Consider the following 144,179-nt stretch of genomic DNA (forward strand, 5'->3'; position numbering starts at 1 on the left):
ATTTGTTCTTGGGCCTAACATCAAATTAGTTCATGAGCTTAATATTGATAAAATAAACATTTAAATCCAAATGAGTCTATAAACTTATGAGAAAAAGACACTAATATCGCATGAAATTTGACAAAATAGAAATTAACTTTACCTAAGATTTCAAAAATTCCAAAAAATTTCCCCTCTTGAGAATTTTAAAAAACGTCTCTTGAGATTTACCAAAAAAACATAGAGCTCCCCATATATTGGTAAAAAAAACGTTTTTGAAAGAAAATTTATATATTTTTGACAAATCTTAGGGCATGTCTATGACATTTTGAAACCTCGGGAAAATCTAATAACTATTGAAACCTAAAAAAGAGTCCATATCTGTTTGTCAAATCTTAAAAAAGCATGTGTCTTTTGCCCTAAACTTAATGACTTAATGATTAACTAATGATAAGGAAGTTCTCTTTTTAAGCATTTCAAAAAAATGCAGGCTGCAGGGTACACAAATTTTCAGAACCATGAATAGATTTTACCCACAGGAAGAAACAAAGTGTCCCTCGAGTATAACTAGTTCATCCGAGACAAGGGAAAGAAACCATCACAGCATAGCATCGAAGTCTTTTCAAAATTTCCAACCTTCTTTGCAATGTGGAAAAGAAGCTTAACCAGTGGGATTTCAGTCTTTGTAACCTCCTCCACAAAACACTGAAATTACAGTGATCACCTCATATCACACTAGATATCAAAATATACTGTGTTGATCCAACTCTCAGGAGAGAGAAGGGGGAGTAAGGTTGGGAAGGCAAGGAGGGTTGAGCTAGATCAAAATCTCATTATATCAAGCAAGGGACCTTGCCCTGGCTACCTGCAACAGTATTTTCCAATGGAAGAAAGGGCAAGAGCCAGACGGGGAAAATGCCTCCCTCTTCCACACTCTCATCAGAGTTGCCGAGCCAAAACAAGCACAGCTCCAAAACCATCAAAACCAGTTTCAAGTAGGATAAAGTCAGTTAGGGTAGGCTAGGGTTACATACATACTGCAGCCTATGTCTTATTATGCAAGATTGGCAATATGAATTTTCTGTGTTCAGTGAGACCTAATGCAGTGTCCCCAAGAAATTGGAGCGATGCCCTGTCCTTATTTAGTCGATTGCTGGCCAAAATAAAACCAATATCCAAACACCTCATAATAACCCCTTAGGTTTGCAATTTCTACCAAAATATTTCCTTGCTCAAACCAACTTTCATTGCCCAACAATTCTCTTTTCCAATTCAAAGGACCCCTAGTCTTATCTTGGGTTTTAATCAGCAAGAGATGTAGTTCCAACAGCAAAAGTAGGTGATGGCATCTATGATTTTTAAGGATTCAGAAGTATAACTTCTATTACCAAATACTCACTAGCAGGATACGGTAAAAACTTAAGCTAGATTCAATATAATTTACAAACTGCTATGGTAGAATCATGCACTGGCCAAGAAAACCAAAACAAGGCAGCTTGAACATGCAGTCTCAATTACAATTTTACATAACCTCTCTGCCTCAGGCCTGGAGAAACTTTCTCTGAATGACTTGCCCACTTGAGCTGATAAAGTAGGTCATCTGCCATTGAAATGTACCAGTCAGTGATTGAAAAAGAAACCATAAGTTTCTTCAGAATAAAAATGACAGGAAAAAGAAAAAATCAACTCACAATGTCCAGACGGCTGACTCTGTGAAGAAGGAACCCACTAACCATTTCACTGAAGGATTCAAAGAGAAGGTCATAATTATGAGCAAGACTGCATGCATAGACAAGTGCAAAGACCTTCAACTAAATTAACTAAATATGCAGCACTCAGTTATTAGACATTGATTGATTATTTACGCAAGTATAATACTTACGGTTCTTTGTCCAGCGGACTTGGGTACCTAATGTAAGGTACAGTCCCTCCATGGCTGCGGTTAGTACATTCCTGCCCACTCAGGTATGCATTCTGGAGTAAAAACACAAATGCAGCTTGTTTGTCTCATGACCACCAGCAGTGCTTAAACCTTATGCAAGCATATACTACATAGTTTGGCACTTGCTTCAAATTTCAACAGATCCAATTTCACAATAATCTTGAGAGCATATACAGGAACAATTTGAATGAAATCTATAAATTTCTTGAGGGAGTTTTAATTAGATTTTGACCTGATTTGAGATAAGGGACCAAAGATTCATAAATGGGAGATTTCATTGGAAGTGAAATACCACTCTAAATTTCAGGAATACATTGTGCAGAAGCTCATAAAATGGTTTTGTCTCCATTTGATCCTTATGCTCATCACAAGCTGCCAATGAATGGAACCCCACAATAATGCACCTGGATTGACCGATAAGAGAGAGAAGCTAATCAGAGGCTGAGACAGCTCACCTATCATAACAAGAAATATGAAGCTAAAGTGGAGGGAGATTGGTTGGACAGAAGACTAAAATTTTCTCAAGGTTTTCAATCACGCACTCTGAAATTTTCTCAAGGTTTTTGATTAGGCCATGTTTGGTTCACAGAATGTCTACTCTTAGGAATAGAATGGACATAATATAAGGATTCGATAACTTATGAAAGAAGATGTTGTCTTTTTATGAATCCACAACATGGAATGGATAAGGAATGACATTGACAATTCCACACCATTCAAATTTCTACTCCAATCCTCCTCCATGTCGATGGAACAACAAAAACTTTTGCATGAGTGACTTTTTTTTTAAAGGATTATATCCCTAATCAATTTTTATTACCTTGCATCTTATTCCATTCTATTCTAAGGACTTGACGTCTGTGAAACAAAATAGCCTCAGAATACAGACTTGGTTAAGGGAAAATACTGGAAATTTCGAAAGAGGATTTGTTGGAATTTTGAAACCTCAGAGTTCAACAAAGCTCAATATTAAAACAACATTTCAAAATGTTTGAAAGTAAAACAGAATTTAAAAGAATGGCAATTATGAATGAATTGCCAAAAGCATATCCAAAACAAAGAAAATCAACTGTTGAAAAAATTATTAAGCGGCTTTATGTACCACTTGCTCATGCTTCTTTCCAGTGCTCTTATAAGCCAAAGTAACAGATCAATTCTGCGACCACTTGAAGGATCCTGAGTATAAAGAATTTCATAATATGCCCCAATAACAGAAATCACAATATAAAAGATTTTAGTATATCAATCTCTTGGACAACAGCATCACTTGTTTACTCGTTTGACAGGATGAATATATATATATATATATATATATATATATATATATATATTATGAAACAAAGAAGGAGAGACAAATAAAGAATGGATCTTTCACTAAAATTGAGAATTTTTTCCTCTGAACTAGAAGAAAAAATGACTATATCATTAGACAAATAAAATTACACACACAGAGTGAAGCTATCCTGTTCCTGGTGAAAAGTGTTGCTGCATGGGCAATAGGAAAAATTTTAATAATAAAAAATTAACGAGAATAAAAACCATCACACAATGCTGCACCTGCAACCATGTTTTTTTACTGTGATAAACTAGTAAACATGAATATTAACAGAAGGTACAGGAAAATTCTTATTGATTTCTTTTGCAACTGAAGTTCCTTTAACAAATTTTATTTGACATTCTTCTAAAACTGTTTACCACTTCAAGGGATTTTATTTTATCTATTCCACAGTAATTCCTTAGTGCAACACAACATGATCTTTTCACTGCTTCATCCATGTCAAAGGGACCAATTATATAATAAAAAAAAATACAATTTGAAAGTTGAAACCACACGAAGAAACTTGTCATGTATAGAAAAGTTATGGTTTCAACATCAAAAGTGTCACAATACTCCACAAGTTTCTCAATGAACAGCATCCATAGAACAGAGGACTATACAACAATAATAACAAAATCAAGCCTAAGTCCCACTAAGTGGGGTCGGTTATATGAATCATTTTCCGCCAATTTATGCGATCATGGACCATTTCTTTTAACAAATTCAGGAACATTAAATCCTTACTCACGATCGCCTCCCAAGTTATTTTGGGTCTACCCTTACCCCTTCTAATGCCCCTCACAGTAACTAACTCACTCTTCCTAAAGCAAAAAGATAAGGGCTCAAAGCAAATCCTTGATGTACACCTATGATGATTGGAAATTCTCTAGTTTCTCCGTCTATAGTCCTTATGTAATGCCCCTGACCCAGTAAGGTCTAAGGTGCTACTTTCTATAAATATTTTACAGGTGACGTAAGAAATATAAACAGCAAAAGTAAATAAAACCTCAAATACATTTATACCAGAATACTAAATAACTGTGTTACAACAGGAGTATCTCTACTATCAAAATTAATATCCTTAAAAATTCCAAAATATAAAAACATATCCAATTGATACTGTTGACACCCCAATTTTAACCAGGTCGTTTTGCGAAAACCAGGTGTAATAAAAGTTGAGTTCGAAGTCCGGAAATTGGAGGACCCTGTTTGAAAAACCCAGTATTTTTAATTGAGTTCCGATATTCTTAACCAAGTCCCGGTATTTTAAATTGAGTCTCGATATTTTAAAATTGAGTCCCAATGTTTTTAATCGAGTCCCTATGTTTTAAATTGAGTCCTGGTGTTTTAAATTAAGTCCTTGAGTCTCGAGTTTTCAAATTGAGTCCTATTTTATTTTAAATTGGAGTTTTGTTTTAAAATCGAGTCCTAGTTATTTTCAAAAATGAGCTCAGGATATTTTTAAAATAGAGTCCTTTTAAGTTTTTAAATCGAGTCTTTTAAATTGAAAATTGATTTTTTAATTAAGGTCCTGTTAATCCTAAATTGAGTCTTGGAATTTTTAAGTTGAGTCTTTTAATTTTAGATTGAGTCGTTCAATTTTTTATTTTTTATTTTTTTTTAAGTCTTTGAATTTTCAAACTAAGTCTTTAAAATTTTTGAAATGGAGTTTTTAAATTGAGTTTTTAAAATTTTTGAATTGAGTCTTTCATTTTTAAACTGGGTCTTTTGATTTTAAAATCAAGTATTTTATTGAGTCGTTGTTTCTTTTTCTTTCTTTTTTCTTTTTTTTTTCAAGTCTGGATCCTTCTATTGCCAAAAATCAAGTATTATTAAAACCCGAAACTTTCCTAGGGAAGACAAAATTGGACAACAAAAAATAAATAAATAAGAACATCAAAAAAAGAAAAGCGTGTGCGCTTTGGGGAAATGATTCCCTCCCAAACAAAAAGCACGTACAGGGGGAGGGAATATTTTCTATTAGGATTTTTTTCTGCTTCCTGCGGTTATCTCGCACCAAATCCACTACTTGGGTTCCCTATAAATAGGGAGAGGTCTCTCCATTTTCATTCACTATTCACCTGTCACCTCCCATCTCTCGCTCTCTCCCCCTCTACCTCACGCACCAGCCTCCATCCTCACCTCTCACTCCCCCATCTCTGCCCCATCCATAGACAAACAAAGCCCTCTCCTCGCCCTTATTTTCACCACCACGGTCACCATCTCCGACCCCTCTCTCCCTCACAGGCACAGCTCTCACCCTCGCATCACCATTTCCACAGCCAAACCTGAGCAGATCCATCCATCTCCCTCATTTTCCCACTCTCTCTCATTCTCCAATCTCCCGTTCTCCACTTCACCAGCTCCGGGCACCCTACGCCACCTCCACGACCACCATCTTCGCAGCAGCCCACCATCTTTCCAATCCAGCGCCGGGGGAGGAGAACAACCTTTCGGCTGCGGGAGAACAACAATCGTCATCTTCGGCAGACCAAGGGAGAAAAGGATGGCCGGCAGAGCAGGAGAGGCCTATTCTGGGTCTTCTTCGACAGCCAGTGAGACCGAACGCAGCGTTGGTTTTCGTCTCCGGAAGCTGATTCATCATCTCTAGCCTGGAGTAGCAGCAGCAGCAGCAGCAGCGTCGAACGAAGCAGGAGCAGCGCAGGAGGTCTTCTTCGGCGGAGCCGAGCAGGCAGCGTGTTTGGATTCCCTCCCCACTGGCGTCAAGTTCACCCAGCACCTTCACGGCACCGTCGGCACCCCCTCAGCATCGCGGGATCCTTCGGCGGCATCACCTTCATTCTCGCTTCGTCCCTCCAGCATCTTCCCCGGCCGTGAAAACCTCCATTCTACAGGTATATCCCAGTTCGCCACCTCTGTTCCCACTCTCTCTTCACCTCACGGGCAGGTAGGCTCGACGGCACTCATCCCCGCTGGGCCGACTTGTAACGATAAAAGCCCGTCTATTTTTGGGATCGTTATGCAGAATACGCAGATTGCTTACGTTGGAAGCACATGATCGCCCCATCCAGCTCCACTTGAATCACCATTTCTGACTTCGGACACAGACTGCACACACAGCACTCACCCACTAACGCACACTGCCTGCAACACAAAGCACTCACTAAAACACACCCATGCACACACCATTACACACACTCGTGCATGCACCTCCAACACCCACTAACTCCCACACTAAAACACACAGCGTACACTCTCACGCACACACACCTTTACACACACTTCTACATACACTGCACACACTGTTTACACACAATACTCATACGCAGCACACACACCCACAGTTTACACACTGCTTGTCATTATTATAGTTATCATTTATATATTTGGGGTAATATGGTTGTTTATGTAATATGATGATATATTATTTCATATTATGGTTTACTCTGTTATAATGTTACTATGTATGTATATATTTAGATTTATTATGATTTATTATCATATTGTTTCTATTATCATATATATATTTTGTATTGTTATGTAATATTTTGGTTTACCATTTTATATTGTTACTATTATCATGCATATATTTATTATGATATATTGATTTAGGTGGTTTTATTTCATTCTTATGTGTATATATTATTATTGTTTATATGGCCATTATTACCATATTCTTGTATTATTGTTTATGGATTTTATATTGTTATTATGGTATGACATTACCATTAAGGTCTTGGTTGTGGCTGCTTTTGTATTATTTGTATGGCCTTGACTGGGCCTAAAACTAGTCGACCCCCTTTAACCGATTCATTTTCGAGCCGGTTTGGGTCCTCTGAACCGGTATGAAACCGGTTTAGCGTTCCATTTTATTTTCCATCTTTTTTTCAATTTTCACGGATTTTGCCTTAATTCCCTTTTTGTTATTTAATTACTTCAGGAAACATGTTGGAAAATCACAAAAAAATCAAAAATTCCCAAAATGTCTTTGCACTTGAAAAAATCACAAAAAAAATCTAGAAAAGTCTTAGGAAAACCATAAAAAAAATATTTTTAAGTTCCCAAGATTTGTGTCATCCCGAAGGAGTCTGAAAACCTCCCAGAATATTATTTTCATACTTAGACAAATCCTACAAATATAAAAAAACCCGGAGTCCTATTTTCTATATTTTTCAATCCCGATGATTGCAAAGGGAGGCATTGAGCTCTTCGGAGTATGGCATGCATCGGTTTTGAGGGAATATCTATATAGTATCTGTTTTGTACATTTTCTTTACACTTTTGATAGAGAGTAATTTTCTAAAGCTTATTAAATTTATTTTGAGATAATTTTCGATTAATTAGATACCGTTCGTAAGAACGAGCGTGTAGGGGGTGCTAATACCTTCACCTCACGTAACCGTACTCCCGAACTCGACTCTGGTGACACAGACCGATTCTACCCTTAATTGGGTAGTAATCAAGTGTTCTAACCACACTTTAAAAGGTTAGTGGCGACTCCATACACCATGTTTTTCACGAAAATACTTTTTCAAAATTCACCCCATTTTTCCCAATTCACAGCCGCACCCATGCGTGTTTGGCGGGTCTGGGACGTCGCGACAGCTTGACGACTTAACTGGAGATGCTTGAGAGTCAAACCGATGATTAATGGAGGATTATCCCTAAATTCAAATATAATAAGCCTTCTTTATTACTCCTTCCCATTTTGTATATATTATTTATATGTTTATTTATTTGCAGGTACTTCGCAAATAACCACAGTAAGTATAAGTGAAATACTTGGCTTTGATGGTGATGACTTTATTAACTGAATAAGCATGCGATTAATTGTGAATACCTTGATTAAGCATTTATTTGCTTGCGAATAGCTTGTTGCCATGGTTGATGAAAAAGGCATGCGATTACTTGTTTACATGATTTGTTTGAATAAAGCATGTGTTTAATTGTAAATAATCGATGGATGGATGTAGGGTAGGGGATCAGGCTTAGGATTCACACACTTTCACAGCTCTATACCTGGGTTTTCCTGACTAGGGTTAAAAAGGAGTGTAATAGTGTCAATCCCCATGTAGCAAAGTTTATGGGGACCCACAAACCACTCCACTCAATGCGAGCTTTGCCCAGACCTCTGTGAGGGAGGATGAAGTTTCAATCTGGGAACCTTTTGTCTATAGAAATTAGAACTTAACCTCACATAATCATCTGAAATCCCCTGCTTAGGATAGAGCCACAGCAAACCCTGTATATATACCTACCCTAGGTCAGGACAGAAACCACATCCTCCTCCACATGTCGTAATCCATGTCTTTTGTACATATGTTTGGAAAATGTTTTGTGTTGTGTACATTCCGCATCCACTTAGGCATCCCTATCACTTGGCCAATATTACGAAAAAAACTCATTTCATTCATGGAGTCTGTGATGCCCCGATTTTCGTACAAATTTTTTTTATAAACAATAATAAATATTCACTCATCATCAACAATATTCGCAAATCGGCCACATCAACAACACTATTACCACTCATATGACCCAACCCGCTTTGGGTACCAGATAAAAAGTCATTTCATTTATACAACCTAACAGCGGAAGATAGTATATACTTAACAACCAGAATACAATACCCAGAATATCAACATATATATATACATTACCATCACATACCCCAAAACAACTCAACTTTAGGGGAATTACACCCCCCTTAGTCCAAGAACTCATCCCGTGTGTCAAGGTCTCAGCTCCCTATGAGTATTTTGAGAAATGTTGAAATACGTGAAACGCAATATATATACTACTACGAAATGATGAAATGTGCACAGAAAATGATGAGAACATTTTTATTGAGATGAATTGAGACATACCGATATGAGATTAATGGTGTATATGGATATGAAAATATTGAAACGTGAAAATGAGAACATGAATTCTGAAACGTATATACTGAAATGTGAACATGGGCAATATGAATACTGCAATATGGAATTGAAATATGATTGATAAAATGACAATACCACATAATGAGTGTGGGTATATGGTAGTAATAACCCTAATGGATGGTTGCGGAAACCCTAATGATGGGTCGTAATATTGAGTATGGTACCGTTGCTAGTGGTGTAGTGCAACCACACGGACTCTTGGAGCGTGTGGCGTGACAGTCAACTGAGCTATTTAGTAAAGTTGTTGTGCCCCCTAAGTCCGGATCAGGGCTATAAGCTGGCCAGTCGTACTACAGACACATGTGATATGATATTTTGATCTAATCGGGTTAGCTAACTACGATTAGATCCAGCATTCGGGCCGCACAACCTTGACCATGGGGGGAAGCATGGCGTGAAAAGAAAGATCCTCAGGGTAGCCATGAGTTACAGACACGATGTTGGTACTAGGTACCAAGGATACTCATTAATTGGATAGTGAAATGGAAATGGAAAGTAAAAGAATGATAAAATTGGTTAAAATGAGAAATCGAAGAAATAATGGAAAATAAGAAATAGAGAATGATAAAAATGAGAAATGGATCCGTGTGAGTTAATAATTTAAATAATTGAGGCGAAGTGAAACTCTCTACCTGAGGGCTTACTGAGTAAGGTGAGTGCCCTGATAGGTATTAGATGTGGTCATACTTGACTGCATAACGTGTTAAGGCAGGTGAAAGCTACCTGTATAGGCGAGTAATCTTCCCTATTCTCAAGAACTTCGCGGGTAAATGTGTTGGAAATGATTGAACTTGAGAGATGGTTTTAAAGCTTATAAAAGCTTGTGTTTTATATCTATATAATTATGAAAATATGTTTATCAGTGTATTTTTCTCAGATGAAAAAATGATTTGAAATAAAGTGTGTTATAACTGAACTTATATTGCCACACACTGTGAATAATTTATTCCTTCTTACTGAAATGTATCTCATCCAAATTATCCAAATTTTCGTGGAACAGAAATTGGCCGGGTGATAGAACTCCGAGACCATGGGGAGTTGAGACCCTGACACACAGGATGAGTTCCTGGACTAGGGGGGTGTGATTCCGCTAGAGTTGTGTTGTTTTGGGTATGTGGTAATAATGTATTTATATATGTATGTTGATACTTTAGGTATTGTATTCTGATTGTTATGTATATACTGTCTTCCACTGTTAGGTTGTATAAATGAAATGACTATTTACCCAATACCCAATGCGGGTCGGGTCATATGGGTGGTAACCGGATTGTTGACGTGACCGATTAGTGAATATTGTTAATGATGTGTTAATATTTATTTTGTTAAAAAAAAATTCGTACGAAAATCAGGGCGTCACAATTTGGTATCAGAACCTAAGTTGTTAGGTTCTGTAGACTTTAGTAGACAGCGAAATACAATACCAAAGTATAGGAGTGGATTTCAAGGAAAATAGAAGACGAGTAGATTGGAATGTGAGTTAGTGATTATTAGAGGATGAGGTGAGAATTTAAGGTTCTATCATGCGGCCTAGAGACAGGAGTACTAGGTTATGTCTGTATTTTTCCTGAGGTGACGATTTCAAGAAAACCATGGATACTATCACTGGGTCTTATTTCTGAGTGGTAGAACTGAATCTTAAATGGGGATTAAGGATGTGAAGATAAATGGTTGTAGAAGAGTAATTTATGAATTATAGCAGTGTGTTGATTGTGTGATAGTAATTGTATGCTGAGATTAGTTGCTCCCTTTGCAGGATGGATCCGGGGAACAGTAACACAAGTGTGGGAGGTGATGGAGTAGGACCTTCCAGTATGGGTGGTGGAGACCCTGACGCAGTATTGGGTAGCGTCACCCAGCAGGTGATGGCTGAGATGGCCAAAAGCTCGGGGGAGCGAAGCTGCACGATCGAGCAGTTAACGCATATACGACCCCCATCTTTTACTGGAGGAGCAGACCCACTGGTAACATAAAACTAGGTTCAAGACATAGAGGACATACTGGCAGTTCTCTCATGTACAAACGAGCAAAGGGTGTTACTTGTCACATTTAAATAGACTGGGGAAGCAAAGTGTTGGTGGAGGTCGGTGAGATTACTAGAGGAGCAGAGGCCTGACCCTATAGTGATGATGCAGAGTCGCTTCAGGGAAATTTTCTTCGAGTGGTACTTTCCCACTACGGTTAGGAGTGCAAAGGCATCAGAGTTTCTGTATCTGACACAGGGGCCTTTGACGGTGCAGCAGTATGTAGCAAGATTCATTGAATTGTCCCGATTCGCCTCGTATCTGGTGCCAGATAAGGAGAGGAAGATAAGGAAGTTTGAGGAGACCCTGAGGCAGAACCTGTATGAGCAGGTGGTAGGTTTCCGAGTTCAGACCTTCTCAAAGATAGTAGACAGGGCTGCAGTGATTGAGAGCGGCCTACAGAGAGGCGTAGCAGCACAAAGCTAGAAGAAGAGGCTCGTGCCTTCTGATTTTCAGGCAGGGTCCAGTCGAGGGCTGTGGAAGAGATATGATAGTAAAGGGAAACGATGACAGGGAAGAGGAGATCGAGCAGTACAGGGCAGACAAATGCCCCCTCCCTGTCCCAGATGTTCAGGAGGCACTCAAAAGAGTACCGAGTGAGGGAGGTTGTCTGCTGTCAGTATCATCAGCCTGGACATATTGCGAGAAATTGTCAGGCACCGCCAGCGGTAGTGACTGCTCCTCGACCGTATAAAGGAGGCTATCAGGCATCTCGAGGTGGACAACAGAGGAATACTACTCCGGCACGAGTTTATGCACCGACGCTGGGAGATGCTGAGGCAGCAGGAGATGTGGTGACAGGTACTGTTTCAATACTGTCATTTAAAGCAACTATTTTGTTTGATTCAGGAGCAACTCATTCTTTTATCACCCGAGAATATGTTAAGTTGTGTGGGTTTGAACCTTAGTAATTAGATATTAGTCTGTCTGTTGCTACGCCGACTGAGGCTGTAGGGATATGTAGAAAGGTACTCAGGGACTGTCCAGTGGGTATTTAGGGGAGGTCTTCGTCAGCTAATTTAGTAATTTTAGATATGCATGGATTTGAGTTAATCTTGGGAATGGATTGGCTAGCTGTCCATTATGCTAGCATTGATTGCCATCAGAGAGAGGTAATATTCAGACCCCTAGAGGAACAGGAGCACAGATTCGTGGGATCATGTGTGCGAACCCCGCCTTAGTTATTATCCGCTATTCAGGCGTGTAGATTACTATTAGAAGGCTGTCAGAGATATTTAGTCTGTGTGAAGACAGTATCAAAAGGGGAGCTGAGGGTGGAGGATATCCCAATGGTGAGGATTTTCTGGATGTATTCACCGAGGATTTGCCGGGACTACCTCCTGATCATTAGGTAGAGTTTGTTATTGATCTGATTCCGGGAACAGCGCCGATTTCGAAGGCGTCATATAGAATGGCACCAACAGAGCTGAAAGAATTGAAAGAACAGTTACAGGAACTGTTAAATAAGGGGTTTATTCGGCCCAGGATCTCGCCCTAGGGAGCACCGATTTTGTTTGTGAGGAAGAAAGATTGGTCGATGAGGTTGTGCATTGACTATAGAAAAATAAATAAAGTAACTATCAAGAATAAATACCCGCTCCCGCGTATCGATGATTTGTTTGACCAGTTACAGGGGACACAGATCTTTTCAAAGATAGACTTACACTCCGGGTACCATCAGGTGAGAGTCAGGGCGGAAGATGTTCCGAAGGCGGCATTTAGAATATGGTACGGACACTGAATTTCTGGTTATGCCGTTTGGATTGACGAATGCTCTTGTAGTGTTTATGGATCTAATGAGAAGGGTCTTTCACAAGTATTTGGATCAGTTTGTGGTAATATTTATTGATGATATACTGGTGTATTCGAAGAGCCCAGAGGAGCATGAGGAGCATCTAAATATAGTGCTTCAAGTGTTGAAAGAGAAGAAGTTATATGCAAAGCTCAAGAAGTGTCAGTTTTGGCTAGAACAGGTTACCTTCCTTGGACACGTTATATCCAGGGGTGATATTTTTGTTGATCCGAATAAGATTGAGGCGGTAGTAGACTGGGTACGACCAAAGAATGTGCACGAGATCAGGAGTTTCCTGGGATTGGCTGGGTACTACCGCAGGTTTGTTGAGGGCTTCTCAAAATTGTCAGACTCATTTACCAGATTGATCAGAAAGGGAGTGAAGTTTGAGTGATCTGATGAATGTGAACAAAGCTTCCAGGAATTGAAGCAACGATTCATCACTGCGTCTGTGTTGACGATTCCTTCAGGAGAAGAAGAATTAGTAATTTACAGTGATGCGTCCCATAAAGGCTCGAATGTGTGTTGATGCAACGAGGGAGAGTGAAAATCTATGCCTCACGACAATTGAAAGAATATGCGAAGAACTACCCTACCCATGATCTAGAATTGACAGCAGTTGTTTACGCGCTAAAGATTTGGAGGCACTATCTATATGGGGGTAGAAGTGAAATATTTACTGACCATAAGAGCTTAAAGTATTTCTTCACGCAGAAGGAATTAAATATGAAGCAGAGAAGATGGCTGGAGCTAATAAAATATTACAACTGCACTATTAGCTATCACTCAGGAAAGGTTAATGTGGTCACTGATGCTTTGAGCCGAAAATCAGTGGATTCATCTGTGTCTGCAGTGGAAATTCAGCATCCGATCCAGATGGATCTAGAGAAGCTCGGTGTGGAACTGGTAGAGGGCGATTACCAGGCGTTTATTGCTAACCTGGTTTTGCAGCCAACTCTATAGGAGAGAATTAAAGTAACTCAGATGAATGATGCAGAACTAGTAGAGCTTATGAGGAAGGTACACGATGATCAAGAAACAGAGCATCTCAGATGATGGAGCCTTGAGGTTCCGTACCAGGTTACGCATTCCTGCCGACCCTAAGATCAAGAAGGTTATTTTGGAGGAAGCACATCGGTCCCTGTATACTGTATATCTAGGTAGCACTAAAATGTACAGAGATCTTCGAGAGTCCTTCTAGTGGAGCAACATGAAGAGGGAGATAGTCCAGTATGTGGATCAGTGTTTGACGTGCCAGCAAGTAAAAGTTGAGCATCAGAGACCGGTAGGATCATTGCAGCCACTCCACATTCCTGAATGGAAGTGGGAGCATATAGCGAAGGATTTTGTCACAGGATTACAACCGGCATTGCATGGACAGGACGCTATTTGGGTGGTGGTGGATCGACTGACAAAGACTGACCACTTTTTGCCGAACAGAGTTTACTCCATGGACAGATTGGCTGAGTTATATATCCAGGAGATAGTTAGGCTCCATGGCATCCCAGTGTCCATAATTTCAGACAGAAACCCACAGTTCACATCTCGTTTTTGGAAGAGTCTGCGAGCATGTGTGCTGGACTTTGGAGATCATTGAATGCAGTATTTGCCACTGGTCGAGTTTGCGTATAACAGCTACCAGGTCAGTATTGGGATGGCACCGTATGAGGCGTTATATGACAGGAGGTGCCGATCCCCATTATACTGGGATGAGATTGGGGAGAGACAGATATTGTGGCCAGAGCTGATACAGCAGACTCTGGATAAAGTCAAACTCATCAGAGACAGGATCAGGACAGCACAGAGTCAGCAGAAGAGTTATGCAGATACTCGCCGAAGAGAATTAGAGTTTGACGCAGGAGATCACATATTCCTGAAGGTGGCACTGATGAAGGGAGTTATGAAGTTTGGGAGGAAAGATAAGTTGAACCCTAGGTATAATAGACCATTTGAGATTCTTGAAAGAGAGGGTCCAGTTGCCTATCAATTAGCATTACCACCGGTCCTGTCTAGGATCCATGACGTATTCCACGTTTCTATGCCGAGAAAATACGCCTCAAACCCCTCCCATGTGATCAGTTATGAAGCACTGAAGTTGGGTGATACTTTAGCTTATGAGAAAGTATCAGTTCAGATTCTTGACTGGAAAGAACAGGAGCTACGCACAAAGAAGATTCCACTAGTAAAAGTTTTATGGCGCAATCATGCCGTTGAGGAGGCTTCTTGAGAATTAGAGAATCAAATGCACCAGAGATATCCATATTTATTCAATGGAGTTTAGAGTTAAGCCAGTTAGAGAAAAGGTAAATAATGATGTATGTATTTTGATTTGTATACAGCGTAGGATAGATAAAGTTTTTAGTTTTGAGATATGAATGGCTTTGAGAGAATTTTAAATAGATGTAGTCTCCCAAAATCCTCTTTATAATAACGGTGTTCCTCCGCCATAAGTGAGGGTAATTAATAAATTGGGGTATTTCTCTTCAAGAATGAAAATTGATAAAAAGCAAATTTCAAGGACGAAATTTTTTATATGAAGGGAAGAATGTAATGCCCCAAAAATAATTATTATAGGAGAATGTAGTGGATCCTAATAATAATAATAATAATAATAATAATAATAATAAAAAATTAATTAAGTAATTAATTAAATTAAATTAATAATATAAATAATAATTATTAATTAAATAATACAATATAATATATTAATATTATATAATATAATATTATATTATAATATATAATATTATATTATATTATAATATATAATATATATATATATATATACATATATATATATATATGTTAACCTTCCAGAAGGATTAGGATCGTTCAGGAAGTACCCCCTCCCCTTTCTTTTCCCATTCTCTATGCAGGCCTCCTGCGTGCGTTCTCTCTCTCTCCTCGTTCTCTCTCCCTCTCTCCTCATTTTCTCGACAGATGCTCGCCCGATCGAAATCAAAAAATACCATTGAACTCCATTTTCCGCCGCCGTCATTTCTACAGGAGCGGGTTGGTTGTAGAAGCGGCGCAGGTGTATCTCCTAGGGTAAGCTAAATTTTCATTTTTACCTTAATTTCTTGTAAATTTTAAGCTTAATTGACAATCGGACACAACCATGAGAATTTAGGGATAATTCTCTATAAGTCTAGCGGAGTGGATTTCTCGTGGGGTCATCATAGGCATAACCCCAAAATTTGGATAAGGGGATTATTAAGGGGCCAATTATTATTTAATTAATGTTGATTTAAAAATGCTAGAATATTGGGCATTCTGAGGTTGAAGTAGGATTTTTAAAATTCAGGGCCCGGGTGAGTACCGTGAGTGTAATTTCGAGACCCTACAGGCATAGTTTAAAAAACCAAGTGAGGGTATAAAATATTAGTTTAAATGCTAATTTGGAGTATATGGAGCCTAGGGAAGGTTATATGGGTATTATTTTGGTAAATGAGTTAATTAATCTAGGAAAAACACGAATTACAAGATTTGAGTTTCGGGCGCCAAAGGGCGTAGGATCTAGGTATTAACGAGATTCTCAGTAAACCAGGTAAAGGGAATAAATTATAACAGTATTATTATATTATTGATTGAATGAATATTTAGAAAATAAAGTTACGGAATTTTTCCTTGTGAAATTAATATATTATGAATATTAGGTGAAAACTGTGTGGCATATGACTCATAATAAAAAATGTGAAATATAATAATGAGTAATTTCTGAGAAAATAATGGAATGAGAATTATTGATATGTTAGTGGAAAATAATGAAATTTGGTATTTATATGTGAATAAAAATGATTTCTATGAAAATGAGATTGTGTAAATTACTGATATGGGTATTTTGAGAAATGTTAAAATACATGAAACGCGATATATATACTACTACGAGATGATGAAATGTGCACAGAAAATGATGAGAACATTTTTATTGAGATGAATTGAGATATACCGATATGAGATTAATGGTGCATATGAATATGAAAATATTGAAACGTGAAAATGAGAACGCGAATTCTGAAACGTATATACTGAAATGTGAACATGGGAAATATGAATACTGCAATATGGAATTGAAATATGATTGATGAAATGTCAATACCGCATAATGATTGCGGGTATGTGGTAGTGATAACCCTAACAAATGATTGTGGAAACTTTAATGATGTGTTATAATATTGAGCATTGTACCGTTGCTAGTGGTGTAGTGCAACCACATGGACTTTTGGAGCATGTGGCGTGACAGTCGACTGAGCTGTTTAGTAGAGTTGTTGTGCCCCCTGAGTCCGGATCAGGGCTATAGGCTGGTCAGTCGTACTATAGACGCGAGATATGTGATATGTTATTTTGATCTAACTGGGTCGACCAACCGCGACTAGATCCAGCCTTCGGGCCGCACAACCTTGACCATGGGGGGAAGCATGGCGTGGAAAGCAAGATCCTCAGGGTAGTCATGAGTTACAGACACGATGTTGGTACTAGGTACCAAGGATACTCATGAGCTGGATAGTGAAATGGAAATGGAAAGTGAATGAATGATAAAATGGGCTAAAATGAGAAATGGAAGAAATAATGGAAAATGAGAAATAGATCCGTGTGAGTTAATAATATAAATAATTGAGGCGAAATGAAACTCTTGGCCTAAGAGCTTACTGAGTAAGGTGAGTGCCCTGATAGGTATTAGATGTGGTCATACCTGACTGCATAACGTGTTAGGGCAAAGGGAAGCTACCTGTATGGGCGGGTAATCTTCCCTATTCTCAGGAACTTCACGGGTAAATATGTGTTAGAAATTATTGAACTTGAAAGATGGTTTTAAAGCTTATAAAAGCTTGTGTTGTATATCTATATGATTATAAGAATATGTTTATCAATGTATTTTTCTCGGATGAAAAAATGATTTGAAGTAAAGTGTATTATAATTGAACTCATATTGCTACACACTGTGAATCATTTATTCCTTCTTACTGAGATGTGTCTCACTCAAATAATCTAAATTTTCAGGGAACAGAGATAGGCCGGGTGATAGAGCTCCAAGACCACAGGGAGTTGAGACCCTGACACATAGGGTGAGTTCCTAGACTAGGGGGGGTGTGATGGGACTAGGGTTGTGTTGTTTTGGGTATGTGGTAGTAATGTATTTATATATGTATGTTGATACTCTGGGTATTGTATTCTGATTGTTATGTATATACCGTCTTCCACTGTTAGGTTGTATAAATGAAATGACTATTTACCCGAAACCCAATGCGGGTCGGGTCATATGGGTGGCAACCGGGTTGTTGACGTGGCCGATTTGTGAATATTTATTATTGTTCAAAAAAAAATAGTACGAAAATCAGGGCGTCACAGAGTCAATTTTTATCTCCCAAGACACCCTATCCAGGGGAAAACGGATTATTCCCAAAATCATTAATGTATGGGGTTTTTCCCGAAACCCTGACCAAATGATTATTTAGGTTGTATTGCATGCATCCACGCATAAGATTTCATCTCCAATGGGCCAATAATCACATTCCGATTTCCTATAAAATCAAGCCAAACCAAAGACCAGAATTCCAAGATTAAGCCTACCTCTACCCACCCTTACAACACCAGAAGTAAGACGGAAGTCATGGCAGAGCAATTAGAAAGTCGGGTCCTAGGCATAGAGCAAGGACAGGAAGAGTTGAGTAACTAAGAAAAAAAGGATACTGGAGTTGCTACTAGACAAGGGAAAATACACTACAGGAGCAGGATAATGAAGTTGACATGGATCCCATCCCCGCTTTGGGGTTCACCCCGGCCCACGGGCAAACATCGGCACAACCTCCAGTCACCGTAGAAAACCGAATGGTGCTCCATTCATTCCTACCGCACCAATGCCAAAAATTCCAGCGGTCGGAGTACCCCCGATAATGATGACAGATGCAAGGGCAAGCAGAATCGCAACCGAGCGTTGCTATGATGTGCTTGAAGAATGGTTGAGATCCATCGAAAGATCTAATTAATTCGGTTCTATTAATCCGGCGGACCTCTGCCTAGTATCGAAAGTGGTCCTACCACCAAAGTTCAGAGTACTGGATTTTGAAAAGTTTGATGGGACCCGGTGCCCACAAACTCACCTCCGATTGTATTGCCAAGTAATGGCGGCCTACTCCGACGATGAGAAACTGATGATGCACTGCTTCCAGAGCAGTCTAACCGGTACGGCGGCCAGATGGTATATCTACCAAGACAGGGAGCGAATTCACACATGGGGAGATCTGGCCAACGCTTTCATAACTCAATACCGTCATGTTATGGAAATAGTGTCAAATCGTATAGCTCTACTAAAGATGGGAAAGAGACCAACAAAAACCTTTCGAGAATATGCCTATAGATGGAAGGATGTGGTGATCCAAGTGGACCCCTTGGTAGGTGACCGAGAAGTCACACGTTATTTGTGAGTACACTAAAAGACCCCTACTGTAGGCATCTCTTGGGAGCAACTCCCCACGATTTCATGGACATTGTGGCAGCCCGAGGAAGGATCGAAGCTGACATCAAGGCGGGTCAGATCAAAAGCAATAGCACCGAGACCGAATCAAACAAGAATTGGACAGGTAAGAAGAAAGACAAGGAAGCCCACATGATTCAAGGGCATTATTACCAAGGCAGTCAGAAATAAGGGGTTAAGGAGAAATTTTGTTGCTGAAGCCAACATTAATCGGGTAGTGCATGCAGGCATAAGACCCCAGCTCACTCCCTCCGGGCCTACACTTACTCAGTAAAATGTTCAGACGCAAGGAAGGGGTCCTAATAAGATCGAGCCAATTCTTATGTCCTATGTGGAATTGTTCCCCCAATTTCTTGAAAGAAAGCTCATCTCAGTCATCCCTGGAGTAACTATACGGCATCCCCTACCACAGTGGTATGACCCGAATGCTCATTGCACGTATCATTCTAGTTCACCGGGCCACACCGTTGACCGATGTTGGACATTTAAGCACAAGGTACAATCGTTGAGGGACGCCAGTTGTTTACTTTTAATGATAAATAGTCAGGAATTCAGAATGATCTTCTACCCAATCACAGGGAAGGAAATGATTAACATGTCAGAAGGAGCCAAAGCCAAGAAGAAAAAGAGTATCAGCCATGGATCCAGGAATAGCTTGAATGGAGGGGTTTACCTTTTCACAACTGGAGTGGAAACACAAAATTGACAGACTATTGACTATCCAATCCACTTCATATGGTGTTTTTGTCTTCTTTATTTCTTTATTTTCATTTTCTCTTTGTAATTCTGTGACATTTCTGTCTCAGAGAATTTCATCCCCATCAATGAAATGAAGTTATGCACTTTCATATATCATTTGCATCATAAGTTCAATTGTAAAATTTTTTTTGCTAGCGTCTTATGCGGGAATAGGGAAAGTAACATTGTCAATATTCACGAGCTAGGAAGAGATATTGATTTTGAAAATTTAGCCCAAAGGCAGAAGAAGAGGAGTATGGAATAATTGTCCTTACCCCATTGAATTCAAATGTTATGAAGGAGTATTTTACTCTCGAAGAAACTCAACAAAATGATTGTATTGTTCCAAAAATTTCATGTCAGTTTATAACTCTCGTTTTGATCAAATAACAGATGGCCATCTTTGGCCTACCAATCCTCCTAAAATGAACCCAAATGTGAATTTACCATTTGCTAACCCGTTTGAACTTGAATGTTAAGTCATTTTCTTTAAAAGTCATTTTCCTCAAACTAAACTAGGTTCAGGGTTTCAAAGGTCTAACAAATCATATGAGACAGCAATTGGTTACCCAAAGTTACGGCAGACCATTTTTCGACTACCAAGAAAGAAAAGTTGAGAAAAAGAAAAACCCCTTGCAAGCCCTCTTGAGCCTAAAAGAATTCAATTCTTGATTAACCCGTCAAATGATCATACCCTACACTGGGGCAGTTTTAAAAAGATTAGTCCCAATTGAGCTTCCAATGAACATGATGCTAAAAAATTCTCCATAAAAGAGAGAGCAAAAAAAAAAATGCAGAAAAAGAAGAAAAAGAAAGGAAATGAAAAGGGACATGCTTAAGATGTGATCTTTGACCAAGGATTACCCTTTTTAAATTCAGCAAAGTTTGAGCAGTATTGTATCTTTTTCTTCTCTAACCAATACCCTAAGCCTACATTACGGTCTAAATGAAAGTCCTGATCAGATTGGCATATATTGTTGTCTCAAATGAATTGTCAGACTCAATGTTGAGTCTGAACTACGTAATGACCTGATCCTGAAGAAGTACGTAGGCAGCTTGTTCAAAAGGACAAGTTCAGTCAAATTCTTGCAAAAACGCCTCGCCACAAACTAGGGCAGAAGATATCATTTGGGGGATGAGATTTTTGAGCCTTAGTTTCCCTGTTCTTCTAAAAACCTAAATCCCTAAGCCTATGTTTCGTCCCGAGTCTTAAAGACCATCTTGAGATCAAAACATGGGTCGGACTGGCTAAACTAGGAGCAACAGTTAAACAAAAGATTTCTAGTGGGTTCACAGCAAAATAAGACAGAAGAGGAGAAGTTTCCCTCGATAAAACAAGGGCAATCGACAAAGGGAGAGAGTCAATTATTCAGCCTGATAGAGCATCAATGTCATATGACTTTTGAATACAAGCATAAAAATTTTCCTTCAAAATAGCATAAACATGGTAAAACATCTATTTTGTGCATCTAATCTCTTGATTTAGCAAATTGATATCCTAAATGCATGAACATTCATCCTTTAAAAAAAAAAACTCCCTTTCTCACTCTTCAAAAGCTCCAAAAGAGGAATGGATAGTCAAAGAAGGTATCCTGCAAGGAATCGCCAAGAAGGTCCCTATTGAAAGAATGTCAAATGGACAGAATCAGCCACAGATGAATGTAACTGGGGCAAGCTCGATGTTGAGTTCCTGTGAAGCCAATCCAGGTGGCTTCATGATAAAGCAAAAGTTGAAAGCATTGGCCAAGATTAGTTGCAAACAAATGTAATTGGGGCAGATTTCATGTTAAGCTACTATAGAGCCAGTTTCTATGCTTTTCATATCAAAATGAAGTTGAAAGCATGACCAAGATCAGTGACGTGTGTAATTGGGGCACATCTTGGGTTGAGTCTCATTTGAACCAGATTCAGTGGCATTCACATCAGATTGGAGTTCGAAAACATGGCCAAACTCAAAAATTAGGTCGCTGATTACAGGCGCATTGGAAAAAGAAATTTCATACATCATCATGCATTTCATTACATAGAAAAGAAAAATGCATACATGATTTTGCGTCATAGGTAGCAACATGCATACATATAGTAACATATCCCTGCATTCTAGCATCACAAGTAGCAACATGCAACAAAGCATCATTCATTCATACTTGTCTTGTTGAGTAGGCTTCTGAACATCCTCTTGCATCCTTGAATGAGTAATTCTTTGAAACTGGGCAACTGACCCCAGGAACAAATTGACACACTGGGAAATTGGGGCAGTTGATCCCAGGCATGGATTGACATGCTTTGAAACTGGGGCAGTTGACCCCAGACACAGAATGACATCTTTTGAAACTGGGGCAGCCGACCCCAAACACGGATTGACATGCTTTGAAACTGGAACAGCTGACCTCGGGAACAAATTGACAGACTGGGAAACTGGGGCAGCTGACCCCAAGCACAGATTGACATGCTTTGAAACTGGGGGAGTTAACCCCAAGAACAAATTGAGACATCTGCTTTGAAACTGGGGCAGTTAACCCAGGAGAAAATTAACCCATTTGTTTTGACACCTGAGCAATCCTTGAGAAGTCCTCGAGATCCTACACTCGAGCAATCAGCAGACCCTAAGAATCCTACATCTGAGAAGTCCTCGGGATCCTACACTCGAGTAGACACCGAGAAGTCCTCGAGATCCTACACTTGAGCAATCAACAGACCCTCAGAATCCTACATTTGAGAAGTCCTTGGGATCCTACACTCGAGTAGACACCAAAAGCCTCGAGATCCGACACTCGAGCAATCAGCAAACTCTCAGAATCCTACATCTGAAAAGTCCTTGAGATCCTACACTCGAGCAATCAATAGACTCTCAGAATCCTACATCTGAGAAGTCCTCGAGATCCTACACTCGAGCAATCAACAGACTCTTAGAATCCTATATCTGAGAAGTCCTCGAGATCCTACACTCGAGCAATCAACAGATTCTCAAAATCCTACATCTGAGAAGTCCTCAAGATCCTACACTCAAGCAATTAGCAGACTTTCAAAATCCTACATCTAAGAAGTCCTCGAGATCCTACACTTGAACAATCCGCAGACTCTCAGAATCCTACATCAGAGAAATCCTCGAGATCCTACACTCAAGCGGCCAATAGACTCTCAGAATCCTACATTTGATAAGTCCTCGAGATCCCACACTCGAGCAATCGGCAAACTCTCAGAATCCTACATCTGAGAAGTCCTCGAGATCCTACACTCAAACAATCAACAAACTCTCAAAATCCTACATCGGAGAAGTCCTCGAGATCCTACACTCGAACAATCAGTAGACTCTCAGAATCCTACATTTGAGAAGTCATCGAGATCCTACACTCGAGCAATCAGCAAACTTAGGATCTTACACCTGAGTAGCCAAACATCCAAAAGATCTCGAGACCCTACACCCGATTGATCATCCCCAGCGAAACGACTATCTTTCAGAGACTCAAAGTCCTACATCTGAGTAGTCAAGTAGCCAAAGGATCTCGAAACCCTATACCCGATTGATCATCCCCAGGGAAGTAACTATTTTTCAGAGACTCAGAGTCCTAGACCCTACACCCGATTGATCACCCCCAGTGAAGTAACTATTTTCAAATATTCAAGATCTTACATCTGAGTAGTCGAGCGGCCAAAAAGTCCTCGGGATCCTATACCTGAGTAGACACAGAAACCTCGAGATCCTATACTCGAGCTGCCAGTAGACTCTCAAAATCTTGCATCTGAGTAGTCTCTGGGATCATACACCTGAGTTATCATCCAACTCTCAAAATTCTACACTTGAGTAGTTTTCGGGATCATACACCCGAGTTATCGTTCGACACTCATAATTCTACACTTGAGTAGTCCTCATAAGTTATGCTCATCAAGTGGGCTGGTCTTTGGGCCTCATGAGCGGTACTCATCTATTGTGCCAGTCATCAAGCCTCATGAGCTATGCACATCAAGTGGGCTGATCTTCAGGCCTCATGAGCAGTGCTCATCTATTGGGCTAGTCTTCAGGCCTCATGAGTTGTGTTGCAAGATCATATTGAACATGTCCCTCACCTTGACCGAGTAGAACCTGAGTCAAATGGAAAGATTGCAGTCCCACCAAAGATTGTTGGTAAGACTTCTAATCCAACAAAGAAGGTTGAAGATGCAATTAGCATGTGTATCTACGAACAACGATCACACAAATTAGAAGAAAAATTCAAAAAAATTGATCAATTAGAGAAAATGATGAAGGAAGCTTGCAGCAACACATCCTTCCGGGAGTCCTCCGTCAAATCTTCAGATCCACATTTCACCAAAAAGGTAATGGATGTTCCCCTACCTAGCAAGTTTAAAATGCCGAATATAAAAGGGTACGATGACTTGTCTGATCCTGTAGATCACTTAGACACCTTTAAAGTGTTGATACAATTGCAAGGCGCACCAGATGCAATCATTTGCAACCACTTTAAAAGGGAATGTCAAGGCGTGGTATCGATCCTTGAAGTCTGATTCCATCATATCTTTTTCCGAAATGGAGCAATAGTTCACCAGACATTTCAACAACAATCGGAGGATAACAAAAACTTCGGTTCATCTTATGAGACTTGTTCAAGGAGAAATGGAAACGTTAAAGAAATTCATGCATCGTTCTGTCAACGCAACCCTGTAGATTCGAAACTTATATCACGAAGTGGCAGTAGCAGCCCTGACAACGACTCTTCAGCAAGGGGATTTCCTAAATTCACAAGGAAAGAAGCCTTCAGTCAACATGCGAGAACTAATGACATGCGCCCAGAAATACATCAACCTAGAAGAGGTGATGACCACAAGAAGGATCCGAACCAACCTGAAAAGGAAGGGCCCAACAGATGAGCATTGTTTATGAGGTCCGAAGATCAGTTCACTTGATGAGCACAGCTCATGAGGCTTGAAAATTGGCCCAATAGATGAGCACCACTCATGAGGCCCGAAGACCAGCCCACTTGATGAGCACATCTCATGAGGCAAAACAAAGACTGAGCACTGCTCAGCAGAATGGCCTAGCTGATGAGCACAACTCATCAAACCTGAAGACTGACCCAATAGATAAGCACTGCTCATGAGGCCCAAAGATCAGCCCACTTGATGAGCACAGCTCATGAGGCCTAAAAACTGACCCAATAGATTAGCACTCCTCATGAAACCCGAAGATCAGCCCATTTGATGAGCACAACTCATAAGGCCCGAAGATCAACCCACCTGATGAGCACAACTCATGAGGCTTGAAGATTGACCCAATGGATGAGCAACGCTCATGAGACTCGAAGACCAGCCCACTTGATGAGTGCAACTCATGAGGCAAAACAAAGACTGAGCACTGCTAGCAGAATGATCCAACTGATGAGCACAGCTCATGAGGCCTAAAGACTGACCCAACAAATGAGCACCGCTTATGAGGCCCAAAGACCAGCCAACTTAATGAGCACTGCTCATAAAGCAAAACAAAGACTGAGTACTGCTCATTGAAAAATCGGCCCAACTAATGAACATGGCTCATGAGGCCTAAAAGTTGCTCGGATTGATAAAAATTCAACCAAAAAAGCTGCTCAGATTGGCTAAAAATATAACCAAAAAAGCTGATCGGATTGTTGAAAGACAAAGAAATAAATGCTCATCTCGTTTGAAAAAAGAGCCGAACAACTTATCGGATCAATGATCCGACCGAGCAACCGCCGAAAAACAACTTAATAGAAGTCCTTCGGCTCGGATGAAACTGAAAGATGAAGAATCGGGTTAAAAAAAGAAAAGCACGGAAGATTTTAAAGTCTTTGAACTTTGGAAACAATTTTCAAAATTTCAAAACCAAAGGGGGGGCAACTGATATACCTCAAAATATCTTCAATAATGTTAGATTAATCACATCTTCAAGAATGCTGGATTAATCAATTAGCACAATAATTCAGCACAATAATGATCTTCAATAATACTGGATTAATCATATCTTCAATAATGTTGGATTAATCAATCAGCACAATAATTCAGTACATTAAAGATCTTAAATATTGTTGGATTAATCTACCAACACAATAATGATCATCAATTATTGATCAACCTTCACCACTATAAAAAGGGACTTGGAGAAAAGGTAAGCATCTCACTCATTCTCACTATTTCTACTGTTGCAATTCAAAACCTCTCAATAGTCCCTTAGGCATCAGAGTGATCCCCCGAGGTACACCCCGGGTCCTCCAAGCTATCCTTGTTTGTCTCTTTTAGGTGGTCGTGATCAAGGAGCAATTACTGAAGATCGTTTGATTTTCAGGCACCAACAGATCAATTTTTCTGAATTTTTCTTCTAATCCATGTGATCGTTGTTTATAGATACCCATGCTAATTGCATCTTCAAACTTCTTTATTGGATCAAAAGTCTTACCAACAATCTCTGGTAAGACTGCAACCTTTCCATGTGACTTAGGTTCTACTCGGTCAAGGTGAGGGCCAAGTTCCTTATGATCGTCAAGGTGAGGGACAAGTTCCTTATGATCCCTTTTCTGCTGCAGGATCATATTGAACATGTCTTCCATCCTTTTCTGGAACTCAAGGAACTCACCTCACGTCACGTCGGAATTGCCAACTGGTGCGGAATGTATGGATTGAGGTGATTGGCCACCCAAAGTAGGTTCTGACTTCGAATTGTGTGATATAGCCATGATCAAGGATTGGAAAAGAAAACCTCTCAAGAAGTTCCCACAAACGGCGCCAACTGTTGTTGCTTGAAAATTGAACGATCTTTGGGAATTACTCCTTGATCACAACTGAAAGAGACAAACAAGGATGGCTTGAAAGACCCAAGGTGTACCCTGGGGGATCACTCCAATGCCTAAGTGAGGGACTATTGAGAGGTTTTGAGTTGCAACAGTAGAAAGAGTGAGAATGAGTGAGATGCTTATCTCTTCTCCAAGTCCCTTTTTATAGTGGTGGAGGTTGATCAATAATTGATGATCATTATTGTGCTGATTGATTAATCCAACATTATTGAGGATCATTATTGTGCTGAATTATTGTGCTGGTTGATTAATCCAGCATTATTGAAGATTATTAATGTACTGAGTTATTGTGCTAATTGATTAATCCAACATTATTGAAGATCACTAATGTACTGAATTATTGTGCTGATTGATTAATCCAACATTATTGAACATATGATTAATCTAGCATTATTGAAAATCATTATTGTGCTGAATTATTGTACTAATTGATTAATCTAGCATTATTGAAGATATGATTAATCCAACATTATTGAAAATATGATTATTCCAGCATTATTGAAGATCATAATTAATGATCATTATTGTGTTGAATTATTGTGCTGGTTGATTAATCTAGCATTATTGAAAATATTTTGAGGTATATCAATTGCCCTCCTCTGGTTTCAAATTTTTGAAACTTGTTTCCAAATTTCGAAGACTTAAAAATCTTCCGTACCTTTTTTTTTTTTTTTTAACATGTTTCTTCATGTTTCAGCTTCATCTAAGCCGACGGGCTTTTACCGAACCATTTTTCGGTGGTTGTTCGATTGGATCATTGATTAGATCAGTTGTTCGGCTCTTTTTTCAAACAAGTTGAACATCTATTTTGTTGTCTTTCAATAATCCGAGCAGCCTTTTTAGTTAGATTTTTAACCAATCCGAGCAACCTTTTTGGTTAGTTTTTCACCAATCCGAGCAGCTTTCAAGCCTCATGAGTCATGTTCATCAGTTGGACTGATTTTTCAATGAGCAGTGTTCAGTTTTGTTTTGCCTTATGAGCAGTGCTCATTAATTGGGCTAGTCTTCGGCACTCATGAGCAATGCTCATCTGTTGGGTCATTCTACTAAGCAATGATCATTTTCTGTTTTGCCTCATAAGTTGTGCTCATCAAACAAGCTGGTCTTCAGGCATTATGAGCAGTGCTCATCTATTGGGTTAGTCTTCAGGCCTCATGAGTTGTGTTCATCAGTTGGGTCATTCTGCTGAGCAATTCTCAGTCTTTGTTTTGCCTCATGAATTGTGCTCATTAAATGGACTGATTTTTGGGCCTCAAAAGCAGTGCTCATCTGTTGGGCCAATCTTCAGGCCTCATGAGCTGTGCTCATCAGTTGGGTCATTCTGCTGAGCAGTGCTTAGTCTTTGTTTTGACTCATGAGTTGTGTTCATCAAGTGGGCTGGTCTTCAAGCCTCATGAGCAGTGCTCATCTATTGAGATAGTTTTCAGGCCTCATGAATTGTGCTCATCAAATGGGCTAATCTTCAAGCCTAATGAGTAGTGCCCATTTATTGGGTCAGTCTTCAAGCATCATAAGTTGTGTTCATTAGTTGGGTCATTCTACTGAGCAGTGCTCAGTTTTATTTTGCCTTATGAGCAGTGCTCATCTATTGGGCCAGTCTTCAAGTCTCATGAGTTATGCTCATCAGTTGGGCCAATCTTCAGGCCTTATGAGCTGTGCTCATCAGTTGGGTCATTCTGCTGAGTAGTGCTCAGTATTTTTTTTTGCCTCATGAGCTGTGATCATCAAGTGGGCTAGTCTTCGGGCCTTATAAGTAGTGCTAATCTATTGGGCCCTTCATTTTCAGGTTGGTCTGGCTCCTTCTTGTGGTCATCACCTCTTCTAGGTTGATATATTTCTGGGCGCGTGTCATCAGTTCTCCCATGTTGACTGGGGGGTTTTGCCCTAGTGAATTTAGGAAATCCCCTGGCAGGAGAACCGTTGTCAGGGCTGATACTGTCACTCCGTGATCTAAGTTTCAAATCTGCAGGGTTGCGTTGACAAAATGATGCATGAATTTCTTTAACGTCTCCCTTTCTCTTTGAACAAGGCTCGTCAGATGAACTGAAGTTTTTGTTATCCTTCAGTTGCTGATGAAATGTCCAATGAACTATTACTCCATTTTGGAAAAAGATCCGATGGAACCAGGCTTCAAGGCTCGATACCATGCCTTCGCATTCCCTTTTAAAGAGACTGCAAATACTCGGCACATGATTGCATCTGGTGCACCTTGCAATTGCATCAACACTTTAAAGGTGTGTAAGTGATCTACAGGATCATACAAGTCATCGTACCCTTCTATATTCGGGATTTTAAACTTGTTAGGTAGGGAAACATCTATTACCTCTTTAGTGAAAGGTGAATCTGAAGATTTGATTGAGGACTCCTCGAAGGATGTGTTGCTACAAGCTTCCTTCATCATTTTCTCCAATTGATCAATTTTTTTGAATTTTTTCTTCTAATTCGTGTGATTGTTGTTCATAGATACTGATGCTATTTGCATCTTCAACCTTCTTTGTTGGATCAAAAGTTTTACCAACGATCTCTGGTGGGACTGCAACCTTTCCATATGACTCGGGTTCTACTCGGTCAAGGTGAGGGACAAGTTCCTTATAATCCCTTTTCTGCTACAAGTTGAACATGTCTTCCATTCTTTTCTGGAATTCAAGGAACTCACCTTTCGTCACGTCGGAATTGTCAACTGGTGCGGAATGTATGGATTGGGGTGATTGGTCACCCACAATAGGATCTGACTTCGAATTGTGTGATGTAGATCAAAGATTGGAAAAGAAGACCTCTCAAGAAGTTCCCATAGACGACGCCAATTGTTGCTGCCAAAAAATCGAATGTTCTTCGGGAATTGCCCCTTGATCACGACTACTTGAAAAAGACAAACAAGGATGGCTTAGAGGACCCCGGGTGTACCCCGAGGAATCACTCTAATGCCTAAGTAAGAGACTATTGAAAGGTTTTAAATTGCAACAGTAGAAAGAATGAGTATGAATGAGATGCTTACCTCTTCTTTAAGTCCTTTTTTTATAGTAATGGAGGTTGATTAATAATTGATGATCATTATTGTGCTGATTGATTAATCCAGCATTACTGAAGATATGATTAATCCAACAATATTGAAGAACATTATTGTGCTAAATTATTGTGGTGGTTGATTAATCCAGCATTATTGAAGATATGATTAATTCAATATTATTGAAGATCATAATTGATGATCATTATTGTGCTGAATTATTGTGTTGGTTGATTAATCCAATATTATTAAAAATATGATTATTTCAGCATCATTGAAGATATTTTGAGGTATATCAATGTTCACAATTTCTTTGCACAATAAATATATAAAATAATGTATTTGATAGTGACATATGCATATATATATATATATATATATATATATATATATATATATACATTATTTACTGTGCAAAGAGTGTATTCTTTTATATTTAAATGTAAATGTCACTATTTATTGATTATTTTATTATTTACTATGTTTTAGGAAGAAAGTGTGAATGGAAGTGGGAATGATCATGGGCAGTACATTATTTTATATATATATATATATAAAATAGTAATGGACGGTTGAACCAAAATATATAGGAGTGGCAGCCGGTATAATTTTTTATTTTATATATATGTGTGTGTGTGTGTGTGTGTGTGTGGTGGCATGTATGATGGGAATGACATAAAATATATTATTTTATTATTATATTATGGTGGTGCGTGGAAGATTGGAAGTGGGAATGTGTGACATGTATGATGGGAATGACATAAAATGTATTATTTTATTATTATATTATGGTGGTGCGTGGAAGACTGGAAGTGGGGGCTTCTAATAAAAATATTATTTTATTATTATATAATTATCCTACTCCTACTCATATAATATATGTGTGTGTGTATATATATATATGTATAATATTACTATACTGAGTATATATATTTTTGGGATCATTAAACCTTACACTAGTCATTAATCCGTCGTACATATCCTTAACGACATCAGTATACCTACTACATACACCCTTTTTTTCTAAAACCCACTATAGAACTTCTCTAGGTATCCTATCATATGCTTTCTCTAGATCAATAAATATCATATGCAAGTCCCTTTTCTCTTTCCTAAACATTTTCGTTAATCTTTTTAAAAGATATATAGCTTCTGTGATAGATCTTCCAAACATAAAACCAAATTGATTTTCTGAGACCTTCATTTCTACTACCCTTTCCCATAATTTCATCGGACTCATAAGTTTAATTCCATGATAGTTATTACAATCTTGAATAACTCCTTTATTTTTGCATATAGGTATTTATTTTCTTAATTTTTATAATTGTATTAAATAATTAACCATATAATTCCGTTATCACCTAAGCATTTCCAAACTTCAATTGGGATGTTATTTGGTCCTATAGTTTTTCCATTTTTCATCTTTTTTAGTGCAAACTTAACTTCGTTAATTTTAATTTTACAAACAAATCTCATATGTTTAGTTGACAATTCTAAGTTTAAGTCTTTTATTTGGTTTTCATTAAACAACTTACTAAAGTAACTTCGCCATCTTTCTTTAATATTTTCGTCCTTAACTAAGACAATATCATCCTCAATTTTTATACATTTTACATTTCCTAAGTCTTTACTCTTCCTTTCTCTAACTTTAGCAAGTTTAAATATATATTTTCCCTTCTTTTACGTCTAATCTATCATACAAACTATTAAATTATCTATATTTAGCTTTACTAACGGCCTGAACAAAGGACTATGCAAAGGACAAAAAAGTTTGGATCAAAAACATGAGTTGAATTCAGATTATCAAGCCAGTTACCTAACATCTTTACAATGTGCATGATAACTGAAAAAGTTAAGTGACACGATGCACATGAAAAGAAAGTAGAAGGTTTGACTCCAGCAACAACGTAAATAACTGCTGTCACTCATGAACATAAATTACAGCTAGGAAAGGGAAGGATAACACCATTCCCAAAACAGAGTATAATTTTGGAAAAGAAAAAGAATTTTATTTTGAGAGAAAAAAAGAGCCCAGCAAACATAGTACAAATTCAAGAATAAAATACCTGAAATGACCCTGTATCCAACAAAATGATGTCCATGGTTTTCCCATAACGAACTCTAATCTTCTTCAAGAAGTAAGCCCCTGTTTGTCCTTTTGAAACACTGGTTGTGTACCTACAAGCATTACTATTCAGGACCAATTGCTGAAGAAATTGAATGGAAGACCATAACTAAAATCACAAAACTCGAAAGCCATAGAAGAAGCAATATTTTTGAACAGATAAGATCATAGGAAGCCTATGCAATGCTACTGTACCAAATTCAGAGATCTGTTTCAGAGAGGACTGTATACCAGGGAATGTTCAAAGACGGAAAATGCCCAGTGCCCTGCACGGAAGAGAACTAAGATGGTCACTAACTATCTAACTGAATAAAGTTGCTAAGGGTGTCTTTAGGAGCATGAATTTCTAGCTTGGGGTTTGGATTTGTATGGATTCGAACAAAACTCAATACAATTTGTGTTGCATTTTATCCAAATACATGCAAAACTAAATCCAAGGTCTGTACTCCAAGCTCCCAAACACAGAATAAGAATAAACTTTCTTATAGGCTTAAAACAAGACTAAAAATATATATAATAAATAATAAATAAATAAAAATTACACCATCACGTGTATTGAGGAAGTCATTGGCCACGTGAAATGGCAACAAAAAAATTATAGGCAATTTTCTCACTTGCCATGTTTCTCATACTTTTCTAGTCCAAATATTGTCACATAAACCGCTTCAACCGTCTTTTCCCTAAGTGAAAAAAAATGATTTATGGATATATGATAAGCTTCTTCATTCAAGCAAATGGAGGAAAAATCCCATGAGTAGTTCATGTTACAAAGTGCATACACGCCTTCCACATCTGAGTTTTCTGGGACAAAACAGATTAAGGCCTTACATTTTGCATAAGTGGATCATCTTCCCCAAGTTCACTAGTGTTCACAACAAACTTTGCCTTGAACAATTTTGCCACCTTCTCCATCTTCATTCAATGAAAAATCTCAATTAGAACCAAAAAAAAAAAGCAACATATTCAAGAGAGAAAATGTGGCAAATCAAATTAACCTAATACAAACCCAAACATAGAAACACACTTGCATGATCATAATTTCAGCAGAAATAAATCTCTAAAATACATAAATAGAGAATTTTTATACTGATCATATTATCCATTACCATCCAAAAAATATGAAATTATATATCTCAAATAAAAAATTATTACTTTCAACAAATGATTCAGGCAAGGAAAGCATCCACAGGCCTGTAAAAGGGACCAAAAGTACAGCTCATGTACCAGAAGACAAAGCAAGTGAACACGACATACATGCAACATAAACAAAAACTACGAGTCCAGTACACACACACATGCACAGCATCAGCAGCAGCTAGATAAATCAAATAATAAACCTGATAAGCATCCCAGGAAGTTGTATGAAATTGACTTGCCCCATTGTCTATATGAACACATGCAAAAGAATTTGAGGGATAGTTGTTAGAATCGTATGGTTCACAATTTGGATCGTACCATTTGTATCAATTCCATACCAAATCAATTTGAATCTTACTGGAGAATTGAATAAATATATATATCTATATATATATATATATATATGAATCATTACCAAATCGATTGATTCATTTAAGATCTGGTCAAATAAACCCCCCCTCCCCCCCCAAAAAAAAAGCCTTTTTTTTTTTACTGCTTTTTTTTTTTACATGTTTGCCTTCAATTCTCTTTCTACATCGGTTCTATCATGGAAAAGTGCAAAGAGATGGTTCAACCTTCTCTTGCCTTCACAAAACCATTCTTTACTCTAGGACGAGAATAGTGTTTTACCCTTAAGAAGGAGAACACTATTAAAATTTGGCTGTGTTCTGAAAATTCAAAAGTTGGTTTATATTAGTTTTTTAAATTTATCAGTTCGTTTGTTACTTTTTCTTCCTTTTATTTAGAGAAAGCATATGCATAATTTGTTAAACACTAAAACTTCACTTTTTTACTATTTTTCTCTTGATTCTTCCTTTAAACAACATGTTAAAAAAATGTTATTTATTTATTTATTTATTGTGGCTTTTATCACAACCGTTGGATCGTCTCTAAATCCAACGGTTGTGTGGTGTCATATATATGTTTGTAAGCCATGGAAAAAAAAGTGTATTACTTGTCATTTTGTGCAAGGAGAGCTAGAGGGGGCTTTCTCTCTAGGAAGATTGTTTCTTCACTGGTTTGACAGGAGAAGGGGTGTACAGGGGATCTGGGATCGGGGAGAGTCTAATCAGATCTTGTACTGCCATCGTTTCATAGTGGATTTTTCTCCAAGTGCACGCTCTATGGACGTAGGCAATCTTGCCGAACCACGTAAAATCTCTCATCTACATTTTTTCTTTGAATGTTTTTTATGCTATTCATTTTGTTGATCGAAAGATTAAAATCGCTGCGCGTCAACAAGTGGTATCAGAGCACGGTTTCGATTTGGTGCAGATCTGATAGATCAGATCAGATTGAAAGAAATTTTTTGGATAGTTTTTCCGCAGGAGTGCTCAAGATCAGAGATCAGAGCGGTTCGTTCAGATCGGATTGAGGTATGCGGATTCAGATCAGGTGCCGAAAAATTATTCTGGAATTTTTCAATTGAAAAATCGGATTGAGGTACGCAGATTCATATCAGGTGCTGGAAAATTATTCCAAATTTTTTTCAATTGAAGGTGTGAAAAAAAAAATTCCGCGGATGAAGAACATGATGAACAATACCAGAATTGAGTGACAGACCCGGATTCAGAATCGGGTCGAGTATGGAACGCAACAGGTTCACACGCGGGTCAAGAGGCTGGGTTGCAATTCGGATCCAAGCGGAACCCACCGGGTCAAGGCGCGGGTCAGCATTTGGGTCGGCTAGAACACATGCGGGTCGCACGTGCAGTGGATCAGGGATCCGAATCGAGTGGAACGTGGTCAAGGCGCAGATCCTTCCCGTGGAGCGCTGACATCATCCTGACAGGTGCTGACGTCATAGGAGAGAGAAAAAAAAAGGGAGAAAAAAAAAATATACAATTTTTAAATGGCGAGTATTTCGACGGCAAAGTTTGAGGTGGAGTCTTTTAATAGAAAAAATAATTTCAGTTTGTGGGAGAGCACTATGAAAGATGTGTTAGTCCAACAGGGACTGATTAAAGCATTGTATGGGAAAGACAAGAAGCCAGAGACCATGTCAGATGATCAGTGGGAGGAGCTGAAAATGAAAGCGGTAAGTAACATTTGCTTAAATTTAGCTCCAGAAATTAAATACAGTGTGTTGAATGACACATCACTAGCCGAGCTTTGGAAAAAATTGGAAAATATTTATATGTTCAAGTCCTTAGTTAATAGACTGTATTTGAAAAAACAGTTGTAGCAGTTGAGAATGACTGAGGGCACAAAAGTCAGAGACCACCTCAATTATTTCAATAAAATAATCACGCAATTGCTGAGTATTGAGGTAAAAATTGAAGGGAAAGATAAAGCACTGATTCTGTTATATTCGCTTCCTAGTTCACTTCATACTTTGAAAACAACACTACTGCTAGGTAAGAAGACTCTTACAGTTGATAAGGTGACTACTGCCGTTCTGGAGAGTGAGAATTTTCACAAACCAAATTATTCAGGACATGAAGAAGAGTTGGTGGCTAAGGGTGAGTCTAACCAAAAGCGGGGCAGGAGTTCTAGTAGGGGTAATTGGAATCGAGTGAAATCTCGATCCAAGTCCAAGGGTAAGAATGGGAACTGGAGGAGTGGTTGTTTTTATTGTGGGAAAGAAGGGCATATGAAGAAGGACTGTCTAAGGAGGAAAAGAGATTTAGAGTAAAAGAATAAAGAATAGGAAGAAAACTGAGCAAGCTACTGTAGTGGAGAGCAGTTCATCAGTTTTTGATGGGGACCTTTTGGCTATTACTACAGGTCCCAGTTACTTAGCCGATACCTGGACTTTAGATTCGGCGTGCTCATATCATATGTGTCCATACAGGGACTGGTTTGACTCCTATGAACTAATCTCTGGAGGGACGGTGTTGATGGGTAATGATGCTTCCTGTGGTATTCTTGGTATTGGAACGGTCAGAATCAGGATGTTTGATGGGGTAGTTAGAACCATCAAGGATGTGAGGCATGTTCCAGATCTGAAAAAGAATCTGATTTCCTTGGGCCCTTTGAACACTAATGGTTTCTCTTTTTCAACTAGGGATGGTGTGCTGAAAATGACTAGAGGTTCACTGGTAGTAAAAAAGCGTCATTTGAGGAACAATTTGTACACTCTGGTGGATAGCACAGTGACAGGTGGAGCTGCAGCTAGTACCTCTTCATATACAAATACAGATAATACTATTCTGTGGCATATGAGGTTGGGTCACATAAGTGAGCGTGGTTTGCAGGAACTGCACAGGCGGAACTTACTGGGAGGTAATTCTTGTTGTAAGCTTAAGTTCTGTAAATACTGTTTGTTTGGAAACCAGCGCAAGATGAGTTTCAGAATAGGAAAGCATACGAGCAAGGAGGTGTTGGAGTACATTCATTCACATGTATGGGGTCTAGTATAGGTACAGTCTCACAGTGGTTCTATTTATTTTGTCTCATTTATTGATGACTTTTCCAAGAAAGTCTGGATGTATTTTCTAAAGCACGGGAGTGAGGTATTTAGTAAGTTCAGAGAATGGAAAACTCAGGTAGAAAAACAAACAAGGAAACAGGTGAAGTTTCTGAGATCTACAGTACAAAAATAGTCAGTTAATTGACTTCTATAAGGAAAAAGGGATCACTAGGCACTATACAGTTCCACATAGGCCACAGCAGAATGGGGTAGCTGAAAGGATGAACAGAACATTACTAGAGAGGACAAGATGTATGAGGATTCAGGCTAATTTGCCTAAGTCATTATGGGCACAAGCAATGAGTATTGCATGCTACTTGGTAAACAGGTCTCCTTCTGCAGCTATTGACGCAAAGATTCCTGAGAAGGTATGGATAGGTAAGCCAAAAGATTACTCTAGGTTGAGAATATTTGGTTGTCCATCATATGTGCATGTGTAGAAACAGGAAAGATCAAAGTTGGACTCTAAATCCAAACCGTGCATATTTCTTGGTTTCCAAGAAGGAGTGAAGGGATACCGGTTGTGGGACCCTATGGCACGAAAGGTGGTCATTAGCAAGGATGTGGTCTTCGATAAGGAAGCCATGTTGAAGGAAAATGCTGATAAGAAGGTGGAGTCTGATTCAGCGGGAGTACCTATTCAAGTAGAGCTGGACAGTATTCAGAATTCAGGTATGGGTAATACTCAGACTACTCTTGTTGATTCTATTGCACAGGATACAACGAGACAGGCTACAGTTCCTCAAGAAATTCCTCAAACAGGTGATAGACATGAGCCTACAAGGCTAACCACCGACAGAAAAAGGAGGAATGTTAAGCCTCCAATCAGGTATGGGTTTGAAAACTTAGTTGCATTTGCTCTGATTACTAGTAGTGGAGATCCTTCTGATTTTCAAAAAGCAATTCAGAGTTCTGAACGAGATAGTTGGCTTGGAGCCATGGTTGAGGAGATGGAGTCTCTTCATAAGAATAACACTTGGGTGTTGGTTCAGAAGCCCAAGGAGACGAAGCTGATTGGTTGTAAGTGGGTTTTCAAAAAGAAAGAACTTACTTCAAAATCAAAAGGGATAAAATATAAGGCTAGGTTAGTAGTAAAAGGATACAAACAGGAAGAAGGTATAGATTATAATGAAATTTTTTCTCCAGTTGTTAAGCATGCTTCTATTAGATCCTTGTTAGCATTGGTTTTAATGCATGATTTAGATCTAGAACAGATGGATGTAAAGACAGCTTTCCTTCATGGTAAGTTGGAGAAAGATATCTTTATGGAGCAACCGGAGGGGTTTGTGGACAAGGTAAAGAACACCTGGTATGTAAGTTGAATAGGTCTCTTTATGGTTTAAAGCAATCCCCTAGGCAATGGTATAAGAGGTTTGATTCTTATATGTTGAGGATTGGGTATTTTAGAAGCTGTTATGACAATTGTATTTACTTCAAATTGCTTAACAGTGGTGTATATATGATCCTTATGCTATATATGGATGACATGTTGATTGCCTCTAACAATTCCAATGAGTTGAATGTGTTGAAAGCCAGGTTACAGGATGAGTTTGAGAAGAAGGATCTTGGTGCAGCTAAAGAGATCCTTGGCATGGAAATCAGGAGGGACAGACAACAGAAAAAGTTGTCGTTGTCACAGGGTAAGTATATTGAAAAGGTGTTGGAAAAGTTTAACATGGATAAAGCTAAACCGGTAAGTACACCTCTAGCTGCTCATTTTCAGTTGTTTGCTAAACTGTGTCCTACTGATGAGGATAAGTTGGATATGGCTAGTGTGCCTTATGCCAGTGCAGTAGGGAGTCTGATGTATGCTATGGTATGTAGTAGACCAGATTTGTCATATGCAGTTAGTTTGGTAAGCAAATATATGGCTAATCTAGTAGAAAGCATTGGAATGCGGTGAAATGGATTTTCAGATATTTGCGTGGCACTTTTGATTATGGTATCTTGTTTGAAAGTACTAATGATTGTAATGTTCAAGGTTATGTGGACTCCAATTATGCAGGTGATTTGGATAAGAGGAGGTCTACTTTTGGCTTCATTTTTACCATGGCTGGTGGTTTTATTAGTTGGAAGGCTATGTTGCAACCTACTACAGCTTTGTCTACTACGGAAGCTGAATATATAACTTTGGCAAAGGCAGGTAAGGAGGCTTTGTGGTGAACTAGATTGATTCAGGAACTTGGTGTTATGCAGGATAGGTTACACGTATTCTGTGATAGTTAAGAGTGCAATCCACTTGGCAAGGAATCAACTCTACCACTCTCGCACGAAGCATATTGACGTACGATACCATGCAATTAGAGGTTGGGTTGAAAATGGTAAGTTCAGTTATTGGAGATCCACACAGATGGAAATGTTGCAGATATGCTCACGAAGCCTGTTACATTGGCTAAGTTCAAGCGCTGTCTGGACTTAATTAATATAGTCTCTTGTTGATTGTTGACAGAGCATCCCAGAGCGTAGGGATGGAATGTTGTGTTTGGCTGTGATTAAAAGCTAAGGTGGAGATTGTTAAAAATATATGTTTTATTTTTATCTATTTATTATGACTTTTATCACAGCCGTTGGATTGTCTCTAAATCCAACGGTTATGTAGTGTCATATATATGTTTGTAAGTCATGGGAAAAAGAGTGTATTGCTCGTCATTTTGTACAAGGAGAGCTAGAGGGGGCTTTCTTTCTAGGAAGATTTTTTCTTCACTAGTTTGATAGGTGAACGGGTGTACAAGAAATCTGGGATCGAGGAGAGTCTGATCAGATCTTGTACTGCCATCATTTCATAGTGGATTTTTCTCCAGGCGCACGCTCCGTGTACGTAAGCAATCTTGCCGAACCACATAAAATCTCTCTTCTATATTTTTTTTATGAATGTTTTTTATGCTATTTATTTTATTGATCCGAAGATTAAAATCTGCACGTCAACACACCATAACATAAAGTTCACTTCTACTAAATTTCCTTGCTACTTTGTGCAAATACCCATTTTGTACAAGTGGGCTCAATATCATTTTCTACCAAAACAAACACGATTATCCCAAAAAGATATTCCCTTCATTCTTCCTCTGTTCATTTCTCACAATTTCCAACTCTATTTTCCTCTCATCCAGCACTCCCATATGAAAGGGTTTTCAAATCAAAAAAACACTTCAGCTCACATAATTAATCAGCCAAGGGAATGAAGAACTGACCTGTTCGAGCAGTTGGTTCTGTTGTTCAAGAGGTCTGAAACCTCCCCTAACACTGAGAAAGTAAAGATCACGATGCTTTTTGGTGGACCACATAGGCTCACCATCATCACGCTTACCCAAGTTGAAGGCAAGGAACATGGCAAAGCAGAGACCCACCTGAGTAAGCACAGTGGCAACCCAAGATGGCTTCTCCATTCGCAAACAATTTCTCAACCTCTACTCTTCCTCTGCCTTTCCTTGCGCTTCCAGATCTGAAGACCCGTCTGAATTCGAGCTTCCTCTTCTTGTAATTTCTGTTTCTTCGGTGTTCACATGATCACACATCGCTCGAATTTTCAGATTTCAGAAGTACAAAACCCACACGACTCCCCTACTCAGTGCTCACGGTACTTCCGATGTCATTATCAATTGCGACTGACAGCGATTTGGATTTCCCTTTTGAGAGTTAAATTTTTTTAAAAATTAAATAAAATATTTTAGAAACATTTATATATTTTTTATTTAGCTAGGATAAAATACAAAAATTTGAAAAAAAAATGAAAATTATAATGAAATAAGATTTTGAAAATGTACATTATTATATTTTTATTTTAATTAATTATAAATGTAACAAGTTTGCGCGTCTGCCGTATAATTATTGTAATATAAGTATTAGATAATTTACAAAAAAAAAACTATTTGCACTGTAAAATAAACAAAAACATAAAAATTCATATTATGATTTTTGCATGGTGGCATTTGCTATTTTTTTTGTTTCACTTAGCCAAAAAATAAATATTAACTAAGCATATGTGTGAAGAAATTTTTTTAGTCATTTTGGATTTTTTTTCCATTTATTTTAGAGTTTTTCAAATTATATATCTATTTTAAACTTTTCGATTATTACAAGATTTTAATTTTTTCCTCAAATGTTTAGTGTTTTATTTTTTTTTTCCTTTTTTTCAGATTTTTAGATGTTTATAGTTTCTTTTCCATTAGAAAACAATTCATACTCGAAAATATTTTTTTGTATTTTTTTTATTGGTTTCTAGTTTGGTATTATATTTTTGAAAAAAATCATTAAAATTAAATTTATATTTCCTTCGTCACAACACCTATCTTTACAGGTGTCATGTGGACAATGATCTCTTATTTTTCGTGAGTGATTTTTGCGAGTTGGTGAGAGTTTGTTGAGGATGTCATTATTGGTATTGAAAAAAATCTAGATTATTTGAAATTAAAAGAAAAAATTATTTCCTATAAGTGACCATGCGAAGCATGACCATTTTACTTTAACTAAATTTGTCGTATTATTGGACGGGCTACCACAAAATAAACCGATGGCTCTACCCCCTATAAAGACTTAACAATTTTGAGAATGTACATAGTTATGTTTTTATTTTATTCCACTCTTTTTTATCAAATACCCAATGATTAATTTCAGTTAAACAATAAATACATGTTAACTAAGTATATGTGTGAAAAAAAAAAATTGAGCCATTTTGAATTTTTTCCATTTATTTTATAATTTTTAAAATTATATATCTATTTTAAAATTTTCTATTCATTACAATATTTTAATTTTTTTCTCCAATGTTTAGAGTTTTATTTTCTTTTCCTTTTTTCTAGATTTTTAAATGTTTAGAGTTTCTATTCCTTTAGAAAACAAATCATATTCTAAAATATTTTTAGGATTTTTTATTTGTTTCTAATTTGGTATTATATTTTTAAAAAAAGAGAGTTTGTGACATTTTTATATTTCCATATTAAAATTAAACCTAAGTTTTCTTTGGCACGACACCTGCCTTTACATGTGGATATCAGTCTCTAATTTTTCATGAGGGTTACCGTTTTCCATGAGTTGATGGGGGTTTGCTGAGAAAGCCATTATTGTCGTGGCAAATAGTCTAGAATATTTGACTTTTTTTAAAAAAAAAATTCATTCCAATAAATAACCATACGAAGTATAACTATGTTACTTTAACTAAATTTGTCGTATGTTTTGATGGGCTATCTCAAAATAAATCGATAACTCTACCCATGGTAAAGACTCAATGATTTTAAAAATTGTACATAGTTATATTTTTATTTTACTTCATTCTTTTTTTTATCAAATGCCCAATGATTATTTTCACTTAGCCAAGAAATAAATATTAATTAAGCATATTTGCCAAAAATAGAAAATTTGAATCTTCTTTGGGTTTTTTCCATATATTTTTCATTTTTTCAAATTATATATATATATATATATATATATATATATATTAAACAATATTTTTAAAAAGAACAAGAAAGTTTGCAACACTTTTATATATATATTAAAATTAAGTCCACGTTCTTCTCACCAAATCACACATCTTTACAAGTTCTCATTGGCAAGACACGTATCTTTATAGGTTCTTCTTGGCACGATACATGTCTTTTGTAACGCCCCGACCCGCCAAGTAGGGCTCGGGGTGCTACTTTAATAACCTTTGTATTCTCGATACCATATTCATTATATAAAAGTAGCGGAAATAAAAAATACATCCTTCAAATACATTACTAGAGTTCTAAACTGCTAACATATATAGAAATTTCCCATTATCCATATTGCATCCCAACCAAAAGAAGAAAACTAAGTCAGTCCATACAACCATATTACATATCTAGGGACTTTCAAACATAACTTAAATACATTAGAGTTCTCACAGACACTCACAAACAGAAACTAACTATCACCCCGCCCCGAAGCTTGCTAAGCTCGATCTCAAGATGGTCCTGAAAAATGATTTGTATATTGGAGTGAGATACTATTTAGTAAGGCAAATTAAATTAATATCAGTATGTGACCAACATGAGTTTTAGTGTATACAGAAAACATTTCATTCTACATTTAATTGAAAATAGCAGTTATACATTATACTCACTCTGCATAGTTGAAAATATCATTTTCATTTACACCATATAAACCAATTCAATAATTAGAGATACCATTTACATAAATTAGCATATATACGTAAAAGAAACTCACTAGGACTAACACGCTACTTACTTCCCCCGTGGTACGGTTTGTGTGGCCTGAAGGCTGGACTTATGCCCTGGAGGATCAACCCAAACACGGTCAAAGTAACCATCTGCAAGTGCGTCTACAGACATCCATAACCCAGTTGCAGGTTTGATTGCCTGACTACTTCCTGCTCCAGACCCCAGGGAAGGTACTTCATCCTTATGCAATCCAATATGATGAAACCACCCTACACCTCTCATGTATTGACCTGCTTAATTTCCTTATTATTTTTTTCCATAATATAATAAAAACCACATTAACAAATTCAGCAGATCATAATTAACCTGAACTCGTAGGTACAGAAATACATCATAAGTACAATACGGAAGCCTAAGCAGCAGGAAACATAAAATCGTAAAATATCATATACCCATCATCACTCATCACAATACCAGAGTTACTACATCCATTGTATTTATATATACATAATACACAACCCAAAAGAGACCTAGGGTCACTTTTCATAAAATTCATCTGACCCTATCTGAGTACTTACCCTTCAGAAAGGGCAGGTCAATTGTATCTATCTCAGCGAAGCTTTATCCACTCTTCTATCCGGGGGCTCCTAAAATGTTTATGAAATTTTGGGGTGAGACACCTCTCAGTAAAAGAAATAAACTAAAACTAGTGTGTGGTAACATGAGTTCTTCGCGTTATACATAAAATCATATATACACATATTTAGTAAACTGTTATATCATATCTTGGAAAACATATATCATCATAACATGGCAAAACATACTTCATTTTCATAAACATAATTCATCTCATATGATAATAATATGAAAACAACCTTGGTAGGTTAGTTGGCTGTTGTCATGTATTACCCCTACATAACTGGGTTGTGTGACCCAAAGGCGAGACCTGACAATGGTTGGCCGACCACTGCCAAGTCAAAAGTATAGTCTGTAAGTCTGATGGGTCTGTCAGACCTGGTTCGTACACCAAGGGCACTCACACTTCTTAAAACCACATCGACTATTCGTCCTCACGCTACTCCGTACAGTAGCGTTAACACAATATCATGATGATCACAAACACATAGCAGCGGTACCGTGCAAGTGCTAGCCTAAACCAAGTCAACCAAGTTTTGATAACATATAGCATATAATCAAATTGTGATACATGGATATTTCATACTATTAATTGTCAAATCAACATCATCGCATTTGTAACGACTCGACCCTTTACATGGACTCAGGTGTCACTCACATACATCAAATACCTATACCTATTCAAGATATGGAAACAACCCGCCCTAAACAGGGACATACGGGTGTAAATCATACATAATCATAATGTAAATGTCGCGGAAAAACATAAATATCCATTGGGATTACTACTAGCCTTATACTAGAGTTCACTAATACATCCATAATTTACATACATTCGGACTTAGAGTAATCGTCATATTACAACCCTCCAAAAAGGACTTTCATCAAGTTTAGTACAAAAATTTAGATGCTTACGTAAGCTAACCAAAATAACCTCCCCAGTCCCTTTATCTACTAGGACCGACACACGGACGGACCTGAAAACAAAGGTTGTAAGATAGGATGAGACACCTCTCAATAAGGAAGAAGGAGTTACAACAGTGTGTGACTGTATACATGCATATTTTCATTCAACATATGGAATATAAATCAAATATTTTCAATACAGTAATGCATCAGGTATATCATTATTCATATTACAAAATTCTCACATCTGTCTTTTGACCATTTAATGATTTATCAGATGACCAACAGCAAAATATCCTTATAACCAGTTTTACCCCGTGGCTCAGGTTGTGCACTGGTATTCGTTCAATGCCCTGTTCGTGCGACACTGCCGAGTACCTACATACGATCCAACTGCCCCCATTGGCCCAATATCAGCCAATGGTTTCACCCTGCTAGCCGACTATCTTGGTACCCACATCATTTAATACGTGTGGTTGCACGTGTACATCTAGCTACGATATCGTGCCGTATCATATAACAGTGGTTTCATTTCACCCTGCAAAGAAAGTATTTTTCAACCCTCTCGGGACTCTCAAGTTGTGGTTCCGTGTATCATAAATTCAATTTATACAAATACGATAACCTGCGCATTTCCAGTATTTTTCACAAATTCATATAATAACATTGGATTCAAATCGGTGTCTTTCCACTTAGTTTACCCTTCTTTGTTTACTGATGCGGTTCGGTTTATCACCAGCCTCTGTTTATTCACATTATCAGTATAGCAAATTTGGAACTTCGTTCCCATATTCTATATCAATAGTATAGAAAATCCATTCATTCTCATATCAACATATATCACACAAGTTTAATACAAAAACCCGCTATATGATAGAAATTCAATATACATAGTTTAACTGAATAAATAAAGGATTCGAGCCTCTCCTACTATAGTATAAACACAAATAAACGATGTTTGTAAAATTTTGGAGATTACGCGTCGAAAACTTCGTTTTTACCAAAAACCGTAAAATCGTCAAACCGGCATCTCTGCTCGGTAGAATTTCACAAATAAGCAGTTAAATCATAGATAATAACATAAACTAGCTTTTTAGCGGTTTAGTTTTCCAAAATAGTTGTCGTAATCAAATTCTCCTTACCTTATACTCAAAATGAAAGTTCGTATGAAAATGGTCCAAATCGACAACCTGAGATCCCGAAAACCTAAAACCACAGAACATAAACTTACTATGTTTTCTACTGCTATCCAAATATCCAATCAAAATTAGGATCAGATTCCTACCTCGATTCTTGGGAAAACTCGAAACTCTCCGAAACGACGATCCGATCCACTAAAAGTGTAGAGTTTCCTCTTCTGATTCACGCAGTACCCTCCGTTTTTGGAAACGGACGACGAACGGCGAAGGATCTTAGAGAGAGAGAGAGAGAGAGAGAGAGAGAGAGAGAGAGAGAGAGAGAGAGAGAGAGAATGAGAGAATTTATAGAATAAATCCTAACTTAGCCCTTAAGTAATCTAAATAAATATCTCCTCCAAGATATTTATATATAAATATCTCAAAATATCTCTTTTCAAAATATCTTCTCCAAAATATCTCTTTATTTATTTATTTTTTTTTTTATTATTATTATTTTTTTCTCGGGGTCGGGTTACTTCAGCATCATTTTGCATATATATATATACATCATGAAAATCATCTCCCCGAATAAATCCTAACTTAGCCCTTAAGTAATCTAAATAAATATCTCCTCCAAGATATTTATATATAAATATCTCAAAATATCTCTTTTCAAAATATCTTCTCCAAAATATCTCTTTATTTATTTATTTATTTTTTTATTATTATTATTTTTTTCTCGGGGTCGGGTTACTTCAGCATCATTTTGCATATATATATATACATCATGAAAATCATCTCCCCGTACGCTGGTAAAACATCCATAGCTCGACCTGTACGTCGGCAAAACATATACATAACTCGGCCCGTATGCTGACAAAACATATCCATAGTTCGACCCATATACTGACAAAACATATCCATATCATTTTCATATTCCCAGAAAAAAGTAATTTATCATAAAATCTACTCATGCCACACAAAATGGGTATTATATATATACACAGAACATATCATTATTTTCAACAGTATTTCCCAACATAATACTCATATATATATATATATATATATATATATATATATATATATATATATATTTATTTATATACATATATTTTCCTAAAATCAAATGTTATACAATTTTACTTATATTTCTCATAAAACAACTAGCTTAGTTTATCCCCTCACCTGATTCTTGAAAAGCCCCTAAGATAAACAATCTTGCACCTGCAAGATTCCCTGTTCAACACCTTGAAAACAACATTTTCTAGAATTAAACTTCAATATTTCTACGTTTTCTACAACTATCAAGAAGTCAAATACTGAGTAGAAAGTCTTACCCTAAATTTGGGATGAATTTCCAACTCAACCCACCGACGATCCACTCCGATAGGTAAAGAACTTCCCCAAGAGTGTCGTGGTGGCTTTGGATCATCGATTCGGCACAGAACAGAACTAGAAATTAAGAGAGAAGTAAGAAGAACTGAAGGGAGGGAGAAAGAAAAGTTCTGCGGCAAAAATCAGCCAAGAAATGGTGTTTGGGGCTACTTATACAGTGGCCTTCGTCGACGAGCCACGTTACCTCGTCAACGAGGTCAAGAAGATAATTTGTCGACGAACTCTTTCCTCGTCGACAAAATTCAGAGATGCCCAAAACATTCTCTCGGTATTTTCTTGTCGACGAGCCCAATATGGCGCGTCGTCAACAAACACATGTGCCCCCTTTTTAATTTCCTTTTCTCCCTCTTTTATTATTTAAATATTATAATTTCTCTGAGTCACTACATCTCAATATAGTGTGGGTTCACAGTTGTTAAATAAAACTCGACTCACAGCCGTTAAATAAAACCTAACCCCCAACCGTCAAATAAAATTCGGCCCCCGGTCATCAAGTAAAACCTAGTCCTCAGCCATTATATCAAATCTCAGTATTTGTAAAGGCAGCTCCAGTATTTTCATAAACAATTTAGTATTTTCTCAACCATACCAAAATTCGGTTATACAATAAACCATACAAATTATTCATCTGCCACACGATTTCAGTATTTGAACATAATCCAATAGACAACCAAGAAAACACAATATATTTAGTTTGTAAGGTAAAACCAAACACAACATATATCCTATATTTGTAAAGTCCATTTTGAACAGTTGGTTTTTGAAATAACCTTTGAAATCATAAGTATACATATATATGATACAGTTTAATCAGTTCAAATTTAATAAAAACCTGACTTAACTTAATCCCCTTACCTATTCCTGAAAAATAGACTGCTAACGTTCCAAAAATGAAAACCTTAGTTTTCCGATCCCACCTTCGAAAGTGAACCAGCAAGCAGATAGAGAAGGGAAAGATGATCGGAGAGTGATCACGGGATTCGGGTGAACCTACAGGAGAGAGAGAGCCACAAGAGAGTGAGAGTCTCAAAAGTTACTTTGAAGAGAGAGAGAGAGAGAGAGAGAGAGAGAGAGAGAGAGAGAGAAAGAGAGAAATGTGAGTTATGTTTTAAAATGTGTTGCTTAGCCCTTAAGTAAGTAGATCCGCAGGAAAACTGTCAACGGTTTTCCCTGCACTCAAAAAACCGTCAACGGTTTGGCAGTTGACCCTCCTCTATTGACTGAAACTGTGGATGATTTTTCCCAATCTCTATAAAATCGTCGCCAGTTTGGGTCCAGCCAAACCAATATTTTTCTTTTTCCTTTCTTTTCTTTTATTTCTCTCTTCCTTATTTATTTTCTTTTATTTTCTAAGTTCGGATTCCTACAACTTCCCCGCTTACAAAAAATTCATCCTCGAAATTTGCTAATTGTTACCGATCATGATCCACCTCTACAGAAAATCGGTAGCCACCCACATAGCGGCCCCGTCCCAAGTTTATTAACTACCCTCATTTATGGCAGAGGAATACCGTGGTTACACACAACGTCTCAGGAGATTACAATACCATAAAAAACTCTCCCAGAGACCATCCATATACGAAAACCGTAAACATACTAATAATACTAAACAAACCTACCTTACCCAACCTGCACACAAAACCAGACACCTACCTGTCTAGTACTGAACCTCTCTGAAAAGCTGTGGATATTTCTAGCGTATTTCCATCTCTAACTCCCAATAAGCCTCCTCTACTATATGATTCTACCTCAATACCTTTAATAACGGTATGCCCTTAGTACATAGTTCCTGTATTTTTCGATCCAAAATCTAAATTAGTATCTCATCATATGCCAACGTTACCTTATTTCCAAAGACTCATAACTTATCACGTGTGAAGGATCTGACACGTACTTCCTCAGCACTGATATGTGGAAAACATCATGAACTCACGCTGGGGGTAGCTGTAGAGACCCAAAAAATATAATAAATAAAAGAAAATGAGAAAAATGGAGTTTTGGCCAGAAAAGGAGAAGTGGGAAGAAAATCGGCGACGGTTTTCTAAGAGACTAAGAAAATCAGCGACGATTTTTGTCTGCAAAGCTGAGATATAAAGAATCGAGAGGCTATTGAGAAATTAAAAACAAACTCTCTTCTCTCTCCTTAATGCAAACCCATGGACCCCCACTCTTCTACCTTTGATTCCGACTCCGTTAAGCTCCGTTTTGATGATCGGGAATCACCACAGGGTTCTTGGGAAGATTCTTTACAACGTAGGTGGAGCGGAATTTCAGTTTGGGGTTTTGGGGTAACATCCCAAAACTGAAGTGAGGGTGTTAAATACTAGTTTATTGGTTTATTTGGAGTATTTAGAGCTTAGAAAATACTGAATGATAATATTCTGAAGTTTGAGCTAATTAATTTGGGGAAAAATATAATTTCAAGGATTTGCGTTTTGAACGTCGTAGGGGCGTAGATTTAGTGTTTTAATGGATTTCACAGGAAACAGGTAAGGGAATAGATTAAGTCAGGTTTTTCAGAAAATATAACGCTTATTATTTAGTATATGTTTCAGGAATGATATGTATGATAAAATTAGTTTTGGGAAATACTGATGTTGAACTGAGCAAATTGTGATTTTATATTTAATATTATTGTATCAGTAAATTATGTTTTCCAGGCTGGATAATATTATATAAAATTACTCATTCGTGTGGCATGAGTATAAATAGAATGTATTAATAGTATATTAGAATATGTTGTTATTTCAAAAGCATGATATTACAGTGACTTTATAAGGATGATAATCAATACAAAAATTAAAATATTTTTCAGTATAATATGATATGACAGCCGGCGCAGATGTCGAGATTGTATAGCTAGCACAGATGCTGAGATATGATAGCCAACGCAGATGCCGAGATATGATAGCCAGCGCAGATGTCGTGATCAGTATTATTATGATGTTGTGATTCAGAAATTATGAAACAACAGTTTTATTCAGAAATATGTAAAAGTCATATTCTATTTCGGGATTTTGAATATGTTATTTATGAGCAGGAATATATATTATGTGAAATGTATTATATAGTATCAGAACACGTATGGTTACTTACGTTAAGAGCATGGTACCGCAACTACCTAATCAGATCAGTGTAGTAAGTATACCCACTGAGTGCCAACCCCAGTGGTTTTGATGGTAAGTAGGTTGGGCAGACCAGATTGGGTATAGCCAATAGTGCAACCACACTAGTAAGGAAGTGTGGGTCGGTGGCCAATTAGCCAGAAGTGTGACAGTGTAGTAGGATACCCACTGTGACCCGATAGAAGTGTGTGACGGTGTAGTAGGATGGGCAGGCCAGGTTAGGTGGGCAATCGTGCATAGTATGTTATGTTTGACTTAACCTAATAGGCCAGCAAGTGTTAGGTCCAGCCTTCGGGCCGCACGACCCAGATCATGAGTGGTGGAGTCATGATACACAAACATCCAAGGTATAATTCAAATATTATGCAGATTTAGCAGATGATTTAAATGTTATGTAAATTCATTATGATTATGTTTATAAGTACATATTTCCATGTATTAACAGCTACAGTTTAAGTTATAGCACAATTAAATTAATTGCAGTATATGTTTATAAAATGTCAAACTCACGTTGCACACACTGATATTAGTCTATTTCCCTTACTGAGAGGTGTCTCACCCTAACATTACAAATATTTCAGGAAATCCTTGCAGACGAGTGGAGCGAGCTCCGTGACTGAGGAGTTCATTGGTTTTACCTAGTAGTAGGGTAAGTAGATGAGTCAGGGACATGATGGATTTTGGGGTCTATATGTTTACATGTAGAAATAGTGAAACTCTGGTTATTGTAAATATGTAAAGTGTATTTTGTTTTCCCTGCTTAGGTGATATGTATGTATAAACAGGTAAATCACAAGTACCTATGGGCTCGGGTTGCTTTAAATTTGATTAAATACCATGGTATCAGAGTATTATCAGAGTAATAATATTTTATTAAAAAATGGTTTTAAAATCAGGGCGTTACAGTAGCGCCACTTGATAGGCAACTGGACCAATCCTTTCCAAGATCTTGAATGGCCTAATGTACCTAGGATTCAACTTACCTTTCTTCCCAAACCTCATCAACCCTTTCATCGAAACAATCCTCAAAAATATCATATCACCAATCTCAAACTCTAACTTCCGTCAGTGAGTATCCGCATAACTCTTCTACCGACTTTGTGCTGTTTTAATCCTCTCCCTAATAAGGTCAACCTTTGCAAAGGTCTATTGAATTAGTTCCGGCCCAAAAATCTTTCGCTCGCCTACCTCATCCTAGTATAACAGAGATCGGCACCGGTGACCATACAAAGCCTCATATGGTGTCATCTCAATACTAGCCTAATAACTGTTATTATATGCAAACTCAACGAGCGGTAGATAGTGAATCCAACTATCCCAAAAATCCAACACACACGCCTGTAGCATATCCTCTAGAATCTGAATGGTTTTGTTAGACTGCCCATCCGTCTCCAGGTGAAACGCGGTACTGAAAATGAGTTGAGATCCCAAGGCATCCTGTAAACTCTTTCAGAACCGAGAGGTGAACTGTGGATCTCGATTTTAAATAATGGAAATAGGGACACCATGAAGTCGTACAATCTCCTACACATAAAGCTTTGCCAACCTATTTATAGAATAACTGACTTTGATTGGAATGAAGTACGCAATCTTCGTCAGCCAATCCACTATTACCTAGATGGCATTCTGTCCAAGCATTGTTGAAGGCATCCTCAATACGAAATCCATTGAGATATGCTCCCACTTCCACTTAGGGATATTAAGTGGATGAAGTGGTCCCGCTAGCCTCTAGTGCTCTGCTTTTGCCTGCTGACATGTCAGACACTGTTCTAAAATTTGGCAGTCTCCCTCTTCATGTTACTCCACCAGAACGATTCTCGCAGATCTCTATACATCTTTGTACTTCTTTGATGAACATTATAGAGAGAGCGATGAGCCTCCTCCAGAATCATCTTTTTAATCTCTGTGTCGTTAGGTACACATAATCTGGTGTGAAATCTGAGAACTCCATCCTCAAAAACATTGAAGTCCGGTTGTTGCTCCCTACGTACTTTCTCCACAATTTTCATCAACTCTGCGTCTTTTATTTGAGCGACTTTAATTTTCTCCTGCAAAGTTGGCTAAATAATCAAACTGACAATGAATGCCTATGAATTCCCTTCTACTAACTCTACACCCAATCTTTCTAGGTCCATCCGGATCTGATGTTGTACAACAACCGTTGAAACTGATGCACCCACCGACTTCCTACTCAAAGCATTAGCTACCATATTAGTTTTTCCTGGGTGGTAACATGGTACAGTCATAGTCCTTAATCAATTCAAGCCATCTCCACTGCCTCATGTTCGATTCCTTCTGGGTGAAAAAGTATTTAAGGCTCCTATAACCAGTAAAGATCTCGCACTTTTCACTGGATAGGCAGTGCCTCCAGATCTTTAACGCATAAACTACTGCTGCCAATTTCATGTCGTGCATTGGATAATTCTTCTCGTACTCCTTGAGTTGGCGAGAAGTGTACGCAATGATTTTTCCCTGTTGCATCAATATACACCCGAGTCCTTTCTGAGATGCGTCACTATAGATCATGAATCCACCCTCTCCTAACGAAATGGTCAACACTAGGGCAGTGACTAGTCATTGCTTCAATTCCTGAAAACTCTGCTTGCACTCACTAGTCCACTCAAACTTCATGTTCCTCGTAAGCTGCGTCAAAGGACCTAATAGCCTCGAAAACCCCTTAACAAACTGGTGATAGTATCCTGTCAAACCCAAGAAACTTCTAACCTCATGCACGTTCTTCAGCCTCGCCCAATCAACTACCACCTTTACTTTGCTTGGGTCCACTGAAATTCCCTCCTTGGACACTACATGTCTCAGAAATGCAACTTGTTCCAACCAGAACTCGCATTTCTTAAATTTAGAAAATAGTTTATTTTCCCTAAGTACCAGTCTCAAATGAGCTTCATGCTCTGCAGGGCTCCTCGAATAAACTAGGATGTCATCGATGAACACTACCATGAACTGATCTAAGTACTCATGGAACACCATGTTCATCAGGTCCATGAATATCGCAGGAGCATAGGTCAAATCGAACGGCATAACCAAAAACTCGTAATGACCATGCCTAGTACGAAATCGTATTTGGTACATCCTCTGATTTAACCTTCACTTGATGATACCTGGATCGCAGATCAATCTTAGAGAAAACCTGTGTGCCCTTTAGCTGGTCAAACAGATCGTCAATACAGGGTAATGAGTACTTGTTCTTTACTGTCACTTTATTAATTTCCTTGTAGTTGATGCACATCCTTATTGACCCATCTTTCTTCTTTACAAACAACATCGGCACTCCCTAAGGTGATATACTCGGTCTAATGAACCCCTTGTCAAGTAGTTCTTACAATTGCTCCTTTAGCTCCTTTATTTCAGTTGGAACATTCTATATAGAACCTTAGAAATGGGTGTTGTTGTAACGTCCTCAAAATTCTATCCATTTTATATATATATATATATCCATACCTAAGTAGCGGAAACATAAATTATACAACCATTCACACACACACACACACATATATATATATATATACTATACAATACCAAAATCCAGTGTATATTCACCATATCCATACAAGACTAACCCCTCCAGTATCATCTACCCAAAAACATACACAACTCTGTCAAAAACTTACCCTATAACTAGGGTGATCAACACTCTCTCTACCTGCGCGCTTGATATGCTCACCTAACTGGCTCACCTAAAAAATGATAAAGTAATGCGGTGAGTTGACACTCAGTAAGTGGAAATATGCTATTACTAGTGTGTGGCAACTAAGTTAAGAGTACTTTAAGTAGTAATTGAACTGTAATGAAATAAATAATCTGTAAAACTTATTTTTCTTTCACAATTTAAAATATACTGTATCGTATGTATTTTCTACTTTTCATATTGATAATACCATACCATACTTATCATATACTGTAAAATTGTATACATATACATAACTGCGCTTTATCCCTGGGACTCTGTACATCATGATTGGACCCCTCATGATAGGGTTGTGCGGCTCGTAGGCGGGACTTAACCTGGTCGGCCCTCTAGGTAAGTCATCATACTCTACACTACCTCAGCTCGACCAAACTGCATCCATTCCTAGGCGCAGGACTGGCTGCAACCTCGTCTAACCGGCCCCCATAACCTAGCGTACTAGGGAACTGCATCCACTCTGAGCACAGTTAGATGGTACCCATATATTATCTGAAATATGTGGTTGCACTCTATCTGAATATAGCAACGGTACCGTACTCTGTAACTGTATCTTTTTGTAATCTTTCCACAGGGATCTGATACTTTATACATATATACATATATATATACTCTTTTATTGTTTTCATCATGTTCCCAAAAATTACCATAATTCTATCTTTATGTACTGTAAATACTGTAATCTCTGTGAACATCTATCTATAACTGTATATTCTATATAACTCCATATACTAGGAAACACTGCATAAACTGTATATATTGTCTGTATCTATGCAATCAGTATAGTATGATATATTATAAAAGCTATAGAAGTTTTTCATCGTATGAAAATATACTCAGGCCACACAAGCATTTAACTCATATTCTATAAAAACTGTATAATAAACTAGTATAAATATGTGTCTATAAAATCTCTGATAGCATTATAAAAGCTCATAGCATAGCATATTTCCCTTACCTTAACTTTGAAAAGCCCCTATAAAATTCTGGCTCTATACCCGCAGGGTTCCTAACTCAACATCCTGAAAACATAATCCCCCAGAACAAAATATCAGTATTTTCTTACCTACAACATTTCTTATAACTGAGAGAAAGACAAATATTGAATAAAATGCTTTACCCTGAGATTGGGACGAAATCTAACCCAACTTTTCCAACGATTAGCTCCGGCAGACTTGCAAAGAATTTCGCCAGGAACGTCGTAGTAGCCTCAGATCTTCGATCCGGTGAGAAACAGGCCCGGAAACGAAGAGAGAAGTAAAAGAGAGAGACGTAGAGAGAGAGAGAGAGAGGAGAGAAAGAGGGGCGCTGAAAATGATAAAAATCCCATTTGTCGAAGAGACACGTCACCTCGTCAACGAGTCCTTCATTAAATTCGTCGACGAAACCCTATATTCGTCGATGAAATTCAGAGCAACCCATATCCATCTCTCGGTATTAGCTGTCACAACCTGCTCATTTTTTCATATTTTTTTTTTATAATATCATCATAAAATCAATACCACACATCTCACATTCTAGCTCAGTAGGTCACAATCCACCTGGACCCGTGGGTACCAAGAATACATCAGAATATATAGCAGAAGCCCTAAGCAGCAGAAAGCACATAATCATATACATCTCATCATAACATGCATTATAACATACCAGAGTTACTACAATCACTATCTTTCAGTACATACATCCCAAAAATGAAATCTAGGGACAATCCCCACAAAAACTTAACTGTCCTTACTAGAAACTTACCCTTCCAAAGAGGGCAAACAGCTACTCTAGATCAGCGGGGCTTTTCCCGCTCTCCTATTTGGAGCTTCTGAAAAGTTTATGAAATTTAGGGGTGAGACACCTCTTAGTAAGGGAAATAAACTAATACCAGTGTGTGGCAAAATGAGTATTCTGTGTTCTACATATATATCATATATAACATATTCAATACTGTTTATCAAATCTGGGAAAACATATGTATATCAAACATGGCAGAACATACTGCATTTCATAAGCACATCTCATCTCATATCATAATAATAACATAAAAACAATCCTGGTAGGTTAGTTGACTGTTGTCATGTATTACCCCCACATGACTAGGTTGTGTGGCCTGAAGGCGGGACCTGACAATGGTTGACCGACCACTGCCAAGTCAAACAGTAGTCTGTAGGTTCGATGGGTCTGCCAGACCTGGTCCGTACACCAGGAGCGATAACAGCACACTTCTTGAAAATAACCACATCGACCATCCAATCTCACACCACTCCGTACAGCAGCGTTAACACAGATATCATGATCACGAAGACCATGGACACATAGCAACTGTACCATGCAAGTGCTAGCCTAGACCAAGCCAACTAGGTTCTGATATCATATACATATACTAAAATCGTGATACATAGATATCTCATATCATTAATTATCAATCAACCATATCATTTTGCACATATATGTATATCATAAAAATCATCGGCCCGTAAGCCGATATTACACATTTTATTATAACTCGACCCGTACGCTGGCAAATCATAGCACAGCCCGTATGCTGGCAAATCACATCCACATAGCACGGCCCGTACGCCGGCAAATCACAGTCACATAGCACGACCTGTACGCCGGCAAATCATAGCATAGCCCGTATGCTGGCAAATCACAGTCACATAGCATGGCCCGTACGCCGGCAAAACATATAAAAATCTTGGCCTGTATGCCGATTTTCCATCATAAAAATCCATATCATCCACATTCCCACAAAACAGTATTTCACAACATTTTTATACTCAGGCCACACTAAACATATTTTCCACGTATTCAACATATCATCATTTAAACAGTATTTTCCAAACATAAATCATATGTTTAAATATATTTATTTTTCCTGAAACTAGATACTAGATATATATTTATACATGCATTTTCTCAAAACAAAACTATCTTAGTTTATCCCCTTACCTGATTCCTGAAAAGCCCCTAAGAAATCTTCACCGCACCCGCAGGATTCCTAACTTAACATCCTGAAAATGAAAACTGCCAGTATTAAACTTCAGTATTTTCATGCGTACATCATTTCTTACAACTACCTTTGGCTTAAAAGTCTTACCTCAACTTAGGAATGATTTCCAACGTTCCCAATAAACATCCTTGGAAATGAAAACTCTTAATATTAAACTTCAATATTTCTACATGTATAACACTTTTCTCAACTGTCACAACTCCAAATATTGAGTAGAAAGTCTTACCTTGGATTTGGGATGGTTTTCACCTTGTTTTCACCGACGATCCGCTCCGGCAGATTTGGAGAGAACTTCCTTAGGAGCGTCGTGGTGACTTTGGATTGTCAATCCGGCATAAATTTGGCCCGAAATCGACGAAAGAAAGAGGGAGAACTGAAGGGGGGGGGGGAGAGAGGAGAGATTTAGCTTCTTAAAGAAGCTTAAAATCTGGATTTTTCTATTTATAGATAGGGGATTTCGTCGACGAGACACGTCACCTCATCGATGAGTCCTTCATTAAATTCGTCGACGATACTGTGTATTCGTCTACGAAATTCAGGTTGCCCCAGAACCTCTCTTGGTATTTTCTCATTGACAAAGCCCTGTGTTCGTCGACGAATTTTCTTATGCACTCGTCAACGAGGCCCTGTATTCTTCAACAAGTCCTAGCAATTTCCTTGAAATTATGGTTATCCCCCAAAATGCAATGTCCACGTTCGTCGACGAAGTCTACGGCCTCCTTCTGTTTCTGTTTCTATTTCTCTCACTCTTATTATTAAAATCGTATTATTCTTCGGGTCACTACATTTCTCATTGACGAAACCATGTATTCGTCGACGAATTTCCTTATGCACTCATCGATGAAACTCTGTATTCTTCGACGAAGTCTACTGCCTCCTTCTGTTCCTGTTTCCATTTTCCTCTCTCTTTAATATTTAAATATTAGTATTTTTCTCAAAATTCTTATCATTTTTTTTATATACACAATAAACATTCCTACGCAGCAGAAACACAAATCATAAAACCATTTATTCATAAACTGTACAATACCAAAATCTAGAATATACAGACCATACAAAAATGTCCCTCCAGTGTCATCTATCCCAAAAACATACACCATTCTGAAAAAAAGTCACCCTATAACCAGGGTGATCTGACCTACACTCTATTCGTGAGCCTAATCTACTCGTCTCACTGGCCCACCTGAAAAATGTTAGAGTAATGGGGTGAGTCGATGCTCAGTAAGTGGAAATATGCTATTACTAGTGTGTGGCAACTAAATTAAGAATACTTTTAAAATAATGACTGAACTATAACGCAATAAATCATCTATAAATCATATCTTTCAAGCATATCTTTCTTTCTTTATTTAAAACATACTGTATCATCTGTTTTTTACTTTTCATACTGATATTATATCATACTATACTCATCATATACTGTAAAACTGTATACATACATATATCTGTACTTATTCCTTGGGATTCTGTACGTCATGATTTGACCCCTCATGACAGGGTTGTGCGGTCTGTAGGCGGGACTCTATCTGGTCAGCCCTCCAAATAATTCATCATACTCTACACTATCTCAGTCCAGCAAAACTGCATCCTCTCCTAAACTCGGGACTGGCTACTACCTCGTCAAACCGGCCCCCTCAACCCAATGTACCGGGGAGCTGCATACTCTCCGAGCACGACTTACGGTACCCACATACTATCTGAGATATGTGGTTGCACTCTATCTGTATCTAGCAACGGTACCATGCTCTGTAATCTATATCTGTATGTGTATCTTTCCTCAGGGATCTGATACTATATATATACTCTTTTACTATTTTCATCATGATTTCAAAATTACCATAACTTTAACTTTCTGTACTGCAAACATTGTATTTGTAGCATCTTGATGCTACCTTTGTATATCTATCTGTGTATTCTGTATATATATACTCTGTCTGTGTGTTTTGTATGTTATGGTAATAGGAAAAACATGGCATATATATATATATACTGTTCTGTAATAAGCTGTAATATAAAATACTGATCTGAGTATCTGTATGCATGTATATGGATATATGTATACAACTGTTTCATGAAACCATTCATGTAAAAGCTGTATAAGCATGTACATTTCTCTGTGAATATAAATCTATATCTGTATATTCTGTGTAAACCCATATACTAGAAAAACTATGTAAATTGTATGTACTGTCATTAACTATGTATTCAGTATAGTATGATACATCACAAAACTATACAAATTATTTATCTCATGAAAATCTACTCAGGCCACACAAGCATTTAACTCATATTCTGTATAAATTATATACTAAACTGGTGTGAATATATGTTTATAAATTCTTTAATAACTTTATAAAAATTCCTAGTATAGCATATTTCCCTTACCTCAACTTTGAAAAGCCCCTATAAAAATCTAGCTGTATACCCGTATGATTCCTAACCCAACATCTTGAAAACACAATATCCCAGAACAAAACATTAGTATTTCTTAATCTACATCATTTCCTATAACTGTCAGAAAGTCAAAAACTCAATAAAAGACCTTATCCAGAATTTGGGATGAATCCAACTTCGTTTTCTCGACGATCCGCTCCAGCAAACTTGTAGAGAATTCCACCAGGAGCGTCATGGTAGCTTTGGATTGTCGATTCGGCGACTAGTGGGGCCGAAAATGAAGAGAGAAGGGGGAGAGAGTCGTAGAGAGAGAGAGAGAGAGACTTCTTAAAATGAAATAATTCCCGAATTTCGTTTATATAAAACAGGAGATTTTGTCGACGAGCCCGTTCTTCGTCGACGAGTCCTTCACAAATTTCATCGACGAGGCCCTGTATTTGTTGATGAAATTCAGGCTGCCTCAGAACCCCTCTCGGTATTTTCTCATCGACGAAGCCCTGTGTTCGTCGAAGAAATTCTGAGGACCTTCGTCGACGAGACCCTGTGTTCGTCAACGAAGTCCACGACCTCCTTCTGTTTCTGTATCTATTTTCTCTCCCTCTTATTATTAAAATGTTATTATTCTTTTGGTCACTACGAGTTGTCCCTAGATTTAATTCAATAGCAAACTCCACCTCGCAATCAGGAGGCAATGCCAGTAAGTCCTCAGGAAAAAAAATTAGAGAACTCCCTTATCATTGGGATATCCTCTAGCTTAAGTTCCTCATTCGATGCTTCTTTTACAAATGCAAGGTATCCCTGGCCACCCTCCAAAAGTAACCTCTTTGCCTGAATTGTGAAAGGATCTGTGGTGCAGCGCACACACGACCCGACAAATTTAAACTCTTACTCCCCAGGAGATTTGAACACTACCTCCTTCCTATGGCAATCGATACTCACATTGCTGGATGCTAGCCAGTCCATCCCTAAAATGACGTCGAACTTATGCATGTCAAAAACAATTAAGCTAGCAGGCAACATTCTCCCCTGAATCTCCACTGAGTAGTCTCTAATCACCTTACTACACACCACAACTGACCCTGCCAACGTGACCATACCTAACTCGGAATCTAACAATTGAGTCTCTACCCCACACAATTTAATTAATCCCTGAGATATGAAAGAGTACCGCGTCACACCTGAATCAAACAACACAACAACACTATTTGACAAAATGAAAATAGTACCTGTCACCACGTCTCCAGCATTCTCTAGATATAAGCGAGTACACCCACGCCTGGGCGATGCCCCTCTAGTAACCACCTTAGGGTGCCTAGTTACCTCTTTGATACTAATGCTGTAGAGGAGTGTAAGTCAACGTCGTGTTGCAGTCTCGTACCATATGCCCTGCCCTGCCACACTGGTAGCAGCAAGCTGGTCCACCTTTGCACTCACCACAATGCCTCTGATGGCATCTAGGACAAGTAAAATGCGGTGAATTCCCTTGACGGCTCGATGTCCCATCTCTTGCTGTTGGCCCGTGAAATTACCAAACCTCCTCCATGAACCCTGGCTAGTGTTAGTCTGAAATCCCCGAGGCAAGGGCCTCTTCTTTTGGTTTACTACTCTCTCACCCTCCTGAATACTAGCCTCAATTGTCATGGCCTTATCCACCAACTCAGAAAAACTCAGAACCATCAACGCCACCACCTGTGCATGTATTCCTTGCCTCAAACCCTTCTCAAACCTCTAGGCTTTCTTCGGCTCGTCTGGGATCATGTATGGAGTGAAGTGGGATAGTTCCATAAACTTGGTCACGTACTGTTGTACGGTCAAGTGTCCCTGAGTCAGATTCAGGAACTCCTCTACCTTAGCCTCCCGAGTAGTAGTAGTGAAGTACTTGTCGAAGAAAACCTCCCTGAAACGGCTCCAGGTTATAGCCGCGTGTAACGTCCCAGAAAATTGTATGCAAGGAAATGTAAAAAATAAAATAAATAAATAAATAAAAGTAAAATTAAAGTTAAAATAAAAATAAATAAAAAATTAATTAATTAATATTATATATATGTTAACAAAGGTTAACAAAAATAACCTGAATGTATATATATAATATTATATTATAATATAAGTTATATTATATTATATATATTTGTTTTAAAACTTAAACAGGAAGCAAGCTTCCTGTAACCAGATTGAAATGGAAACAAAAAAAAAAATTACAGAGAGATCCTCTCTCTCTCTCTCAACGCTCTCCTTCGTCACTCTCCTCGTCTCCTCTCCCTCTCTCCTCAATTTTTTGGCAAATATTCGGACAATCGGAAAATCGAAAATACCATTAGGTTCCTAGTTCCGCCATTGACATTTCTATCGAAGCAAATTTGTCATAGGAGCGGCGTAAGCACCATTCTTGGGATAAGGTAACATTTCCCTATTTTCACAATTTCTCCTTAATTCTTTAGTCAAATCGACGATTGGACACCACCATGGGGTCCTAGTCGCAATCATCGTCATTTTGGTTGAAGTTAATTTTCAATTTGGGTTTCCTAAGCACCATTCCAAAGCGAGAATGAGATTTGGAGAATTAAATAAATTGATTATATTTGATGGTATAATTATTTATTTAGAATTTATAGGACTAAGAAATATTAAAATAGTATTTTATTTAGGGTTGGTTTAATGGAATTAGGATTCTTGATTTAGGACTCAGGTAAGCGCCACAAATGTAATTTCGGGACCTTGTGGGCATAGTTCAGGAAAACCAAGATAATTTGATTATTTTGGAGTTTAACTATTTATTTAGATTATTGGGAGCTTAGGAAATATTTTATGGAAATTATGTTGAAATTCTGTTGAATGTTTTGGGGAAATGAAAATTGTAGATTTTGTATTAGAAACGCCAAGGGCTCAGGATTGAACTGTGTGGACATCTCAGTAAGTCAGGTAAGGGAATAAATTAAGTTAGTATTTTTCATGGAAATATTTACTATTTTACAACATTTTATTCTAGAAAATTATGTATAGCATATAATTATGTTCAGGAAATTTACTACTGTTAACAGAAGATTATTTTAATACATTTAATTAGAGAAAATGATTTTAGTTCAGATTTTATGAGTAGAACATGATTTACTTTTGTGTGGCATGAGTATAGAATTTTATGATTTTATGTAATGGCAAAATGTTATATTTTCAAAATAAGCATGCTATCACTGTTTTAGGAAATTGTTAAAAACAGTACAGAAATATGTTTAAAGTACATTATAATGCAATGGCACAAGAATCGTAATTTATGATATGTCGACGCAAGGACCGTAATTTATATGATACGATGCAAGGGTCGTAACTTATAGGAAATGGTGCAAGGGCCATAATTTATATGATATGATATGCCGACGCAAGGGCCGTAATGTATGATATGTTATTTTCATGAAATTATTATTATGTCATATATTATGATGAAACAGTTATGTTCAGCATATGAAACATAGTATATGATATCAGAACCCGGATGGCTTTATTAGTTCAGTTTTCAGGAGCACGATACTGTAGCTATATATATTCAGATTATGATAGTGCAACCACACAATCAGAGTGTGGTAAGGTGGCATTCGATGTGGCTTCAGTGTAGTTTGGAGATGTTCCCCTGGCAGTACGGATCAAGTGGGGCAAACTCATCATACTTACAGATCAGAGCTTTTGATGTAACATGATCAGCCAGCCATTACTAGGTCCCGCTTTCGAGCCGCACAACCCATTCATGTGGGGGTAATACATGACACCGGCTAGCTATCCATCCTGAGATTTATTTCACATATTATACAGTTGTATAAGATGATTTATACGTACAGAGATATAACATAACATGTATGTTACTTTTAAATATATTTATTCAGTAAATTATGAAACAGTTTTTACAGATACTGTAACATCCTCAAAATTTTCACCATTTTTTTTTATAATAATAAATTACTCCAATACATGCATGTAATGGGTACCCCTATGCAGCAGAAAACATAAATCACATATACATATATACAATACTAGAATTCAGTATTTTCAACCATAGCTACATAATACATCTCTCTCTCCAGTGTCAATTGCCCAAAAATATAAAACCCTACACAAAACTTATCCTATAACTAGGGTGACCAAGTGATCTCTATCCGCGAGCCTGATCTGCTCGCCTAACTGGCTCACCTAAAAAATGTTAAAGTAATGGGGTAAGTCGACGCTCAGTAAGTGGAAATATGCTATTACTAGTGTGTGGCGACCGAGTCATAAAATTATAATAATAATATTTAAAATTGCATGATCTGGAAAATCTATAAAACATATGTATAAAAGCTTAAAACATTTGTATCATCTGAGTTTTCTATCATTCATACTGCTATAACATACTACATACAATAAAAACTATAAATCTGTATACATATATATAATTATGTTCTTTCCCTAGGACTCTGAATGTCATGATTTGACCCCTCATGATAGGGTTGTGCGGCCCGTAGGCGGGACTTAACCTAGTTGGCCCTCCAGGTAAGTCATCATACTTTACACTACCTCAGTCCAGCTAAACTACATCCACTCCTAAGCGCGGGACTGGCTGCTACCTCGTCTAACTGGTCCCTTCTACCCAGTGTACCGGGGAGCTGCATCCTCTCCAAGCACGGTTAGACGGTACGCACACACTATCTGAGATATGTGGTTGCACTCTATCTGTATATAGCAACAGTACCGTGCCCTGTAAACTGTTTCTATCTGTAATGTCTCCACAGGGATCTGATACTATATAAGTACATCTATATATATATATATATATATACCTTTGTTGTTTACATTATGTTTCCAAAATAACCATAACGCTATAATTCTATATTGTAAATACTGTAAAGTCTGAGTAACTGTAGCATCTCGATGCTATAACTGTATAATCTGTCTTTATAAACTATGTGTTATGGTATTCAGGAAAACATAGCATTCTGTAAAAACTATGATATACTGAACTGAATAAAATCTATATAAATCTATCTGTTAATCATTTGTGAATAATTGAATGTACATGCTATATAACATAATATGCTGAAGTACTGTATAAATTTTACATCAGGTAAATATCTACTCAAGTCACACAACATTAAAACACACATTCTGTAAAAACTGCATAATGACTGGTATATATGTATCTATGTGAACTCTGTTAATATTCTTAAAACCCTAGCATAGCATATTTCCCTTACTTGATTCTGCTAAAATCCCCTTTCTGTAACGGGTCCTACACCCGCAGGGTTCTCCACTCAACACCCTGAAAACCACATTTGCCAGAATAGAATATCAATATTTCTTAGCTTATATCATTTCCTACAACTTCCAGAAGGCCAAAAATTGAATAAAAGACTTTACCCTGGATTTGGGGTGAATTCCAACTTCGTTCCACCGATGATCTGCTCCTGCAGACTTGCAGAGAACTCCGCCAGGAGCGTCGTGGTGGCCTCAGATCATCGATCTGGTGATTGACGGGGCCGAAATCGAAGAAAGAAGGAGGAGGAGCCGTAGAGGAGAGAGAGAAAGAGAGTTTTGGCTGAAATTTCTATGTAAAAATCCGAGTTAAACACTATTTATACTGCGGCCTTCGTTGACGAAACACGTCATCTCGTCGACGAGTCCTTCAGTAATTTTGTCGACAAACCTTACTTCCTCGTCGACGAATTTCAGATGGCCTAAAACCCCTCTTAGTATTTTCTCGTCAACAAAGCTCGCCCTCGTCGACGAGGTATGTTGTACCCTCGTCGAAGAATCCCCTATATTCGTCGACGAAGTCAACTACCTCCTTCGATTACTGTTTCCATTTCTCTCCCTCTTTATTATTTAAATACCATTATTCTTTGGATCGTTATAGATACAATTTATATACAGTATATGTTTATGAAGCATGGAAAATACCCATGTTGCCACACACTGATATTAGTTTATTTCCCTTACTGAGATATGTCTCACCCCAGCTCTAAAACATTTCAGGGAATTCAGGTAGAGGAGCAGATAGAGCTCCACGACGTTAGTAGTCGCCCGATCTACCCTGCCAGAAGGATAAGTCGCTATGCTAGGGTAAGATGGGTTTTAGGGTAGTGACCCTAGGGAACTTTATGATCATTTTGGGATGTGTGTATATTTATATGATTGGTTGTAAACTCTGGTATTGTATTTGGACGATTGGTTTGTTATGTATATGATGTATGTTTATTGTTGCTAAGGTGTCAGTGATATATGACAGGTTTACGCCCCAGAACCCACGAGTTTGGGTGGAATATGTTTATGGTTATCATGATTATTAGCATGCTATTATGTGTAAAAAAAATATATGCTAAATTAGGCAGGTTGTTACACTACAGGTCCTAGCCGTTGTTCCTCCACTAGTTTTACCGCTCTCCACTACCTTTTTGCTTCCCCTACTAGTTTAAAAGTGGCATATCGCACCTTTTGCTCCTCCGTGCACTCCAAATGTAATAACCCGAACTCAGAAAAATAAAAGAAAATAAATAAAATGAAAAAAAAAGGGGGAAATAAAAGAAAGGGAAAAGAAATTAAAAAAGGTATCAAGCAGGGACTCATTGACGAATTTGAACTTCTCAGCGATGAGCGATCTTCTAGGTTTCATCGACGAGTATATGTGTCTCGTCGACAAAGATTTACTGAGAGAGGTTTTGGGTATTTATAAAATTTGAAATGAACTCACGGTTTCGTTGACAATCGTGTCTTTACAAGTGTCTTTACACATGTATCTACTATTTCTCCCACAGTTAAGAATTTTCTCTAATTTTTGTCCATATCTATAGAGCAAAGGTCATCTACAAGTGTAGCTACTAGAGGACAGAGCAGCGACAATTTTTTTTTTTATCAAAATGGGGTAAAATATATTGATCAAAAGTATACTTACAAATACACTAGGCATTCCCAGGGCCAAACAATATACGTCAAAATCGGGCATAACCGGGGACCAGATATGGCCAATCCTAGATACTTGCTATAGCACTCCAAAACCTCATTACAAACCAATCAAACAAGATCATATCAAATTTAGCAAAAACAACCCTATAAACTTTTTTTTTTTTTTTTTATCACATCAACCAATTCTATAGGGGAGATTACATGATTTTCAAATCTACATCTATTCCTAAAGTGCCAAATAAAGTATACCATCGTAGCAAGAGCAATTCTTTTTCCCGCCGCATGGACACCATTTCCTTTCACCTCTTTATGTATCCATTTGGTAGCAGCCGTAATGGTAGACATAGTTTGCCTAAGGCCCAACCACCCTTTAATTTCTCTCCACACTTCTTCCAGAATTTTGCATTTGAAGAACAAGTGATCCTAAGTCTCCAACTCATCTTACAAAACACACATCTCAACTCAATTCCCTCCACATGCAGTCTATCACAAGTAGGAAGTTCCTTTAACTCCAAGCCATAGGCAAAAGGCATGTTTAGGTAAGCTCCCATTGAACCAAACCCCTTTCACCCATGGAGCTCTTTGGTTTTTTCCCCTCCAGAACTCATATATTTGTTTGGCTTTATTTCCCCAATTGTTCATCAACTCAATAGCAAGATCAGTGCTACCAACTCTCAGTACAATCTGGTTTTTCAACTCCACTAACTTCTTGAAGAGGCATGAATCTCCCTTGTTTGGAGAAGCATCCCATATTTCGGATTCCTTCAGGTAGTAGTGGTGGACTCATTTTGTCCATAAGCTATCCTTTTTTGAGTGAATATTCCAAAGAGTCTTTGTTAAGAGAGTGTTGTTCCAATTTTTTAAATCCAAGATACCCAAACCACCTTCAGCTTTCGACACACAAACCTACTTTCATGCCACAAGAGATCTTTTTTTTCCACCCCATAAGAAAACTCTGCAAAGTTTAACTACATGATTCAAAATATTCATAGGAATCGGGAATATCGCAATCCAAAAGCATTCCATACCCTACACAACTGAATTAATAATCTCTAGTCTGCCAGCATAAGATAACGTGTGACCTAGCCAACACTTGAGCAAATTGGATAAGTTGTTGATGAGGGGTCTATAGTGAACTGAATTCAGCCTTGTAGATAGCAGAGGAATTCCCAAGTATCTAAAAGGAAAATCCCCCAATTTCATACCAGAAAACCTCAGCACCTCATCCAGATCCGAGCCTTGATTTATTTAGATTGACTGTCAACCCTGAGCAGCAGGAAAATTCATTGAGGCAGTTAAACAGATATTTTATAGAAGCAAGATCCCCACGAGAGAACAGCATTAAATCATCTGCGAAGGCCAGATAAGTTATCCCCAAACTTTCACATTTCAGGTGGAATTTAAAGTCATTCTTATTTTGTATGGAGTGAATAAGCCTCGATAGGTATTCAACGCACAACACAAACGGTAGGGGAGACAGGGGATCCCCTTGTCTCAAGCCTTTCCTCCCAAGGAAGAAGCCTTTGAACCTCCCATTCAACACAATAGAGTACAAAGCAGTTGTCACACACTCCATAATCCAGGTTATCATAATCTCTGGGAATTCCAACAGCTCCAGTAATTCTTTAAGGAAGCCCCAAGAAATTGAATCATAAGCTTTCTTCAAATCCACTTTGATCATACATTGTGGAGAAACTCTTTTTCTAGCATAACCCCTAACCAGTTCTTGAACAAGGTATATATTTTCTATCATACATCTCTGATTAATGAATGCAGCTTGTGCAGGGCAAATCAAATTATCAAGAGCAGGTTTTAATCTTGCAGCAATAAGTTTCGATATAACCTTATAGATAACATTGCAGCAAGAGATTGTTCTGAAATCACTTACATAATTCGCATGGTTGAGTTTCGGGATCAAGGCAATGCAAGTGTGGTTTAACTGCTTCAAAAGTATTCCATTCAGGAAAAATTCCTTAACAGCATTAATAAAGTCAGGCCCAACAATGTTCCAAGCCTTTTTGAAGAACCCCGAAGAGAACCCATCAGGACCAGGAGACTTATCCTCACCAATCCCAAACAAAGCCTCTTTAATTTCCTCATCAGAAGGGACCATGATCATATTATTTTTCCTAGCATCACTGAGGGCAGGGCCTCTTTTTATTGCCTATAAATTAATTCTTGAACATTCATTCTCAGAACCTAGCAGTTGATTAAAGTAGGAAACAAACTCATTTGCCACCTCATCATAAGATTCAGTATTTTCTCCATTCTGCTTCATGATAGACGTGATGTGATTCCTATTTTTGTTTTTTTTCAGCAGTGCATGAAAGAAGGAGGATCCTCTGTCACTGAACTTTAAGTATTTTCTCTTGGCCATCTGGGAAAGGAACAATCTGTTTGCCTCCCCCAATTTTTCTACTATAACTCTTTTAGATCTCATCACCTTTTTCAAGTCTTCATAGTCAGGGGCATCATGTAACTTCTCATGGGCCTCCACAAGGTCATCACAAGCTTTTTGTGCACGAGATGAGATATGGGAGAAGTGCAAGGCATTAAGAGTACGTAAAGGCTTTTTAAGCATCTGTAGTTTCTGAGTGAGGCAGAACTGACAACTCCCCACAAAATCCATCTACCAACCCACCCTAACCTTATCCTGAAAGTCAGGATGAGTAGCCCACATATTGAAAAATTTAAAAGGAGGCCTAACCAACTCCGGATCAGAAAACAAAGAGACAAGAGCAGCAAAGTGGTCAGAAATACAACCAGGAAATTGGAAATTAGCATGCACTTTCCAATCAGTAAGGACCTAGTCTTGGTTAATCATAACTCTATCTAGCTTACACCAAACCAAGCCGTTTGTCCAAGTAAGGTGGCAACCCGAGGAATTAACATATGATAATCCTGCAACATTAAAGCAATCGCTCATATCCTTCAGTTAATATTCAGATACAGGCCCTCCGTTTCGTTTTTCTTCATTGCTCCGCACACTATTGAAGTCACCCAAAAGAAGCCAAGCACCAGGACCAGAGCAACTTGCCTAAATGATATCTTCCCACAACACTCTTCTTCCCACAAGGGAATTTAGGTCATATACAAAGCTAATTAACATCTCATTTGCTATCACCATACACTTCGCCAGACAGTGAACAACCTGAGCACTTAATGGTGGACCTGCAAGTCAACCTGGAGGGGGTTCCACAGGACAACAATTCTCCCACCCCCATGACACTCAAAGTTGTTAACTTGCTCCCATTTACTAAACTTTTTTTCCATAATTGTTTCCAGTTTTTCCTTTGACATCTTTGTTTCCAAAATTCCCATCATATCGATTATATTTATTCTAATGAGATCTTCTACCCCTTTTTGCTTCAGGGGCCTATTTAGTCCCCTGATATTCCATACGGCTACCTTCATTTGGATAGAGAGGGCCCTGGCCCTCCTTTCTTGTTTGGTTGTGTCTGTCCACCTCCTTTTTTACCAGATTTCTTGGACTTTCCACTAATAAATTCATTAATCACTCCTTTACTGATCAGACAGGAGATGCCACCCTTGCCATAACCAACAGTTTTTAGTGATACCATGTCACGACCTGCTCATTTTCCACATAAATTTTTTTTTTATAATAATATCATCATAAAATCAATACCACACATCTCACATTCCAGCTCAGCAGGTCACAATCCACTTGGACTCGTGGGTACCAGGGATACATCAGAATATACAGCAGAAGCCTACGCAGCAGAAAATGTACAATCATTTACATACCATCATATCATACATCACAATATACCAGAGTTACTACAATCACTGTACTTCCATATATACATCCCAAAAATGAAATCTAAGGACAAATCCTAGAAAACCTAACTATCCCTACCAGAAACTTACCCTTCGTAGAGGGCAGATAAACAACACTAATTCTGCGGGGCTTTTCCCGCTCTCCTATTCGGGGCTCCTGAAAAGTTAATAAGATTTAGGTATGAGACACCTCTCAGTAATGGAAATAAACTAATACTAATGTGTGGCAACATGAGTATTCTGTGTTCTACATATACCATACATAACATATTCAATACTATTTATCAAATTTGGGAAAACATAAGTACATCAGAACGTGGCAGAACATACTGCATTTCATAAACATATCTCATCTCATATCATAATAATAACATAAAACAAGCCTGGTAGGTTAGCTGGCTGTTGTCATGTATTATTCCCACATGACTAGGTTGTGTGGCCCAAAGGCCGGACCTGACAATGGTTGGCCGACCACTGCCAAGTCGATAGTCTAGTCTGTAGGTCCGATGGGTCTACCCAGACTGGCACGTACACTAGGGGCGATAACAACACACTTCTTAAAATAACCACATCGACCATCCAATCTCACACCACTCCGTACAGCAGCGTTAACACAGATATCATGATCACGAAGACTATGGACACATAGCAACGGTACTGTGCAAGTGTTAGCCTAAACCAAGCCAACTAGGTTCTAATATCATATATATATACTAAAATCGTGATACATAAATATTTCATATCATTTATTTTCACATCAATCATATCATTTCACACACACACACACACACACACATATATATACGTGTATCATGAAAATCATCGGCCCGTACGCCGGTATTACACATTTTATCATAGCTCGGCCCGTACGCCAGCTACACATAGCACAGCCCGTACGTTAGCAAATCATAATCACATAGCACAGCCCGTACGCCGGAAAATCACATCTCATAGCATGATCCGTACGCCGGCAAGTCACATCACATAGTACGGCCCGTACGCCGACAAATCTCAATCACATAGCACGACCCGTATGCCGGTAAATCACATAAAAATCTCGGCCCGTACGCCAGTTTTTCATCATAAAAATCCGTATCATTCACATTCCCAGAAACAGTATTTCACAACATTTTTACTCATGCCACACAATAGATTTTCCACATATTCAACATACGATCATTTTCACAGTATTTTGCAAATATAAAACATATATATAAACATATACATTTTCCATAAATCAAATGATAAATATATATATATATATATATATATATATATATAAGCATTTTCTCAAAAACAGAAACTAGTTTAGTTTATTCCCTTACCTGATTCCTAAACAGCTTCTAAGAAAATCCTCCCCGCACCCGCAGGGTTCTTAACTCAACACCCTGAAAATGAAAACTCATAGAATTAAACTTTAGTATTTCAACGAGTATAACATTTCTTATAACTACCATTAAGTCAAATTCGGCTTAAAAGTCTTACCTCAACTCAGGGATGATTTCCTACATTCCCAATCAACACCCCTGGAAATGAAAACTCCTAGTATTAAACTTTAATATTTTAACGCATAAAACACTTTTCTCAACTGTCACAAATCCAAAAATTGAGTATTAAGCCTTACCCTGGATTTGGGATGGTTTCCACCTTATTTTCATCGATGATACGCTCCAGCAGATTCAGAGAGAACTCCGCCAGGAGCGTCGGCGAAGATCTGGCCCGAAATCAATGAAAGAAGGAGAGATGACCGAGAGAGAGAGAGAGAGAGAGAGAGAGAGAGAGAGAGAGAGAGAGTGTGTTAGCTTCCTTAAGAAGCTTAAATTTCGAATTTCCCATATTTATAGAACAGCAAGATTTGTCGACGAATTCTCGTTAATTTTGTCGACGAAATTCAGTCGATTCATTTCCCCCTCTCGGTATTTTCTCGTCAACGAAGTCTTATGTTCGTCGACGAAATTCTTAAAGCCTTCGTCGACAAAACCCTGTGTTCGTCGACGAAGCTTGGCAGCTTCCTTCCGTTTCTTTTTCCCAATTTCCCTTTCTTTATTATTTAAATTTCATTTAAAATCCGGGTCGTTACATACCATCTGCTGGTGTTCATCTTGACAGGGATCAAGAGCTCGAACAGAATTATCAGTCACTCCCCCATCCCTACCATCTGGTACCTCAAGGGAACAACCATCATCAATCACATTTTTCTCTTCATCACCACAAGGGATAGCCTTAATACACTCCTATATCTTACCATTGGATTTACTACGATCCATTTTCTTCATCTGTGATTCCAAACCATCAGCCACAACCAGATTGTTGGAATGACATTCAAACACTGTTTTAGGGAATAGAACACACACCTTGCTACTTTGGTGAATAGAATGCACTAACCCCATAGGCCCGCAGCTCGATGGCACATGGGACTGACAAATAGGATCCACAGCAAAACCAGACCTCCTTTGAACAAATAAGTCATTACCATCTTTTACCATATCATCAATCGCCAGATTTTTCCCCTTCACATTACCCTTCATCTCAGTAGGCACTGCAACAGATTTCTGATATTCACCTGCTTTAGCACCTACAGCTTTACCTTTCTTGAGACCACAAAAGTTGACAGTGTGGCCAATATGTTCACATAAAGTACAGAACCTTGGAAGGTTTTCGTATACAACCTCCTGTTCCATCACTTCATCATCAAGAAGGAAAACCTTCACTGAGTTTTTTATGTCTTTCGCGACATCCATCTCCACCAGCACACGAGCATAGGAGATCCTGGCCTTCATAATTGTAAGCTTATTAGCACATAACGGCCTTCCCAATTCAGAACAAATCCTCCCCAGGGCCATGGTATTCCACATTTTTAAAGGAAGATTATTTAACTTCACCCAAACCGGTAAAATTGTCTTGTGTTCAGAGCCAAATTGGAACTGCTTAGGCATCTTCTTCATAAAAAGGGTACTACCACGAATGGCATAGGGAGCCTTTTGTAGAACATCTTCGAGTTCATCCTCAATCAGGAACTTGACGACCACCTAGCCATCTTCGTGCCTAATGTAAGTGACCTTTGAATTCCAGGAGTTAACCACAACATTGATCTCTACCCTTCCAGGAATTTTCCTAACAAAATAACCTACTAGGCACTTTCCATACGAATCTTCTGGTCTCAAAAGATAAAAAATCTCCAATCTAGCTCCTCCCCCATCGGAATGGAATTTTGGGATAGCAGTACAGTAGCTAGGGTTCCTGTTATTCGCAAAAAGATCCGACCATGAGACCCTTTTATTGTTCCTGACAATCGTTCTCTCCTTCTGACCCTTCATCTCATAATTATCCTCCTCGTTCCCATTTTCTGTATCAATAGGAACATTCATAGCTTCATTTTCAGATTCTGACTCCTTTACTGCTCTGAAGCATATCAGGGAGAGATGTGCGAGGGAGAGACCCACGCATCTCCTGGAACCTCTTCAAAGCTTCTTCCTCCAACCTTTCGTATTCCACCATAATTTTCGAGTCTTTCTTTGATTCCCACTGTGCCCTACAACCTCCTTTAGTTTCAATAAATTTCAAGGCATCTACTATCATCTCTTTTCTCCCTTCCTTGTTTTTCATAGCAATCTGAACCCAGGATTTCGAACAACCAGCCATTTCTGCCAGAAGTTCCAAAAAATTCAAATTCACATCAGGCGGGAACCCAAATCAGATTCCCTAGCACCCAAAAATTCTTCACAATCTGTATGAAGCCAAAAATACACCCAGAGATCTTCGGTTATCTCACGATCCAGAAATCCAAAACAGATCCACGACACAATCACGATCCAAGACCCACACCCTCAATCCGCAAGCGCCTCTCTCTAGAGAGAGGATAGAGCTTCTCTCTCTAACTTGCAAATTTCTTCTAACTGCTACAAAGCAACGACAATTGCTAGGCGGAGAGGTAGCCACTATTCATGGAGGGGGGCTATGGATTCACATGTAAACAACACAACAAAATCTGAACTCTTTTCTTTTCTACATTTGCGGATCCCATTTACCTATTATGGTTCTTGCTTTTGATTTCATTTTTTATTTTTTTTCAACCTATTGGTTTTTCTTAGTGATCCCTATATTGAGACCTTTCTATTTATTACAATATTTTAATTCATATTCTAAAATATTTTTAGGATTTTTCATTTCTTTCTAATTTAGTATTACATTTTCAAAAAGGATAAGAAAGTTTGCACCACCTCCATACATCTAGATTAAAATTAAGTCCATAATATTTGTCCTAAACATGCGTCTTTACAAGATCTCTCTTAGCACAACACATATCTTTATAGGTTCTCCTCGACGTGACATGTATTTATACTGATTCTCCTTATGTTCATACATCTACATTAAAAATTGATTCCAAGTTCTCCTTGATGTCTTTATAGTTTCTCCTCACCACAACATATGTTTTTATAGGTTCTCATTACGACACATATCCTTACAGGGGGACACATACCCTAACAGGTTTTCCTTGGCAATCCCTTTTTTGATATATTGTGAAGCAGACACAATATCTATATATTTTATTTAACTAGGTTAAAATATAAGAAGCACATTACACAAGCAAATTCACTTACACTACAGATTCTTAACTGTTTAGTTTCCTACTCCTTTAGAAAAAATATTTATATTTTAGAATCTCCTTAAGATTTTTTTCCCTTGTTTCTAATTTGATATTGCATTTTAAAAAAGAATAAAAGAGTTTACGACACTTTTATAATTGAGTATAGGCTTTCCTCGGCATAATGCATGTCATTATAGGTATTATCTAGAGTTAATCTTTTATTTTTTTCGTTAGCATTTTTCATGTGCACGAATGGGACAAAATAATGTATAAAATTATATTGAAATTTATCTAAATATAAGGTCCGAAATTCATACGCTCAAACACTACCTTAGGTATTTCGAAGTTGTTTTCTTCTTATAGTTTATTATTAGGTACTCTGAAGTTTACTCTTTACCTATTTCTAGCTGAGTTTATTATTACCTCTTCTTTCCACAACTAATAATGTACAATCAAAACAGCTGACAATATATGATATTGTAAGACAAACAAATTTTGTCCTTTTAGTTCAGTTCTATTTAGTCTTAAAACATACAAACATGGCACAAGGTTTATGCTCTATTATGAACCAAATTATATATCCTATCAAATTGATTTCATTTGATTAAGTTCATCTTTCATTTAATTCATTTTTCTTTCTGCCGCGTAGCAGAGGTAGACAAGTTATTATTTAATATTAACAATAACTTAGCCATCCATTGGTGAAGCACAAGCTCTCGCAAGAAAAAAAATGAGGTAAGAACAAAATACAAAGAAGACTTCCAAATCTACGAAGGAAAAATTCTAATTAGTTCACAGATAGCTGGGATTACAGCATCGGGTATATGGGTTTAAATGACTCGAGCTACCTCAGAAGCTCCTTGAGGACAACTTGTTTTGTAACTTGAAGAACCAAGCCGAGTTCAAACCAATTGAGTACCTTGGAGAAATGAGTTCAAGTTTCACATTACTACTCACGAGGACACTCAAAACTAATCAGGTTCTGAGGTTAGAACTTCTGAGTTGAGCCAACTTTGAAAATTCCATTGCGCTAACTTGACTTGAGTACACATCTAATCAGTATCCGCACAACATTATAATTCAAGATTTCGATCAAGCATGTCTAAATGAGTTATCCGGCTTGGGAACCTAGGCGGCAGCCTCAACTGCATGGCATCCTCAATGTCTATGGGCAAATGAGTTGCCGCAAACACAATCCCACCCTTCTTTCGGTGCTCCCTGATGATATGTTCAAGCAACTTCACACCGTCGTCATCCAGTGCAACTGAGGGCTCATCAAGCAACCAGATCGGCCTATCAATTGCCAATAACCTTGCAAGCTGCAGCCTTTTCCGCTGACCCATTGACAGAATTCTTGCCTTCTCTTTTACTAATCTTCCGAGTCCCATAAACTCCAGAGCGGGCAGGGACTTCCCCTGCTTCCCTTCAAGAACCTCGAACCACTGCACATTGTCAAGAACTGTTTGCTTGTCTTTGATGGCATCTTTCAGAGAAAGCCAATTGAGCTGAAGCTTGTACTGGTGGAAAATCCCGGAGTCCTTTATGTCATGACCATTCCAGAGGATAGCACCAGCAGAAGGCCGGGAAAACCCAGCTAACATTCGGAGGAAGGTGGATTTTCCTGAGCCATTAGTGCCAGTTAAGATAAGCGCTCCCCCATCATGAATAGATACATTTACGTGTCGCAGGATCCGTTGCCCATTCCTCATGCAAGAGACATTATTGAGGAGAATCCGAGGGAGCGGTGGTTTTCGGAGAGACATTGACTGGGGTGAAAAAATAAAATTTGGGATTTTGTCTGGGCTATTGCAGAGGAAGATTTAGCTATTCAGATTTTAGGGGTTGATCAAATTTCCGCTGAATCAAACCCAAATCACAACCAATGTTTGCAAAGTCGACTGGATCTCTGCCAAGATGATAAAGAAAACAAGAAAATTCACATTTCCCATTGACTCAAATGAGTGATGAATTTGAAGGAAGAGATAAGCAAAAAATCAGCATTTTAATCAATGGAACAAAACCCCTCAAAAATCACAAATCCAGATAAAAGCAAAACACAATAAATGACAGTATCTGTCCATCAAAGATCAAATAGAAAGCAAGAGGAAAAACTAGAGCCCTACCAAGAGAGAAGGGGGGGGGGGGGGGGGAAGAAACACAAGATAATTCACTGTTCCCATTAATTCAAATGAGTGATAATTTCAAACAAATTGATAGTCAGAAAATCAGCACTTTAACCAATGAAATGAGAACCTCACCTCCCCCCCACAAAAAAATATACAAATCCAGGTAAGAGAAAAAATATAGGAAGTGATAACATCTGTCCATCAAACAGAAAACAAAGGAAGAACAATTCCTGCGGTCAAATTAAATGCAGAGCCAAAATATCTTTCTAGATATTCAAACTGTAATTTCAACACGAGATCAAAGTACAATATCAGTAGTTGTAACTGAAAGGACTTCCAGGGCTCTATCTGGACAGAGAAAAAGGCAGAGTTTATGGGTTCAACCTAATTCAGAGGAAGTATGCCATCAAATGACACACAAGGCCGCATAATTGCCTTGCTGGACTGCCCAGGGTATCAGGTGATACCATGATAGCATTGATGCTTAAGCAGAGCTGCTTGATCTATATCAATTACTAGGATAGATTTCTAAGCAATTCAATGGGCATAAAGTAACTCCAAAGAAAATTTTAAAATAAGAAAGTCATTCCACTAATAAGTAGAAAACATAACAAGAAAGAGGACAAAAATTTATGCATTATGACAATTCAACAAAAATATCAACATCGAGCCCATGCAGCATGCAAGCCAACAAGACAACCAAAGCAAGGCATTTCGATATTCCACATGCCATAAACCAACCTGAATTAGCCACCACTACTTTTGTGCGTGTGAGAACAATTTTTAACTGGATCATATGACCAAAACATGCCCACTCACAAATACACACAGACATCCACACCTGCCCACCCACAGGTATGTGTGTTTTTCCTCTTACAACTTTAAGCCTTTCTGTATCCACACATAATAATGCAGAATTTGTTCGCATTTCCTAATGTAAAGCAAGCTAAAATCGAATCTTATCCTGCTTTCTTGACAGTCTGCCAGAAGCCACACAATAAAGTGCCCGTTTAGGATAGCTTAAATAAAAAAAGATTTCATAGCACAAAATTGGTTTTAGATTAGCCTTTGACAACTTAGTTGGTGAGGCACATTTTAGGAGTTGAAAATTGATTTGAACCTAAATTGTTTTTAGGGGAAGTTTATTGAAGCATGTACCCAAGCTGATTTTTAGATCAATTATCACTTCCCAACTTACTTTTGTACCATATAATAAAAATTAAAAAAATTACTTTCCTTCAAAAGCTACCTATACAGCTCAAAATAGTGAGCCTGAGCATGCATCTAAAGAACCAAGGACCAAGCATTACAAGCCCATCCCCAACTTCAACACCTCGGAAAACCAACCAACAAACCAGTCATATATTTCATCTCATGCAGAGTTGGCTCCGATACTGTGTACACAAGGAAAAAATGTAACAAGAGTGCATAAGACATCAGTAATCTGCATGCAGCTAACGAAATGCCGAATCATGTAAACTGAATGGCTCAAAGTTTGCCAGGCTTATGGCAAAACGACAAAAAGCAAGTGCAAGCTCCTAAAGTGGGTTTCAGAGGAGATCCAAACCAATGGAAATTCATAAGAAAGATCCAAATCATCTGATATATTCAAAGAAGGAGAAGAAGAAAGGGAGAAAGCAGAAACTCAGAAAAAAAAATATGACTATCTATAGAAGAAACAAATAATCTAGTGCAGATATAAATAGAAGACTACCCAAAACGTATAACAAACTGGATAGCTACACAAACATGCAAAAATTATCAAATCAGCCACCTACAAATTATATAAATAGTTGCTGGTGGAAAAGCCTGAGGAGAAAATTTAAAACAGAAGCCCTTTTCAAAACTTAAAATACTTTAAAGCCAATCAAGTATGCGCAATGCCCATATTCTAGCTGAAAATATCTGATTGATGTGCAAGAGTTTTACAGGTGACGGATAATCTTCCATTAGAAAAATTGGAATTGCAGGTTGTAGAAGGGCAGCAACTCTATCCTCATGGCCATGAAAGTAATGTGCAACTATAGCAGAGAGAGAGAGAGAGAGAGGAAGAGGAGGAGGAGGAGGAGAAGGATAGGACAAGACTTTTTTTCATTTTTCAGTAGCTATTTAACTATATAATCACTTCAGATGATGGGGACAAAAAAAAAACAACAAGTGCCTGTCAATTCAAATTTTTGTTCAGCGTACAGTATTCTGCTAGGGTGGTTAGTTGACTCAGCTGAAGTTTAAAAAAATAATCACTTTCACTTTCCAGATCATTATATCTAACTGAACTCCTAGAAAGTAATTCCGATGCAATTTTTTCTCCACCAAATTTTGTGCAACACGAGGTCAATTATAATTCTTTTATTCATGCAATAACTTTTGTGAGGCAGAGTTTCTTATAAATATTATAACCAAGAAATGACTTTTATTTAAATTACTTCAGTTGGTTAAGGTGATAAACAAATTCAGAGTTTCTTGTACAAGTAAATCAGCACACAAAGATTAACAACAACAGCAATAACAAAAACAACAATTTACACGAATCCTTTTCCACCAATTAACACAATTGTGGGAAATTTCCTCCCGCAATTTGAGGGCTATTAAATTCTTATTCACCATTTTATTCCAAGTTAGTTTAGGTCTACCCCTACCCCTTCTACTACCACTAACAATAACTGGCTTGCCCCTTACTGGTGCACTAGCATCCATTGTAGATGCCCAAACCATCTGAATAGTCTCTCCCTTATCTTATCTTTGATACGTGTTGTGCCTTACTGCAAATGTTCATTCCTTAATTTATCTTTTAACGTCCTACCGCTCATCCACTTTAGCATTTTCATTTCGAAAATTTTTACTTTTGGATATGTTGTTTTTATTTTCTAATATTCTTATCCATATAGTATAGCTGGTCTTATAGTCGTCCTATAAAATTTTCCTCTTACTTTTTAGGATAGAAATCACACAACACACCCGAAGCACTTCTCCATTCAACCACCCAGTTTTAACTTTTAACTCTATACATAACATCTTCTTCAATTTCTCCATTATCTAGCACAATAGATCAAGGTATCTAAATCTAGTGGTGCTATTAATTTCTTGATCATCAAGTTTAATCTTTTCTCTAATATTCCTCGTACCATGAATGCAAATAGATTTTATAAATTCCGTCTTATTTCTATTTATCCTAAAAATTCTAGATTCTAAAGCTTTTCTCCATCATGATTGTGTTGTTTCACAACAATAAGTTGAATTCTATTTACAAATAAGCAAAATTTTGGGCTGACAAGTTCATATATATCAATATTTTCTGTAATTAGGATTGTGTTGTATAGGTTCCACTTGGCTTCCAGCCTGGTATTGTTTGTTGCAAAGTTTTACTTCTTTTCAACAATCTGTCAGCTGTATCACTTGGTTCGCCTCCTACAGAATTGGCTTTGGTGCTCTGGAGTCTGGGCTTACATCTGGTTGGATTTGTAGTCTCTTATGTTGGACCTTACCTAATTAGATGTATTTGGTTTATTTGATGCATGTCTTTTGTACACCTCACTTGGGTTCTCTTGATTTACTTGGCTTCAAGTGGGTGTCAATATTTGGCTACTCCTCGCTGCAGATATGTTCACTATTTATCTTTCTTAATAATGTGTTTTTTTTGCTGATGAAAAAGGGACAGCCATAACTACTCTTAGCTATAAAAAATAAACAATAATGCAAACATGCTTTTTTTTTTTTTCAATTTCTTTTTAATTTATTTTAGTAGGATGTTCTCCGAAGACGCTAATTAAGTGCAAGCGCAGAGGGGTGTCCTACTAAAAACTTTAATATTCCTATCCTTCAAGTGAGATAATTATTATACAGATACTTTCTGATACAAATCGTAGATTTCAAAGTCATGATGTTAATCAAATGGTGGATGATATTAATGGCAGAAAGGATGAAAGAGATCATGTCAACCTTCAACATGGGAGGGGCATATGGAGGAAACCTAGAGATATTAAATAGAGGAAGCTCAATAAAGGTTCAAAATAGCTCAAGTCCTAATGGAGTTTGAAGGAATAACACCATAAATGAATTTAAAGAACTCTCTTTGGGAAAATGGAAATTTTAAGGGTTATCATGCCCTGAATTTTGAGGTATTCCCAAATTGGGATATGTTTTATGTAGAGAGTACACGGGGTTTTGAGCAATGTCCTTATGGTTTAAAAAATGATTTCCAATAGAATTTAGATGGAGAAAATGGAAACCTCAACGGGTGCCATAAAAAAACTGATAAAGGCATAACACCAAAATGATTTACAAGAATGTTGTGAAGTGGAAAAGTGCTTCAAGTGTGCTTTGTGATGATAGAATACCCTAAAAATTAAAAGAAAATTTTTATAGGATGGCTATAAGACCAACTATGCTATATGGATCAAAATGTTGGGCAACTAAGAAACAACATATCCAAAAAGTGAAAGTTGTTGAGATAAGAATGCTTAGATGGATGAATGGTATAACACTGAAAGATAAATTAAAAAATGAACATATTTTTAGCAAGTTAGGCATAGCTCTATAGAAGATAAGATAAGGGAGGGGCAACTTAGATGGTTTGGGCACTTGCAACGTAGGCCACATAGTGCACGAGTAAAGAAGAGTAGGTTAGCTATTGCGAGGAGTAGTAGAAGGGGTAGAAGTAGACCTAATATAACTTGGAATGAGATAATGAGTAAGGATTTAATAGCCCTGAATTTGTCAAAAGAAATTGTCCATGATCACATAAATTGGCAAAAAAGGATTCATGTAGCCGACCCCACCTAGTGGGACGAAAGGCTTGGTTTTGTTGTTGTTGTTGTTGTAAAACCAGAGAGACATGTTTTCAACTTGTTGGGATTTCACATGTATGTTGCTGCTCAAGATGACCCAGCCAGCTGCACGAGTGCTGTAAAACCAAAAACTAGAGCACATCTGAAAATACATGGAACTTCCAAAGGTGATACTTGAATAATTGATGAGACGTGTTTTATCTTGTGGACTCTAGGCTTTTGGACATTCCAAACAGTTCCAGTGACTCTGGGTTCCATCATGCAGCCCCGGATGCCTCCAAGACAAACCCCATAAATCCTATCAAATTATTTATCTTTACATGTTATTTTCCATTCAAGTACAATTTTGGACAAAATCTGAAATGGGCACTCAAAAGGAGGGGTATATAGGAAGCAAGAACAAGGGGCTAATGGTATGTGTAGCCAAATAATGTCCGAGGATGAGGGAAGAACAAGGTTTAGTCTGATGGACATCATAAATGCAGAAGAGAAGAACATCACAAATGCAGATGAGAATATTGGTCATCAATATAATCCATGTTATTCAATTGTAGGATGTGCATCAACCAGAAAATATTATCTTAGTAATATGAAGCTAAAGGAAAATAAGATGAGAAAAGCATTATTGAAGTCACTCTTCTTTTTTCAAATCCACGTACCCATATAAAAAATTTGAAGAATTATTATGCCTTGAAGCCAAAATGAAATATTGCACATGGTTATGTGTCGGATAATAACAATAATAAGGGCAAAAGACACTGATGAAGTTTGGAAAAAAGACACAAACCTCCCTCGAGGTTTCAAAAATCCCACACACCTCCCTAAAGTTTCAAAAATTCCAAAGACCACCCTTGAACTTTGATTTTTGAGACATTTATACCCCTCAAAAGGCTTGTTTTTCGCCAAATATAAGGGAAAGTTTGTCTTTTCGACAAACCTCTATGGAGATTTGTAGAATTTTTGGAACCTTGGTGGAGGTCCTAGGATTTTTGAAACCTCAAGGCAGGTCCCATGTCTTTTTACCAACCTAGAAGTTAGTGTATTTTACCCTAATAAGAATTTAAATTTTATGATTTAAAATTTAAATTTATAAGCTAAAGATTTTAACAAACAATCTCAAGACATTGGAACCATATCCCAACTCATCCCACACCTAAGAAAAAAAAAAAGAAGCATATAACGAAGATAACAACTGACTTGGAGTTTCAAAAAGAAAAAAAAAAAAGAAATAGTACCAAAACAAGAACAGCCATGGAGCACCTTTGTGCAATGAAAACAAAGACTGAAAATAGAAAAAAAAAAAAAACCACATATCAATTAAAATGCACAAAAAAGTTCAGTTATTGGTGCTGAAAAATAATAGAAGGGAAAAATATATATTAATAAATTAATAATAATAAAAGAAAATATACTTATTGGAAATCAAGGCATAGAAGGACCATTGTCCTTAAAGTCAATTTTGCGCCCATGGAGAGCATATCTTGGTGCATATAGTCACTATGCGCACAACCTCCATCATTACTCAACAGGCTCGGTTTTGTGTGCACTCACAAACACTAGAGATATAGGAGATGCACACTACCGTTTACCCAACAATGTCAAAAGAGAAGAGAACAAGGAAAGAATAGAAGAATATTTATTAAATCTTGTTTAGACTGGAACACGTCTTTTATAGGCTAAACTAAAAAAACTTCTAGCTGTAATAAATAATATAAACTTAAAATTGTAATTAAAAAAAAAAAAACAGATATAACGATTGAACTAGAATCACATAATTAATTAAATAAAATGGCAGCTACTTAATAGCACGTATTTATCTCACTTACAAAATATGTTTTTTAAATTGAAACATGAAATACTAACAATTGGAACTACATCCTAGCTTATCCAAGAATATAAGCTGAAAATCTAGCCAAACTAAGAAGTTACCCGACACCAAGAAGAAGAAGAAGAAGAATGAAGGTGGCCTTCATGAGTTAATTTGCATTTAAAATGTAAAGAGCAATAAATTAAAAACACAACCATCAATCCATAATATAAGAGAGGATGCAGTTTTGAGGCATTCAAAAACAAACTGCTTTGATTCATTCCCTTTAAGCCAAATCAAAAACAAATTAAATATTTTTATTAAATTACATGATTTAAGATGTACCTTTATAAGATAAGCATTTTAACAAACAACTTTGAGGCATTGGAACTATATCCCAACTTATCCAATAATACAAGAGGATAATTTAAGGTGAACTTACCTAAGAGCAAAAGGAAGAATATAAGGAAGATAACAGCCGAGTTGGAGTTTCAAAAAAAATTGGAAATAGTAGCAAAACATGAACAGCCATGGCTTTTGTGCATAGAAAAGAAATAAAAAAGACTGAAAAAAAAAAGCACCAAAATAACAACCAAATGTCAGTTAAAAATGCACAAGAATCAGTCGTTGGAATTATTTTATATACATGTGTATCTAAGAATATAAGAAAATCCAGCCCAACTAAGAACTTACCTAAAAGCAACAAGAAGAAGAATGATTGCATGCTTGTGAGCCAGTCTGGATTTAGAACGTAAAGAACCACAAATTAAGAACACAACCAACAATCTAAAAGGACAGAGATACGCAGATTTGAGGCATTTAAACAAACTATTTTGATTCATTCCTTCTAAAAGAAATAAAAACAGAATAATAACTTTAAAAAAAGATAAATTACATGATTTCAGACTTAGATTTATCACTCAGACATTTTAACGAACAGTTTTGAGGCATTTCCACACACATCTTGTAAACCTTGGACTCAAGAGAGATACATTTCAGGCGGCAGCAGCGATGAGGTAAACGGTTAGAAAAACCAGGACATCACTGCCGGTTAGGGAAAGAGAGAGAAAAAGGGCAGACGGCGGCGGCGAAGTTCCTGCTGTCTGGCGCCGGAGGTGGAGGAGCAGAGGTTCCTCGCAGGGCGCAGCCGATACATATATAATTAATAATCTCTATTGACGATCATGAAAAGAAAAGACATTTTTAAATAATTTTTTTAAAATTATTTATAAAAGGTTTACTAAGTTTAAAATAAAAATAAAAACGAAAATTTTACTAATAGATAAATTAGTAAATTAATACTTTTAGAAAAGTGTTCGTAACTTTAAAAAATTATTTTCTGTAATTAATTATCATAATCTCATAATTTTTGAAAAATTATTTTTAACTACCAAATGTTGTGGAGAACATTGTTTTTACTTAACTCAAATTCGAGTGATAAGAAGCAATATATAATGGGAAAATATATTACCATCAACCAAAAAATAAAATAAAAAATTAATTAAATTATGAGTATATGCTATTTACATAAAATGTCGAAATGCCCTATTTTTTAATAGAACACAATACAATACATAGGTTTTGTCGATTGTTTTAGAAATTCATTTAAGTAATTTCTTTGAACATTCTTATAGGTCCGTTTAGATCAAAGATTTTAGTTCAAAAAAAAAAAATATATATATATATATATATATATATATATATAAAAGAAGGTTTAGCACATTTTTTTATTATATTTTCTCTTTATATTAAATACTACTAAAAATAAAAATTTGAGAATGTATGTTATGTACTTGTCCAAAAATATGCTCGATTCATACTAAAAAATAATTTGGCATATCACATGTTAACATTTTCCACGATGCTCCATTACCATATTCTTTTTTTTTTAATTTTTCGACACATTTAACATATAAAAAATAAATATTTTTTTAAATGGTGCAGCTAATATTTATCATTATATGATCTAAAAATTTAGAAGATAATCTTAATGCATTTATAAAAAATTTATGTCCTTTTTAAATTTTATGCTAGATTTTTTTTTAAAAAAAAATCTATATAAATTTAAAATGGGCAACTTTATTTTCTAATATTAGCTATAGCTATTTAAAAAAAAAAAACCTGAAGTTAATTTATATGATTAATACAAGTTTCTGCGATTAAAAAAATGATAATTATTCAAGATAAACATAGAAATATTGTTGAAGATATAACTCTCCAAGGCTAATGAAAGCAATTGCAATCAAAATTAGACAAATGCATAAAATAGTTAAATGAAAATTAAATTATGCATCAAGAAAAAAAAAAAAAAAAGGGGAAATTGTCCATTTTGTCCTCTTTCTGCCCTTTAAGAAGGTAATTTTCTTGGCATTCTTGCATTGGCATGTCTCTCTCTCTAAGAAATAAAATAAAATAAAAAAATGCATGCTCATAGAACCTCTATGCCGAATATATATCGAACGCCTAGTGTACCTAAATTTGAAAAATGGGTTATAGGTATCTTAAATCACGAGTAAGCGCCGTGCGAGAAAAACAGAGGAGAAATGAAAACAAAAATATCAAGTTTACAATGTAATTTTGCAATGATAAAATTTTTAAATTTCAAGACATTTTCACTGAGGGAGTTGTAGAGTTAGCAAATTGCAGTGCCTACAAGTTTTGAAAAGCCACAATGCATTGAATGTATGCCTGAAAGTCACAATCTGTATCATCAAGAAAACCATTTGCTTAGGCTACTCATCACTGACCCAGCAAGAATGCAGTCTCAACCAAACACAAGAAAATTCAACTATAGTGCTTCTTCTTTGATTGCTTGTGAAACTGTGTCTTCCCCAGCAAGAGGAAGTTTCAACATATCATGCCTATGGCTTGAAGCCAGATAAACTTAAAACTAAAAATTGAAGGAAAAAGAAAAAAAAAAAAAGAGGGAAAAATTGATAGACTAATCAGGATACAAAATACAGATAAATGCCCGGATCATCCAATAATCACATGGATGAATAAACTCAAGGCTGTTTGTCTCCGCCAGACAACATAAACTTCTTCCTTCCGCACCTGGCATATTTGGTTTGCTTTTCGATTGTCTTTGAACAGGAAGGCTTGCCTGGCTGCCAAAATTTGAAGCCACGGTATGCTCGGCTCCTGCACCACAAACCTTCACGACAGAGGAATTGCCCTCGTTTTGCACATGAGCCTCATGACACCCCATGCTGGTCCAATCCTCAAGAGAAATACAAGAAATAATCCTGCTAGGAAGTGAAAAGCATTCTAGGCCACCATCAATGACCAATTCAATGTTACATTGACTAGTATGTACAGACAATATTAAATAGTACATGGTGGCAGCAAGGATACAAGATTATATAACTACTGAGGTACATTGCATCCCTTGAACCAAATTGAACCCATTTTAAATATGAAGCGTCGCAGGGCCACTCCCACTCAACATCATAGGAATGTGGGCCAAGCAAATATCTGCTGCTCAGACATGGTAGAAGCGATTCAGCCATATAACAACGGTTCCATTGACAGCTTCACATTTAGTTACTGATCCACCTTCGTTTCCGAGCTGGGCGTTCTGGCTTGACCACTGAATCCACAGGAGCCTCACCTTGTACTGAAGGTAGTGGTGCTTCATTATCCATCTTTTTGATTGTTGTGGTCTCCTTCTCACTAGGCATGGGAAGCTTAAACCGCTCACTTCGTTTTTTCAGCTTCTCCACAGTGTCCAGGTGTCGATCCTCCATTGGTTTTGTATCAGCATCCTTCATCTCCAAATCACCAGTTTCTCTCTCTTCAGCCAAGGGAAGTTGGTTATCAACAGCTTCAGCTGTCTTGAGAGACTCATCTGAAAGTTTACTGGCCAAGGAAGACCCACCATTATTATTCCCATCAATCTCCTTAAGCTTCAAGGAAGACGATGACTTGGTGTTGATACTATAATCTCTCTCCTTGTGGCTTGTCCATCTTTCCAGTTTTGACCGCCCTCTCCTGGAATCTTGCTGCTCATCATCTGAAGAAGCATCTTCCCTTTGTTTTCTGGACGAGTGACGGTGCACCAGAATCTCATGAACATTATTTCCTTGCTCACTGCCTTTCAAGCTAACCTAAACAATTGCCAAAACAGTCATAAAAAAAATAATTACCTCCTTTCTACAGGGAAGCCTCCTGTGTTGATCCATAAGAGAACAGCTTAGAAAACCACAAATAATGAAGTTTCATAATAATAAGGAAAGCAGCATAAATTGTTGGGCAACAGCAAAGTCTAGATCAAACACTTCATAAAATTGTTGGGTAACAACAAGATTTAATCCAAAAACATGATTGTCTGATATTAAAACAAAAAACCAAAAAAAAACAAAACAAAACATCATTAATAGTGAAATTGCTTACATTTGATCATCATCAATAGCTTCCATCCTGTCAACAGTTGTGGGCTAGGATATCCTCAATCAAATTAGCTTTAACTTTTAACCCTAGGTAATGATATAGCTAAAAATATATAATTCACCATACTACACTCATAAGCAAGTCAGACATGCACCATTTTTTTCCTCTCATTTAGAGTCCACTATGCAAGGGGCACCTTTGTTTTATTTTTGTTCTATTTTTATTGGTGAATACATTGTCATGATAGCCCTCAAAAAGAAATAGGCGAACCTAAACCAAAACCTAGGATAGTGACCATATTACTACCTCAATGCCAGCTAGGCACAGACATGCCCAAATTAATGTTACATATAAGATGTCATGCACAGAATCACAGATTTAGTGACACAACTGCAACTAAATTACTAACAGATTTAAATATCTTCAAGAATTTTCTCGTATAATTTTTTTTTTTTTTAAAGAACAATTAATTGAAATTTCCAGTTTGAACTGCAGGGAATCAAGCAAGATTGTCAACGTCTAGACAATGTAAAGTAAAAGCATTATATATTTCACTTGGTAAGCCTTACAAAAAAATTTCAATCTAACAAAATTGTTTTTTTTTTTTTTTAATAATAATAATTCATGCCAGGAAAAGGGCCATCACAAACTTGCGAGCATCACAAACTTAACAAAAAACCACAGACGAGGGCCAATGTCTTCTTGAATTAAAGCTACATTAGAACATCCATTCCTGTTTATATTTTGCATGTTATCCTTCTCTAAGTAGCAAGGATACAAAGAATATAAGATATTTTCTTTTTTTATTTTACCAGAAAAGTGCAAGAAATGTCTCAGTTATTATCAAAATTAAAGTTGAAGGACATCCATAGAATCAAAAGAAAACAGAGATGCATGCTTACAATACCAAGTAGACATTTAGTCTAGTAAGCCTAGCCCATTCCCAGTTTTTAAAGATAATCCCTGTGTCCAGGTGTCACAGCAGTGACACCGAAACCTTCACCTAAGCAAGAACACAACATTCTCATCATGTTGAACAGAAACACAATCCAACAGCACATGTAACTTTAATTTCTCAAGAAGGTACTGCAGTCCTCTGAATATACTGATATGACACTTTGACTGGAGGTACCCAGGTACACACAACATGGCAACAAGAGCATACAGGATACCGATCAATAAAACATCTTCCCACAGACATGCCACGCTGAGAAGGAATAAGAAAGAAGAAAATCACCTTTGCCACCCTTGCCATCATCATTCTCAACCCTCTCCAACCACCTCTCTCTCATCATACTCATTAGGCTCTTCAGGCTATTTACAGCAATTTTTTATAATAATAAGACCTTAAATTTTATATTTATGCCATACGCTACCAACATTTTGATCTTTCTCCTATGCACCAAGTCACTAAATTTTTTTTAAAACAAAATAAATGAAATTAATTTTTTTTTAATTTTTGTTCACATTAATATTTGATAATAAGGTTAACTTAATAAAATAAACTCTAGATACATGATTAATTCCCCGATAATCAAAAATTTGGAAATGTTCAAGTATGCTAATATTTGGAAATATGATGGATCTGACACAAGACACATACAGGCACCACTTATCCATACCTGAATGCATGTAACATAGCTCCAGCTACCTTTCATAACCTTACAACACATGCACAAATGAGATGCAAATAGTGAAATAGTGAAAACTAGATGCTATTTTCTTCAAAGTATTCAATAACCAAACTGAAATATCAGATACAAATTTGAACACTAAAGGCAAACAATTTCAAACTTGGCTTAGAAACATCCAAAAAAGGAAGAGGCTCTTTGATAGAAGCAAAAGGTTTTCCATGGGAGCCCCTTTGGTCAGAAACAATCATGAATCAGAATTCTTTTAATCAGGAAAATAAAATAAACAATCTTTGGAACAGCCCTACAGCAGACAGGCCATGGAAAATCGCTGGTCATTCAACTAATGAAACCTAGTAATAAATAATGGGAATCTGTTTGTGATGTTATTAATAGTGCACCATTTTCAATCGAAACACTAAACGTACAGTATAATTTAGCTTCCGTTGAGGCCCTTTTACTTGTCTTTACATGATTTATGTTAAGCATCTGGATCTGGAACGTACCATTTCATTTATGTGGCTGCTGTGTTCTTGGTTTCTCCTTGAATGGACCACAGCATTGTGGTCACCACCCTCAGAATAATCTCTGCTCTTTTTTGTATTGTCCTTGTATTTTTTCTCCTGCAACTTTTGATTATCCATGCGATCACTGCGAGTGTTTGACCTTTCCTGCCTCAATCTCCTATCTTCATTAGTGTATTGGCTTCCACGTGCATAGGCATCATCACGTCCCCTGTGCTGTGAAAGACTTTCACCTTCAATTCTATCCCTTCTCTTAAGCTGCTCACCATGCCGTCCTATGTCTTTCATTTGGTAGTCTTTTTCAGAACCATTATACTCATCCTTCACCCTTGCATGGTTAACCCATGCTTTATCTTCTGCTACCCGCCCGCTCCTTGTTGCTCCCCGTCCTTCTTCTCTTTCCCGCTTTGACATGCTTTCTTCATGGGATTGTTTGAGCCTATGCCACTCGTCTCTCTCCCTTTCCCTCTGCCTCTCACTCCTTTCTCTCTGCAACCAGCTGTCATCTTTATGCCTAACAGAATGGAGGTCGTCAATATTGTCTCTCATTCTTGGTTGGTCATCTCTCTTCCGCTGCTCTAAAACATCATCCCTTTCTCGCTTTCGACGACTAGTACTTTCTCTGTAACCATACAAGATGTCGTCTTTGTCAGCATGGTCCTTCCTTGGATATTCCTCATCTTTTCTTCTCTTGCTGTGGAGATCATCCACATTATCATATCGACTCTTCAAATTATCATCTCTTTCCCTATGTCGTGATCCCAATTCCTTATCCCGGTGTCCCCTCCAACTCCCATTGTCCACCTGCTTTCTCAAATGAAGATGTTCATCTTTGTCGCTTCTCTCACTCTCTCGACCCTTACCCCTGTGCCTAGATCCCATTTCATCACCACGCTCTCGCTTCCGTGTATCTTCAGCTCTAATCCTTCTGCTATGTGGATCCTCATCTCTCCTTTGCCAAGCCCCATCAGATATATCCCTCTCCCTTCGTCTATCAAAAGCCTCAATTTTAATAGATGAGTGATGGGCAGTGTTGGAATAAGATTCCTCCCTCCCTTTCACAACTGCACGGTTTCTTTCCACCTCTAGTTTTGCATTCCGATCATGCCTCCGAATATTTGGTTCATCTTCATCAATGTGTCTCTTCACATTCCCACTGCGTGTAGAGTGTCTGTCTTGTACAACTTCATCCTCAGTACCATCACGGCACTTCTGATAATCTTTACTGCTTCCAGATCTTGCTTTGCTGGTTTCAGTACTTCTTGTACCTTTCAGGTCCTCCACATCATCTGTTTCCATAAGTACAGGTTGCTCAACTCGAGAACTCAATTTTTGTTTCTTTGAACAATGAAGTGATTGTTCATCGTTGTCAGTACCATCTGCATTGATTATATCCATGTTTGTGTCACCCCTTTCCACTTGAGAGCCTCCATCAGCCAGAATTTGCTCACTATGCTCATCAACTTTATGTTCATGTTCATCGCTTTGTTCCCCAGCAGCTCCGACTGTGACAGGAGATGATAGTGGTGGGCTATGTTTACCATCAATGCTTTCAAGTGATTCTTCATTCTGATTATCATCAGGAGATGTTTTATCTTGTGAGCTTTGACTAGGAGAAACTTGGGGTGATCCTTCGAGGGTCCTTTCCTTTGTCTGCCTGAAATAAGATATTAAAAGTTAAAATATCAAATAACTACTACATACCCTTACCAAATCAATTAAACAGCAGAAGTTTCCTAAACCAAATATGGAAAATTGCAGCATATACATTACAAACAGGATGTTAGGAGAGATTTGCCAACAAGACAATATAGGTATTAGGAGCACTGACAGATCACAAACTAAATTACAAAACCAGAGCCCAAAAAAAACCTAGAAAGGAAAAATTATCGGACTGATACCAAATGGGATTATAGGCTCTATGCTGCCAATTTTACACGGAGGTTAGGTTGTCCATACCAAATAAAATAAGAAAACTAATCAATAGGTGACTCCAATAGAAGTTCAACATACATAAAGCAACAATTCTAACAAAGCAACTAACAACTTTTAACAATAATACAATAATTGAGGTCAATTAGTCAACATCAAATGATTGGGATCAGCAAAAAAATTACCTCACAGAAGTGTGTGGATTGAAGATTAAAAAATAATCTTCCAAAATTATTATTAAGTAATCAAAATGCATCTCATAAAACCCATCTCACTTCACAATAATCTTCCAAAAATATTATTTAGTAATCGAAGGGCATCATTAAATCCATATCATTTCATAAAAACTGAAATATACAAAGCATCAAACCTGGACCTGCCAACACAAGGCATGCACATGTGTCACGGTCCGCCTTTTTCACACCGTTGTGAAGGGCCGTGCGGCGCTAGCTAAAGCACTCTTGCTTAACTAGCCAGCCTTTTGTTTACCAACATTCATCCACGGAACACTTTCATTAACATTCAATCAGATAGCAGCGGAAATTATAATCAATTCATGAAAGCCGTGGCAACCAAGCAGTAAATATTGAAGCAAACGTAATTCATTAACAAATCCTCCGTTGACATGTTGTACTTAGCGAGGGAGGCAAGTAGGCTAAGCACGTTGACAATTGCTAGTGAGTTTTTACAATGATTGATGAACACTCACCCTCCCCTAAAGAGCTTTCTAGGCCATTCTCACTCTAGCACTAGGAAACATCAAAGTGACCGAGGAGTCATACTGCCTTATTTGGCTTACAATGAAAGAAATACTAGAAAATAACCCTACACTAGTATTTACATGATGGAAACCCATCCCAAACACACGAGATAAGCGGTCATAGGCAAGCATAATGCCCTGAACAAGCTTAGCCCGTGACATTCTCCCCCACTTATGCGGTCGACGGCCTCGTAGACTTTTGGCGATAGGTACACTTCAACTTTGTCCACGAATGGCTTCAAATCTTCCGTAGAAATCCAGCTGATTTCTTTGTCATCAAGGCGCTTCCACTTCACTAGGAACTTCTGCCGCTTCTTCCTTGAGGATATGAACTTTCTGCCTGCAAGGATCTCTTCAACATCATGTCTGTCAGGTTGCACTGTCTTCAACTCTACGCTGTTTGACTGACTTCTGCTCAGGTCGTTGGTGTTGGCGTTGAATGGCTTGAGGCAATTGACATGAAATTGCGGTTTTCTCTGCTGATCTGCCCACTTCTTCATCTGCTTAGAAGCTTTATCCAGATAGGCTTGGGCAAAGTCTGCATTCTGTCTCCCTTCACTGGTGAAGATGTATGCCTTAGGACTCTTTCGTCTGTACGGCTCGCCCACTGTGTGAGGTAACAGCGGCAGCTGGTCTATAACAAGCTCAAAAGGGCTCTTTTTGGTTGTTGAGCGCCTTTGGGCGTTGCCACAGAATGGAGCCACATCAAGTAGTTGCACGCCATTCTTCCGGTTGTCATTGACACAATGGCGCAAGTACTCATCTAGTAGCTCTCTGAATCTCTTCATCTGTTCGTCTGTCTGTCGATGATAACTCGAAGAGATGTCAAGGTGTGACCTGAATATCCTGAAAAACTCTGTTAAGAAGTTGTCAGTGAACATTAAATCTTGGTCACAAATAATAACTTGGGGAAAACCCCAAAGTTTCACAATAGTCACAAGGAACAATTGTGTCGTCCCCTCTGCCGAACAGTACTTTGGTGCGGCCATGAAAGTACCATACTTCTTCCGCTCCCCCTTGTCTTGTTGGCAAGTGAGACAAGTTTTGGTATAATCAACCACATCATCCCGCGTGTGCGGCCAATAATACCTTCCCAGTAGTCCTGTCATTGGAGTCATTCTCCGCGAATACCCCTTAACGAACTTCCTGCAGCATCCAGTAAGGCCAAGAAAGGAACGCAACTCCTTCACTGTCGTGGGGATCTTCCGTTCTTGAACCATCCTTACCTTCTCCATACCCCTCCGGATACGACCTTGTTCAACGACTTGACCAAGGAATTTGTTGCTCCGCCGAGCGAAAGAGAAATTCTCCTTCTTCAAATTCAGACTGTTTCCCTTCAGCCTGTCGAACACCTTCCGTAGATGCTCTTCATGTTTCCTCTGAAACGACACCGATGCTCCCAACGGTGTTTTGGAAGGGCGAACACATCCCGCTTCCACTTCATCAAGCTGTTTCCCCAACTCCACTATCTCTCTAGGCGCAATCCAACATGGCCTTTTAGCAGGTGGTTTCACTCCTGATAACAACTTGATCTCTTGCTCCACAGTCCGTCGTGAAGGCAAATTGTGAGGCAGCTTATCCGGCAACACCTCCTTATCCTCATCCAACACCGCTTGGATGGGCGTAGGCTCCAGCACTTGGCCTACTTCTTTGTCTACCACCACCGTGGCTAGACGTGTCTGCTCACCCTGACCCAATCCTTCATTGAGTTGTATGGCTGAAAGGGACTTCCCTTCGTCTCCTTTCGTTGCAACGACTTGCACCATGCACGAGTGATCTCCCATCAGACACAGGGAACCAGCCGAAGGCATCAGCACTGCCCTCGTCCCCATTAGGAACTCCGTTCCTAGAATGACTGGATAGTCATCCAATGGCACCACTGTGAAATTCGCATGACCTTCCCACTGTCCAAGCTTTATCACCACTTGCTTGGCTACTCCCAGAGTAGGCTGGGCTACAGAGTTAACTGCTTTCACGCGTCCTGTATCCTTCTCTAAGGATAAGTTGAGTCTTCCTGCTTCCAACTGCGAAACAAAATTATGAGTAGCCCCCGTATCCACCATAGCGCGAGTACTCTTCCCATTTATCCTCAAGTCCACAAACATTAACCCTTTTGCTCGTGTAACTTTCGGCATTTTGGCCTGCTTTTCCAATGCGTTCACTAACCGCACTGAACCCACCCTCGGGGCTTCATCCTCTTCCCCATCATCTTCCACTGCCTGTTCTACAATGGAAGCCTGTAAGGCATTAAGTGATGCTTTGTGAGGGCACTCAAAAACTCTATGAGGACCTCGACACAAGAAACACTCAATTTTACTCTTCCCCTTTCCATTTGGTGTGTTGAACCCTCGAGACGACGAAGCTTCCTGTGAGGTTGATGAACTAGGGTCGGCTCCCCCACTCTTGGGTTTGCCATTCTTGAAAGACTTTCCACCGTTTCCCTCTCCGCCAAACCGTTTGGACAAAGTGGTCTCATCACCAGCGTAGTCTGTCAAGCGTTCTGCAGCCGCTTGTGCAGTTGACAAGTCTTGAACCCTTTGTCTATGAAGTTCAGTTCTTGCCCACGGTTTCATCCCCTCTAGAAAATAGAACAACTTGTCCTTCTCCGACATATCCCGAATATCCAACATTAAAGCAGAAAATTGTTTCACATAGTCACTGATTGAACCCGTATGCTTGAGATCTCTCAGTTTTCTCCTTGCATTATACTCAACATTTTCAGGAAAGAATTGGGCCTTAAGCTCTCTCCTCAAGTCTGCCCAACTATCAATCACACAGCTTCCATTTTCAATTTCTCTGTACTTGGTACGCCACCACAGTTTGGCATCACCAACCAAGTACATGGTCGCAGTATCCACCTTTGCCTGTTCTGAGGCCATCCTCACAACGCGAAAGTACTGCTCCACATCAAACAAGAAGTTCTCTAACTCCTTGGCATCTCGGGCACCCCCATACGTCCTGGGTTCTGGCACCTTGGTCTTGCTAACTCCCGGAGTGTTGGAGTTCCCCATAGCAAGAACCATCACATTTACCTTTGCATCCAGATCTGCCATCCGGGCTTGCAAAGTTTCCACAGTGTGGCGAAAGTCCTCTGACATGTCGCCTATCAAACCTGCTTGATGTTTTTGTGATCCCCTCACTTCATCAACAAGTTCTCTCATCTGGGCCACCTCCGCGGCCATAGTGTTGGTTGACTCTTCAACCTGTGCTTCCAGCACGCTGATCCTCTCAGCATTGTTTGGTGCCATGGTCACTTACCAAAGCTTTCCAAACCCAACAACGAAGGCAATCGAATTCACGTAGCAACTCAACCTTGGGCTCTCACCAAGTGTCACCGACTTGGGCTCTGATACCAAATGTCACGGTCCGCCTTTTTCACACCGTTGTGAAGGGCCGTGCGGCGCTAGCTAAAGCACTCTTGCTTAACTAGCCAGCCTTTTGTTTACCAACATTCATCCACGGAACACTTTCATTAACATTCAATCAGATAGCAGCGGAAATTATAATCAATTCATGAAAGCCGTGGCAACCAAGCAGTAAATATTGAAGCAAACGTAATTCATTAACAAATCCTCCGTTGACATGTTGTACTTAGCGAGGGAGGCAAGTAGGCTAAGCACGTTGACAATTGCTAGTGAGTTTTTACAATGATTGATGAACACTCACCCTCCCCTAAAGAGCTTTCTAGGCCATTCTCACTCTAGCACTAGGAAACATCAAAGTGACCGAGGAGTCATACTGCCTTATTTGGCTTACAATGAAAGAAATACTAGAAAATAACCCTACACTAGTATTTACATGATGGAAACCCATCCCAAACACACGAGATAAGCGGTCATAGGCAAGCATAATGCCCTGAACAAGCTTAGCCCGTGACAACATGCATACAAATATAAATATATACCAATTACAAAAAGCATCCTCAAGCTACCCTAGAAGATAAATTAGAGATCAAAGAAAAGAACTGCCAGGGGAGGGAAAGAGACGAGTAACATCAAAGCAAAGAATCAACCGCACCCAGTCCCAAAAAAAATAAAAATAAATAGTGCAACTAGATCAATGAAGGAAAATTGTCTCAACTTCATTCTTAGAAAGGAAACAGAAAATGCAACACAAAATAAAAGCTAAAAATTCCATCACCTTAAAAGAGGAATCATCAGTACTACTACTGTGCATGTGTACCTAAATATACAAATTGATGACTCCTATTCTGTATACCAATAATGTGCCAAATTTTAATACACTGCGACTCGACTGTTGATCCAATTGTAGGACTGAGTGCCTGCCACTGTACCAAAAAGTTGCAGCAAGCAGTGGAAGTGCTAATTGAATCCTTTAAACCACAGCAACTCAAGCGCCATGTTTCAACAGTGACCCAGGCCTCCCTCACACATGCCAATTGTTGCCACACCTTGACCAACACCTTTCCCTCAATGTGATCCAAAATTTTTTTAGAGGAATAAGTTCTATAATTTTTTTCCTTTCCTTCCAGGCCCATAGTCCACCCCAAAACTGAGCCTACTCCCACCAAACGAATTCCAATAATAGCCAAAGCCAAGTTTTCCAAAACTGAGCCTCTACCACTCCCCTCCATGACTCTTCTTTATCCACCACAAATCTCCATACCATTGTTCCAACAAAGCCTTATGGTAAGTCAGGAGCTTTTTGACTCTGAACCCTCCATCACAAACTGACTATTTCACCACCTTCCACCTCACTAAATGGGATTTGGACTCAGTTCCACTACTACATGACAAAAATCTTCCCTATCATCCAATCTCTTCCAAACTTCTGGCCACCAAACTCAGAAGAGGGAAGAGAGACAAAGTAGGTTGGTATATTGGTTAGAGAACTCTTTATAAGTGTTATTCTCCCCCCTTTTGAAAGACAATTCTCTTCCACCCTGCTAATTTTTTGTCAAATCTTTCCACCACTAGGTCCCAGACTTCCAAATCCATCTGCCTTTGAACTTGAACCCTAACAGTAACCCCAAATAGAATAAGGCAATGTCCCCCCTTTACACTGAAAAAGAATGCCAACAACTCACTTCCACTCCTTCCCCAAGAGGAATTAACTTGCACTTCCCCAGATTAACCTTCCACCAGAAACTGCTTCAAGAGCCAAGACACAGTGAAATACACCTCAAATTAAGAAAGGAGTGGAAAGAAGGGATCCCCACGCCACTTCGAACCCTGTGATCACACGACTTTCCTCTGTTTTGGACAACATTTTTCTCACTACCCCATAACCAAAATAAAATGGAGTCGAGAAAAGGGGTTCCCTTGCCTTAGGCCCTAGAACAGTGAGCACTAAAGCTCCATTTGGATCAAGAAATTTTATGTGAGAAAAGTAAAGGAAAAGAAAACAAGAAAGCAATTTCTTATTGTATTTTCTCTAATTATCAAATACAATTAAGAATTAAAATTTGTTTAAATACGAATTTTTTTTTCTGGATAAGAAAAAAGTTTAGAAAAACCAATCACTAGTAACATGCAAAATCAAATTTTGTTCATTAATTTACTATACGTTTTATATTCCTTAGTTCCCAAACATGAAAAAGTGAATTCCTTCATATTTTCCCTTCATTTCCTCAATGTCTTCTAAGTTCCAAATGGAGCCTAAAGGAGTGCCATATATAAGAATGGAAAATATATGGGTAGAGATCCATTTCTAGATCCAATTCTTCTACCTCTTCCCCAATCCCTTCATCTCCATCGTATAAAAATAAGAAAATCCCAACACACATGATAATATGTCTTCTCCATATAAAGTTTGCAAGTAATCCCCATATTCAAGGTCTTAAATTTGATATTTTTTGACTGAAGCTTCAAGGCAACAAAACTATGGAAATTTCAATGAAATTTTGACATCAATATCAATTTCAGTTAATTTTGATAGAAACTTTGTGAAGCAGAAACTGACTGCCATTTCGATTTCAAGGATGGTGGAAAGAAAATATTTCGACAAAATTTAGACAATTTTGTGGAAATTTAAGACCAAGCCTATATTCTTCCTTCTCAGTTTGCAGTTCACACCTCATTTGCAACTAAAGCCACATCCAAAATTTGCCTTTATAAAAGCATATTTGGAAGGACCCACAACCACCCCCAATCACTTTATTCAACCACTTGGCAAGAACTTCCAATAAAAGTGTATAAATATAAATGCTACTCATCAAGCAAATAGGTCAGAAGCCCTTTATATTAATATTAGTAGCTCATTCTTTTTCCGAATCAAAGCCACAAAGCTACTAGTCAGACCTTTCATAAACTTCCCTGTCCCATGGCACTGGCAGTAAACAAAAACATTAATGAGCTCCTCCTTTACCACTCCCAAATTCTCCTCAAAGATTCTAGGAAAACCATAAAGTCCTGATGATTTGTCCCTATTGCAATCTTTGAGAGCCACCACCACTTCCTCCCTGCTGAACAGTGTTTCCAACCAGCTGGCTGAGCCTGTCCCAATCATTTTGAGCAACATTCCATCAAGCTATGGTCTTTGGCTAAGTTACTGTCGAGATCTTCATAAAAATAGCAAATGGCAGTTGGCACCTCATCCGCCTCATATAACCTGTCAATCACTTCCAACCTTCCAGATAAAGAAGTTGTTGTTCTATGGACGAACTTTGTATTTTTACCCCTTCTTTTAACCATAAGGTGCTCTAAATTTTTGCCTCCAAAATATTTCCTCCATCCTATCACATTGGACAGATCTTTCTTTACTACAAATCTTCCCATCCCCTCTCTCCTGGAAACAGAGTCCTTCCCCCTCCTCTTTTGCTGTCTAGCTCACTGATTTCACAAAGTAGGCTCTCCTTCCTGACACTCAAGTCCCAAAAGATCTGCAGCTTCCATTTCTAGATCTCCATTCTAAAACCCTTCAGTTTTGAAATCACTGCAAAGCTCGTGTGAGACACCTGTTTTTATTTCCACAATTCTCCAACCAAGTATTCCACTAATCCTAGTCTAGAATACACTCACCCACTTATATAATTCCATTCTCTACTTGGTTTTATAAAAATGAGCACCTAATTGCATGCACACACCTAGAAAAACTTCATTTAATTAAGTAGAAATGCAAAGTAATATGGAAATTCTATATTTAATCAAAATGAATACCCTAACTCCCTGACTCCCATGCATAAAGTAAAATGAGGTATCAGAGTAGCAAAACAATTTTTAAAATTTTAAATTTATGTACTTATTTAAATGAAATGCATACTGTGCCCATCTAACGTTGTATCTTACTTCTCCTCATTAGAGGTGCCAAAGTCCCCACTGGAACCAGGATGACGTTGCCTAGGAGCATCAGGAGGTAAGGATGAAATTCCATCCCTTTCAGGTATGTTGTCACGAACAGAATTCGCGATAGGTGCCCTCCTTCCAGCCAGCTCCCCCTTCTTATTGTTGTAAGTGTGTGGATATTCATCGTAATATTCAGTATTCACCCGCACATTATCATCTTCAAGACCTCTGAAATCCTCTCCCTGATTATCATTGTCTGGTCGTTCCAGGACCCCATTTCCTGTGGAAGAATCATCATCTACAGAGTCTTGCAAGACAATCTGTTAACCCAAGAAACATTTAGTGAATTTATAAAAGTAGTATTAAAACCAAAACTGTCAACAATGAAATTATAAATTAAATGAAAATGAACTGAAATTTCCTGCTACTTGTATTCCATCAATATGTTTAACATTCTGCATATGCACTGCAAGCATATAAATGCACTAGGAAAGGGTACATATCTATGTGAACTAAAAAAGGATTTGACTAACAACCTCAATGATTGCATCAGAATCACGAATTCGTGGTGGTCGGGTATCAATGGAGGGGAGACGTTCGCCATATCCACCTTCTACCTGTATTGCTCTTCCAGTAGGCTGGTAAGAAATTTACAATGAATTAAAACATTGAACATGGACACTGATAGCGCATACAAACTTGATAATTGATACATCTAAGAATACATGACCTTCTCTATTAGTTTCATAGATTCATCAAGCAATCAAAATGTGCAAAACACAGGTCAATGGACAAGAGAGAGCTTCATAGAGAGATTGAAATTTCTGTACAGCAAAAATCTGATTTGCCAAAGAGAAATCTTTTTAAATGAAAAAGAAATCAACAGCTGATACATACTAATGGTGGCCGCACACGTGCAGATCCTTTAGCCAGGTCACCTTGTCCAGCATCTGTTTTTCCAGAATTTGCATTTTCAGCTGTAACATCATGAATACCAGCAGCAGCTGCTAGTTCTGGGGGCAGATCCGGATCGTAATCCTGCAATACAAAAACAAAAATAAAATAAAGAATTGTCTGTGATCCTTAGCACACAAATATAGATATAAGGAGCCAAAATAAAATGATGCAAAAGCCCAGCATTACCTGCTCTGTTCGCCCACTTTCATAAACTCGAATTTTGCTTTGCATGGTAGCCTCCAGGCGTAGTTGCTCCTGCATAATTTATTTATTTTTTCCCTTCTTAGCTTTCATTTAATTAGTAAAAAAAAAAAAAAACGAGTAATACTTACTAGCTGTTTGGAGTAATCTTTCCAGCTGTCCTCGTTCAAACCAAAGTTAAAAAAATCAGATATATCAACAGCAGGCAGCTTCCATGGTTTTTCCTCAAAACCATCAATGTCAACATCAAATATGGTCCTGAAAATAATAAATATGGTCAATAATCACATCATCAGAAAAAATAATAAATACAAAATTTAACTAGTTTACATATGGAACAAGAATGAATAATAAATATAGTCAATAAGCATATCATCAGAAAAAAATAACAAATACAAAATTTAACTATTATACATATGGAACAAGAATATTCAACTACAAAAACAGGTATGCATATCCGAAAATGTCTACATAAACCCTTTCTACATCAGATCCTTCTCCATTAAATGCTAAATGTTGGTGTTTAAGTAGGCCCAACACCCATGCCAAAAGAACGATATTTACTGCAATTTAAATTAAGAAACCTAAAACACTAAAATTTAAAGCATTACTCAACTTATTCAAAACATTATGAAGACTGGACTAAAAATTCACCGCATGGAATATGCAACAGGAAATGATCATCCCTAGAACCAAAATTAAATTATTAAAGAAATATTTACAAGAAAATACCCCCTTAGCATCCAAATTACAGACCCTTCTAACTTGCCTTTGAGGAAAACAGAATTAATCAAGATAACTCAACCATCAAACAAGATCACACATCTCTCTCTCTCTCTCTCACGCAAATTTCTCTTAAAGAAGAAGCTACAAAAAGCAAAGTCCTAATGAAAACTAAAGAAACCAGAGATGATGGTGATGGTGATGATGATGATGATGATAAGTGATCCTTATTTGCATATGCATAGATGGCTAAAACTTAATCAGAGACAATATAAAAAGCAATTCAAGATTTGGTGATGATTTACTGAAGCCTGATTAAGCACTCTTATGAGTTAAGTCAAAGCCATGTGCACTGCAATTATTGGTGAGCCTGTTTGCTGGCTTCCAGGCGCTTTGGAAGGATTGAGTTTAAGGAGAATCACGGAGCGTTGGGTGGAGTCCAATACCACCACAGAACCTAAAACCAAACTGAATCACTCAATCCTCCATACCGTGGAACCAGGACAGAAGTGAAGACCCCATGAAACAACAAATAACCTTCAGGTTCAGATTGACTGATATGTTATGCAACGTGGTTTTGGGATCAATGCCCGGAAATTCTAAAGAAGACACACTGACATAAATACAAAGCTTCACTAAATAAATAAATAAAAAAAAATTCACTCTTTTCCCCTTCCCAACTTGGAAATACCCTTGAACATTTTCAGAAATTATGCCCTCCACATATTGCCAAGAGTTAAATTACCTATTGAAACAACAAAAGCAAATATGAGGTAGCAACCTTGTCAAATAACATGATTTTCCCTAACAACATATTTCCAGCAACGAAAAAAGAGTTTAAAAAGAGTCATCATATATTGAATTTGTCTTCTTTTAAAATGAGCCACCTGCTGTTGCCAATAAAATATTTTATTTTGAGATTTTTTTGAGTGCAAAAGTAAAAATGATAAAAAATAAAACATATGATGATTGTCCTGCAAAACAAAAAGCACCTCAATCCTCTTTACCCGATCTCAAAGTTATTGATCCCCAATATCTGCCTCAAGTTTTTCACTAATGATTAGCAATGAATAGAGGCAGTTACCCAATGTGTCCCTATTAGGGTGGGTTCAAGCAATGTTTGTCCTAGCTAGAAGTGGAATTGGAAAAGAGCAATGGAATCGAAGTGCAGTGGCCTGGCCTGCCCTGTAGTTAAATAAATAATTAATATAAATCTATCTGTTCAAACTCCACATTACAATCTAAGTTGCCACCCAACTTTCATCATTTGCCTCTTCCCATCAGAAAAGGCTTGTTCACTCCTCATTTATGTTGCACTCATATAGTTTTAGGGCTCTCTTTTCAACTTTATTACTTTCTTCTTCTTCTTCTTCTTCTCCTTCTCCTTCTTCTTCTTCTCCTCCTCCATCATCTTCTTCTTCTTGTTGTGTTATACTGTTATCTTGTTATGTTTTATATCAAATTTTTTCCTTTTTTTCTCTTTTTTTTTTTTTTAATCATCTTCATGCCATCAGTTTCTTCTTCCTCATGCCTCAACATGTTAGCAGCTTTTTGCATTTCCTAGGTACTACCACATTTGTGGAAAGCAAAACCAAATAGTGGCTCTCGAACTTTTGGGCCTTCTGTGCATTTGAGGAGTTAAAGTTCTAGTAATTTTAATTCAGGACTTCAACACATATGATCACTTGCAATCAAGTCATACTGACATCAGGGAGACACTGTGACAGAGGATCACTTATGGATAAATCTAGTTGATCATATGTTGTTTGAAAATTTAGAACTAAGGGATTTATTTTTTAAATTAGCAAATCTATATTTTTTAGAAGTTTAGTTTACTTTAGGGTTATTTTGTGTATTTTAAGTACTTAAGGGTTATTTTGTAAATATATGTTTTACTTGTAATGATAGGGTATAATTCTTTCTGTATTGCATTGGACAGTTATTATCACTTGAAATCAGATCAACTGCTTTCCCCCTCTCGTGCAGCCCTCTTCCCCTTCCCCCTCTTCTTCCTCCTCCTTTCTTCCCTTCTTCTCTGTTCCATTTCTAATTCTCTTTCGGTCTCTCTCTGTTCTTCACTCTCTTTCTGTTCTCTGTTCAGTCCTTGCTTTCTGTCCAGCAGCCACTTTTCTTCTATCTTCTTCTTTTTCTTCCTCTCCTTCTGATGTAGGACGGATATTAGAATTTATATATACAGATAGAATTGAGAGAATTATAAGACGAAGAAGAAGAGAAGAGAAGAGAAGCAGCATCAGCAGTGGGGAGGCAGAACAGAAAAAGAAGAACGGAACAGAGGTGAAAGGCAGAATCAGAAGAAAAAAAGAGAAGGAAGGAGAAGAGAGGAGGAGGAAGAAGATGATGATGATGACGAAGAGCAGGACCTGCGAGAGAGAGAGAGAGGGGGAGGGGGGACTGCAATCTAATTCAAAACAATAACCATACAATAACTTACATGTCCAGCACTTATACCCACTACTAACTAGAACACATATTTACATAAAAGCCTCAATAAAACAAGAAATTACAAAATAACCCTAAAGTACTTAAATACACAAAATAAACCTAAATTGACTAAACTTCTAAACTAACAAGACTTTCCCAAACTAAAATATAAAAAACTAGATACAATATGAGCATCTAAAATCCTCCATTGGTGGTTCTCCATCAAACTCCCCTTGTTAGAGAAAACTCGACCTCGAGTTTTGTAATGGCTTAGTAGCTTTAGCTCCATGTGAGGGAACAAAGTCAAACATGCAGGAAAATCAAGAGGAGGCACGATCTGCATTGCATCGTCAATCACCATTAGAGAATATGTAGTAGATTTTCCAACCGCAAGTAGCATAGAAGGCTGCAATGTCCTCTGCTAAAATAACAAGTCCTCCAAACAAGAAATCAATTTAATATCCAAATCTATTGGCAGCTAAAGCAAATATGCATTCGGTCCGTACTCTAAGATGATGGACAACGTTTCACTAGATTTGGTTAAGGAAAATGTGGAGGGAGAAGATGAAAGGGATGGAAGTGCAAGTTTACTGGATTGAGGAGAAATAATCTAAAGAGGATTTTTAACAATATGATTGAAGAATTTTCAATAAACTCTACAGCAGCCAATTGTTCCTCGCTCTTTGGGTTAGAAATGGAAAATTGAGGTTGAAGAGCAAGGTCATTGACAGGCATGTCTGTCCTAGTAGTTGGCAACTCATGTAGTTGTTCAATGCAAGTTTCAACAACCAAGTGTGATGACAAATCAAGGTCCATCTTTGGCCTAGAGGCCCCGACAAATGCTTAGGGTCACTAAAGACAAGTCTACGACCTCATTTTGAGAAGATACGTGACTCACATCAACAGAAGAATCAAAAAATAAGGCACTAGTTATATCCATGTCATTTATGTAGTCATGATATTCTATTATACAACAATTTGGATAGGCACTTTTGATATCCTCAACAAGTTGAGGACATCTTTGGTGGGCTTAGGACTACCCTTGACCATTGAGAAGAATCATGAGTCACATCCACTAAAGAATCAAAAAATTGTGCACCAGTAATATGCAAATCATTTATGTAGTCATGATACTCAATTACACAAGAATTTGCATTGGCACTTTTGATATTTGATTGTTTATCCTCAACAATTAGAGTTTTCTCTTGAACATTTTGTGAGGATCTAGGAATACTACGTGACCATGGAGAAATTGATTTGGAATGATGAAATTCTTTAACATAGGAAGTGGCATTATAGGTTGGTGGTTGGAGAAATCTCTCAGCTTCCAAAGCCATGTGGTAAGTAGTGGGGTATTTTTCAATTCGCATAATCATAAACCTTTTGATTTCATCCCTCAACCCTTTTCTTGAACAAAATTACCATTCTAGGTTCCTTACTAAGAGCATACCAATAAATAAGGTCTCTAAATTTAAGGTAATAATTGGTGACACTAGAAGAAAGTTGTCTAAGACTACACAATTGGTCCAGTAATTGTGGAGAATTGCCAACTATGTTGGAACTACATATACGGAATTTACTCATTTTTTTACATTTTTTTTTCCAACCAAAAAGTAAATATGGACCGATGCAAACTCAAACAAGTACCAAAAGATAAGCAACATTAAATCAATTTCTATGGAGTCCAAGTAGTGTAAGTCCATACAATGTCACCAAAATCTCCTTGCTCAGACTTCGTAGTTTCGAGATTTCAACTTTTCACTTCAACTTCTCACAGATGCTTCAAGAACTATGCTAGCACACTGATTTTACTCCAAAAAGATATACTAAGCAATCCGTGATTAGTTTCTTCAAATCAACATCAAAATCTCACGGAGGGAACCAATTTGTCACAGTAAAATCTCAAAACACATCAACTAGGCTTCAATTTGGATGTTGGCAGGTCTTCAAAACTCTGAAATTTGCTGGAGCAGTCCAAGATTAGGCTGTATTTCACCTTAGGAATGTGAACCAAGCTTTCTACTTCAATATTCACTCAGAAAGCTTCAAAATATCAGGTAAAATCCAAATTCTTGAAGCTGGAAGGAATTTCTCGCAAATCTGAGCAAAAGGGGGAAAATCCAGCAGCTTCCCCACGAGCGTGGCCGGCGCATGTGGCGCATGAGCCGCCGTCAGGGCTTCTCCGACAGTGAGCTTCTGGGTGGAAGCAGATCAGAGGGTGGGGATACCAGTGACGGTGGCTGTGCAGGAAGAAAATTGCAGGAAATAGGTGATTTATGGGGAGTCGACTGGAAAGTTTCCAGCCGGAGTGTGGCCCCTCCAGTGATCGTACGGAGATGAAATTTGAGGGATGGTGTTTCGGGTGTGTCTGATTTGGTGGTAAGGGAGGTGTTGTTGTTTGATTGGTGGAAATTTGGGTTTCAAAACCCAGGGCACGACTGTAATTTCCTGAAAAAGTTGCAGGCTGATGAACGCTTCTGTTTTCTGGGATTTTCCTGTGACTTCCGAATTGCTATTACAGCAATGAAGCCTGATAGAGAATGCAATTGTGTGGTGGATGTGGCTTTCAGCTCCTACAAATCTAATGGAAGAACAGCAACAGGGAAGTCTGAGACTGAGCCTAATTAGGCTTCGATACCAATTTGGTGTAGGACAGATAGAAGAGAAGCAGCAGCAGCAGTAGGGAGGCAGAGCAGAAAAAGAAGAACAGATAAGGGGAAGAACAGAACAGAGGTGAGAAGCAGAATCAGAAGAGAAAAGAGAAGGAAGAAGAAGATAAAGAACAGAACGAGCGAGAGAGAGAGAGAGAGAGAGAGAGGGAAACTGCAATGTGAATCAAAACAATAACTAACATATTCAGCACTTATACCCACTACTAACTAGAACACATATTTACATGAAAGCCCCATTAAACAAGAAATTACAAAATAACCCTAAAGTACTTAAATACACAAAATAAACCTAAATTGTCTAAAAATCTAAAATAAAAAGATTTTCCCAAACTAAAATATAAAAAACTAGATACAATATGAACATCTAAAATCCTCCATTGGTGGTTCTCCATCACCTCCTCTTCTTTCTAATTCTCTCCCATAATTCTCTCTCTCTCTCTTTCTATTCCTGAATTTCTGTTCCAGTCCCACATCAATTTAGAATCAGAGCAGGTTTGATCCACCCACAATCTACTTCTGCCCTACATCAACTTGGTATCAGAGCAAACCACAACCACCACACGGCCCTGTCAGCCCCTAAAGTCAGGTTTAATTCTGAATTTTTTGGAATTTATGCAAGACATCCAGGATTATTGTTGATAAATTGGAGAATCTACAACCAGGGAGACCAACATTTTTAATATTTTTCCAGATGAATTTGAGAAATGTTACATGGGCTTCTATGCTTTGTCAGTTTGTCTTAAGGATATTACTTGTTTCAAATGATTTCCATAAAGAGAATTCACAGTTTGCTGTTCTATACTTTCATCTTGATATTTATTTTGAACACAATGTGACGCCAGGAACAAGAAGGACAAGATTTGCATATTACAAGTTTGTGAGCTATGCAGCTGAGTGGTGGAATAGAATACAATACTACCAAAGGCAACAAGGTAAAACTCTCAAATTCTGGGGAGGATTCCTTGTCTCCAAATCATGTACTCTGCTTCTCAGTCTTTTAATAATAGTCTTCTTTTATCCATAAAAAAGAATGAAAAGTGTGTTAATATCAGAATTCTTCCATGAGTATTATGATGAGATCACCTTTCATCTCAAGAGAAGAAAGAGTTTCTATTTTTGACAACATGAGCTTCCAATCTCAAAACAGCCTATCAAACATGAAACAGAAGTGGTTATGGAATATGATCATAGAAAAGAGGAAATTGCAAGTGAATCTGACTAGTCAAAACAACCCATCAAGGATGAATAGAAATTATTATTTTTCATACTACATCTACGATCACAAAAAGGAGGAAATTACAAGTGAGCCTGAATTTATTGTTATGGCTTATTAATGTGGAAATGAAACCTCCAGTGATTGTGTGCGGATATTAGGCCACATTGCATCCTTGAAGGGCAAGCAAATGCAATGGAACAAATTGTTCACGTTGTAGAAGAGTCCAAGGAGCAGGCAGCAAAATTAAATGTTAAAATTGGGAATTCAATTCAATACAAGTGCTTTTTAGAGAAAGCAATTGTTGGATCTTGTGAAAAGTTTGACACATAGATCTTAAGCCTTGAATCATCTTCCAAAATGTGATAATTCCCCACCTATCAACTTTATTGGGGATTGGGAACCTTGAGGAGAGTTACAATAATTAGCTGTTGACAATTGCATCCCAGTTGAACATGGACAATGTGAAATTACAAGATGAATGGCTCATGGACACAGACTCTCAGCTCTTGTTGCATCATTGTAAAACTCAAGGTCGAGTTTCCTCTAACAAGGGGAGTAGGATGGCTTGCAGATGATTCTAGGCAATCATATTTTGTTTGAAAACTTTGAACTCAAAATTTTGTTTTAAATTACTAAATCAAGATGTTTTTGAAGTTTAGTTAATCTTGGGTTATTTTGTGCTTTTTAAGTACTTCAGGATTATTTTGCAATTATATGTTTTGCTTGTAATGTTGGGGTAAAGTACTTTCTTTTTAATGCATTAGACAGTTAATTATCATTTGAAATCAGATTTCCAAATACTGTTCCCCCCCTCTCGTGCAGCCCTCATCATCTTCCTCCTCCTTTCTTCTTCTTTCCTTCTTCTTCCCTTCTTCTCTGTTCTGTCTCTAACTCTCTCTCTCTCTCTCCCTCCCTCCCCTGTTCCCACTCTGTCTAGCAGCCACTTTCTTCTATCTTTTTCTGTTCTTCCTCCCCTCTTCTCCTCTTCTCCTCTTCTTCTTTCTATTTCTCTCCCATATTCTCCCTCTTTCTCTCTCAATCTCTGAATTTCTGCTCCACACTACATCACACTGCCATCTAGGCCGACAATAAGCATACAAAGCCACATGACTTAAAAAAAAAGGTTGATAAGCTGGAGATTTTTTGCTGAAGAGTCAGGTAGCCATGCAAATGACGAAAACAAATAGAAGCCCCGATTTACCTTCAAGATTTGGTTTAAGAAAAGGACAAAGAAAGGGGCAAAAAGGGCTACATAAAAGGGAGTTCGAGAAAATCATGGCACAAAAACCCAGCTTTTTTCCCTTTCCACTGCTCTTCCTACATTTTTGCAATTTGTTTTCAAAAGTTAAACAAGTTAGAAGGGATTGAAGGTATTGGACCTATGGTCTCCAAGATCCAAGAATTAACTTTTGGAAAGTGTCACCTATGAAGAAGCTCATATGACTATATGAAGTGGGTACATTTTGACACATCTAGTATTGAGATGGGTTCTATACATTTGTATGGATATTAGTTTGGACATGCAATATAGTCCAGGTCATCAATTTTTTGGACAAGTATGCATGCCCCAAAAAAGGGTCCAGCTCATCAATTTTCTAGGGGCCATCTCACCTCTCATGCATTAAAGCACCTTTCCCACTCTGATGACAATGAGATCCCATAAGAAATTGTATGACTTGAAGTCGAATCAATAGAACTTGAAGTCCTCAAATGGAAGTAACACAAAGTTCAAGCACTATTATGTTGGTTTTACCAACTGGAAACACCAACAATTGTATTTGGATGGAAATTTGAGTAAAGTTTATTGTTGGGGGGGGGGGGGGGTTTGGTTGAAGACACAAGTTCTCAAAAAATACCAAGTTTTCTTAGGCCCCGTTTGGTTATGGATCCAAAAAAAAGTTTTTGTATTGTTCTTTTGTAAAATGAAGACAAGGGATTGTATCATGTATTTTTTATACTCAAAAGTGCATCATAGCTGCGAAATTGTTTCTAGAAATGAAAACAATGGAACTGCATTTGGTCAAGGTTGATCCAAGTGGTAATTTTCAAGTAAAAATAATACCCATTAGTATAATTATTATTATTAAAAAATGAGTTACACCCCATACCGTGTTCTCATTGTAGATGGAAAAGTGTATTCGAAAACACAGAAACACCTTAAAATCATTTCCTAAAAACTTGCATTTTTAATAATAATTAGTATTAAAAGGTGAGTTATACTCCGTGCCTGTGTTTCAGTATCTGGAAAAGTGTGTCTGAAAACACAGTAACATCTTAAACGATTTCCTTAAAATCTGTATTTTTTAGGGGTGTTTTTGATCATTTCCAAAAACAGTTTTCCAAGAACAGAAACAAACATGAATTTCATGTATTCTTTGTATTCTGCATTTCTGGACATAGAAAAATGCATGCAAAACCTTACTCAAGTGGGCCCTTAGTTTCCCTTCCCCCCTAATCAGGATTTGGAGGTTTTCCTCTAACAATGCTGGGGAGGTGGGTGGGATGTAGGTATCCATCTCCCACCCCATTTCCTTTTCTACATTTGATAGATCAAATACACAATGGTTTCTGTAATATTTGTCACATCATAGAAATACATATCTAATTGCAGACAGATTTTAGTTGTGTCATAACAGTTTAGCATTTTGCACATGGAGTAAAGCAAAAAACAGATAATGCTTCTATTAATGAGTTCATATTACAGTTGGTAAAGAAGAACCCAGCATATGTAGCCATTTGAAGATTACTTGTGAGATGGTAGTGTGAACTCCAGGCCAACGCCAAATCCGCGCCCCAACATATTATTGCCCCAAGGCGCAAAATTTGAATGATAATTTTTCTGCATGGATGGAGCAGTTTTAATTCCTGTTGGACGCCAGTCACCTCTACCCCGACCAGCAATGGGGCCCATGTTGACTAGCGGACGAACTTGCCCCAAGGCTCCTCCAGGACCACCAGTCGTAGCCCCAGGCATTGGCGCTGCACCAGGTCTGACATACTGCATGCCAAACATATGAGATCGTAAGGTATATGCAAGTATAAAGAAAAATAAGTGGCAAAAGTAATGAGTGCGCCCATAAATGGTGTGAGCAGAAATTGTGATTTCAAGGATGTTTCCAAGCTGAAGCTTCACATAAAAATAAATAAATGATCAAACTATTAATCAGCAAAATATTGTATATATTGTACATGTTCTTTCATACACAAGAACAACAGGAGAAAAGTTCTACGTTCTTATGCATGAAAACTCAAAGAGTATGCACTTTCTGCATTATGTCACCTTTAAAGGATATCAATAGAAGAAACAATGTAGCAGGAAAAATACATAGAGTTGGAAAACTGAAGATAATACAAAAAAAGTGCATTTACAGACCGAATGCCCAGGGAAACCAATGAAGTCAAAAAATTATTAACCATTTTAATTAACAATAATTGTTTTCCTCCTACGCAAATCACATAAAACCAATTGAGAACATGGGAACTTGCAAGAATATGCAGTCCATTCCCTAAAGGAAGGTAATTCAAAACAAAATAAAATGCTGGAGAGTGGGGATGGAAATTGGAAACTTCACAACGACCTAATATTTATTTGAAACCTGCTTTATCCATGACCAAAAAAGAGAAGGTCCAATCGTACCAGGAAAAGTGCAAGAGAGAACAAGAGCTAAAAGGCTGCAGAGTACAGGGATCATCTTCGCCACAATTACATTAAGTGGGCATGAATGAAATACCAAAAAATGGAGATCAAAACAGCACGCTTTCAAAAATTTCAGGGAGAAGAGTGCACCTCAAATTGACTGGTCAGACATTTGTAAGTATACAACCAAAAAGAATAAATTATATCCCAATTTAGTTAAAAAATAGCTCTGTAAGACACTATGACTCCAAAGAACTATCAAAAACTGAGGAAAGAGCAGCCTAGATTCAATTTAACTATTGTAAGTGCAATCAATTAAGCAACACATAAGTTAAGCTAGCTGAATATGTTGTTCACATAAGGCTAATGAAAGGGCGTGCACAAAAAAAGAAATATTTAGGGTGTGATTAATAAGATTTTTAACACCATTCAACACCCTTAAAATAAGAGTTGAGCGGGGCCCCCCCCCCCCCCCCCTCCTCCTTTCTCCCAAAAAAAAAAAAACACTTGACATGGATTTGAAAAAGCCAACCACAATCGAAGTGCTCCCTGTTACGCCAAGAAAGGCAGCAAAGTAGATGATATGATGACAAGAATGAAAAAGTTTCACACTCATTAATTTGGCTGCTTGTTCCAATTTCAATAACCTTAGAAAAGACAGAAAATACCAGATAAAAAATCAGAATTTCTAGGTTTCAACCTTTTTCATTGCCAACCATGCAGCACACTGAAACCAAGTCTTGCAGTATCCCAAACATGGTCATGGAATTGTATAAAACTCTTACTACATTTCTTTGGTCATTTATCCACGAAATATCGCACTAAAAGAAACTTGCACAAAAGCTATCATTTAATGAGAGCGAGAGCTATTAGTTGTTTTTCGAAGTTTAGATTGCTATGTTGTAATGATCCTTTCATAGTGGAAAATTTCCATATGATTGCTCCAAAATCAAAAGTAGCTTCTAATTTTCTTTAAAATAAAAAGTACATTCGAATTTAAATGCTGCTGTTCAATAAATTTATTTGAAAAAAGAAAATCTCATTTGAGTATTAATTTCACTTGTTCAATGGGAATTCCATGTGCTCTCCAATCAGATCTGAAAAACTTGATTTGAGACATCTTAAAAAAAAAGCCATACCCAGTGCACAAGGCTCCCACTTTGAGTGGGATCTGGGAGAGGTGGATGTCGGCAAGACTTCCCCATTTTGGAGAGGCCGCTCCCAAGTCTTGAACCCGAGACCACCCGTACCGAGGTGGAGGCACTTGCCATCGCACCAAGGCACTTGATTCGAGACATCTACAGGAGTTTAATTGGGCTCTTTTTAGCAAGTAGCTGCATTGCTGCAAAGTCTTGCTTTAGATGAGGAGGGTTCATGGAAGTTGATGATTGTTGAGAAGAAGGTTTAGGAGCTGGGGGCTGATTCAATAATGAGTTTAGAAGGGCATTATGAGTGGGAAAAGGGGGTTCTCCAAATTTATTGGCTTTGTACCAGAAAATTCTTAGGTTTTGGTTTGAAGTTTGGCATGAGGATGCAGCCTAAAGTTTATTTATCCAGCACTGCCGTGAAGTGATAGCCAATGTGCTCTCAATCAGGGAGAATGGGGTATATGGATTCAATTCTTTAGAAGGGGAGCTCAGAAGTGGAGTCAGAAGAGGTGGAGGCTTTTCAATGGGATTTTGTAGTTTGGTACAGAACAAGGATTAATGTGAACATGAATGACCCTATAAGAAGATTAAGTTGTAAAATATCTGTTTTCTCAGTTAAAACCTTTTATAATCAAATCGGTGGAGGAAGGGCAATTAATTTTCCTTGGAAATTCAGGTGGAGATTGGAGAGCTAAGGCTCCCAAAAAGATTGCCTTCTGTGCTTCACAGGCTGCTTGAGAGGCCATCCTTACAGGGGCAACCTCAAAAAAGGAGAAGCAGCTGTCATAAACTGCTGCTGCTTGTACAGAAAGGCAGGGGAAAGCACAAACTGCTTACTGCCTCACTGTTCTGTTGCCAGGGGGTTTTGGAGCCTAATTAGGAGGAAAGAAGCAGAAAATCTATCGAGGGGAATGGCCTACCCATACAGAAGCTAAGAAGATCCTCATACCTACTTTGTTTTTTTGGAGTCCAGCCTGTCCAGGAAATATTACACCAGATTTCTCTTCTACATTCAAATTTTTTTGAAATTCACATTAGAAATGGGAAGACACAAGCTGGTGCCCTTTTTCTATACAACAGATCTATAGTTATAAAACTGCTTCCGCTCCATCAATTTATCATCAGGCCAAGTAGTAATTTTCGCCTAGAAGAGACACAGGTGCTTTTTTTTTTGCAATGTGGAAATCATCCACAAACCTTTATTTTTTTGGATGATCCTTCTCTGAAAGTTTCTTAGTACACCTTCATTTAGCTTGAGTTCCAACTCTTTGTGGATAATTCAAGGAAAATATTTGAACAATGCTTTTTCTTTTTGGTTTTTTTCCATACAAAACCTTAGTGACCTCAAAAAAAAAATAAAAAATATCTAAACTATGGATTGATATAGAGCAGCCTCGCAATCAGAAACATGGCAACTATGGTGTGATAGAATCGCCCAGACTTTGTAGTCCTTGGATCTACAACCACCATTGCACAGTAGGCTACAGGAGCAGGGAAGCCATTTGATTGCTTCGCATGTTCTCTTGGTACATCAATCCCTAAAGAATCCTGGAACTCGCATTTCTTTTAGTAGAAGCAGTTCCAGATTATTCACTCATAAGTCAAAACCAGAAAGGAATATCCAAGAAGAAAGGCCTTTTCAAACCATCGGCGTGTTTAGGTCCCTCCTAAGCAGAATTTGCAAACTGTCCAAAGGCTATTTGATACTTTGTACTACACTTACTAAGTTATTCTACTTGTTTTAGAATCCTAACGTGTGCGCTTCATTATTGTAATTTTTTCACTAATTTTCTTTGAGATTTTGAATTCGTTCTGCAATCACTATCTTCTCATATGCGAATTCCTATTGAAACCTACAAATGTAGAGATTTCCATAAATGCTCAGAACCATGTATGGAACAACCTTCCCACGTTCCTACTTGAGTGCCAAGGTTTGGAAACACCAAATTGAAACTCCTAAGATGTAACAAAGAATGTTAATGTTGATCTGCGAATTTCAGAATTTGTCTATTGCAGCAACAATACCGCACTGAAGAGGCACTTCATAAGGGCAGACAGGGCAGGTACCAGTAACATGGTTGTGAGCCCCTTAATTAAAACCAATATCAAATCTAAGAAATTAATATTTTGCAGATGAATGACGATAACAGAGGGTAAGCCTTGACCCAACAGTAGGGTGTTAACCCCAAACCTAAAGGTGACAGTTCCAATTACAAAAACATCCTCTCCAAATATGAAGGTAAGACTGCATACATCATCCAACCCCCCCCCCCCCACCCAGCTCAAAGACCCCGATATGCAGCAAGAGATTTGCACACTAAGTGTTGCATATAAATGATGGCTATAATACCTATTAATTTTACCATAGTAAATTCAATTACCAAGACAAATGAAGTTATTGCATTCTGTAAATGGAACAGCAAAAATTTTCTAGACCAGATACATAAAGATGAACTCCTCAACCAAAAACCAGGTAAACAAAATTGAGGAATCGTCAACACATAACCAAGGTAAGCAAATTCGAGGAATTGATGTGAAAAAGGATTCCATTACATATTGGTAGAAAAAAGTTCATTTCTGCAGGACATGCAACCAAGATAACTCATTAAGAATTCAGATCCCGCAGCTCATGATATTACTGAAATCTAACCCACTAAGTGCAATTCTAGCCAGCTGGAAGCATCCAACTTTACAAATTGAGCACATTATCAACATTGTCATGTATTAGCAATTATCGTCAAGTGACTGTAAAAACAGTTAGATCTAATTTAAGCTATTTGTATAGTGTAGGAAAATGGCATTTGTATAAAGCAATTTCCACTCTTTATATTTATTTTTTATTTCAACCCTTCCTGCTAAGATACATGAAGCAAATGCTTAAAAACCACCAAATCTCAGAGCACATAATTAATCAGAAAAATAATATTCAAACCGTACAACTAATACAAACAAATTTACATTTGAAATTCAAATTCAAACCAGGGGAGAACACAATCCCCATATACAAAAATTTCCAGTGTCAAGCAACATATAGCACTGACCTTAAACTGAGAATGAAATGGATGATACCCATGATTGCTATACCCAATTTTTGGTGCAACAACCATCGGTCCATTCACTTTTCCTGTCTCACCCATATCCTTCTTCTCACCATCAGCCGTCTGGGCTGCATCCTCAGTCCACTCTTGCTCCTCTATTGTCTGATGATTCGGATCAACGTCGGCAACAATCACCAATGGCTCACCATCTTCATCCTCGTCATCACTACCAACTGCACCCCGGTCCATGGCCATGGGCCCATGAGTATTATCATTCAAAACAATCTGCAAATCATCCTCACTATCACTGTCCCAATCATCCCCCTCGCCACCAACATCTTCCCCTGGCAGAAGTTGTGCACTTGTCCTATTTTCCACACCTTCCGAAGCCCCGCCAATCGAAAGTCCCGGAATAACAGGCTCCGAACCCACATCCTCGATTCCAGTACCACCCTCTTCTACGACTAAATTTTCACCTTTGTCCACAAAGCCACCTCCTCCATCACCTCCTTCATCTTTCTCTCCAGCTTGACAAGACTTATCTCCCTGGTCACGATCCTCACGAGCCCCATCTACCTTCACGTCCCCACTTTCCAAAACCCTAGACCCAGATCTCCCAGGCGAATCAAGAGCCCAATTACCCAAAACCCCGGGCAAAATCTCATCCTTCCCGACCTCTCTCTCTTCTAACTTATCCGCCGCGCCCAAATTCTGGGCAGACTCGCCCACAGCAGCCACCACCGGCGCCGCCGCCGCCGCTGCCTCCACATCGAAGGTTTGATCGGGGACCTTGGACGAGCTGGAAAGATTCGAATTGGGAGCTCCATACAAGATCTCTTCGTCGTCGCTGTGGAGTTTGGGATCGATCGGACGGCTCGCGGAGTCTACTGCAGATGACGAGGGAAGTTCTTGAGGAGCAGATGACGATGAGACAGGTCTTAGGACGTCCGTGTAAAGATCCCCAAACTCGTCGTCGTCTTCCATCAGAGAGGGTAGAGAGAAGAATACAGGGCCAAGTGTGAGAGAGAGCGAGCGAGAAAGGGAGAGAGCGAGGTGTTTTAAGGGTTTTGGAAAATGGTCTGTGAGATATGGTGTGAAAAAATTTTTAGGCTCTCTCTCTCACCTCAAAAACCAAGAACAGTGGAGATGAGTTCTTGAGTTAGGTTTCCTAAGTGCAAATCATAAATCTGAAGTCAATTTTTTACCTAATCATGCAATGAGGAAGCTTGGGATGTGGTCATGTGGGATGAATTTTGTTCATAGTTTTTTGTATTTTTGGTTATTTTCATTCAATTTATATTTTATTTTTGAAAGGTCCAAAATAAGGAGTAAATATTGATGGCACTGGATTTTTTTTTTTTTTTGTTTTTTAAAATATAATTAAAATTAGGTTATTTATTAAAGAAATACTTATAGAAAATGATTCCTTCATACAAGTGAGAGATATGGATCGATGTGGGCTCTAGTTATGTGAATTCTAAATATTTTTATGGGTTCAATTTCACTTGTATGGACCCAAGTACTAACGTATTATTTTGTACTTTGTAAATTTCAAATCTTATGTGGAGGAATCGTTCCTTATAAGTATTTCTCTATTTATTAATGGTTAGTATTAGACTACATGGTTTTAGGCTTAGTTTGCAACCGAAAAAAAATAGGGTGCATTTTGGATGTTGTGTCATTTTTAACTTGTAAAAGTTATGGAAACAAACGAAAGAGAAAGGTTATGGGTATTTGATATTGTAAGTTTAGCTTAAATAGTTGCTTGTTTATTTTTCTTTTGTTGTAAATGAAATAAAAAGAGGATAAAAATTTGGAATTATAGAAATTCAACAGTCTAATTCTTCAGGAACTAGATGTTGTTAATCATTTTATTATCTTAATTTATTGTAAAGTATATCTTTATATAGGTAAATACACTGGCATCCCAAAGGTTAATCACATAATGAACCATTATGTAGTCATACCAAAGATTGTAACTTATTATCTAGATAGTCATTCACATAAATATACATGTTTTACAACATTTCCCCTTTAATAACTATACATTATGAATATGTCTCGTTAAAACCTTCGCCATGGAAAACCCTCCAGGACAAAACTTTAACAAAGAAAAAGAGTACAGTATTCATACTTCCCCTAAAAAATACAATCAATAAAGAAATTTCCTTAAATTGTTGCATTCTAATGTTATGTACATGTTTTTTGAAAATTAAAGTTGACAATGCTTTTGTGAATAGATCTATTGAGTAGTCACTTGAACGAATTTTGCAAATGTCAATATCTCCTTTCTTTGGAAGTTTATAAGTGTAAAAGAATTTTGGTGAAATATGTTTAGTTTTATCATTTTTATATATCCACCTTTGATTTGTGCAATATATGTTGCATTGTCCTCGTATAATATTGTTGCGTGTCATTCTCCTGTGATAATCTACTTGTCCCTTTAATGTATTGGATTATAGTTCTTAACCATACACATTCACGACTTGCTTCGTGAACTATCAATATTTCTAAATGGTTTGAAAAGGTAGCAATGATCGTTTGCTTTACATATCGTCATGAGATAGCAATATCACCACATGTAAAAAAATAGTTTGTTTGTGATCAAATTTTATGAGGATCAAAAAGATATCCGGCATCAACATATCCTTTCAACACAGACTTTACTCCCTCTGGGTAAAACAGACTCATATCAGATGTGCTGCAGAGATAACGAAAAACATGTTTTACTCCATTCCAATGTCTCTGAGTTAGTGTAGAATTAAACCTTGCTAGCAAATTTACCACAAAAGTTATATCTGGTCTAGTGCAATTTCTAAGATACAAGAGTGCTCCTATTGCACTAAAATATGGTACTTCAGGACTAAGGATTTCTTCATCAGCTTCTCGAGGACGAAAAAAGATCATTTTTCACATCAAGTGAATGAACAACCATCGGGGAGCTTTATGGATAAGATACCATATAAAATTGTTTCAAGATTTTTTCTATATAAAATGATTAATGAATAAGAATTTCACTTGTTAAATGTTCAACTTGAAAACCAAAACAAAATTTTGTCTTCTCAAGATCCTTCATTTCAAATTCTTTCATTAAGTAGTCAACAGTCGTTGAGATCTCTTCTGGAGTTCCTACCATGTTTATGTCATCAACATAAACTACGACTATAGCAAATCCAAAATTTATTTTTTTAATAAAAACACAAGGACAGATAAGATTATTTTCATATCCAATTTTCAACAAATATTCACTTAGATAATAGTACCACATTCGTCCAAATTGCTTCAATCCATACAAGGATCTTTGTAATTTAATAGAATACATTTGTCGTTGTTTTGGATTATATGTTTCAGGCATTTTAAATCCTTTGGGGATTTTCATATATATGTCATTATCCAATGAGTTATACAAATAAGTTGTTACTACGTCCATGAGGCGCATGTTGAGTCCTTTAGAAACCGGTAAACTAATCAAAAATCTAAAAGTAACTGCATCCATAACAGGGGAATAAGTCTCATTATAATCTATATAAGCATTTGGGAAAAACCTTGTGCTGCAAGACGCACCTTGTATCTCACAATTTCATTCATTTCATTTCTTTTACGTACAAAAACTCATTTATACCCAACAGATTTGACATTCTTACGTGTTTGGACTACGAGTCCAGATACCTTACGTTTGGTTAATAAGTCTAGCTCGGCCTGTATTGCTTCTTTCCATTTTGGCCAATCATTTCGATATCGACATTCTTCTACAGTTTGAGGTTCAGGCTCATCATCATTAATAATTTCTGAAGCAATAGCATATGCAAACACATTGTCAACAACTTCATTTCTTCTCTGTATATTTCAAAATTTTAATGAGATCTCATAATTTTTCGGTACCGAAACCACTTCTGGTGTTGCTTCTGTGGAAATAAGGGATTTTTGATCTATATTTCTTTTAACATATTCTTGAGTGTTAATGAACTCTTTTGGAGTGTCACTTTTATTCATTTCTCTTTTCTTTAGAGGAACAGTATCATTTGCACCAATTGGTCTACCATGCTTATGACGCACTTTAGATTCATTAGCTGCTATTTCCATTGGGTGCTCTTCGGGAACAATCAATCTAGTAGGAATATTTGCGGCCAAAACATGTGATTGAGTGACCCTTTTGGTGTCTGTAAAAACATACGGCAATTGATTTGCAGCATTCTGCAAATGAATTATTCTTTGAACTTCAAGTTCACACTGATTTGTGCATGTATCAAGATTAGACAAAGTTGGTGTGTTCCAACAAATTTCTTGTGTTTTGAATCTTTTACCTTTTACTTCTCCTAATGACGGGAAAACTAATTCATCAAATTGACAATCTAGAAATTTTTCTCTAAAAAGATCACTTGTTAGTGGTTCAAAATATCTAATGATAGAAGGAGAATCAAAACTAACATAAATATCAAGCAGACGTTGTGGTCCTATCTTACTTCATTGTGCAAGTGCAATAGAAACATATACAGCGCGACCAAAAATTCTAAGATGAGATATATTAGGTTGGTGGTTAAACACAAGCTGTGAAGGTGAAGACTTGTGATATGCAGTTGGTCTAATTCTAATCAAAAACGCAACATGCACTATAGCATGACCTCAAGCAGATGCAGGAAGCTTTGATTGCATAAGCATAGGTCTTGCAATAAATTGTAAACGCTTAATGAAGGATTTTACTAAACCATTTTGTGTATGATTATGTGCAATAGAATGTTCAACACTTATTCCTTTTGACATGCAATAGTCATAAAATGCTTTTGAAGAAAATTCACCTACATTATCTAAACGGACAGTCTCAATGGGATGATCAGGAAAACTTGATCTTAACTTTATTATTTGAGCAAAAAATTTAGCAAAAACAACATTACGAGTTGAAAGTAGAAAAACATGTGACCATCGAGTGGAAGCATCAAGTAGAACCATAAAATATCGAAATGTTCCACAAGATGGATGGATTGGACCATAAATATCTCCTTGTATTCTTTGCAGGAAAGATGGAGACTCTAAAGATAATTTAGATGGAGAAGGTCTAACAAGTAGTTTTCCTTGAGCACAAGAAGTACAAAAATAATCACCAAGTAAAAGAACTTTGTGATCCTTTAATGGATGTCCATGTGTATTTTCAATGATTCATTGCATCATAGTTAAACCACGATGGCCAAGACAATCATGCCAAAGTATAAAACTTCTAGGCTCGAAGCACTTCCGGTGCATAAAATTTGATTCAACCATCCTTATTTTTGTGAAATATAGGTCAAATGAAAAACTTGAAAATTTTTCTTGTAACGTATAATGACCCGAAGAGTAATAGTATTTAAATAATAAAAAGGAAGAAAAAGGAAATTAAAGGGGGGGCATAATAGGTCTTCGTCGACGACGTTGCATACTGGGCTCGTCGACAAGGGTGTGCTTCGTCGACGAGAAAATACCGAGAGACTATTTTCCATCTCTGAATTTCATCGATGAGGCGTGAGAGTTAGTCGACAAAGTGCCTTCTTGACCTCGTCGATGAGGTGACGTGGCTCGTCGGCGAAGGTCAGTGTATAAATAGGTTAAATTTCATTTTTTTCAGTGGAATTTCGACGCTCAAACCCTCTCTCTCTCTCCTCTCTACGGTCTCTCTCTCCTCTCTCTTCAATTTCGACTCCATCGTTCGCCGGATCGACAATCTGAGGCCACCATGATGCTCCTAGGGAAATTCTCTCCAAGTCTGCTGAAGCAAATCGTTGGTGGGGCTGAGTTGGAATTCATCCTCAGTTTAAGGTAAGACTTTTTATGCGAAATTTGGTCTTTCAGTAGTTATAGGAAAGGTTATTCACAGAGAAATACTGAAGTTTAGTTCTAGAAATTGTTGGATTCAAGGTGTTGAATGGGGAACCCTGCGGGTGCAGGACGAGCATATTTTAGAGGGTTTCTTTTCAGTTTCAGGTAAGGGAATAAACTGAGGTAGTTATTTTTCATGCAAAATATTATCATTTATCTGCAAATTAATTTTCAGGAAAGCATGTGTTGTATTGGTACAATATTGAGAAAGTGCATATTTGGGAAAATACTGCTATTATATTGAAATGTATATATATATATATATATATGAAATGCCAGAAAATATGATTTTAGAATAGAATGTATGATTTTATTCAGCTTTGTGTGGCGTGAATATTATTTGACAAGGAAAGTATTATGTTATGGCAGTTTTACGAGGAACGTATGTTTTCAAAGATTATGAAACAATACAGTACACTATGATTTCAAAATACATGATAAATGATTTATTTATTCAAAATGATATTTATGAAATGTTCGGCGCAAGGCTGTGTATGACATATGATTTCGGCGCAAGGTCGTATATGCGTATGTATGATTTTGGTGCAAGCCCACAGATATGAAAATAATCGGCACAAGGTCGTATGTATTTATGTTATTACAGAAAATCTTATCAATCTATTTACGTTAAACTGTGTATTATCATGTATTATATATTATCAGAACCCAAATGATAGTTCAGTTCAATTACAGAAGCACGGTACCGTAGTTATACAGATCAGATTACTATGTTCAGACTTGTGCTAACCGCCCCACAAGGGAGTGGGAGATGGATAGTCGATGTAGCTTTCAATGTAGAGTTGTAGACGTCCACCTGGCAATCCAGACTAGGGTGTGGCTGGCCCATCGTACTTACAATCATTTTTAACTCGCCAGTGGTAGACCAGCCATTGTCAGGTTCTGCCTTCGGGCTGCACAACTCGTCATGGGAGATAATACATGACATCAGCTAGCTATACATCCTGGGAAAATTTCAATATTATCATATATATCAGATATTCATGATCAGTATGAATTATTAGAAATTATGAAAGTTTATGATTATACAGATATGTTATCATGGATGTTTTTTAGAATATGAAATGTACAATATATGTATTATAGCATCAAATATTCATGTTGCCACACAACTGTATTTAGTTTATTTTCCCTTACAGAGAGTTGTCTCACCTCCCAACATTAAATAATTTTAGGGAAACCTAGAAAGACCGGCGAATCGAGGCCGCTGTTGAGATAGTACGATACTACCCCGCTAGGAGGGTAAGTTTTGATCTAGGAACAGTAGATTTGTGTTGTGGGTTCCTGGATATGTATATATGTATTTAGTATTTTTAGAGATTGTATATAAACACGAATATTTGGGAATGTAGTTGACTATGGTATTTGTATTTTATGGTTATGAAAATGTGATTTATAATTACTGTTGCTTAGGTTTCCACTGTGAATGTCAGATGTGTCCCCGTTACCCATGGGTTTGAGTTGACCTTATTATTAAATATGTTTTATTATATGATAAGATAAGCAGGTCGTTACATAACAACCCAAAAATTACACCATTATATATATATGTGTGTGTGTGTGTGTGTGTGTGTGTGTGTGTGTGTGTGTGTGTGTGTGTAAATTACTCTGATACCCCTGTAATACCCGTTATAACACTTTAGGCCCCAGATGGGCACTAAGGTATCCCTGTATACAAAGTGACACACTTAAGCAGCGGAAAACATAAAGTCATATACTCATATTTACAATATCAGAATTTAGAGTTTCCAAACCATACATGCATATTTACACATCACCCCAGTATCATCTACTTAAAAATACAATCCCTTAAATACATTTACCCTATAAACAAGGCAGTACAAAAGATCTCTCTATCTGCGATCCTGATCTGCTCGTCTAGCTGGATCACCTGAAAAATGTTAAATCACTGGGATGAGACAACGCTTAGTAAGAGGAAATATGCTATTACTAGTGTGTGGCAACTAAGTTTCGTAAATAGTATACTGATAATATCTGAAACCATAAAAGCTAATAAATCAATATACAGTATAATTTGCATCTATCATAGTTTAAAGTATAACTATAATATCTGAGTTTTCTACTTTTTCATACTTCTAGTATTGTACTATATCTGCTGATATCCTGTAAATCTGTATACATATACATAACTGAGATCTTTACCCTAGAAAACTGTAGGTTATGATTTAACCCCTCATGACAGAGTTGTGTGACCTGTAGGCGGGAGTTAATCCTGGTTGGCCTACCAGGTAAGTCAATTGTAACTCTACTAATCCTCAACTTGGCCAAACTGCAACCTCTCCTAGGCACGAAACTGGTAACTACCTCGTCAAATCGGCCACCTCAACCCAGTCTTTTAGGGAGTCTGTAATCCCTCCAGGAACAATTGACGGAAACCATCCACACAATATCTAAGATGTGTGGTTGCACTCTGATATATACTAGCAATGGTACCATGCTCTACTAATTACTGAACATAACTTGATTCATCAGGTTTTGATACTGTATATACTATTTCTATAGATATCCTACTATTTTTATCATGATTCCAAAATAACCATAACACTATAAATTTGACATGAAAATACTATAGTATCTGACTAAAATAGTTGTAATATCTGATTGAATAATTTGTAATGTTTGAGTGTTATAGTTTTGGAAATCATGACATTCTGTAAATACTGTAAAATATTTGTCTGTATGATTTTGTAAAATATCTGTTTGGTAAATATCTGTCTGTAAGATATATATGTCTATATATACACTGTAATTCATAATTCTATAAAATCTAGTAGAACATGTTTCTATGCAAAAACACTGTAAATCATGATATTCTAAAAAATTATATAAACTTTGTACTAAACATATATCTACTCAGGTTACACAATTAATAAAACTCATGTTTTAGAATCTGTAAAATTGTATAATTTATACTCTATACCTTAATAAACAAATACTATAATTTACTGATAATATTTTTGAATTTACTAGCATAAAATCCCTTACCTATCTGACTAGGAGGCTTGCCTCCAATTCCACTCTCACGCTCTCGGCGTACTATCCCCAAAATCCTGAAATAATACATATATACATATTTCTAATAAATCAATTATATTTCCTCGAACCTATATACTCGTAATTTTCTAAATTATAATTTACCCGGGCTCTTGAAAATATTCACTGGGTCCTCAACCCATGCCTGCAGGGTCCCAAAAACACCATAGTCCTGAAATCATAACATCCTAAATTATTTCACAAAACACCAGTATATTTCCATACAATACAAAATCTAAACTCATGTAAGCCTGGCAATACTGAAAATACCTCAATAATCTACTTACCCTGATTTTGGGATGGTGCCCAAGTTGGTCAAACCAACAATCTACTCCAACAGACTTGTAGAGAATCTCCCCAAGATCAACGTGGCAGCTTCTGATCGTCGAAACGAGGAGAAACAGGGCGAGAAATCTAGAGAGAAGGGGAGAGAAATCGAGTAGGAGAGAGAAAAATGGAGAAAAAATGAATTTCTCTCGCTGAATCTCGATTTTCCACTATTTATAGACCTTTGGCCATGTGGCCTTGTCAACGAGTCACGTCATCTCATTGACAAAGGCAAGAAGGGAGTTCGTCGACGAACTCATACCCTTGTCGACGAATTTCAGGCCCTAAAATCACCCTTCTCGGTTTCTTTTCGTCAACGAGACACATGTCCTCGTCGACGTGCCCAAGTAGCAATTCGTTGACGAACGCCCTTGTGAAATTTTATTTTTCTCTACTTCTTTTTTATTTAATTTCTATAATTATTCGTGTTACTACATTTCTAATATGATCTTGTTGAGCTGATAGGTCACACCCAGTTTTGATTATGACAAATACTCTTGGTACTGAGGGTTGTACTAATGCTTGTATGCAGGTTCACTATGCATGCGCATTCAGACTAAAAGACATACCATGATGGTGTGCGGTGTTCGTGCTGACAAATGAAGAAATATGTGTTGTTTTTGTAATTATTATTTCATTTCTTTATTCTGGGATGTAAATTTAATTATGGACAGTGCACTCCTATGGCTAGTAATAATTTGCATCATGTATGGTAGATAGGTATGCTCATGACAGACTCTAGTTGGACCTTTGGTATCTACATTTAGTACACAAGTTGTAACGACCTACTATTTAACTGAATTTTATATATATATATATACTATGACATTTAACATGCTCTGATACCATACTGGATTAAACCCAATCATCAACCTAAGCAGCGAGAAGCAGAAATCAAATAAACATAACCATATATAATTATATACAATACCAGAGTGCTAAAAGGCTTCTCAAATATGCATACATAATTGTTCCCCATAAATATCCTCAACTGGCTAGGATTATACAAAAATACTCCCAAAAATACTCACTCTAATATCAGGGCAATACTGAGGCCCCTCTATCTACGAGCCTAATCTGCTCACCTACATGGATCACCTGAAAAATGTAAAGTAATTGGGATGAGCCAACGCTCAATAAGACAAAATATGCTATTGCTAGTTTGTGGCAAATGAGTTACAATATTATAAAAATCTGTTTGAATAAAATCATGCATAACTGGATCTGTAAATATGACACAAGTAATAGAAACCACTACCATTTCCATGTTACTTAAGATATCAGTATTTTAGATTACTATTTAAAATACTTCTAATGTACATAAGTATATTCTCTGTCTTTGTAAATCTGTATATACATAATAATAACTGAAAACTTTCCCTGTGGATAACTGTGTGTTATGATTTAACCCCTCATGACAGGATTGTGCGGCCCGTAGGCGGGATCTACCTTGGTTGGCCGACCAAGGTAAATCACTATACTCCCTCGGTCTAATCTGCCCTCCTCAACCCATATCTGATGGGGAGCCTGTCCATGTCTAGGGTACTATACGATCGACTTACTACCATGTATTATCTAAATAGGTGGTTGCACTCTGTAAACTTTATGTAGCTACGGTACCGTGCTTTGTAACTGTATGGTCCAACAGGGTCTGATACTATATAATACATTTCTATATACAACTATCTGATTTACCATGATTCTGAAATAACTATATTAACCATGACTATGAAATGAACTGTAACTGTATCATCTGTATTTCTGAACTGAACTGTAATCTGTAAGTCATGGTACTGAAAACTATATAATCATGATACTGTAAACTGTATAATCATGGTACTGTAAACTATATAATAACCACTAGCTATATATTATGTAAATCATATTCTGAAAATATTGTAAAACATGTTTCTTTACTATACTCATATCCTCAAGCCACACAGAAGTTTTAAACATATTATACATAAATAATAAATTGTATAAATTTCTATTATGAATAATCATATGATAAAAATGTATAATTTATACTGAAACATGGTAAAATTGCCTAACATAGCATATTTCCCTTACCTGATTTCCTGCTAAAATCCCCCTACCGTAGCGGGTCCAACACCCGCAGGGTTCTCCATTTAACACCCTAAAAACCATATTTTTTAGAATAGAATATCAATATTTCTTGACCTACATCATTTCCTACAACTGCCAGAAGGCCAAAAACTGAATAAAAGACCTTACCCTGGATTTGGGATGAATTCCAACTTCGTTCCACCAATGATCTGCTCCGGCAGACTTGCAGAGAACTTCGCCAAGAGCGTCGTGGTAACCTCAGATAGTCGATTCGGCGACTGACGGGGCTGAAATAGAAGAGAGAAGGGGGAGAGGCCGTAGGAGAGAAAGAGGAGAGGGTTTCGGTGAAATTTTCTACAATAAAAATCAGTTTGGGGCCTTTTTATACTGCGGGATTCATCGACGAGCCACGTCATCTTGTCGACGAGTCCTTAAGTAATTTCATCGACGAACCTTGCCCTTCGTCGATGAAATTTAAAGTAGCCCAAAACCCCTCTCGGTATTTTCTCGTTGATGAGACGGGACCTTGTCGATGAGGTCCTGAAGAACCCTCGTCGTTCGTCGACGAGGCCTAGAAATTCTTGAAATTATTATTACCTTTAAAATGCAATGTCTTCGACGAACGCAGAGCGTTCGTCGATGAAGTCCACTGCCTCCCTTTGTTCTTGTTTCCATTTCTCTTCCTCTTTATTATTTAAATAACATTATTCTTTGGGTCATCACACAAGTCCCTAGCATCACTTATTATATCAGGGGAATCAATTCAGGCTAAAAATGAACTTAATGGAAAATATTGAGAGGGTTCGGGCGACCGAACAAGTCAATATATTGACTTGGTGATTCGGGCACCCGAACCACTTTTGAGTGTATCTTCCTTGGACACCCAAAACTGTGTTAGGTTCCTTTTCAACAACTCGGGCGCCCGAACGATTACATTCAAAATGGTCTCGGGCGACCGAATCGGTTAGTTCGGTTAGCCAAACTTGGAACTAGGCACCCGAAATTACGAACATTTGGCTATTGACTTTTATTCAGCCACCCGAGCATAATTTTAGGCGACCGAACTGTTTTAAAATGAATTTTTGATTGAGTCTGTTCGGGCACCCGAACCTCTGGCCGGGCACCCGAACCTCGAGGGTTAAAATATTTTTTATTGGTTTTTAAATGGGGTAAATTGGGTTAATTTTCTTAATGGCTTTTGAAACAATTTTAATTATACCCATTATGTCCCCAATGGTCAAAAAATTCTCCTTACCTATAAATACCAATTCATTTGTCACAATTAGCAAGGATTGACACTTTGATTAAGGAAAAAATTCTCTTAACTTCCAAAACCCTAGTTTAGCCTATACTACGCCAAAACACTCATACACTCCATATTTCTTGATTTTTCAAGTGTTGTGAGTATTTCTAACTCTATTGTGCTTAATCTTACTATTAGAACTCTCAGTTGTATTATTGCTTGATTGATTTTATTTGAGAGTTTAGTATTAAAGTTCTTCCACTAGTTTCATTTGATAAATCTTGTGTGGGAAGACTTTGAGGGTCGTGGTTCTTGCATTGTCATTTCAAGTTACCTAAACCTTTATTTTGGTGTGCAAAAATCATTTTCAAAAAGCTAGTTTTTCAAACAACTCCATTATGCTTTGTATATTGAAATATATTATTGAGTTTGTTTGATTCAACTCGCTTAGCATATTTGAAACCCTGATCTGATTTTATATTATTCACGTATCGTGTTTCAAATCTTGCTTGGATATACACTCTAGATCTGGACTGAAAATTTATACTTGATTGAGTGTTTAGTACACATTAGAGCACTGAACATATTTACATATCATTCGTGCTTGTAATATTGATTGAGTTGTATTGGTGCACACATCTGCTTGTCTAAAAGTGTATTTACATGTACAAACTTTATACATATTGGTTGTATTCCAGGCGCGAGCCTAAAAGGGAGATTAGCCCTGTGGAATAGTCCTGGACCGGGTTAGACCCGGTTAGGAAAGTTAGGTGCACCATCTGGTTAAGGCGTGTTGGTTGAAGTTAGCCCCTTGAATTGACCTGGTTTGTTTAGGTGCCGCTCCACCTGTTTAAGTGAGCATTATAATGGTAATCCTTGTATTGGTGTAGCCAAGGCGGGGACGTAGGCAATTTGGCCGAACCTCGATAACATATTGCGTGTACTGTTTATTTTTTGCACCTTACTTTTACTGCACGCGTATGTTTATTTATTGATTGCGTAGATTGACCCTAGGCTGTATTACACTATTGATAAAACCACTTAACCTAGGCGATAAATTTTATGTACCCAATTCACCCCCCTCTTAGGGTTGCACCAAAGCTAACAGATCTTCTGGTTTGAAACTGTAGATGTAATAAAAAAGATATTCCATATCTCCTTCATTTTTGGTTTCAACATGATATCCATTGCGACGTATATCTTTAAAACTTAGTAGATTTCTTCGGGATCTACTAGAATACAATGCATCACAATTTTGTCCCATTTGGAAACATGATGTGAACTCTTCTAGAGCCTTCTATTACATTTGCAAAGTCATATATTGTATTAACATTAATTTCAGCTAATGTTAACTGCAAGAAATATTTTTTAACACGAAGAATTATGTGAGTCATGCCATTGTCCACCAAACACATGTCATCCTCCATTTGATCAAGTTTATTTTGTATGATCTAGTAAATGAAAAGTACAATTTAAGAATTAGGAAAGATAACAAAATATTACTAAGCATATTATATGTAAAACTTTTAATAAAAAAAATTACATCAGTTAATTTTTTCAAAATAACATAAACATGAAGATAATTTAATAGTGGACATTTCCATCCCCAATCAAATGATCAATTTTGCCACTAGGATCCTCAAAAAAATTAGAAACATTAAAATCAACATCCAAAGGAGACTCATACTTAGCATCAATGGGTTTAGATAAATTCACTTCAGCATTTTTCCTTTTCCTTTTAATGATGCTTTGTAAAGATTAACTAAGTGTTTAGGAGTGCAACATATTTGAGACCAATGACCTTTTGCTCCACACCTATAGCAAATATTGTCATTATTTTGCACTTAGTTATTTTGTTCAGAACTTTTTTTATTCTTTGTCCATTTCCTTTGAGTCTTTTCAGCACCTTTGCTTTCAAACTTTGAAGAATAATCATCACGGGTCCAATAATTTTTCTTACCACGACCCCTTTTACCACCACAACCTCGTCCAAGACCTTGAGAAAAAGCCATATTCACTTCAGGGAATGGTGTTGAGTCAATTGGACGAGATTGATGATTTTTTAACAAAAGTTCATTATTTTTTTCAGCCACAAGTAAACAAGAAATTAGTTCAGAATATTTTGTAAATCTACACTCTCGATATTGCTGCTGTAGGAGCACATTCGAGGCATGAAAAGTTGAATATATTTTTTCTAACATATTATCATCGGTAATTTTTTCTTCACATAACTTCAATTGAGAGCAAATTTTGAATAAGACTGAATTATATTCACTTATAGTTTTAAAATCTTGCAGTCATAAGTGTATCCAATCATATCGAGCTTTTGGAAGAATTACCTTTTTTTGGTATTCATATCTCTCATTTAAGTTGTTCCAAAGGACTAATGGATCCTTAATAGTAAGGCACTCAATTTTCAATTCTTCGTATAAATGGTGTCGAAGGAAAATCATTGCCTTTGCGCGATCTTACAAGGATGCTTGATTTCCTTCTTCAATTGTACTTTCAAGATTCATAGCATTAAGGTGAATCTTAGCATCAAATACCCATGACAGATAATTTCTTCCAGAAATATCAAGGGCAACAAATTCAAACTTTGTGAGGTTTGACATCATAAAGTCACTTTGAAAATAAATAAAAATTCAAAAGTTAGGTAAATATTAAATGAAAATGTTATTCTCACATATATTCCAACATAAAAATATTTAAGGACACGTACTCAAAATAAGAGATATAGTTAACATATAAATATAGTTTGACGAAAACTAAAGTTATATAGATAACAAATGTTAAAGGAAACAAGATTCTTACCTTAGAATAATACCAACGAAACTTGCGATACTATTAGAGACTTAATCGTGCTGATAACGTGTTGTAAATGAAATAAAAAGAGGGAAAAAATTTTGGAGTTATAGAAATTCAACAATCTAGTTCTTCAGGAACTAGATGTTGCTAATCATCTTATTATCTCATTTTGTTATAAAGCATGTCCTTATATAGGCAAATACATTGGCATACGAAAAGTTAACCACATAATGAACCATTATGTGGGCATATCAAAAGTTGTAACCTATTATCTAGATAGTCATCCACATGAATATACATGTTTTACAACATCTTTGACTTCTTCTTTTCTTTTTCATCCCAATATATCAAACGCTGAGCAACAAGTAATTTTCTAATACTAGGTTTAGAAACTTCGATTTTAGTCATTGAATTGTCTAGATTTAGATAAAGTTTAATACAATTTTGTATTATCTTTTTGTTAAATTTAAGGTCTAAAAGTTTTTAAAAATTATATTAGAGTGTCACTGTAAGCAAATTTAAGGTGGGGTGATGGGGCACTTGATCTCAACTGTTATAGCAAACTATAGTAGTGTTACTCAATATTCATAGAGAGAAAAGAGGCAAGAAGGTAGGGGACGATATGTAGCACACATGGGCATAAAATGCACCCGTAATGGTCTTGTGATGGCTTTCTCTAGTGAGAAATAATATTTTTACGGTAAGCTATGTCTTTTTTTTCTTGCAAAACTTATTGCTATTTGATTAATTTTATAGTTTGTGTTCAAAAGCATGATTTTTTTTAGGTCTTTAACTTGAATTTGTATGGATTTTAATGAAACTTAACACAATTTTTTTGTATCATATTTTATCTAAATCTATACAAATTTAATCGAAGGTCTAAACTCCTAAATCTCAAACATAGAGCAATGAAAAAAATCTATTCATAATATAACAAGTGTTGTGTTGTTTCCAAACATGGAGCAACAAAGGAAAGTACTTATATTCTAAGACGTGTGCCCGCATGGATGGCCACGCGTGTGCCATGCTCGCGACCGTGGATCGTTGACTTTTGTTCCCTGTAATTTTAATCCTTAGTCGTGTGTTATACAGATGCAGGGTTTGGAACGTCTTAAAAATAAGTATTTTTTTAGAAAAAAAAAAGTACTTATTTTGAGTATTCGTGTCAATAAGTAGCATTTGGTTCACACTTAAATGAATACTTATTTCCTTAAAAAAAATTTCAATTTTTTTCTTAAAAAAAGTAATTATTTTAAGTATTCATGTCAATAAGTAGCATTTGGTTCACACTTAAATGAATACTTATTTCACAGAATACTTTTTCATTTTTTTTTGTGAAAAATAAGTATTTTTTTAAATAAATATTGTTTTTATAAGTGGTTCTAGACGATCCTTCAAGTAATTCATTTTGCAATTTATCTCTTGCAAATTAACATGAGGTGAGTTATACTTGAATTTTTGCTAGTTGTTAAATTCAAATTTTTTTCTGTTTATTTACCCATAATTCATACTCTTCTTCTCCTTTTGACTAAAACATTAAGACTAGTTGAATAAAGTTAATGGCAATAAAAAGTTTTCTTTTGACAAACAATAAAGAGGTTTCAAATAGAGAAAAAACAAAATTCATATAAATGCCTCATCAAGTTTTCTTAAAAAACATGAACCATGTACCAACAAAATATTACTCTGCGGAGATGTTTGGTTTGCACCGTCAAAAATATTCTCATGTAATGAAATTTTCAGTCAACTCATTCATATGAATGGAATGCCCATATTATGAAATATTTTTATTTGGTTCACATTATTGAATTTTTAGGAATGTAAACGAGACTTTCACGTGAATGGTTGATTTAACATGGAAATAAAGTGACTATTACACCCCTAGCATGTATATAATCAATATATGAATAAATTTTCAACATAAAAATTTACTTAAAATATGTATTTAAATAAATTCATGTCCTAAAAATTTCAACAATCATAAATTTTAAATTTTTTTTATATATTTAAGTAATTCAATCAACCGAAATAACTGAGGGCAATATGATGTCTAAATTTTGATCATTCTATTATATCATTATAACACAATAATCATAATAATTATTATAATTTATTTTTTTATTAGCAATTTATTATTTTAAATATGTAATAGGGTGCATTGATATTATATTGTAGGGCCATCAGTAGAGTTTTTTCCCGTTTTAACTTTTTTTAAAAAATATATATTAAATAATATTTCATTCTGGGAAGTATTTCCCAGAATGACCCTGACGTAATCTCGCTACTCCAAGTAGCGATATTTAACCAAATCTCGCTACTTGGAGTAGCGAGATTTTACACGTGTCAACTCGAGAATTATTTGTCTAAAAACAAATCTCACTACTTGGAGTAGCGATATTTTACCAAATCTCGCTACTCCAAGTAGCGAGATTTTCCACGTGTTAATTTAAGAATTAGTTTTGTAAAAAAATATTATTTAATATCTATATTTTAATAAATGATAAATAAGGAAAAAAACTCGGTTCCTTGTGCTATGGTGTTTTTTGGTTCGTTGGATGGATCGTCTCGGGTGGACAGCCCCAAAATGTGCAGAGATTGATGGCCCATGTCAGCCCAGATTTGTCAGTATTTGATTGGACAATATCAAATGGTTGACAGAGAGCTTAGTCTCTTTGGACGGCAGCAAATCCTGAGATGGGATTTAAAATTTTTTATAGAAATAATTACTAAATAAAATTATATACATTATATTATTTTTATTGCTTATTAGTATTCGTAGTTGATGGATGCTAGCAAAAATAGGATGGTAGGAAATAATGGCTATATGTAGGCTACTGTGCATGCTCTGCAGCAACTGTTCAGAATTACGACATGCAGATCACATCCATTATACTAACATACACAATAAAAATGTAATTCACCTTTTTAGTAATTCATTTCTTAAAAAAAAAAAAATTTCTTTAATAGGGAGGCCTAAGGGTAGTTATCGCTTGAGAATAATTAAGAAAGAGGAAGAGGAGGTCATCTGTAACACAATTCCTTAGTTCCAATTTTAAGTCTTAGTTACTTTTAAAAATAAAAATAAAAAAATTAAATCTAATTTTGTTGATTTTAGCCTATTTTTTAAAAATATCTTTACTCATATTAATATTTAAATTAGAAGGATCCGACAGTTTCATTTATTAAGTCAAATGACAAAAATACTTATCATAGATAGTGCTGGATCTTGGGGATAATAATAATAATAATAATAATAATAATAATAATAATAATAATAATAATAATAATAATAATGCAATTATAATTTTACAAAAAATTCATTAATATTGTATTGCTGCCCCTTTATGTTTTTGGATCTATTTAAATGTTTATTAAGATCAGGCAAGACAACAAAATTAAGAAGTGTATCCTCATTTCAAATTTGTTTCATATACTATTCAAAATTTTGAATTTAATATTTTTCATATCAAATTTGTATGATATCCCCCCCATAGTACAAGCATCAAGTTATCTTTTACTTTACAAGCATGAAGTTAGACTTGAGTTCATGGACATATTAAACTATATAGAATGTTGAATTCAAGACCATTTAGTGTCAACCTGAAATCTTTAAGAGTTCAGACTTTAGACTAGACCAATGACATAATAAAAAGGATAAATGGCATGAAGTCTTGCATGCATGCCTTTCAGAGATAGCCCCATCACATATCATGATAAAATTAAGAATAAGCCTGCAACCTATAATCCCCAAGACTTCCAGCTTCTAAGCACCAGTCCCATGCATGATGATTAATGTCGCTAAATTATTGAGATTGATCTGCTCTTACCTTCCACATTTAAATTTACCAACAAATGTTCTAAACTTCAATTATAATTTCAGAATGGAGGAAATTTCCCCAACAAATGGGAACCAAGAAGCTCCCCAAACCCCTAGTGAAAAGATAATATATCCATTGTTAGATTACCACTTTTAGGAAATACAATAGTTTTAAAAACCACACAATAAACGCAAGCAACAAGACTAGACCCCAAGACCTCCTGGTAACCAGCTCCAATACCATGTTACATTATCACTTTACCTAAAAGTTTAAGCTATTATGTTTTGGGACAACAATGTATATCAAGCTTTAACATCCATATCCCTCAATATAAAGGAGACATAAATGAATATAACATTCCATATGTAACTTATGGTTGTATGCCTATAAATATTTGTGAATGACTAATTGAGAGGCTTCAAAATACAATGAGATGAAAACACGAAGAGAAGTTGTAAAATAAAACATGAATGATCTAAAAGCAAGAGGTGAGTGGGGAAAAGGATGTCTCTACGGCACCATGTATTTTACAAGAACTTGGCTCTTACTCGGTTTAAGATAGTACTTATACATTCCTCAAAAAGCTGAAACAATGCATCCTGGTGGTTCGCACATCTTCACATAATCTGAATCTTAATTCTATTGAGCTTTTTGTATAGTGAGAATTCATCATTTGATATGCTGGCCTCCCACAGATTTGAACCTTTCAGGTAGATTTGATTGACGCATTTGGACCAGACAAAGCCTTTTTAGAGTGGATATTGCAGAGTGTTTTTGTGAGCAAGGAAAGATGCCAGGCTTTCACATCCAGCACACCTAGACCACCTATCATTTCACATTCCCTCTCCTTTCCCATCTATAATTTAACAGTCCCTCTCCTTTCATTCAGTAGTAGTTGCAGGTTACCATCCGAGGGAATGTTGTGCAGTTTTTGTTGGGAGAAGTGGGATGCATTAAGAGCCTTGACAATTTTTTTTAGGCCCTCAAATCCCCCAAAATCCATCTCTGATTAGCAATCACCTTGGCCAATTTGCTCCAAACCGTACCATTTGTCCAACTAGGGGAACACCGTAATTACTCCTCCAATGACTACTACAATTATACTTATGGAGTCTTTTGCTCATTTCAAAACTTATTGTTCTTGATGTTGGGAATTAACATGAAATTCCCGAAGTGTCTGCGAGGAAGAAAGTATCAAAGGCTGCAGCACAGAAAAATCGTTAACTGTTACAGAGATATCTGATGGGGAAGATGAAAATGATGATTTCAGCGATAAAGATTTTAAGGTGGATGTGGTAGCTGGTCGCCCAGAATATGGAAAGAATGGGGGTAGATGAAAACAAGTAGCAACAAATGCTAAATCGACAGCAATAGCTGCATGAAAGAAAAGAGGACAAGATAATAAGCAACAGCCTCAGCTAGTAGGCCAGAAGCTGCTAATGGACATTTTGATGCCTACAGAGAATCCATTCACCAGAGAAGAAGAGCAGTTCAGTGTCCTGCAGGGTAGGTGGTAATGAAGAGAAGGCAGCGAGGAGCTGAGAGAAGGTCTAATTCTGCTTCTCCTTCAGACGACAATCCCCCTTCGGATTGTCTTCACATTTCCGAATGTTAAACGGTTTCACCCTTCAAGAATCATACAAAATGAGCTAAAATTTGTAAATTATTTCCTTCTTCTATGTTATTAACATGTTCTAGCATATAGAGTTGGGACAACACTATCCTACATTTAATGTTCTTTAACTTTTACTTCTTCATCATATATGTATCCATTATCGATAGGAGTTAATAGAACTTCCTCCTTTACAGATCATAGGTTATTATTTTCGTCTGGCTTATGTTTAACTTTCTACATTTTGGATTGTCATTACATTTCTGATTTAATGATTGGTTCTATTGTGCCTTTGTTTAGCATTTGGTTTGTGCATTCAATGATTCCAAAGTATTCCAATGTTTTCCCTCGTTTAGTTCGAATTCCATTTCATCGAAGCTGTTCATTCATATCTAAATTCGCAACTTGGTATTAATTAACAAAAAATCTTACTTTATATGTAAAATAAGAAGACATACCCTCCTTTCCATATCAATCTTATTATGAAGAAAAGATTATTGCTCCATGCGAAGAAATCTATTAGCAATATGTTTGTGGTCAAAACATTAAAATTCTTATGTTCATGAAAATTTTGTATCTTTAGTAACACAATTCTGAAGCATCTGAAAGTCGAAGGATACAATGATGCCACAAACCAACTGTTGTAGAAATACAAATGGCTCGGTATACACTTTTTAGGATTATATTTTTTTTGGTAGTTCTAAAGATAAATCATCATATCATATAGCTCTTTTACTGAGTATACATTTCAACCCTATTTAAGTTGAATTGCACCTAATTGAATTCTTTCCTTTTTCCTCGGGGGCCCGTTTGGTGTTACTTTTAATATTGTGAAATTAAAAGTAGAAATAAAACCTAAGAAACATACATAGAGAGACAAAATTATATTTCACAACATTACATTCACGAGAATCGTATACATTGAACCTATTAAAATACTATACTAATTTCGGCAGAGTCCTGTTTAAAAATTGAGCATATCCATCCACGCACCTGTACAAATAAAACATTATTCAAATACAGTTCATACCAGTATGTTCATAACGTTACATTCACGAGAATCGTATACATTGAATCTATCAAAATAGTATACTACTTTCGGCAGAGTCCTGTTTAAAAATTGAGCATATCCATTCACGCACCTGTGCAAATAAAACATTATTCAAATACAGTTGATACCAGTATGTTCACAACGTTACATTCACGAGAATCGTATACATTGAACCTATCAAAATAGTATACTACTTTCGGCAGAGTCCTGTTTAAAAATTGAGCATATCCATCCACGCACCTGTGCAAATAAAACATTATTCAAATACAGTTGATACCAGTATGTTCACAATGTTACATTCACGAGAATCGTATACATTGAACCTATCAAAATACTATACTAATTTCGGCAGAGTCCTGTTTACAACTTGAGCATATCCATCCACGCACCTGTGCAAATAAAACATTATTCAAATACAGTTGATACCAGTATGTTCACAACGTTACATTCACGAGAATCGTATACATTGAACCTATCAAAATACTATACTAATTTCGGTAGAGTCCTGTTTACAAATTAAGCATATCCATCCACGCACCTGTGCAAAGAAAACATTCTTCAAATACAGTTGATACCAGTATGTTCACAATTTTACATTCATCAGATTCATATACATTCAACATATCAAATTAGTACACTAAATGATACCTGCTTGCCACTTTACCTATTGCTGCTCTATAGATTCAGAATTAAGAAAATTACATTATGTACAAATGATACTCCAAACAATTACATTATGTACAAATGATACTCTAAACAAGTAGAAATAAAGGACAAATGATATATTCTATACAAATAGATGCTGTACAAATGAAGTCATTAATAAATACATTATGCCCACATGAATAATGAATAAATACATTATGTACAAATGAAGCTGTAAACATATATCTAATGTACAAATGAAAGTATGAACTAATTAACAAATACAAACATCAGCTACTCGGTACCGCATGGAGGTCGTCTCCGGTGTCGGGGTGGCTGTCGTCTGCGTCTGCCCTCACCTGGCTGCTCCTCCGCGTCTGGCGTCCGATCACGTCGAGGGGCTACATGTCTGTCGTCTCCACCCATACGTACTGGATAATCCCTCTCCAGGTGAAGCGTACGGGGAGCTATGTCGTATGTAGTCTCTGGACGAATCCGAGCTGGCAAGCCGGGTGCATCCACCTCCTCCGCATCAAGAGGGTCGTCTAGTAAGTACGACACCAATGGCGTCGCGGCAGAGTCAGATCGATAATCCGCCAGTCTACTGGAGGGTCCCGTAAAATCAGCAGCGGACAGCCCAAACACATACTCCTCATGTATAATGGGCGGTGAGAAGGTCGGACTCGATGGACAGCTGGAGGTAGTTGCTCGACCCCCTCGTACTGGAGCTGCTCGACCACCTCGTGGGGCTGGGGTCCAGCGTGGGGTAGGGATCCGTCGCCGGTCCTCGTAGACAATGTCCAAACCAACTCTCGCTAAATCGCTCACAGCGGGGTCTGATGATAGCGAGTCGACCTGGTGTAATACATTCGCCTGCAGCATACGAAAATAGTGGTTAAAACATTGAACTACTAATCATCACGGTAACAAATTAGGTATACGTTTGAGTAAGCGTACGAGGCTCATGTAGACCACCACAGTCCTATCTACGAAGCGACGTGTGATCGACCTGTACCACTCGTAATACGGATCCTCCGGACACATCGGGCCATCTGCCCGCACTCCCTCGATAATGTAGTCGCGCCTATGTACCTACATACTCACGTACATGGCGTGCTCCGCAGCCCAATCTGTGTTCCCTCGATCGCGACCATCAATCTCGTGCAAGTCCTCCCCACGTACATCGACCCCTGAAGTACAGAAGCGACCGGGAATGCCCTGTCGAAAGCCAAATTGGCACATCACTCGGTTTGGGAGATGCCACTCGACAATATGAAAACATATAAGTAGTACTCGGGCAACCCAGAGGTCCGACCCAACTGCATAACTAGGTGGTAGGTCGGCAACAATGTCATCAGTGTAGGGCGCCCATACGAACTACGCGTAGACATATAGTAAATGTCAGAGGTGGGACGGGAATATATGCAAATCTTGAAAAATACTATCAATACACATAATCATCTGACTATCTCGTGCTCTCGGTGCATGTCCAGCTCGAATCTGTACCAGGGCAGCGTGTGTTGCGCAACATTAGGCTCCAACAACTGATCCCTCCACCTGTACACAATAAAACGTAAGTTAACAAGGTGTAACCACTACTATGTACTACAACTGAAGCAAATGATTTTCAATTGAGTTACTAACCTCCACGCGAGTGGAGCTGGGTCAATCGGTCGTCCGTCCTCATCCCTCTGAATAAGACGTCGGACACCGCGGCGCGTAGGAGCTAACGACGTGAATCTCTCCCACACCCAAACCTGCAATACACGGAGTGCTCCTTCGATCTGTAAGTGCGAAACGTCAGCGGCGAGGCACATCTCTCAGTATAGCCAGGTTAACGTCGCAGCACCCCAACTATAATGGCGTATCTCTCCTCGCTCCGCGAGCAGTGGAAGGAACATCAAGTGTGCGTAACTCCCTGATAGGTCGCAGAACAGTGTCCCACATATCAATCGCAGCATGTGGGCATGTGCGTGACACGCTATAGTCTGATCATTAGCATCAGCCAAAAACTGGCGAAACATCTCCCCCTCTAGAAACTGCATGCGAATGCGGGCACCAACAAGCTCACCATCTGGGGGCACCACTCCTAACAATCTCTCGCACATGCGGCGAAGTCCTCCCCCTGACCGATGCCTCCATCCTGTACTAGTCCAGCTGTATGACCAGTGACGGGCAACCCATCAATCGGTAGTCTGAACAACACCGCGACATCCTGTAATGTGATAGTCGCTTCCTCGTGTGGCAAGTGGAAAGTGTGTGTCTCTAGCCTCCATCGCTCGACCAACGCAGTCACAAAATGCCAATCCAACTGGATATGGCCAATCTGATATATCCCATAAAAACGCGCGTCACGTATCCAATCAATAATGCAAGGGTCTGCACCTATCCTATCCTGTACGCTCTGACTGCCCCCTGGGCAATATAACACGTCAGCATGCGAATCGGTCCATGCCCAACTGGACCGGTGCCAATCGCCCATACACAGTACAGTAGTATCGGACGACCCTGGATCGATCCTGCAAAGAAGCCATAATATTGAAAGCATATTAACATAGAAATCATAAGAATTGAGTATCTATCTCCGGTGCTTTTTATGGTGGAACCGAACAAAAATCTCAAGGTTTATCCTATATGTGTACAAATGAAAATGTCTCTCCAAGTTTTCATCTGAACATACACTATTCTCGATTGATGGACACAGTGACTAAATTGCTCAGAGACAAATTGAGCATGGAGCATTCGCGTGTTCACCGAAAAATGAAAGCGGTCTGAGGATTTAACATTTGGAAACAAATTTTTCAGAAGGAATGAGTAGAATGGCAGCTGAAAACTTGTCGTGACGCGAGGAGTAAGAGTACGCAAATCCCGGATAACTTATAAGTTATAAGTCAGTGCGAAGGTCCAGCTGCATCCCCAGGTTGGGTCCTTCTAGGACATCCTGTGCGGTTATGTCCTTCTTGATGGCATATGCTACACGTGATATGTTTCCGAACTTCCCGAGCATCCATCTCGTTATGTATACGTGAGCTCCTAGGCCGACCTTTATGTCTAGCGTATGCAGGATTTGCCTGCAAGTTTGGCAACGAACAAGTTAGCCAATATGCCTCATGCATGATTGGATAAAATTCTGCAGCATATGTTGCACAGTGCTTGGCAGTGCTCCAATATAGCTCAAGAAACTGGCTCGCATTTAGCTGTGTCTCGGCACAGGCTGCAAGAAGGTGCGAGCAGGGATAGTGTAAAGATTGCCACTTCTCGCAAGAGCATTCGCGCCTCTGGATGCTTAAAGTTTGGACATTGTTTCCTTTATGGGGTCCCCGCGGCGCGGTCGTGATGCTAAAAGTACCCCTAGACCGGTTGAACGTCGTGACTCGTTGTTCGGTCGACTTCAGCTTCCTTCTTTTCATCGCTAGCAATATATGCGGAGTTAACATATTTCCTCCAGATATTGCGTTACGAGCAGACTCCCATCGGCTATTAAAGTAATGTGCAACGCGATAAAATGTTAGTTACATGAGAGCCATTATGGGAAGGCTACGTGCGCCTTTTAGGACGGCATTGAAACATTTGACCAGGTTGGTGGTCATGTTTCCATACCTCTTTCCACCGTCGTGGCACTGAGTCCACATATGAGGAGGGATCTGATCGAAGAACGACTTGGCTGGCTCTCTACCCTCGTCGAATATCCTCTCCATCTAGGTGTCAAATTTTCTCACCTGATGCTCCCTTCCGACTCGCTCAACCATTCGCTTCATATTGACACTCCGCACTTTTGTATTAAAGTTGTTGACGACATGTCGAAGGCAAAATCGGTGGTGCGCACGTGGTGGTTGCCAATCAGGATTGTGCTGCACTGCAGCGATATTCCTTGGATGTCGATCTGATATAAGGCAAATGTCGTCCCTGTCGGTAATCAAACGCAGAGAACACAGAAACCAATTCCATGTGTCGAGGCTTTCCTTTTGCACAATAGCGAATGCAAGGGGAAATATTTGCCTATTTGCATCGGGGCACGTTGAAATAAGGAGTTTGCCTTTGTACTTACCGTACAAGTGTGACCCGTCCACACATATAACGGGAGGGCAGTGACGAAAACCCTGAATAGATGCTGCAAATGACCAAAAAACAGATACGAAGGTTGCGCTGTTAGTGCTACCTGGAACCGGAGTTGACCTCCACTTGACCGTAGTCCCAGGATTGTACGCGCGCATCGCTTCCATCCACTTCGGTAACGTTTCATACGATTTCTCCCAATCGCCGAAGACTTGGGCTATTGCCTTCTGTTTGCCCAACCAAACCTTCTTATAAGATATTGAATACCTGAATCAACGATCAATGAACTCCTTCAATGTAGCGATCGACGTCGACGCATATCCTCTGATCATATTCACTATCTCCCCAGCAATGAGGGACGACGTGATTTGGTTATGGTCCTGCTATATAAGTTCATTCAGACACATATGCGGACCACTATATTGGGTGATTTCAAAAAAACGATGTATCATCCGATACATGGCATGCAATCTCCACGCGCAATCGTGGTCCTTACACCTAGCAACCCACAACTCAGGAGTAGATCGCACCCCATGGAAGTCATGGTGGGTGCGAGCGTGATATATTCGCATTGCGGCAATCAGCTGATCCTTCGAACCGAAGAGCATCCCCTTACTCAACTCAGAGGATTCTTCCCAATGAGTGACGCGTATGGGAAGCTCATCGACCGCAGTTAAATCTGCAGCAGCTAGGTCAATATGACCGTACATCGGAAGCTCGCCGATGAATTGCGCGTCAAACGTTGTGTCGTCCGTGTCATGGTGAGGTAAGTTCACATCATCGGGGACATCATTTAACCCTTCACCCATTTCTTGCTCGTGCATGTGTTCGTCTTCAATATGAACATCATTCGTAATGTTCATGCCCTCGTCCAATGCGTCGTTCGCAATGGCAAACAACGATGCTGGTACTGCACTCGGGACATCTTTGCAACCTCCCTGCGGAAATGTGTGAGGAACAGGTGCTTCGTACTCCGAAGGCTAGAATGACGATCCCGGATATTCATTAAAATCGACCGTGGACATAGCATGAACCTCCCCACCAACATCGACCTAATGTGTTTGTTCGGTGTCTTCACCGACTTCAACCAATTGCTCCGCGGGCTCATCTGGTTGCCTAACTGCAATTACACCAACTTGAGGAATAGTCTCGACATACAATTGCATCGTTAAATATGTCTCACCGACACAGTGTGCGTCCAATACAATGTGTAACCCATAATCATCTGATATCGGAACAGCCTCGTAGAACGCTGTATTATTTAACTCTTGCGCAGGGTATCTTGCGGTCACCCGCACTGCATATTGATCTGGATCAATATGCAAATATTTATATATCTTCATATATAATTTACTTAATTTACACCTACGGCCAATTCGAATAAGCCGAATTGGCCAACTACTATACCTAACACCATCTAATGCGGTTATAATGTTCCCCCCTATGTATAAAAATACCGTGACTAGATCACTGCTTGAGCTTCCTGCCATTTAGATCGGCGATTGGGAAATAAAACAAACCTACGCAAGACAAAATTGTATATATAAGTGATGTGTAAATGAGACGAAATAACTAATAACTATAAACCAAATAGATGTATACAAATTCTAATGAATGAATGAACTTAGAGTTTGGACCTAACTTTCCCATCAAGAAAATAAATAGATGAATTCAGCGTCTATGAATAAACAACATGAATATGTATTGATTTTCCCCATATGACATATACTTCGGATTTTCCCAAAATTGTAATTCAACTTAGAATCCAAAGAACTATGAAATGGTGCTCTTAAGAGTAATTTTTCCAAAATGGTACTTCGTACTCTGCCTTATTGTGGGTTGGGTTGCCACTTAATTTGAAGTTCAATTTTGTTAAGTAGCCTTTTGAGGATTCATTGCTAATCCAAACAGTCATACTCAAAGGAGTTGAAGGGATCTTTTGGAAAAATGTTACTTATGACGCATAACATCCCGATTCATGAAATGGGAATGGGATTGTCTTATGGCAAGTGCTTTAAAATGTGAACACTA

The 144,179-nt window shown here is 37.6% G+C and overlaps 3 protein-coding genes and 1 long non-coding RNA gene across 15 annotated transcripts; all 4 read right to left on the minus strand.

Annotated features, from left to right (window-relative positions):
- Positions 1–1,334: 1,334 nt before the first annotated feature.
- LOC131157505 (uncharacterized) lies at positions 1,335–40,310 on the minus strand. Of its 6 annotated transcripts, none has more exons than XM_058111711.1 (9): positions 39,838–40,310; positions 32,926–33,009; positions 32,329–32,363; positions 32,039–32,150; positions 3,024–3,097; positions 2,214–2,325; positions 1,862–1,953; positions 1,671–1,719; positions 1,335–1,579 (listed from the first exon to the last, which is right to left on the minus strand). In XM_058111711.1, the coding sequence occupies exons 1-9, from the start codon at positions 40,030–40,032 to the stop codon at positions 1,520–1,522; spliced, it is 813 nt and encodes a 270-aa protein (XP_057967694.1). In that variant the 5' UTR covers positions 40,033–40,310; the 3' UTR covers positions 1,335–1,519. The 6 variants fall into 6 exon arrangements, with proteins under 6 accessions (XP_057967694.1, XP_057967691.1, XP_057967696.1 ...); XM_058111708.1 differs by having other exon boundaries at positions 1,671–1,758; XM_058111713.1 differs by having other exon boundaries at positions 2,235–2,325; positions 39,838–40,246.
- Positions 40,311–42,366: 2,056 nt separating this feature from the next.
- Positions 42,367–45,777, minus strand: LOC131158283 (uncharacterized). The gene is made up of 3 exons (XR_009137440.1): positions 45,611–45,777; positions 42,851–45,531; positions 42,367–42,576 (listed from the first exon to the last, which is right to left on the minus strand). It is a non-coding gene; the product is annotated as an uncharacterized LOC131158283 (long non-coding RNA).
- Positions 45,778–75,037: 29,260 nt separating this feature from the next.
- LOC131158284 (ABC transporter I family member 1) lies at positions 75,038–84,290 on the minus strand. Of its 7 annotated transcripts, none has more exons than XM_058113042.1 (3): positions 83,987–84,258; positions 83,785–83,829; positions 75,038–76,277 (listed from the first exon to the last, which is right to left on the minus strand). In XM_058113042.1, exon 3 carries the CDS (start codon positions 76,132–76,134, stop codon positions 75,445–75,447), a length of 690 nt encoding a protein of 229 aa, XP_057969025.1. In that variant the 5' UTR covers positions 76,135–76,277; positions 83,785–83,829; positions 83,987–84,258; the 3' UTR covers positions 75,038–75,444. The 7 variants fall into 7 exon arrangements, with proteins under 7 accessions (XP_057969025.1, XP_057969030.1, XP_057969027.1 ...); XM_058113047.1 differs by having other exon boundaries at positions 84,064–84,255; XM_058113044.1 differs by having other exon boundaries at positions 84,053–84,246.
- Positions 84,291–85,874: 1,584 nt separating this feature from the next.
- Positions 85,875–116,757, minus strand: LOC131157552 (FIP1[V]-like protein). Its single transcript, XM_058111793.1, has 9 exons — positions 115,609–116,757; positions 110,530–110,780; positions 100,861–100,987; positions 100,715–100,783; positions 100,469–100,609; positions 100,108–100,209; positions 99,575–99,891; positions 89,618–91,292; positions 85,875–87,197 (listed from the first exon to the last, which is right to left on the minus strand). Exons 1-9 carry the CDS (start codon positions 116,587–116,589, stop codon positions 86,631–86,633), a joined length of 4,230 nt encoding a protein of 1,409 aa, XP_057967776.1. The 5' UTR covers positions 116,590–116,757; the 3' UTR covers positions 85,875–86,630.
- Positions 116,758–144,179: the final 27,422 nt, after the last annotated feature.

Source organism: Malania oleifera, chromosome 6, assembly GCF_029873635.1.
Source record: "Malania oleifera isolate guangnan ecotype guangnan chromosome 6, ASM2987363v1, whole genome shotgun sequence".
NCBI lineage: Eukaryota > Viridiplantae > Streptophyta > Magnoliopsida > Santalales > Ximeniaceae > Malania > Malania oleifera.

Coding starts and splice junctions, on each gene's coding strand:
- LOC131157505 (XM_058111708.1), bottom strand. CDS start 40,032: ATGGAGAAGCCATCTTGGGTTGCCACTGTGCTTACTCAGGTGGGTCTC. Junction 3,098..32,038: donor TGGATACAGGGTCATTTCAG/GTATTTTATTCT, acceptor CTTTATACTCAG/GATCCTTCAAGTGGTCGCAG. Junction 2,326..3,023: donor GAAAGAAGCATGAGCAAGTG/GTACATAAAGCC, acceptor CGGTCAATCCAG/GTGCATTATTGTGGGGTTCC.
- LOC131158284 (XM_058113046.1), bottom strand. CDS start 76,134: ATGTCTCTCCGAAAACCACCGCTCCCTCGGATTCTCCTCAATAATGTC.
- LOC131157552 (XM_058111793.1), bottom strand. CDS start 116,589: ATGGAAGACGACGACGAGTTTGGGGATCTTTACACGGACGTCCTAAGA. Junction 110,781..115,608: donor CATTTCATTCTCAGTTTAAG/GTCAGTGCTATA, acceptor TTTGGCATGCAG/TATGTCAGACCTGGTGCAGC. Junction 100,210..100,468: donor CACGTGTGCGGCCACCATTA/GTATGTATCAGC, acceptor ATTTCTTACCAG/CCTACTGGAAGAGCAATACA.